Raw genomic sequence first — 144,179 nt, forward strand, 5'->3', positions numbered from 1 at the left:
ATGTGCATGTTATGTTGTTTACCACTGAGCTTTATCCTATTTCCAAGATGAGTGATTTTGATGACAGCGTGACAAGTCTTTTCAAGTCAGGGGCTCATGACAAAAAGAACAGAAGAACCCCACCACAGCATCAGCAGAGAAGAAGTTAAAGTAAATCCTGGGAGTTAACTGTGGCAAAAAGCTTCACGAATTGGGTAGCACTGTCTAAAAATAGAATAGTCCCCATGTATTTATTTATCTCAACACATTTTCCTGGTATTTAAGTATAGTAGGAATTCTATTACACCGAATAGGAGGACAGTGTGCTAAGCATGACATGTTCTAGTTTTAAAGATTATTTGCTTATCAAAAAAAAAAAAAACTGATTCGAAAAAAACAGCTCAAATCATCTCATTCAGTTGTTTTCCTATTTGGATTTTGAAACTTAAATATTTAAATTTCAAATTTTTAATGGCTTTACATTGTTCTAATCAAATATAGATCAGTAAATTACAATGATGATTTATCCAGGTAAATTGTTAACTTTTATAACTTCATTATCATAAGAAAAATTAATTTTCAAATGCCAATGACAACTTTTATGCTTGATAGCTTAATCAATGGAAAACTTTCAAGTATGAATATGTTTAATATTGGATAAAATTCATAGTGGAACTAAAATGAAGAATGAGTCCACAATTGAGAAAAGAAAAATACAAAGTTTCTGACTACCAAAACTTCAGCTTTTCTTCACATTTTAAAACTGCTTATAGTGGAGTTGGAGATCTGACTCGGTGGTTAAGACCACTGGCTGCTCTTGTTGAGGTCCTGGATTTGGTTCCAGTCACCCACATGGTGACCCACAACTATATGGAACCCTCTTCTGACCTCCACAGGCACTCACAGGTAGACACACAGGCAAAACACTCATATACACTAAATAAATAAATAAATAAATAAATAAATAAATAAATGTTAAAGGGTGAGAGTACATACATACTAAAATGCTGTTTCTAGGTTCTACTGAATCACAAGCTGTGTAAGCAAAGGGCCTGCTGTGCGAGCATGACAACAGCAGTTCCTCTCTCAGCACCCATGTAAAAGCCAAGCTTGGTGCCACACATCTTTAACCACACTGCTGGGCATGGTGGGGTATGCAAAGACATCACACACACACACACACACACTTATTTTGTATGTGGAATTATGTAAAATGTTTATTGCAGAACTGCAATATTTAAAATACGATGAAACAGCATCCATTTATAAACTTTTCTTAATTTTATTGTGATAAAACTCTTGAGACTTGAAATCTGTGGAGTACCTACCTTTAAACTTTATTTTAGAATGTACACTATAAAAATCACTTAATAGTAACTTCTCACAGCAGCACACTTTTGATCTTTGCCAGGGATCATTTGATGGACTCACACAAGCTCTGAATTAAACTCTGATTAAAACCTAGACTTTGCTTGTTGGGTAAACACCTCAATAGACTCATTTTTGTTCTATTTTGGCATTTGCTCTTTCTTGTCTGGCTGGGATGCAAACACACTGGAATGAGTAATAATGGGAAAAGATTACACAGTCTCAAATGACTCAGTCAGGGTCCTATATAAACTTTCTTCTTAAGCTTGTTTTTAGAAAAGAATAAATTGAGTGAATTATCCTGGTTTGTTTAGCAAATGTGAGTTGCAGCACAGAGGAAAGAATGGTGTCCAAATTTTAGTGCTAACATCACGCTGTGTATCCATTGCTTCAAAAGCAATTTCTCTGGCCTTGTAATGTTAGACAAAATTAAAGAGAAACACACTAAAAATCGACATTACTAAGTCTTCTACTACTTGATAACACTGTTTGTCTTTCTCTTTCAGAGATTTTTTTTTTTTCTCTTGGGAAATGGTTCTGCAAAGCAATGCACTAAATCAACTTTGAATCTTTTGCAATGCATTTTCTTTTGATGTATTCATTTCACTTATTAAGTTTTATCCAGTGAGATTGCTCAGAGGGTAAGCATGCCTGCCACTAAGCTCGATGACCTGAGTTTTATCACCAGATACCAACTGTTAGGAGACAAGCAGTCGTCCTCTGACCCCCATTGCACACCCATGCCCCACATAAACACAAATCAAATAAATTAAAACTTAAATGAAAAGTAAATTTTTTATCTACTTTCTGGACTGATAGTACATGCTAGTCCAGTTGTTACCTTTTGTGTTCCAGATGAATTCACTTCAGAGCAACAAAGATCTCCTTACTGCCACAAGGACACAGCCCTTCTTGTACTTGTACAGCTTCTTGTACTTCTTTTCTATTTCAACTACCATGGAATTATATCTCCCTTAAGTAATCCCTGTGGTCAAGGTTTTATACTCCGAACTGATGTGACACTTAGCCCTTAAAAGTATAGAGAACCACTTAATGCTGACTTTGAATAGTGCAAATCTCATTCATACTTCCTCCCAGTATAGAATATCCTACCAATTTAGTTAGTAGTGCCTAGCTCACTCAAAAAAAAAGCTGTTGTAGACAGAAAAAGGATAACTTCCACATAAAGTTGTGTTAAAGAAATGACTAATGAAACAAACTCAAAAGGAAAACCTGTCTTTGCTTTTCTTTTGTTCATGTTATTTTCAGACAGGGTCTCACTCTGCAACAAAGGTTGGCTTCCAACTAGTGCCAATCCTCCTGTCTAGGCTTCCTAAGTCCAGGGATTGCTATGGTGCCTGGTTTGAGAATCTCTTCTGTATTATGCAAGTCCAATTTCACGTGTAGTTTTGATATCCCAGGAGAAAGATCTTAAAATAACTTGACCCACTTTTGATCTATGGCATTTTCTTTAAATGTGAGTATAATTGATCATTCTTCCACAGTATCAAAAAAGCTACTAAGTAAAATGGGCCCATGGGCAGTATCCAATATCAAAACTTTCATATGGGCAAAAAAGTCAAACTTATTCTCTTCTGAATCTTCAGAGACTACGGCCATGAAATACAGTGAGTGCTTAGCAAGGACTAAAGGAATAAAACTTGAAGGAATCACTATGGAGAGCTGAACTGGTTTGACATCATCTGATAATTGGATATGATCATTTAGTCTCTAAATTTAGCTTCTAGATATATAGGAGTCAGGAACACAACATTTTAAGTTTCTCTTGAGTGTATCACACAGGTTCTGCAGATTATCTGCTTTCACTCTACGCTACGTAACTTTGGACAAAGAACTTCATCTCTCAATGCCCAGTTCTCCTTCCAAATGCAATGGTGGTCATTGTTAGCCTACTGTGAGATGATCCATGTGAACTCCTGGCTGGTTCACAAGACAGTAGTTTAGTTCGAGCTATCACTTCCTAACCACATCTCTTGCATATCAGAGATTCATGCATAGCGGGGACATGAGCACACTGCTAGACTTTCTACCTCACTGACTACAAGTTTGTTGAGCCATCTCCCTACTAAACATACAATTAAGTCAACCAGGCAAGGAGCTGTTTCCTGTGATGAAACCAGATCATAAAAAGTTTGGTGTGTATTAGGATTTAAAGTTGGAAATAAACAGACAAGTCACAATATAGTAAAAGAAGAATTTTTAGGTTTCTTTGGTGAAACAAAAGCAGATATAAAAAGTTACAAAGATTTTAGATTTTCATTCACAAAAAAAGTCATTCACATTTTACACTATACATGTTATGATATAAATACAAGGAAGGATTATGTGCATTTTAATGAAATGGGGAAAGGTTTTAATAAGCCAACACAGTGATTTTCTGTGCTCTGGAACACAGAAAGTTGGGCTACACTTACTGCAGAGACCCAGGATCTTCCTAAGACACTATGTGTACTTGTAAGGACAGTCATTCTTTAAAAGCCAAAGGCAGCTTCATGAGAAACAATCTACATAGGGACACCCCTGGCTGCTCTTTTTCTATTCCTTTCATTTGTGAAAATTTGCTTTGATCTCATGTGTAAAACAAAATTGTCCATATTTATGGGACACCTAGGATGGTTCAATGCTTATTATGTAATTTTAGTTTGGTTTCTGCTCACTTTTTATTGGTAGTTTTTCTTAAAGTTGCTCTAAATGAACTTTGTGAAAGAGTAAAAAAGCCTTAAATTCCTTCTTTCCATTAGTGGTCTTATCTTTGAACCATAAAATATCTGGGGTAAAGATTCAATATCATCTTTAGTGACCACTATTCAAATGCAAGGGTAAAATGGGATGGGGAGAGAGAAGCAAAAACTTCAACACATATACACTCCACCTAAATGGAAGAAATGCCCACACTACTTCTATGCTTACACTCTTGCTTGGAATGGGCAAACACCACTTACTGAAATCTAAATGCTTTTCCCTTCTCCCTAATAAACACTGGAAGCATTCTATTCATCACATTATTGAATCGGGAACAGGGTACCTATATTATAAGGTATCAAACTTTGAAGGAAGTATAAAAGTAACACTGAAAAATTACTAGCATACTATATTGATTTCAGGTCTTGGGGAAAATAACATCCAATAAATTAAATCCATATGGCTTACTTCATTTATTTAGGTGTGCTTCATAGCTGCAGCATTCATACATGAACATTCAAAAATTGTATAAAGGATTAAAATGGTTATATGTACAGAATGGAGGGTTTTGATTCTTCTTTTTTTTTTTTTGCACACGTGTTTTTGTTTAAAAGCACCCCCACCCTCCACAACAAGGTGTAAACCCTTGGTCTACATCCATTCCAAATGCCTTGATCCATTTCTTTACCAGCGTTAGTGTTAAGAAAGCCATTATAAAGGAATCTTGGTTGAGTTAATAATTAGCACTTTGACCCCTAAAACAGTTCCAGGTCATAGAAAAGTCCTCCATTCAAGCCCTTCTCATAAGTGAAGAAAAAGGAACGTGGCAAAGCAGGGCTACACCCTGCAGCTCTGAGTTTCATCAGTCTCCCATCCGCCAGGCATCAGCTCGGACAAGCACAGCTCCGGAGCTGCCATGGGGACAGAGAATCGCAAGATTTTGTTTGCTGGTTGTCCAGGAAAGCCGTCCTCAAACTTGCTGACAGTAAATGGGCAGACAAAAACCATTTCCAGCCTAAACAAGCTATAGCAAAGCAGCCAAACCAATGATTAAAGACATAGAAAGCTCCATAATCATCATTAAATATGCCCAAACTCGGTGTGACATTTTATTTTATATACAGGATTAAAATCAACATTAAACCATCTTATTTACATGGCCTTCGGTGCTGAAATTGCATTTTTTTTCTTTTTTAAATAGTACAGTAGGCTGGCATACAGGAAACAGTCTGCACTGCAGGCAGAGGGAACTAAAGAAATTAGGTAGGCTGGAAATGGGTACTTTCTTCACTCATTTTCTTTCATTTTATTCGCTTTTTTCTTTGAATTCCATGTTTCATTAAAAAGATTTTAAGAGCACAGCAACCCCAAATGATGAGACGGCAGTCCCCAAATTCAAACCAACTTCGAATACTTCTTCAGGAGCTAAGAAAGGCACGGAAGGTCAGGACTTTGGCTGAATGATGAAGCACGTGGTCGCCATTTTACGGATCAGCGCCTTGACTCCTGCCACCTCCCGCTCCAGCGATGTTCATGCTTTGATGTGTTTATGGAATTGTCCTTTGCTGATGAGGAATTTTTTAAGTATTTGTTAGAATAAGTCCTTTGGTATTCAGATGCTACATGGAAGAAAACAAACAAAGAAAACACAACAGTATTACTTGCTCCATACCCTAAACTACGGATACCACAGCTGTAAAATGTGGGTGTCTAGTATCTGTTAAAGCATGGTCGTCCGCTCTGTCTAAAGGACCACTTACGGTTCATGCAGGTTATTTTAGGCATAGCCCATCTCCCATTTCCTAGACACCGGATAGTTGGAAGGTGACGCTGAATGAAACCATCTTTGCAGTGATATCTAATCAAGGAGTTGATTTCATAACGTGGTTTCATCTTTCCAAAGGTCTTGGCATTTTCTACAACAGGGGGCTGGCCGCAAGCAACTAAGAAAAAAAAGCAAATTGTGTTATTTCCAAGTAATCCAAGCATTTGAATTAGTGTTAGCATAAAAATCACCTCCTTATGTTTCTTCACTGTAACACCATCAAAACCTCAATCATAACCTCTGTAAAAAGGAATTTACAATGTGAAAGAATTTAAAATATTGAGGTTGAGGCTCTGGATGTAGATTTTTATCTCAGATAATTTTGAGTTGTGTTCATTAAAATGCAATTATCATTAAATGGCTATGTTTATCTATCCATATACAAAGACACTTTTCTCAAATACTTTGATTAAAAATCCTGTCTGAAAGCACTAAGTAGCCTACTGATTCTGTCTTTATTATCTCTCATCTTTTATCAAGCATCTTGAATTGGGGTGATGATGTATTTGCAACAGTTAACTATCCTCCCCTGAAAAAAATAGCATAATCTTTAACATCAATAATTTGAAATATAACTACGTGCTCCGGGACCTCGGAGCAGCAGCAACCAGCTGGGCCTCACTCTAGAGATCCGCAGGATCCAGATGCAGGGTTATGGCTGTGTCTACCCGCTTATCCATCTGCACCTCTGAGGAATTGTAGGAGGCTGACAAGAACACAGGGGAGGCTGAGAACACCTATATTCTGAGGCCCATTTTCCAGCAAAGGTTTAGACCCTCTATGGTTAAAGACTGCATCCATGCCATGCTCAAGGAGGAACTGGCAAGTGCTGAATATTCTCCAAATGAAATGCCTCATCTCACAAAACATGTCAGAAATCATTAAAGATAAACTAAAAGAATTGGAATATGACAGGTATAAAATGGTGGTGCAAATAGTGATTGGAGAACAGAGGAGTGAAGGAGTATTCATTGCTGCTGCTGCTGAGATGCAGACACTGACAACTACACTCATTATGTCTTCATGAAGGACAGCTTATTCTGTGTTATAGCAGAGTTTGGTTGTTTCTACTACTGAATCTTTGGAAAGAATGACTGTGACTATGAATAAACCTCAAATTTTTATATTGTTAACTATCCTGACCAAATAAAAATAAGTTGGTACTTTGGCACCTAAAAAAAAAGAAAAATAATAATAATAATAATAATAATAATAGACATATTTTTCTAAATATAAATGAAATGTTATCTGTTCCCACCTATTCTACACTGAAATGGGGAAGTAAAACAATGTTATTTCCTCAGGTTCGTGTGTCTGTCTGTCTGTCTGTTGTTTGAGACAGGATGTCATGCAGTCCAGGCTAGCCCTGAATTCACTATGTAGATAGGGATAACATTGAATCCCTGATCATACTATATCTACTTCACACACATTGATATTGCAAACACATGCTACTGTGAATGCTTTATGCAGCTGTGAAGACTGAACTTAAGCAAGTGCTCTACTCTGTTTGAGCTGCATCCCAAGCCCCTCATGCCACAGTTTCTTAATTTGCTTAATATACATACTCAAACTCTTATGAAAGGTAATAAGTCTTAAAATACTTTGTTGTATTTTGATTCACAGTGGAAAACTTTAGCTATTATCAGACTAAACAATAAATATGAATAATAAGAAGTAGACTTAAGACATCTCATTATGTGAAAATCTAAGATGAGAAAAGCAACTCAAGTGAATTTGTATTCACTAAGTTTTATCTTGCATGAGTACATTTTTAAAGATTTATTTATTTAATGTGCATCAGTGTTTTTGCCTGTATGTATTACATATTAGAAGGCTGTTTATAAGTACATTGTTATTCAATGACAAATTCAGGTTTAATTTTAATATTTAGTTCTTTCAATTTACTTCTGCTTTATCCAACTTGCATCTACACACTGCATTTATTATAATATTAAATCTAAACTATGTCTCGGATAATGACAAGGATCAGTTAGATTGAGGCTACAGTGATACAGGAGATTAAAATAATCAACTAGATAACTGATTGTATATGATTCTGTATTCTAATGACAAATTAGAAGGTGAATTCAATTTTTTGCATTTTTAGGAAATAATTACATGATTTCCTCAAAATTATTTATATGTAAAGATTATAAAAAGCTAACATAATTTAGTGGAATATGATAGTGGTAAGGCTAAGGAAGGAGACTGAAATTAGATCCAAACATATAAGTTTGATATTTGACAGGAACAACATGGCAGAGCAGAAAAGAAGGCAGTCTTAAAACATGAATGATCTGGTATTCATATGGCAAAATATATTAGCTTCCCTACCTCATGGAACACATGGAAAGTCACTTCTAGGTAGCTTGAACACATAAACACAAATGCAAAGTTATATAACATTCAGCAAACAATACCATCTTTATGATTTTAGAGTTCATAAAGACTTTCTAAAGCACAGAAAAAGTTGAAATAATAAAGAAGCATTAAAAATTATGAGTTATCTTCATCAAAACCCATAAAGTGAGATGAAAGAAACACTGCAAACTAGAAGCTATGTACAGACTATATAACTGCCAAGGAATTAGAAATAAATATATGATACTATCTTCAATAAATATCCAAGAAAATGTAAATTAAATCACAAAGGATAACATTTCATACCCACCAGACTGGCCCAAAATTTCCCAAGTCCAATAATATCAAATGTTGGAGAAGAGGCAAAGTAACAGGGCCTCGCACACATGCTGGTGAGACTGTGAATTGCTACAAGTTTGGGATGTAGTAAATCTGATGATACATAGATCTTACGACTCAGCTTCTTCACTCCTGGAAATATGTCCTACAGAAACTCAGGAAAGTCTACCAAGAGCAAGTTTAGGAGTATTCACAGAAAATTATTTATAATAGTAAAAACTGACTGCAACACAGACGTTCACTATCAAAAGAACAATAAAATGTAGTTGCATATAATGAACCACTTACACAGCAAAAGCAGAGAACATGCAACCACAAACATCCACACACATGAATCTCAATATGGCAGAATAGCAAAAAAAAAAAAAAAAGCAAAGGTAAAGACTACATGTAATATGATTCTTAAATAAGTTTCAAAAAACTGGAAACAAATAATCTGTTGTTGTGGGATAGCAAATGATCCAAGTCATTGTCACTCCTCTGTTCTCCAATCACTATTTGATGAGGAAATACCAAAAAAGATGGTCCAAAGATGAATGGACATTATGAAAGAAAGGGGTTCTTTTAAAAACAACACTTTTCTGGGTATTAAGCATTTTTTTCTTACCTGTAGTTAATAATTTGAAAAACTACTTGGGCAGGTAAGTGAAATGTGTTTGAATTATCTAAGAGACTACCTTTTATAAAACATTGACATTACATATCTCTTCTAGAGCTATGAGAAAAGAATCCATTCTTGAATGAAACCAAATAAGCATCTTCAAAAACTCATACCCCACTGAGAGATTTAAAATACAATTGCATTATGCATATGAATCTTTCTTGGCTCTAAAAGTAAAGTTCTCAGCCTGGATCAATTTTTTCTTAAACTGTACCCACCCCCAGAGAATATGACCAAATGTAGAACCTTTTGGTTGACACAGTGAAGAGGGAATATGGAGGCAATCAGCAAGAGTGAGGCCAGGAGGATGCTAAGTATTATTGATGCACTGGACAGTCTATCACCATAAGGATAATACCCTGTTCAAATGTCAACAGTGCTGCTGTTGTGAAACTAGCTTCGGAGATAGCATGTTGAGACCACAAATGAAAAGCATGACTCTGGAACCATTTTGAGGTCACAGAAGGCAAACATGACATTTGGAGAAAGACAAACAGTTTATTAAAGACTCATTCCTGGAAAAAGGAAAATAGCAAATACTCAATTTGCTATTTTTACCAGTTCCATGCAGAAGTGCTGAGGAAATGCACAGGAAGGACAGCTTCTTATTGATGTAATGCATTGTGGGTATGTTCTACCTTGGATGAGAGAACAACAGAGGAGTCATTAAGAGCAACTGAGTTTCCTGAGACTAGAACTGTGTGTATCTTAATGTTCTCTTTCTTTTTTTATGTTCTCTTTCTTTATACAATTTGTTATAGGTGTGAAAATCTTTCTTGCCGTGCATGTTTATTGTATGTATGTGTGTGCATTCTATTATTTTTAAATCAAAGAGATTAAATGAATTTTACATTTTGCATTGGTAGTTTGCATCCACTCTTGAGGTAGTTTTTGGTTGACCTAAGAAGTAGATATTCAACTTTAAACTCACTATCACAATAAATGTTGAAATTCTTCCCTGGAATATGCCTTTGCTTTAGGAAGATGGCTATATAGCCATACTCCACGATACAGATACTCAAAGATGTTCATCAATGATAAACACAACATAAGCTGAAATTTCAGCTTTCTTGGTAATTTGTTTTTCTCTGCTTAACACCAACCAAGCAATTTTCACCCAGGAACTTCCCTTAAAAATGTCTTTGTTTATTGAGCATTGAAGGTACTCAATTACAGGCATAGGGCTGGTAGTTTTGTTCCATGGGTTACAAGTGGAAAATAAACTTCTAAGGTAATGCTTAAGAACTCAAATGCACATAAAGATTAAGCAGTTCGTAAAAACAGTCAACATTTTGGTTGAAAATTGTAGTGAATACGAGCCTGCAGCCCTCTCCAGGGCAGTTTCTCATTTCTCCATTGTCAACCCATGAAAAGCTTGAATATGAGCCAAGTGCACCAGATCCTCTTATCAAAAGAAAAGTCAAACTTGACTCTTCCATGACACAGCCATGACATTGCTGGCAATATCTTCAGTAATCTCTTCACCATAATAAAAATGCCCATGGGCTCTTGGCCAACAATTTGTTTCTTAAAGAAGCTACTGGGAAGCTTTATATAAAAGCCACCTTTTTATCTTAATCACCTGAAGTCTCAAGTGAGGATAGTATTGAAAACAAATGTTTTAATTCTACTGAGAGAGCAAGACATCCTTAGGCACAAGAAAGAACCAAATATATCTAATTTGCACGTCCTGGACATATGCTGCCAGTTTAGCTGCAGATTTAGCACCAGGCAGTCCTGGTCCTTACCTGTTCCCTTCTTGCAAGTGTAGGTGAGATGGTAATTACAGGGAACATCATTCCACTGGCCGTTCTCATGCCAAATGATCACAACACAGTCTTCTCCGGCAGAGAAGAAGCTGTCTGGCTGGTTGGGTCTCCAGTTCTCATATTGCTGTAAAGGTGGAGAGAGAAGGAGAGACGATAAACACTCAACAGTCAGAGGGTAACATGAGCACTCCAGTGGCTGTCTGGCTGGAATTGACTCCATGACTGCTATTCAACCACAGAACGGAAATTATTTTCATTGTAAATACTTTCAAACCCTTATGGGCAACACATGTATCTCAAAAAGTTGGTTTAACAAATAGCTATTTTTTTTGTCAATTAAGTGTCCTTGAAAATTTTTTATCTAGCTAACCCAGATTCCTAAATATGCAATCTGCCCTCAATTTAAGACATATCATCATTATCTTATTATTAAATGTAACAACAATAAAATTTAATAGACAAAATTTTCACAATCTCCCAGTCGATTATGTTTTTTTAGACTTTGTATGCATTTACAATCTTGTATAGCTGTAATTTGTAATGTAATAGAAGTAGGTCCCTCCTTATTTTCTAATTATTAAATATGTTTTTTGTTTAATACAATACTGTTATCCAAATCCATTGCTTGAGTTTGCTAACTGAAGATATTTGCAATTTATTTGTGTTTATCTGATATGCCTATATTCATGTTTTTTTCAACATTCCAGAATCACTGTGGCTGTGTTTAATTTGTTATTCTTATTTGGACCAGTCTAGTACTGCTTTCTGTTATAATCTTTTACTGAGAACATTTATCAAATTTATGTATATTAACATCAGTGATGTTAGCAAGCAGACTCACCTGGGCCCTGCCTTTTGGGGATCTGGCAGAGTGCTTCACCCCTGTGCACATGTCAGTGCTTCACCCTGTCTCTATGCAAAAGGTCCCTTTAAGAGACAAACTCTGCCCACTCCCGTTACCTGCAGTCCATCCCTTTCCCTTCCCCCAATAAAACTTCCCATATAAGTCTCCCTTGGGGCTTCCTGCCAAGGTCCCTCTCGAATGGAATATTATAACATGTAATATGCTTTCAAAATGCATCAAACTATAAATATGTGTTACTTATGCAAGATGTTCAAATATTTATTTGAATAGTTTTCTGCTACCTTTGCATTTATGTTTTAAGTAATATCTATTGCTGATCCCTTTTTCTGCACACATGCACCCTCCTGCACACACACACACACACACACACAGTACCTTTAGCCCTCTATCATACTATTACATACCATTTATTTAGCATCAATACTGTATAAAGACTTCTTCTAGATACTTGATACATATTACCTCTTATAATAATCTGAGACAACTGATAACAATAGCCTCAGAACTCCCTGAGATAAGTTCATTTCCTACCTTAAAATGTTGCCCCCATAGCAGTGAACAATTATATAAAAACAGTCTTTTCTTGTATACACATACATGCCTGTACACACACACACACACACACACACACAATGAGACACAGAGAGAGGAGGGTGTGAGAAGGGGGCAGGAGGAAGGGAGAGCAAGACAGAAACAGAGACAGGGAGTGCACAACCATGCAATGAGGAATGCAGGAATCCATTTCTCAACAGGGGTAGGTATCTGGGCTCCAGTCCTGGCTGTGTCCCTGGACTACCCTACAATATAGCAAAGTTTGAATTCTCCATTTTTGCAAACAGCAAGTTGCCACCATTTCCCAGATTTTGATTGACATGGCACTTAAGGGATCTGAGTTTTAGCCTGGGGGCAGGTATTTTAAAAATTGTACTAATTGTGTATTTAAAAGCCAATACAAATGGGACACCAAACCCATGATTTGTCACCATTCCAACATCATTTTTATTCCTCTTTAAACTTATTACAGATTTTTAAGGCAACATAAAGAAAAATCAGCAGATAATACAAGTTATTTGTGGATGATGCAAAACTGAAACTGTGTAGATATTGTTGGGAAAAATGGGGTGCTGGTGAAACAATTCAGTGGATGAAGGTGTTTCCTCCCGAGGCTGATGACCTGAGTTCGAGTCTCAGAACCCACACTGTAGAAAGAGAGAACTAACTCCTGTAAGTTGTTCTCTGTCTTCCATAAGCATACCATAGCCTATAGGTGGGTACATGACCTTACACAGTAAGTAAAAAAATTGTAAAGAGGAGGTGGAGAGATGGCTCAGCAGAGGGACTGAATTTAGTTTCCAACACCCACATGAAACAGCTCATAGCCTCCTACAATTCCAGCTCCAGGGAAGTGATTCTGGGACACCTGCTCCCACCCGCACATATTCACAGACAGACATACCTCCACATATACTCACTTTAAAACAGTACAAATAAATATAGTTTCTTCACCTTCTTCTATACCTATTATTCTTTGGTTTAAAAATGATTTTAGTTAAGAAATAAAGTCAGAGAAAAACTGAAGTATAAAAATAATCATCTTGAATTCAGAGTATATTACAAAATATTTGTGTTTACATAATCCCACCAGTAGGTGCTTTCATTACCATAATCATGCATATTTCAGACCTATTCTACTTTCAAATACCATTTTTGGGGGTGTTGTACACTTGAAGTGTTTTTCATCAAATGTTTCCTTTTAGTTTTTAATCTTTAAAAAATCAGGTTTAGAGAATCTTCCAGAAAAATATTTCTCTACTTAAGACACAATTTTGAATACCAATAAACCCTACACTAAAAATGGTGGAAGTTTCATTATTATGATAGAGAAGGGCTATTATTTTTCTTCCAAGAAAAGAGAAATGATTTTAACAACTTTTAAAAATGGTAAACTTCTGGATTTTTGAGAAGGTAATTTGTAAGTTAAATAACCCAAAATTTGAAGATGTGCCTTTCTTTCAACCTCTTTGCTTATCTTCTCTTTATTATTTTCCATCATGCCAATCTAAGTTAAGAGAGGACTTTCCTGCAATGCAAAAAATCTTTGAAGGGTGATAGTATTGTGTGGAGCTAGGGAGCTCAATGAACCTGCTCCCTCCCCTCCAAATAGAACAAAAATGAGTTATGAGTTCTCTGGGGAAAACCTAATTCAGGATTGAGATGAAGTTAAATGCTGCCCTAGTAACATGAACCATTCTATAAAACCATCCTCTCGAGCCCTAGGAAGGTTCTTAGGAGACCACACTCCCTGAAGCATAGAACTGGTGGGTTTGCTTGCAGCCAGGAACTGAAACTTGCTCTGAAGTGGGTTTTTGAGTTTCCTTTTCCTGTTCTTTTTTTATTTCCCCCTCTTCCATTTGTCATTGCTCGCCCTCCATCACCAATCCTTTTCTGTTTTATATTCTACATTCATAAGCAACAAAACAGAGGTAGGAAATTCACCCTCTACCTGTTGCTGGTGAGTAATTAAGTGGGCCTTTTGAGATGAATGAATCAATGTAGGGCAGAAAGCTTGTTGAAGTCAGAGGTCAGAGAGATGTTGGCAAAACAGCATCTCAGGACATGAAAGGAACATTCTCAAATGAACTCATGGGAGCTGTGGTTTCCTGAAAAATACCTGGGCAACATCAACCCCAACATTCCAGCATGGATGGAGGAGGCACAGGAGCTCCATCTCTGCTGAGTAGGTATTGATAGTTGATGGCTTTTAAGTGGAGGGGGAGTCAGTTTTCTTTAGAGATACGATCTACGGTGGAATGACTATGCACTAGTGGATGACCCCTCATCCATGTGTATATGGTCGGTCCTACTTGGACTCAGTGGATGTGAGTGACATTGTGCCATCCATCCTCAAGCATCTCTTCCATGCTGCTCCTCTCAAGTGGTTTCTACCTGACAGTCACTGTAATTGAAGACAGTCACCGCACAACTTACCTATTTGTTACTTTCTTTACTACTTCATCCTGAGTGATTGGAGCTACATAAGGTGTATCTGTGGTTTAAGTAGTATGATATTCAAAGAATAGGGGAGATTGCAGCCATAATTTAGCCAGTAGAAATAAACTTTCTGAAAATGCTGATAATGTATATCAAGAACCTCAAAAAGTTCCTGCACTTAGATCTATAATTCTGTTCTTAATATTCTATTCTAAAAAATAACCAGATAGGAACAATGTTTGTGATAAATATTCTTTATAGGAAGGTGTGCTACATTATTTATGATTTAATAAAAGGCCAATGAAATGGAAACCATTTTATAGGAATACCATATTTTGAATAAATTTTGATGTGGCCAGAAAAAATGGAATATTATATAACCAAAAATATTTTATTATTGAAGACTATTCAAAAAATGAGAATAATTTTAGATATATAATATCAAACTCATATATCATTTCAGATGCCATTTGATATACCCATAAGACCAAAACACAATCCAGTAAAATGTTATAATGTAAGTACTGTGACACCAAGCTTACCATATTTTTACATGTTTTCTACATTCCGTAGAGTAAGCATAGTTATGTTTCTAACAAATGAAAGTAAATGATATGAAATTACCTACACATTTATCAAAAGTATTCACAGATTCTAGCTAAGATGGTAGAAGCTAACTTCAGCAGATGCCACTCCACATTCCCAAAGACACTCAACAGCTTTGTACTCTTTAGCTGACATTTCCTACTGGTCTGAACAGCACCTGTGCCATTTTCACCCTGAAATAAACGTAAGTTCTGTGCCAGTGAACCGGATCTTGGATCTTAAACTGACAAATGATATAAAACTAAGAAGAATTGCATCTGGCACGCAGCAGTGTTTCAAAATGTGTGACTTTGTTGTTCGGCAGAGCTCTGGCTTAATTGTGTAAGACCAAGTTTTAGTGGTATGGTTTGTATAAGAATATCTAATGCCTACAGGCATGTCACACTATTGCCTCCTGATAACTCAATTGTACTATTTATCTTATCTAGGATGCTTCAAATTTGTTAATGTTATTGCCAAATTGACTGAGTAAAGGAAACTTCAGATTGATGCTTCATCCTTAATCCTTTTATAGGCTTATTTAACATTTATGATGAATGAGTGAAAATAAATAAATAAAAGCATGAATGCAGATTCCATAATGTGTTTGTCATAAACATTAAATATTAGGAAGAAATCCTTCCTGAGGGTATCATCCAGTTATAATAATGTAAGCTCTCATCTTCACTATCTCTAGCAACAAAATAAGGATTCTTTAAACAAATAGAGAAAAACCTGCCTACCATGTGAAATATTTTCCTTCACTTGGAGTTATGAACAAGCATCTTATGTTTTGGTGGTTGCTTGTTTTGTTTTTTAATAAGCTCTCTCTACATAGGCCAGACCAGATTCAAACTTGCTTTGTGGTCTTGGATGATCTCCTGTGAACTGACCTAACTCAGCCCACTGCTAGTGCTGGAATGGCAAAGTAGGAATTATTTTAAGAAGCCAGAATGGGTTGAGAAGATTCCCTTTAAAACGAGATGACACCAACTAACAATCTAAGCAACAGAGGAGAGGCTACCTTAAATGCCCTCCCCTGATAATGACATTGATGACTAATTTATATGCCATCGTATAGCCTTCATCCAGCAGCTGGTGGAAGTAGAAGCAGACACCCACAGCTAAATCTTGAACTGAACTGAAATCCAGTTGCAGAGAAGGAGGACTGATGAGCAAAGGGTTCCATACCAGGCTGGTGAAACCCACAGAAACAGCTGATCTAAACAAGGGAGGGCTCTTGGTTCCCAGACTGATAGCTGGGAAAACAGCATGGGACTGATCCAGATCCCAAGAATGTGGGTGTCAGTGAGGAGACTTCAGAAATCTACAGGGCCCCTTGTAGTGGATCAGTACTTCTCCCTAGCATAGGAATGGACTTTGGGAGCCCATCCCACATGGAAGGATACTCCCTGAGCCTAGACACAGGGGGTGGGCCTAGGCCCTATCCCAAAGGATATGGCAGACTCTGAAGACCCCCCTACAGAAGGTCTCACCCTCCCTGGGGAGCAGAAAGAGTATGGGATAGGTAGGGTGTTAGTTTGGGGGGCAGGGGAGGAGAGGAGGGAGGGAGACCTGCAATTGACACGTAAAATAATCTTTTTTCTAATTAAAAGAAAAAAAGAAAAAAAAACGTTTAACAAGAATAAGTACTGGCCATATATCTGCCTGGTTATACCTCTAAGACTTGGGTTTCTCACCACAAACCCTCACACTGCCTTGAGAGAGAATGCTAAAAGTATTTTGCTCTTTTATTCTCTTCTGACAGCAAAGGAAAACTAAAACTCAAAGGATTGAAGTAGAGGAATGCCAATTGACATGGAAATTTTCTTCTGTTTTATTAAAAGATAATTGTTTGACTCAGTATGAAACTCCATAATGCTTTGTATCATATGACAAAATTACTCTGGGAGTTCCAATTAAATAGCTAGTTCTCCATACCTGCAAAACAAGTTCTCAAATGGCAAGCATTTCAATTAAATTAAATTCGGTTACTTTTAGCTAACCCCCTGTTCAACCGAATTCAAATATATCACCTGCCAAAATAATAAAATGGCTGCAAAACCCCTGGATGAACTCCAACAGCTAATAAGTATAGTTCTATTACACAAACTTGTCTCCACCTACCAGAAAGTTCTTTCAAACCAACCCTAATGTTGCTGGGAAAAACTCAGAGCAGACTGCAGTTATTCATCTAAGGCGACCAAATCATAATTGCTGAGTTATATGCTACAGTCTTTCTTGCCAAAATTATGCTGCAGGTTCTTTGCAGGTCATGTGACCTCTCAGGCTGGCAGCGGCCTCACCCTCAGGGAGGAACCTCAAATTGCAAAGAAACTAATGGGTTTTCCCTCCAATGGGTGCAGCTACTTCTCTTCCCAGGCTCCGAAGTTCTCCCACCTGACTCAGTCAGCATGGCAGATGGGTAGCCTTGGAAGGGAAGCTGGGTAGCCTTGGACGGGAAGTAAAGTTGGCTTTTGGCAGTTTTCAGTAATGTGCTACAAGGAGAATCTATGATTATGGGGAAGTCAGAGTACCCATTCATACACAGTAAGCGATGTGTAACAAAAGACCAGTGATCAGTGGCACCAGTCTCAGCAAATAACATCCTAAGGATTTGAACAAAAAACTGATGCGATGTTATGTACCCAATTCACCTTTCCATATAAGGAAATACAAAACTGCCTTTCTATAAAGGGTTATGAAACCCCTTTTTCTAGATCTACGTAAGACTTAGAAATAAACAAGGACTTTGCTCTCTTTCTTAAAAGGAGGCATGGAGAGTAAGCTTGGGTTCAGCTATAAGTACTGCTTTTACTGGAAGAAAGCAAACAAAGTTTTCAGGCATTAGCTGCTGCTGTGGTGATTGGCATATTGGATTAGTCTTTAGTTGACACAAACAAAGACCAGTTAAACACTGAGGAAGTGTGTGAACATCTGGGTAGTAAGGGCCACAGACTGGTGTAAAAATAAGCCGATCCGCTCTTTTCCCCCATGCACCACTCCAAAATAATATTTGGGTTTTTTGTTGTTGTTGTTGTTGTTGCTGTTTTTTATGTCTATACTAGGATTTTTGAAAGATATCTTGAGAGAAAAAGCAGGAAAAGGAGGTAGTGTCTGGGAGAGGTTGAAGGGAGAATGGATATGATCTAAATACATCACCTCCATGTATGAAATTACCAAAGAATATATAAAAAAAACTTTTAAGTTAATTGAAAGGAGTGGGGGTGAATATGATCAAAACACATTGTATAAAATTCTCAAAGCATTAATAATATGGCAATATGTAAAGTTACATCTTAAAAAGTGGTGGATTTTAATTTGAAAATCAAAACCCCTAGGACACAAGGTAAAAGAATTCATGGAATACTAAAATGTCTACTAAGGGGTGAGAGAAATGGCTCAGTGGTTAAAAGCACTGGTTACAGATGACCCTTGGTTCCCAGCAACTTATAGCTGAACCCCTAGTTTACAATGTGGTTGCTGGGAACATTGTAAACTAGGGGTTCAGCTATAATCTTCAGTCCTCCATTTCCTGAACTCTGCAGGCACCAGGCATGCATGTGGTACATACACATACACGCAGACAAAACATTAATACATATAAAAATAAATATGAAATAAAATCTTTTAAAATATCTGGTTTAAATCTCTTTTATCATCACCTTAAAACTAAGCCTGTTTGAGCTAGAGAGACAGCTCAGTGATCAACAGTCTGGCTGCTTTTGCAGAGTTTGAGTTCAACTCCCAGAAACCACATGGTGGCTCACAACTATCTGTAGCAGGATCTGATGCCCGCTTCTAGAATAAAGGCATATGTGCAGGTAGAGCACTCATATACATAAAATAAATAATTGACCCTTTAAAAACAAACAAACAAAACTAAGACCTTTAAAGTAACTTGAGGCCCATGCCAGGAGAGGAAGCCCACACCTCACATCGCCTAGAGAGCCAGGCACCACAGGCTGGACAGCCCAGAGACCTAGGAGAGACCCAAACATGACTGGCCAGTAAGTGAATGAATGAAAGAATGAATGAATGTCAATGAAATGTTTCTAATGGTATTCTGCAATACTGCTCATAGACCAAGCTAAGCCCAGGGGTCACCAGAGGGGCTGTCTTCATCTAGCTACTGATAGGACCCATAGCCAAATATTAGACAGAGCTCACAGGCTCAGGGAGCCTGTATGGGTCTAATCTAGGTCCTCTGCCTACATGGTGTAGCTTGGTGTTCTTGCGACAATTCTAACAGTAGGAGAGGTCTGCCTCTGACTCTTTTGGCTGCTTTTGGGACCTTTTTCCTCCTACCGGGTTGCCTCATCCATCGTTAATATGAGGGATGTGCCTAGTCTTACTGCAACATGATATGCCATGTTGAATGAATATCCCTGGAAGGCCTTCTCTTTTCTGAAGGGAACTGGAGAAGGAGGAGTGGATCCTGGGGGAGAAGGAGGTGGAAGGAGGAACCTGGAGGAGTGGATGGAGGGTATACTGCAGTGAGGATGTAATAGATAAGTAAAAAGAAAATATTTGAAAAGTATTTGAGCAATAGCTAGCCTCCCTTAAGATTCTTTTCTCTTGACCTTATTTAATTTGGTCAAATAACCACAGTGAAAATCAATGAGCACTGATTTTCCTAATGAATCTCTCTTTAGAGACTGCAGGAGTCTTTTCTTCTGCTGGTTCCTAGTTAGTACAATGTGAAAAAGAAAAGGAAACAGAGTTTCATAGACATTAAATAATATTAATTTCATCTGCATGTGAACCATACCTTTGAGATGTACCTTTGATTCATATTCTCGTGCACACATGCATGCACAAGGGTCTACTCATAGAGCCCTAGTAATTATTGGCACCCAGAGCATGTATGGGAAGAATTTGAGGGAGTCTTTAAGCACAAAGACTTGTGTAGCAGATGAATTTCTGCTGAAATGTATTAGAGGAGACCCACAATGGCTAGAGGAGTAGACAGAAGTATTCCCCGTGAGATGAAAAGTCAAAGCAATCTGATATGAAGACCTGAAAGTTAATGGAACACTTCGTAAGTAAATGATGGCTGCCCATCATGAACAGATGAAATTTGTGCTTCTGGTTATCTCAGATATCACTGGCTTCGCAAACCTTGAATTTGTGACTGCAAGGACTCTACTATATATGCACCCAAAATTATCTATACTTTGGATTTACTAGAATAGTTAAAGACTATGTTTTGGAACTATTTTGATGGTACTAAAAACAAAAAACAAAAAAAATGAAAAAGAACCATTTAAGTATCATGCACACCTTATTGGGAAAAGTAATCTTGAACACTTTCCAGAGATAATTTTGGGGAAAATTTACTAAACTTTCAACTATGATTTAGGTTAATTTTCCTTGAAATTTTTATTCATTGCTTTTGCTACAAACAAAGATAAATGAATTGGGGGGTGGGGTTCATACTAAAGCACAGAAGTCCTCTCAGGTCACCCAATAATAAATGCAACTAAGGAAGACATTCTGTTGGCTTCTATCACTGCATATAAAGTGAAGGTTCAGGAAAGAGCGGGGCTAATTTTAACCTTATCTGCCAGGACTTTATCGAGTGTATAACTACCTGGTAGCTTCCTGCTGTGTTTGCAAATTATCTCATTTTGCATTTAACTACAGGGTTTACAACAGCATTAGACATTTCAAGCTATAGAAAGGAAAACACCATTCTTGCATAATCTAGTCGTTTTCATTTTGAAATACAAAATATAATGTGACCACTAGGTGGTGACATAGACCACTCATTATGGCCCCACCTTTTTGCCAGCTTTTAAAATCACGATTATTAACTCCACATGGAGGGGGAAGAAATTAAGGTTCATATGTGGCATGTCATGCCAGTTTTGTGAAATACTTCAGTACAAGACAGACCTTGGCTAAACAGTAACGTCTAATCCTATCCTATTCTGTTATTGACTAGTATAGCTGTCATAAGAATTATCTGCCTAAAAGCACCCACAAAAGCTTGTTTTTCCATGTTTCTATTAACAATAGCTGATGATTTACATTGATGATAAAATTTCATCAGAAATAAAAAATAAAATATCACATCTAGTATATCTGCCAAACATCTCTACAGCAGGACCAATAAATAATTATGTGCCAATACTGAAAAATGAAACGCTTGCTGTGTGAATCTGAAAACTTATGTTCAGAAAATACCGTATTTGTATTCGAAGCTGAATTTGGTGCACACTCCTTTTATCACCTGGGACCCATTATACCACTACTGAACTCCGAGAGCTACAAATTCCAAATATAGTTCATGCTACTATGGGCAAGAATACAAACAAATTCTATACATAAAACATTTGCAAAAGGACCTACAACACACACACACACACACACACACAGGCACGGTAGTTAGCTTTTCACCAGGTAGTCTCTCGAGTTAACTCCTGTCTTTCTGAACACAGGGCAAATGGTTTTCTGAGAAAAGGCACAGGGACTTCTTATTACTTAAATTAAAACATTTGGTACCATTTAAATAACTTTCCTCCTGGATAGCCCTGGCACACAATAGGCAATTGTTTGTGTCTGCAGGGGTCACATTTAACTGTTCTTCTTGAATGAAACAAATGCCTTCCCTGCAAGGTAGGTCTACCCTCTTTTGATCCATGCACTCTGGTCTGGGTCCTGATTTATTTATGTTTTACAGGAGGTTATGGTTTTTCTGTTATCATTTAGTTGAACCCACAACTGAAAAAGAAAAGAGCAGCTTTGTTTCAGAGGAGAAAGAGGCATTTGTTTGGGTGTCGCTACCCACTGGAAGCCTGCAGTTGGATTCTACCAAACTGAATATGCTGAAGGGAAGGAAAATTAACTTGGGGTCTCCAGATAGCTGTTAAAGTGGCAATGTGCCCGTTATTTTCCTAGCTGGCAAAGACCTGTGCAGGAAAGACAATCTGGCCACTTTTGAGTACAGCACTAATCTTGTGAAATGTGTGAGCTCACTGCCTGACAAAGCTGTAATTATCAACAGCATTTCCAGAGGGACAAGAGTTACTCCCACTGTGAGACCACTGTGAGACAGGGGGCCCGGGCAGAACCCCATGGAGCAACATGCACTTAATCCATGCAAAGCACTCTGCCAGTAAGGCTCCTCCACTCAAACTTGTTTGCACAAGTTGTCAGTCATGAAATGCTAGGGAACCAAAAGCCAGAGAAAGTGCCAAAATCATTCAACTTCTTTCCTTTTGCTTTTTCCATGGTTATGCATTGCCTTAAACTAATTAGCAGTTAAATTTAAACATGTGCATGCAATTCTAAAGTTCCCTGTGGCAGTGCTGGAAAAGGGACCCCCACATTCATTAAGTTTTCTTCACTTGCTGGACAAACTTGTCAATTACAAGATGATTTTCCAGTGGCGGCAAACACTGTACTTCAGCGAGTCAAAGCCATCATTAGACATTTGAGCAACAAGAACAAAAGGTATAGACATGAGTTTTATGTTCTAGAACTACAATATGACTCATAACATCCTGTATGTAAGTTCAGGAGAAACATCTGTTGATGCAAATCAAATTAACCACAACAGAAGTAAAGTTTTTCATTAACAATGTAGTGGTGTTTGGTAGAAAGAAATCTCCAGTCTTCTACTCATGAGTAATATGTTAAGGGCTGAAGAAAGAGCATATGTTTTTCTTGGCTTTTGGGTTAATATAATAAAGCCTGCAAAGTTTAACATAATTAAATTAATATTGACATGCAGTGTGACTTGTTCACAAAGATGTGGCATTGGCTTGGAGCTAAAACCACATCACAGATGAAACATGCACAAATATCTTTGTTTAAAGCCTTCTAAGACTTCCTAGTTAAAGATGTCAAACTTTAAGATTCTGTTGTGTGAGAATAGAATTTTAAAGGTATTTTATATTTAATTGGCAAAAAATAATACAGATATTAGCATATAGTATGCTATTTTAATACAATAAGCAACATGAAATAATCACATTAGAGTAACTGATCACCTCATTTATCATTTTTATATGAGAACTCAAAATTCTGTTACTTTGAAAAATATCATTTTAAAAATACATATATATAGTATATATTATATATAAAATATAAATATGCCATCTTACATCTGTCAGAATGGCTAAAATTCCCAGGGATCCATAGGATGACCCCAACTAAGATTCCTAGCAATAGCAGATAGGGTGTCTGAATGGGCCTTCCCCTGTAATCAGATTGGTGATTACACTAATCATAGGACCTTCATTCAGTAGCCAATGGAAGCAGATGCAGAGATCCACAGCTAAGTAATAGGAAGAGCTCCTGGAGTCCAGGGGGATTATATGAGCAAGGTGAATCAAAGCATGAAGGAAAAACCCAGAGTCATCTGACCCTGACTAGTGGGAACTCACAGACTCTAGAACAACAACAGCTGGGGACCCTACATGGGACCGACATTTCCTGGTAAGTTTTTGGGACCCCTGACAGTGGGACCAGGATCTATCTAGGATGCATGAGCTGGCTTTTTGGAGCCTACTCCATATGATGGAATGCCTTGATGCAGTGGGAAGGAGCTTGGTCTTGCCTCAACTGAATGTGCAAGGCTTTGTTGACTCACCATGGGAGGCCTTACCTTTACTGAGTTGTAGATGGGGGGTGTATTGGGGAGAGGTGAGGGAAGTGGGGGGGAGGTGAGGGAGGGGCAACTTTAGTTGGTATGTAAAACAAAGAAAACATTTTTAAAAAGAAAAATACCATTTTCAAAACTTAAATTATACATACATATGTATGTATGTATGTATGAGGATTTTATTTTGGATCATTTTGGATCATTTGGATCATTTTGGATCATTTTCTGGCAAACCATATACATCTTTCTTGTGGTTAGAAACCCATGAAGAAGTCCAGCTAACTAAGTCTCAGAGTTAGTTAGCACTCCTAGTTCTGTTTTGTTGACAATACATGCAGGAGACAAAGGACAGAAACTTTGGTATTTGTGAAAGGACAGTAATAATGGCATATTATGGCAGAAAAAATAAAACAGTAATGGCTTATTGTTTGTGATTTCTTACTACTTGTCTCTATCCCTTTAGAAAGTCTCTCTAGGTTATAGACTATTTTGTATTATTTCTACTCATTTCAAAGCTACTTTTCCCTCACAATGCATTATTTGACAGACTTATATGTCTATTTTATGAAGAAAAAAAAAAAGAAAGAAGATCTCTGGAAGTGAAGGCAAGCCCACACCAATGTAGCTTTTTCTGTGTCACAGCTCTAAAGATAGGTTGGTGAAGAAGATAAGGAGTTCAGAATCCCTGGCTGTGTTAGCTTGGCAATACTAAGTCACACATACTAAAATAGGGAGGGAGATTCAGTGATCACTCAGAAATACTTTAAGTGAATTTTCCATAAAATGGAAATTAAAATTAACCGTACTGTTAATTAGTTTAGTTCAGTCTACAACAGAACTATCATGCACAAGCTGAGATGGTTAGAATTAGAAGTATAACATGTGTAGCTGGATGATTCAATAAACTTATTCTAGAATTTACTGGATAGACTGAGAAACATAGAGATTTGAAGAAAGCTCTACATCTTGCCTACAGGAGACTGCAGAGTGAAAGTAGACATCTAGGATGACTTTCATTTAAGAAGCCCATAGCCTCTGAGGGCTCTACAGAGACCACAAGGCAGGACTGATAGAAAGAAAACTGAGACAGGCATATAGAAACTGCCTAAGAATAAAACCAGAGATTTTTGTTTGTTTGTTTGTTTGTTTTAAATGGAACTTCCCAAGAGCTTCCTAGGTTTTGTAGGAAAAATGAATTTCCAGTTCTCTCCATTCCTTGATGTCTGGATATCCATTCAAAGTGACATTTCCTTTGAAGTAGTTTCAGACATGCCTCTGATGAATGGATGTAAACACTCCTGGGGTCAGGATCAGGCTAACCACAGTGAGATCAATGCATGCCAAGGAGAGTTCCCTTCCCTTATAAGAATATTACTCTGGGGGTCAAAGAGAAATAAATGTATAAGATAGCCTCTTTAAAATCAAAGACCCACAGCCTAATTTTCAACCCTTTGTTGGGGGGAGCAGGAATGTATTGTGTAAGACATTCCAATGTCTTGATATAAAATTAGAGCAAGAGTTGAGAGCATGTTGAGCATCAGGGCCAACGTAGGGAAATCACAATAGTAAGAGGTCATGATTTACTAAAATATTTGATAAACCAGTCTGCCTCCATCTTGGGCTGGAAAGCCATCTTATACCAAAACAAACTACATTTATTTGTGCTTATAATTAAATCTTTGTTTCTCAAGGACTGGGTTATGCCCCATCCATTATCTTAACTACAAATGGTTCTGCACTGCCTGTTCCAGGAATGGACAACCATGCTGTGGTTTCAAAAAGTTGTTATGACCACCTTGTTATGCCCACCTTGTCACAACCAACTTGCAACCATGTCTTTGCTTCAGGAGGTTGCTATGACCAGCTTATGCTTATGTTCAGCTTCTGTTACTCCACTTATTTGCTTGCCAAATCCCCCATTTGGAAACCCCGTACTCCTGAGTTATAAAAAACCCTTATCTTTACCATGCCCATGCTGATCACTTGAACCCTGACTTAGTGAAAGACAGTCCATGTGCACAAATAAATAATCTTGCTTTAATTAATTTGACTATGATTTACTCTTGGTGGTCTTTCTCCTCAAATATACGGGATTAACAGATTGTACCTTAAAATATAGCATATGGAAGTAGTGTGCTTTGTCTGTGTGCTAATAATCAGAATTTTTTACTGAAAGCAAGGGGAAGACAAGAAAACAAAGCCCCCTAAATAACCGTGATCAGGACACACAGGAACTCACAGAGACTGAGGCACCATGCACAAGGCCTACACCAGATGGGGGTCTTAGAGCTAAAAGGAGAAGTGGACACAAGCCTCCATCCCTAACCCAGAAGCTATCTCCAAAGGAAATCTACTTGCAAACAGAAATTTAGTTTTCTCCAAGGAGGTCTTGCTGGGCAACAAACTACTCTTAAGGGTAGACTGCAAGCCTAGCAGTAGATAGACAATAGAAAATGAACTCAACAGCATCTTCGGAAATTCTTTGTCTCATAATGTCATGTCAGGGCTCCTCCTCCTTCTTTTCCTCTTCCCTCTTCCTCTTACTCCCTCTCCCTCTCATTCTCTCTCCTCTCTCTCTCTCTCTCTCTCTCTCTCTCTCTCTCTCCTCTCTCTCTCTCTCTCTCTCTGTGTGTGTGTGTGTGTGTGTGTATGTATGTGTTGGTGTTATTACAATTTTATCTTATTATTTTATATCTTGTTTATATTTCTTATAATTAACTTTTTTACCCTACAGGTCTTTTGTGTATCTATTACAGCTTCCAGTAGCAGTGTTTTTATGAGATTCCTGAGTGTAAGCATGAGTGAGTCTCTGTTTCTTGTACCTTCTCTTGGGCTCCTTTCCTTCTGTTTGTTTGTTTTGTCTAACTCCAATGTGTTAGTTTTCATTACATCTTATTCTACTTTATTATTATTAACCCATAGAAGCCTGTTTGTTTTCTGATGAAAGACAGAAAAGGGGCTGGCTCAGAATGGGAGGGGAGGTAGGGAGGAATTGGGAGGAGTAGAGATAGAAAAAACTGTAATCAGGATACATAATGTTAGAAAGACGATCTATCTTCAACAAAAGGAAAAAGAAAGAAAGAGAGGGAGAGAGAGAGAGAGAGAGAGAGAGAGAGAGAGAGAGAGAGAGAGAGAGGGAGAGAGGAAGGAAGGAAGGAAGAAAGAAAGAAAGAAAGAAAGAAAGAAAGAAAGAAAGAAAGAAAGAAAGAAAGGCATAAAAAGAGTTCAGTGTCTGGGGAGAATGAATGTCAGTGGCAGCCGGGAAAACACTTGAGACAAGTCATTCATTTAACAATTGATTAAAGAAACAACCTCAAAGTCATCTCACAGTATAAATGCCTGATAAGAAAAGTTTGTTCACATTCTCAGTCTTCAATGTATGTTTAACTTGGATAATTTAACTTAGTGGCTTTGAACATATAACTAAGTTGACAAGGAAAGGAATTCTTAGACAAAGTCATTTGTCAGGGTTACTAATAAAGAGGTATACTATACTCTTGTGAAATTCATTGGGCAAATACCCCCAAATACATAATGAAAAGATTTCTCCATTCTAACACAAACAAGAATTTGGCTTTTTTAGCAGCATTATCAACATTTTAATTCAGAGGCCAGTGAAATGTAAAGATCAATCAAAATGTGTGAAATACAGGCAATTCTGATGACTTGGCAAACAGAATCTCTAACTTAGCACAAGCACATGAATTGAATTAGTCTAGCTATGAAGTACTATCATGTTAAATATGATATGATTATACTGTGAGCTTATTGGAAACAAAGTTTAATGGTTTCAATAAATGAAATCACTGACACTGAGATCTAATTAAAGCTTTTTCTCCCCCCCCTGGATTATACAGATCAATTATGAATACCAAATAGCAAAAGATAGAATCAGGTAAATAGCAAATGTTGTTTTTCTTTTGATACTACTCTACCTCCCAATTTGGATAACTCTAGTAACTGTCAAACAAAAAAAAAATTGTGAGAGAGTAGAAGAGGCAAGAAAGGAGTTGAATACAGAAACCAAGTCCATGAAAATTACACTTAACTAATTCACTTTTGCCAAGTGTAATCAGGTACCATTTTCCCAGATGAAGGCTTAGTCACTATAAGGGGCATGTTCAAAAGCAGAAAACCAAGGAATAAACAGTGAAACAAAAACAAGCTATTTCAGCCAGAGCCTGCACACATGGAACCTGTTAAGGAGATGGGGACTATACAGAGAACTAGGAGGGAGTTCAGTAGTCACCTAGGCCATTTCAGAAAGGAAGAAGACAGAGGAAAGGGTGGATAAAAAGAAGAAAAGTGGGCCAGAGATCAGTCAAACATAGGCAGGCTGGTGAGCCGCTGTGCTCTTCTGCTCCCAAATGTTCAAAGTTAGGGGACACTCCTTAGAATATTTTTAATTGTTTGACACAGAGACTGAATTAAGAAGACACCAAGGGTGTATCAGTTTCTTCTGGATGTTCTTTTGTCATTTCTTTGATAAACCTTGCTTGTTTACATGATTTATTTTAGTAAAGGCTTGGTCCTAAGTCCTTAATGATACATGTGAATTATTAAGACTAAGGTTCCAATTGGTGTTCTGTGGCTATTTTGTTACATTGTTCTGTCTTCCCATAAAAATACCCCAAGCAGACATTTCACTATTGGAAATGTACAATGTTCACTATTTTACTGAATTTAGAGTCAATCTTTATTTTAGAAATTATAATTAGATTAACTTTACAAGATTTTTCTGCCTATATAAAAAATTTATGGGCACAGATGGGGCAGAAAGATGACCAGAGACAGGATATAGCAAGACAGTTGCAAACTACTATTTTCTGAGCATGGCACAGCCATCACATGTGTGATCTCACAGCAGCTATGTTTGCCTGCACTGGGCTTTCACAAGCCTGGGCCTGCCGACAGTCATGCATGCATCCAGAAGGGAATCCAGGCTCTATTCCTCCCTGATGAACAGTTGGCTACTGACTGTAGTGACATCTTTGACAGTGAACTTGCGGTGGTGGCCACATCCTAGGGGTGTGGCTTCAAGCATGCAAGTGTGACCCCTTACAAGGAAGAGGAAGAGGAAGAGGAAGAGGAAGGACTGTCTCACTCTCTTGGGTTGTGATGAGAGCACTGAAAGGGCAGAGACTGCATCTATATCTCACCCACCAGTGGTGAGCACATCATGTTCCAATGCATAGGACTAAACCCAGGGTTACACAGGTCACTCTAGTTAAACCCAATAGGTAACAAAACAAGGTTTAAAACAGGTGTGAATGTGAGAAATGCATTTGTGGGGAGGAGGGAAGGTGATAGGAGAGAGACAGGAAGAAAAGAGAGGGCAAGAGTAAGATTGTTAAGTACACTATAGCAGTACATAATATATGAAGTTGTCAAAGAATGTTTAATAAATAAATACAAAAGTAGCAAACAAAAACAAAAGTGACTTGCTTTGCTTTCTTGGGGAGTAGAATTATGATATCTCAAGTTGACCTATATGTATGTGTCAGAGAAGTACACTCCCTAAGATGTTTTTACATACTCCATATATTTGCCAGAAAGAGATCAATCTGGGGCTAAGCAATAAGCTTTATTCTAGATATGATAGGAAATCAAAGCAAGGGAGGGGTAAGTAGTGGCCCAGATCCATATGACACATGTAGTGAGTGCCAAGCCAACTTGACCAACTGAGTCTTCAGCATTCATTTTCTGTTCTAAAGACAACAGCACACAAGAAACTGCATATCTCTCTGAGGTGTGAGAAGGGCAGATCTGTAGTAGTTAGACTTGAGCAGAGTCAACTGTAGAACTCTGTTTATTGCACCAGAATTCAATAAGTGGAAGCATCAAAGCCTGGTGCCTGTTCCATTTCATCATGTTAGTGTTGGATTCTGAAATGGCCCACACAGGTTCATGGTTTGACTGCTTGCTAGTCAGCAATGCCATTATTTGTGTGGAGTTGGGGAGTCTTTAGCAAATGGGACCCACCTGGCAGAGTGGATGTCTAGGGGTGGAACTTAGCAGGATATTAATTGCCTGGTCCCTGCATTCAGTCACCCACCTTCTGCTTCTCAAGCTGTAATGTTGAAAGGAACCATCTAGCTCCTTCCATTATCAAATATTCTTCACTGCCTTCCTTGCACAACTGGCTGAGATCCCTGAAACCATGGAGCCAAAGTAATCTTCCCTCCCTGAGATTTTCTAGGATGCATTTCCATCTCAGAAAAAACTAATTTTCTTGCCAAAAGCCTTCTTATGAGCATCAATGACAAGGAGTATTAATTTCCTAGACATAATGATGACAGAGAGGGAACTGTTACTCAAATAAATCGTAATAAAGTATGCTGTTTATGCACATCAAGAGGAGATGAGCAAGAAGAAACACTCACCATGGACACAGTCCTGAGCTCAAGTACTGGCCTCATAACAGCAGTTTTGTGACTCTAGACAAAGAACTTGACTAACAGGTGAACTCAATGGATATCTGGGCCCATATTGTGAACTCAGTGGAAATCTGAACCCAGATTTGTGGTGAGCCCTAAGAGTCCAGACAGGAATCTTGGGGCAGAGCAGAGTTTTTTTAGTAGAGAGGAGTTCAGGATGATTTGCAGAAAGACCCTCACCTATTGCCAAAATATGAATCCAGATGACTAACAGGTAGTAAGCAAAACTGAATCACTTCCGTAATTCTTATGCAAGAGCTTAAACCTAAAACTTAAAGATTATTTATAAGTTTTTCCTGTTATCAAATTTAGAACTTAATTTACACTTACTGTCCAACTAAGTGGATCTCATTTCTGACAGCATTTCAGAAACACTCAGGGATTGCCTGAGAACTACAGCTGTTGGAGGATTTGCTGGAATACATCTGGACTGAGGCCTGGGAAAGGTGTTTAATTAATCTCCCCAAGTGGCTGTTATGAACAGTGGCACCAAGCAAGCCCAGTGTGGTAAATCACAGCTGGGCTAATACTAAAACACTGGGTTCTCTTGTCCATTCAGTTTTAAGAACACATATTGTACTACGTGTTGAGCAGCAGGCCAGTCTGGCCTACATGGGTGAGCCCCTTCCTAAAAATCAAAAGAAACAAAACAAAAAGTAAAGAAAACCAAAAACTAGTGAACTTCAAGCAGAGTTGTTGCCAGACTTTCCAAGTTACGTTTCTTATGTTAAGAAACAGAAATAATAAATAAAGACTATTCAGCAATACTGAAGTGGAATGAGGTTTATACAACATGGTAAATTTCCTTACATTATAAATTGAACCATTTTCCTACATAAAAATTAGCCACATTTTACAGAGGAACTTCATTGCAATTGTGTAAGAAGAGAAAAGTACTTGTGAAAGACTGTCTTGTCCATCTTGCATTTAATCTTTCCCTTCTTGCTTTGAAGCATAAAAAGCAAAGATAATCATCAGAAAGGATGGCCCAGCACAATTTTCATTGTCTTACTGGCCCTTTCCACAGAGTCTGCTCTACTCTTCTTTAGGAGTACAGCAAGCAGCTCTGGGAGACAGCACTGATGACTAGACACATAAGCTGTAAAAACATAGTCTTTAATTGTTTCAAGGAATGATACTAACCAGCCTATTCATCACTCGACAGCATAAGACCCGTGCATAGTACCTTGATTCTTTCATTTTCATCAGCATCTTACCAGTGCGCTGCCATCAGTCCAACGGAAGTCATGTTCAAACATCTTGTCATTGAGGCCTATCCACTGGTAATCATGACCCACACCTAAGAGACATAAGACAGGTGTTTTAACACTGTTCCAAGCACTATTTCAAAGAAAACTATTTTCGGAGTGAGTTATACATCCTCTTCTCTGTTTTTTTGAACTTAACTGTTCATAAAAACATCTTTCCTAATTGATTGTTCTTCTACCCAATGAGCATTAAATTAACAAGCACATTTTTAAGCACTATGAAAAAATTAATATATAAGAGGTAATTATTTCCCTAGAAATTGCCTGTAACTAAATATTTTTCTATCTTTTCTCATGATAGGAACTATCCACATACTTTTCTTGTTAATCTATGCCACTGGCAAAGGTTTAGTGCTCCACCGAAATACACCAGATCTTACATATTCTTCTCTCACTTGGAAAAAACATATCTCTTTCCTCAAAACAATGAACACAAAAGCCAAATAGTTCTAAAAAATTACTTTCAATGGTATTTATTATGACACAAGTCACTAGCTAAAATAGCATGCAATAAAGTTCAGTGAACTCTACCCAGATTACAAATGAACAAAACTATCCCAGAAAGATAGAAGGTATCAGGGGGATGCATTTATTTGCACATCAAACTCTGCTTCATGAGCAAAGTAGTTCTACCCCCCCATGCTATATAAAAACTAGCTTCCCCTTCTTTGCTATGAGTTAAGATGTTAAGAAACAACCCTAATCCTAAGTTTTACCAGCACCAGCTTTTGGTCTTCCCCTGCCTGTGATCTTAATGGGCAGCTCACTTTCTAAAGTTAGGAGACTGTTGGAGGAGAACTAGTGTGCACAGAGTTACGATTAGAGTGTTATTCACAACTCTATTTTTAATTTACAGGAAAAAACTCAAAGCAACTTATACTTAACTTTGATAACACATGAAAATATTCAACATAGAAAAGCTGGTGGTGAAAAATAACCATACAGAACTATACAGAGCCATGAGAACTAACCCTTTGTATGGGGGGGGTGAGATGATATAGAAATTGCTTATGATTTAACCCATACTCTGCTGCTCCACTCAATGTGTTGGTGTGTTAAGTGACCATTTCTTGTACAACATCTGAAGTGGAGATGGTAACATATGTTATTTTATATAGTTCACAGGTGAGAGACTTCCTAAACTGAATGAAGGCATAGAGAACTATTTTAAATTGGGATCCAAAGAAAGCTAAGGTAGACGAAGGATGAATGAAGTTCCAAACAATTCACATCTGGTACATACGATTCACAAATATTTGTTCCTCGTGAGACAGGATGCTTGTGAGATGGGCACCCTGCAGACGACACTCCCTTTCAGCAGCATCCCATGTGCGGCGGTGAGCAAAGTACTTGTAGCACTGTCCTTGGAATTTATGCCAGCCGTAGTCACAAGTCTCGGTGTCTGGGAAGAAACGAGGTCAAGATTTATTAAATTTACCTACGTCATTTGAACTTGACTCCTCAGTCCCTGTGTTCATAGGACACGCAAACTAATATCTATGCAATGTCCCTGAAGTAAATGATTCACAAGTTTGGGTCACAGTGACAAAGACATCATTGTAAAGTAACTCCAAATGATCCCAGTGAAGTGGGCCATTATACATCTTCAGACTGAAAAGGCACTATCTAATTGCAATTTCCTTAATTAAAGACAGTTTTTGAAGGAGACAAAACCAGCAGGACAATCAGCCCAAAGCCTCTCAGGCTACAGAGTAACTGACTTACTTGTGAAGTAGTTGCCACTAATTTCTCTTCAACGCAACTTTTTCTACACATTCACTAGGGATGGGATGAAGATCCCTGCTAACTGGATCATGAACAATTTTTTTGAACAATGACTTCAAAAGTTCTGGAAGAGTTCACTCCCCCGAGAGAGCTCTCTGGGAGGCTACGAGCCCTTGTCATGTGTGATTTATGAAAAGAAGAAATATCCTGAGCAGGCAGCTTTGGGGACATAGTTTGGCATGTGTTCTTTCTTCCTCCAAAGAGGAACAACTGGGAAGTTCTTATGCAAATACACCAAGCTTTTGAGTTAATTAAAAGTAGAACAAGAAAGTCCTTCAATTACCTATACTGAAATAATTTTGATCTTCTTAAAATATATCTCATAAATACATTGAAATAGTTATATGTAAAAACTAACAAAACTACAGCATTAACAAAATTTTAAACACCAAGGAGGACCTTCCTCATCTCTAAATAAAATTTACTTTTCCTTCATTTTACCAATTGATAGATTAAAAAAATATCAAATCCCACTGCTTGTTTTGTATGCTTCCCATGGTAGCCCCATTGGAACTCAATTCTATGACTCTAGTCTAATTTATTCCTTTTTGAATAGTTTTGAAACTTTCATCCTGAGAGATATAACTTTTCCCCTGATTTCAGTATTTCCAGTCATAATTTTGCAAGGAATGTGGCTCATCTCTGCTAATAGTCACAGGTCCAATTTAGGCCATTAGGTCTGCTGTTTAGTTGCAGGCAGCAGCCAAGTTACTGTTTTGGATAATGTACCCTGGAAGATTGCCTTGTGATACTGTTTGGACCTTGCCAATTCTCATAGGAAGGATGCATCACACAGTTATGTGATTCAGTATAAATGAAGACAATTTTGGTCCATTGGAGATTAGTTTGCCTTTGGGAAAAGTTCAATTGAAAGAATTCAATAATGGGGGAAAAGTTGGGGAAGAAATCAATTTCCCTGTATGAGGTTCCCTATACAGGAAGATGGTTGGAAACCACTTACAACACTTTTCCTGACAAATCGATTCTGCAAGATCATAACTGCCCATCTTGCCTTAACCTTGCAATTTACCGTTTGTATTAAGATAAGGCATGCAGAGTTAGGATCCAACTTTCTGATTAATACATCAGGAAATAAATCTGTGCATACTTTCTCATCTTCTATAAATTGAATGATGGCAGTTTTGCTTTCTTTTTCTGCCTTTTGTCATTAAAATGGAATATCAATAACTATGTTTTTGTTTTCCACAAAAGCAAAACCATAAAATTCAAATGCTTGGCCATGCCATTCACAGTTTGGTTGTGGATTCCCCTCTAGTGGTCCATGTGCTGGAGACTAGTCCCTGTTACTGGGATATCAAGGCGTAGTAGAGCAAGAGATGAGTCTAAGTGGAAGGTAATGAGGGGAAGGGTCCCCACCTGGTGACACTGATGCTATTTCAGGTCTCAGAGTAGGCGGTTATAAAAAGAGCAAGTCTGCCCTCTTAGGTCTCTGGTTTGCCTCTATTTTGATCTCTTCCCTCTGCACAAGATTGGTTTGCTTTCTGCTTCTCCACAGTATCATGGTGTGGCAATAGGCCCCATCAGAGACCGGATAGATGGAGTTATTCTTCCTCCACAATTGAAAATTAATTAAATACCTTCCCTTTATTAAGCAGTTAGCATCAGAGAGATACAACAGAATAGACAAATGTGTTCCTTAGTTAATAAGTGTGTAGACTCTTATAAGAACATGGGCTGTTTGTATAAATACCAAGATGGGAGAATTTGCCACCTATACTAAGTAAAATGTAGCCCTTTTTAAAATTGTGGAACTAGGAATTGAACCTAGGGCTATACCCATACTAGGCAAGCACTCTACCATTGAGCTCTAGCTTTAGTCCTTCATTTATGTCTTTTTCTGAAGTGGCATCTCATTCAATTAGCCAAACAGCCCCTGAGCTTGCAATCCTCTTGTTCAATCTCAACCTCACAAGTAGGTAGGATTATAAATTTCTATCCCACAAATCCGTGCTAAACCATAGTTGTTGTACAGCTATAAATATTCATAAGAAGACTCCTTAGTAGCATTAAGGCACCTTTGTTTTTGTAAAGGCAAAATCCATTTCTATCTCTTTAATTTCTAGTATTCATGAATTCAACAGCTGCATGATGAAGGAGTATATAATTGGGGAGCATCTCCAAGCATATTATTTCCATGGGACATTTAAGACTTTCTCTTGGGACCAGCAGTGGTGGCACATACATTTAAGCCCAGCACTAGGGAGGCAGAGGCAGGCAGATCTCTGTGTGTTCGAGACCAGCCTGGTCTTCAGAGTGAGTTCCAGGACAGACAAGGCTGTTACACAGAGAAACCCTATCTTGAAAAACAAATGGCTCTTGGTGTTTTTCCAACTTTATCTAAAAATAACACTAATCTCATTTGTTGCTATTGTTTTCTCTTATTTTTTTAAAGGCAACACTTTGAAGTACTTTTAATTGGTCCCTACCCCACCCCATCCTCAACATTTGGTGTCAAACACAGAGCTTTGTACATGCTGGACAGCCATTCTGTCACAGGCCCCGGAAATGATAATGTCTTAAACATCACTCATCATTATAGACGGGCATCTTATGCCTCAGGAAGCTTACAGCACAAAAGTGACAACTCAAAGACCTGGCAACTCCTGTTCATGACTGCAGGGGCTGAACAGTCACTTAAAACCAATCCATAAACATCTGTCTTGTATGCTGTGTAAGTGACACTTTCTGCACTTCCAACACAAAGCTGTTAAGACTTAAGACATTGTCAACACCTCAACCCCTCGCCCAGCAAGCTTTTATCGTTAGGTTCGTGGCGATTTGTCTGTGACTGTTTCTCTACTGTTCCAAAAGCCCTTTCTAGAGTTTGTGATTAGTTACCAAAATATGTCCCCTGTTCAAAGTTACCGGGACCTTAATCCGTTACAGAGCAGAGCAAAGGTCAGCTGAAGAAACAACGGCACAGTCATAGCAACTTTGGACAGAAATCTGTTTAGACAACAGTGCTGCTGGTAATAAAGAAAACATTTGTTCTTAGGTGACCTAAGAGAGAAGACAGAAAAATCTTCCTGTGCCCGGCCGTGCATGAGAGGAGTGCAGCTGCGCTGGGTAAACAGCCGGGAAGACTGACTGGAGTAAAGAAAGCGCAGGAAGGTTAGACTTGTTGGGAGAGGAAACAGAGACTCCTAAAATTTAGGCGGCGACATTAATAAAGAAGCAATCTGTCTCCTTTTATAGCTGAAGGGAGAAATGGCTAGCCCCAAAGGCCACTCAGACAATCTGTTCCCACTTAATCCATTAGATGCTCATCAAGTAAGATGCCTGTCTTTGAGGGTTGCTTCAGAATCAGGAAGATGTTGGAAAACAATGGGCATTAGAAGTAAGCTACACAGGATCATATCCCTTGTATGTCACGTTGAATGTGTCACTTGTTTTCTCTAAACCTTAGTTCCCATACAACACAAAGTTGTTAGCGCTTGAAAAACCATAACACATCAATGCAAGAGTTCTACCTGATTCACCAAAATCACTAAGTCGGTCCTGCTTGAAAATTTCTTTTAGTGTTGCAATGTCAGGACAACAGTAGGTGCTCAATAAATACTTGGACAAATTATTGTTTGTTTTCGTTTTACTTGCCCCTTTACTGGAAACTGCATGTTATTAATCATTTCGATGCATTGGAGTATTTATGTATCTTCCCTTTTTGCATTCATGAAGTAATATGTTTCCTACTCTTACTTTAAGAATATGAGCTTGGACCAGGTGGTGGTGACACATGCCTTTAATCCTAGCACTAGAGAGGCAGAGGAAGGTGGATTTCTGTGAGTCCCTAGGCAGCCTGGTCTCCAGAGAGAGTTCCAGGACAGCCAGGGATACAGAGAAACCCTGGCTCAAAAAATCAAAACCAAACCAAAACAAATAAATAACAACAACAACAACAACAAAGATGCCCTCTTCCACATGTATGACAAGGTACCTACAGGCATTAAATAACAAATAATTGCCATTTTTTAAAGAATATGAGCTTGGTATGTCTTCATATGTAAAATCCAAGGCTGACTTTGTCTATGCAATTTTTAAAAGACAAAAAAAATCTTTAAAATGCAGCCCTTAGCCATCCCCTAAAACAGTAACTTCAGTCCATGTGACTTAGGGTTTCCTCTTGCTTTCATTGTAATGAACATCTGGATTAATGCCACAAAGTGGGAGAGTGGGCCAGTGTGTCTGGGTGTCTAATACATTTTCGTTCTGTTTTGTGGAGTGGAAGCTTGGCACTGAGCATTCTTATCAAGGCCAAACCACTGCGCGGTTTCAAGAACAGGAAACCGGCATCCTGAAGCTCAGTGTGCTGAGCCTGCAGTCTGTTTCTGGACAATGAAATAAGCAGGGTTACCATGAACCACCTGAAACACTCTATTAGTTTGACCATGAAGTGCAAATCACAATGATTGTGAGGTTTAGGGTCTTTTTGTCATTCAGGAATCCTAGATGCTTCTTTAATAGAAGAGTTTCCTGGAAGCAGTTGTGCAACCTCTTCTACAAAGTATTTGGCAAGCCACACTGATGCACTGTAACAATGTGTCAAGGTTTTCTCTAGACATGGCTGACCATGAACATAAGCCCCACAATCACAGCTGCTTATAGGGACAAAATAAAGGCAATCCCTTACCCTGATATACATCCAGGTCATGAGATGATAAATGACTGTTGTGTTTCCAGAAACAATACTTAAAACTGTATTTCTTTATTGACTAGATGTCCTTAAATTCAACTCAGCATGCCCATATGACTCTAGCATATAAGCAAAACAAAAACAGGCAAGACCCCTGTATAGTTCACACGTTTGGGGCTATTCACATCCAAGGAACCCTAACGTAACCAGTGAATACAAAGCACATAGAGCAAGTCTCAAAATTAACATCATTAATGTTCACCACCAAAAAAGGCTATAATAGCTCTTACCTTGTTCACAGAGAGCACCAGTGTAACTTGGAAGGCAAAGGCACCTAAATGTATTAAAACCATCCACACACGTGGCTCCATTTCGACAAGGGTTAGAATGACATTCATCAAAATCTGAAACAAAATTGTAAATGTGAACAAAGAGGGCAAAAATGTTCTATTTAGTGAGAGGTTGCTGAATAAGACACAAGATGGGAGCTAAATATAGTTTTCATATTTTATAAAAGTAATTTGTGTAAGTATAGCATTTGTAAGTACATCATTTTGGTCAATGTTACACACACCAAACTTTTCCATTTTTTTATCTGAAATTCCCTTTCATGGACCTTTCTTTGTTGAAACTAGAAACCCTAAAACAACCTCAAAAATATCTGAATAAGGTGTTTCCATTGCTAGCTGGTGAATCTGATGAGCCCTCAAACTCATAAAGAATCTCATGTCTGGTGGTGAAGCTTCAATTACTTCAGTTATTTACAAAAAGACAGAGTCGACCTCTTAAAGCCTTGGTGGGTATGAATTGTATTGACCCAACCATCAAAAACCTGTTTAGTTAACCCACTTAATATACAGTTCATTTATATACAGGTTTCTCTGAAAATGCCGATGGATTCCACAATACACCTTCTCTCCCACTATAGTTGCTGGAAAAGTACTGTAGCTCTTCATCCAAGAACATCTTACCCAGTTCACACTGGTCTCCACTGAATCCAGGTACACAGGTGCACACATAGGAAGTCTCTGTAGGATAGCAGGTACCTCCATTGAGGCATGGGTTTGTTTTGCAGTGATCAGGTCCTATTGTGTTCAGGAAAATAAGAACAATTAACCTCCCATCCCAGGTTTAAAGGCATTTTAGCACAAAATATCACTTAACAGCTACCATAATATAAGCTTTACCATAGCAGTTTAGAGCTACTGCATATAAAATTAACTTTACTCTGGAGTGTTTCTTGAAATTATAATTAATTGCTACAAATTCCATCTGTTCATTTCTAGTATTCAATCATTATTACTTGTAAACAATACATTATACCCCACCTGGCCACTAATATATTCTATGGCGGATTTAGTTGGCATGATAATGGCATTGATTTTAGTTAAAAATGATTACACATATGTGCACAGTGAATGGAAATGTATTCTTTTGAACGATGTTAGTTTATGTGAAATGACTGGGAACACAGAACATGCATTCTTTTAGCAGATTGGCTTGTTACCAGTATTTGAATTCCTATTGCCTTTTACCAATTAATGCTCAGAAACTGTCTTCCAAAGTGTGCACTGAAGTTTCTTCTGCTACATTAACATGCCTTTTCCAAAAACACGTTCCAATGTACTCCTTTAAACTATACTTGAAGAAAAGCAACACATGGATTAAACGCTACTGTATAAAAACAACCCCAAATACAAAATCCTCACTTAAAATAAAGCCCCAAATTTTATTACAGTCTTCTTAAAAAATATAAATAAAGTAACCCTCGTAGGAGATGGATGAAAAGGCCAAATCCATATATTTTCAGTTTACTATAATAGTTTAAGCTGTATTTTCTAAATAAAAATATTTTGCTATATTAGTATGGATATAGGTAATTTTATTAAGAATTTTAATATTATTTCAGAAATGCCTAATTCTCAAAATGTCCAAGAATCCAACAGATATTCAAAAGTTTTACAAAACAGTTGAAATAAAATAGATGCTATATGATATAGCTGTGGTTTCAAAATCTTACCTCCCTCAAATCCTGAAATAACTGCACATAACACAATGTCTAACTTCTGATGAAACACTGGTTTTTAGAAGGAACATGATCCATTCCCAGATGAGAAGTTCAAACTCAACCCTTCCTTAGCATTAAGTAAAATCTTGACAAGTACAGGAGCCCAATGAGTCTATACATCCATTTATAACATCCATTTATAATTCTTATTCAAATGAGATAAATTCTGATGCTTTGTTCAGTTTCTCTAAGATCTGCCTTGATTTTTGTAAAATACCTTCTCTTGTATTTCCAAGGATTTTAAAACTCACTACAGTCTTGTTTTGCCACATACTAAAATACACTGCCTAAGTGACAATGACACACACAATCAACAGAATCCAACTGACACTTAGGTGACCATGCTGGTGGTACTGTGACATGCTTTCACTCCCATCATAAACACCAGGCACCACACTGAGGATCCTTTCCTATGAACTTGAAGGAGTTCTGGTGAAGACACAAGTTTGCTTTTCAGCATCTAGTTCTTCCGAAGTTGTTTATATGGGCCTGGAAAAGCTGTCCCTGCAACCGAGAATCTGGACAGCCCCACACAAGCTTCTGTCTACAGAATCACAGTACAGAGATATAGCTCTATGACAACAGAATGCCGAGTGTCAGTCAATAGTGTGGTTTGGATAATGCAGAGATTCCCTTTAATCTGCCAGTTATTTCCACATCCTGAAGTGCATTTAAGTTTACTGATAAAACAATAAATATTAGCCAGATCACTAGGCTATAGATATATATTTGATATAGTGATACTCCAAGGTACTCCCAGTGTCAGCTATCTTAAATCAATTTTATTCACAAATACTCTAATTATAAGCCTTTTATTATAGTCACAAGCTTCAAATAACTGTATTCCTCTGATTCCCAAGGTAAAATTTTTGACTATATGACTAGAAGAATAATTCTGATAGCCAAGACCTAAAGTACAGTATTTAAGATGAGATATATTTTCAACCAACACAACCCTTAAAATTCTGTTTCTCCTTCCTACCTTCTCCTCCTTCCCTCCCTCCCTTTCTTGCTTTCATTCTATTAGGAGTCATTCAGAGATTGTTATTTGTGGGTTTCATTATTATTCCTATTCAAATAATAACAATCTAGTAACAGACAATAAGAGGTGACTTTTCAACATTCTTAAGCTAGATTTTAAAAAGATCACTTCTATTCAGTAAATATTCCAAGTTTTTTGATTTATGTATTATTAAATATCAGTTGTTAATTTTATGTATATTGAAAATCAATAAAAGGGCAGTAAAAAGACCATGGCCTCAGAGTAGTACTGTTTGTCAAATCCCACTTTTGCCAAGATGTGGCTTTGCATCCTTGGGCAAATTACTGACCCCTTCTGAATATCTATGTCTTATCCTTTTACACTGAGCTCATGTAAAAGGATGAATTTAAAGGCATTTTTGATGATTAAATGAAATTGTCTATATGAAATAGTATCAAATTTATGCTTTTTTATAGTCAGTATATAAATGAGAATTTCTCAAGAGGTAGAAGGCAAAAACATATGCTAAATACACTATGACTAAGAGCTAAGTTGCAATTGTGTAAACCGTTTCAAGCAAGGAAATCACACTAGACGCACTGTGGTTGATCATACCTACAACAAGGCTTTGTAAGGAACAGTTACTGTTCTCAAATGTTAGAGGCCTGATAGATTGTGGCACTGTCATAATAGCATCTCATAAATGAAAGCATTTGTAAAAAAAAAGTCTGATATTTTTTGCATTTTTACAGCTATGATGTATAATTGTAGGACATACGACATGGCAATATTTCAGCTGTAGATGAAAATACATTGAGTTTTAGACAATTATTTCACTTTAGCTACAACTGTATGTTACCAGTCCATGTTATCTGTAAGACGCAGGAAAAATGCAAAGTATGTCTGTAAAGTACAGAAATGTTTCTACTTACATCACTGCATCATGTTATGACTCACTACTGTGGCTTGTCCTGAACAATATAAAAGTCTTTATGAATTTCACATTACACAGGTACAAGTTAGAACCAAGGGACTGATCCCAGCCTTGGAAACAGATGCATCAGTGTTGCCATCTTACCTGGTAGATAAACTGCTGTGCCTTCCACGGACTCTTCATTAATGCCAATCAGGAAAGCAGTTTCATTAGAATTGTCCAGAATGGGAAATGGTGGTATTGAATGTGCAGTATTCAGCTCCAGGGTGCTGACTGTTGCCTGATTACTGTGATCAAGAATTCTTTTTGACACTTGTTTTTCAGATGCTGCTATTATGGAGTCTTCTCCAATTAAAGGTGTGTGTGTTTCATGGTTAATTTCCAAGGAAGGAAAGGTAGGCTCTTCGGGCTTCTGTGGGATGGGCTGAGGAACCACACCTGTCTCAACCCTGAAAGCCACAGAAGCAGAAGTAGAATGTGGCCCCTGTGTAACACCTACTAAATCAATGTCACCTGCAGCTGTAAGGACAGGTCCACTCTCCAGTGTTCTGACACTGGGGGGCATTCCAATTGTTTCTCCTACAAGTTGATCATTGGCTTTGTTTGGGGAATCTTGGAATGTCTCAGTTTCTTCTTCAACAATTAGTTCTGTGGGAGAAGTTTCTAGTTCTTCTAATAATTGAAGTTTATTTTCATCTTCTGAAATATCTAATGTAGGCTCAGGAAACAAAAATGGAGGTTCGGCTCTGTGGACATCTTCACCAGATGGCTCGATGGTAGCTTCCATATTAGCACGGACTTCCTTAAAATTGCCATCTACAAGTCTTTGTGATGAGGCAGCACTAGGATCCTGCTGAGCACTTGTGTGGGGAATCACTGGGTATTCAGAGACTCCACTGTCTATGTAGATAGGGAAGGGAGAAGGGGGTGTCTGGGAAGACAACTCTGCCAGAGAGAAAACTGCAGATGCTGTTTCAGTGTAATGTGTGGAGTCAGGCTCTCCTGTCAAATCAGGGATTTTTGTCAAATGCTGAGCCACAATGCGGGTACTACCAATACTTACATAAGCAGGGGGACCTGTCAGTGGCTCCCCCGCTCCTGAAAAGAACTCTGGCTGGAAAGAAGGACCTCCATGTTTCTTTACTTCATATTCTTCCTGTTTCCTTTCTAAATGTCCCAGTACTTCACTTTGGTCTGCAATAGCTTGACTGTCAGACAAGGTGCTTGATTCAAATATATCATCCAGAGATACTGCTTCAATTTTGGGTTTTTCAACTTCTGAACTAACTGTGGTTAGTTTACTAGGAATGTGCAGGGTTGACACTGTGGGAAACAAAGTATCTAATTCTGTTTCTACATTAGGAACTGGGATTCCAGTTACAAAGTTAAAGCTTGCATGCTCTGCCTGCTTTCCAGCCTCAGAACTTACAGACTCGTTCATTGCTTGAGTGTAGCCAGTAAGAAGTGCGTTGCCAGAGCCCTCAACTGCTTCCTCAGTTGTAGAAAGGTTAACAGCGGCCTCATACTTCTCTTGAACTTGAAGGCTTTCTTCATTACTGCCATGTGATCCCAATGGCATCTCTGGATCTAAGTCTGTTTGTATTCCAGGGATGTACTCATATACAGGTGTAGTGTGATCAATGTCTATAATAATGTTTTTATCTGATGTCAGCTCAGGGAGAATTTCAACAACAGCACTCTCAGTAATTGTCAATCCTAAATCCTTACTATCCTCTTTGTCTAGATCTATAATAATGTTTTCAGTGGTTTTTCTTCCGTTAGGTTTCAAGGCAGAACCTTCAAATCTGATGTGGTCTTGCAAGCCATCTGCAATACCTTCTGTGGCACTCTCATATAGCACTGTGCTTGGAAGTGTGCTAGTTGGATACAGGGAGCTCTCACTGTACTCTGAGTAATGCAGTACCATTGCTGAGGATGTTGGTCCATCAGTAGATCTGGCCTCATTTCTTGACGCCACTGAATGCTTTTCCAGGAATTCATCAGAAGTAAATGTGCTGTCTCCTTGATCGGTTGCCTGAGTAGGTCCAGAGGTGTACATTAAATCAAGAGGATCCACTTCTCCAGATCCTTCTCCAGAATTTGCATAAAAGAAATCAGGTTGTTTTGATGCTGATGCAACAAATGCTTTGGTCATTTCGATACTGTAAGTTTGATCCAGAAAAATAGTGGAAGAGGTTGCTGCTGCTTCAGGTTCTAATGTTGAAGGATTCTCACTAGAGATCTGTTCAGTCACAGTTTGTGGTCTTGGTGTCTGGATTTTCTGTTCCCATCTGAAGGTCTGATTTGGAGAATGCCTCATGTCCATGTGTTTGGTGAAAGGAAGAGGGGAAGTAGTAGGTCCTTCTATTCTAGCATCACTCAGAGTTGTGTTGGGTGTTTCCTTATTATCTTGAGAGATGTTGTCTGTTTTGGAAATGAGTGTTCTGACTTCATCTGACCCATTTTGTATTCTTTCATCATCTTCCACTTTATCACTTAAAATGTTTGTTTCTAAACTATCCATGTGAGATGTCTCAGGATACAATGTGCTAATGATCTGCTCCATTTCAGTCAAACTCACTGATGTTGTAGGTAGAGGAGACAAGGCATCCCCTGATCCCAGTCCAGAGAATGAGACATCAGGGCTTGACTCTTTAAATGTTTGTTTCATATCCTTTTCGAAGACTTGTATACTTTCTTCCTCTTGAGTTGAGGTATCCATGACTACACTTGAAGCTGGTACAGATTCAGTCACTAAAGCAGTAGCTGGGAAAGAATGTAGCTTCTCTGTGGCTTCAGGATTAATAATATATGACTCTGAACCTTTTATCTCTGGATCTAGAGTAGTCCTATGAGCTATGGCCATGTCTTCCTCCTCCATTTCCTTACTAGTGGGTGTTTTCATTGTTGTTAACATAGAGTAATCTGAAGTTTGGAGTTTAGTTTCGATTAGTGTTTGGGATTCCAAAATTATTTGTTCTGGTGCAAGAGAACTGTGGAGAGATTCAAAAGTCTTTTGTTCTTGCACTTTTTCCTTGGATGCCATTTCACTTTCAATTGCTTGTTCTATAGTATTGACTTCCTGTTTAGACCATAATTTGGCTGGCTCCATTGTTTGGGGAAGTTCCACTGAAATTGTGCCATTTATCTTTATGTCCCCATTTTCTGTCAGATCTGCACTATTTCCAGTATCTGCTGTTGGCAAAACAATGGATCTTTCATCTGCTTCCATCACAGTACCCACTTCTTGAACCCCTTCATTGAAATATGGAGACTCTGTACCAGAAAAAATGTCCACAGCAAGGGGAAGGACGGGACCAATAGAACTCCTGACTGAGGCCAGCTGCTCACCTGAGCCCTCAGCTGAGGCCATGAACTCTTCCCAGGGCAAGGCTGAGGTGCTGGCCATAGTACTGGTGAGTTCATTTGAGGCAGGAATGAAGTTGATGTCATCTGAGGTAGGTGGTATAGATGATGAAGTCTGCATATCCCTAACTTGTTCGTTCTCAGAGACTCCCGTCTCCACTCTTTCCTTTTTCATTACTGGATAAGACACTGTTGAAAATTCACTAAAGTCACCACTGAAATCATCTTCCAAGGGAAAACCTGTAGAAAAATTCCTTACTTCTGCCTGGGGGGTTGGCTTTCCTGATACTTCTGAAGTCGATATTTCCTTAGATGCCTGGTTCATAACTTCAGCAACTCTGTCCAATACAGTACTCAGAGAGAATCCTGTTGCCTCAGAGGGAAATGAAGCTTCCACACTGGGAGGCAGAACACTAGGTAATTCTTTTTTCACTTGGGTTTCAGACTCCAAATTCAATAAAAATGAAGCAGTCATGGATTCTGGACCAGCTCCAATATCTCCTGAGCCCTGTTCCATAGAATGAGAGGGGAGCCATCCTGAGAGAGTAGGCAGCGTTTCCTGGATCTGGGGCTGACTGCTACTATGTTTAAAGGGCTGTGCCTCCAAATTGATCAAATCATTTGTTTCTCTAGAAACAAGAGTGGAATTTGCCATTTCCTTTTCTGACAATGTGGGCGTTGTCTCTGGCATAAAACTTTCCCAGGTAACTGAATCCCTAGACACAGCTACATTTGAGCTTTCTAATACTGGAGATACAATTAAGTTATCTGACCTCTGTGCTGGAGATTGGACTTCAATGATGGGACCTGCAGTTGTAGTTTTCTCTTCATCTTCTTCCCTTTTCCTTCCTTCAAAAGATATACTGGAAACCCACTCAGAAGCATCTGTTTGAATTACAAATTGTGTAGGCCTTCCATCTGTAGAAGATAGCTCTGAATGCAAAGGAGTGGTGGTTTCAGGACTATATAAATGGCTGTCTGTGATCATTACCTTGCTCATATCCAAAGGGATGAGTGTATCTGTAGGATTTCCCTGTGGTAAATCAGTTACCATGGTGAAGATTTTATTTTTATAGTCTTCCACTTCCCCAGACCCTTCAATAACAGGGGCTGAAAAACTCCCTGAGAACTCTACAGGTTGTCTAGGCGTTGTCTCTACCCAGCTTTCCGCAGTAGACAAAGAGTCATCAGCCTGTGGGATTCTTGTTAGGGTAATTGGTTCTTCTTCCAAAGCATTTACTGACACAGATCTTGAAAGTATATTAGAGGTAGATATGGTAGGATGTTGTTCCTCCTCTTTGCTGAATTCTACTTCTGTAGCCCCAGAGAAGACTGTTTTTTGAGATGCTTGGTCATTGGCACCCTCTCCTGAGTACTCTTCAGGAGACAAAAGTATAGGCTTAGGCTCTTGGCGCTCTAGAATCTCCGGGTTTGGACTGCTCTCTGTGATGGACTCTGTCCATTTGGTATTTTTACCCTCATGGGATGAGATTGTAGGTAAAATATCAAGCTCACCACTTGAAAAGTGTTCAGGTGTTTCAGGGTAAGTCTCGGGTTTCCACGTGATTTCTAGCAATTCGGTGCCTTCTTTGGATTTGTTAAATTGCATGGCAGTTGATAATTCTGTTTCAGCTATTATAAACTGATGGGTGTCAACTGCAGAACTGTCTGAGAAATTATGAGAAGGTGCAACACTTTCATACTGGCCACGCCTAGCTTCTGCAGCTTCTGGGTCCTTAGGCACCGTGGTGACAAGATGCTTCCCATTGATGTACTGCACAGAGGGAGTCGTTGTGACATCAGTTGCATTTGCACAGTCCTCATCTCCTTCTTCATCTTCCTCAGTGTGATATATGTCTATTTCAAAGGAATCTGGTAATTCAGGTAAAATTTCAGCAAACAGATCATGCAATGGATCTGTTTCTTCACTACATGGTTCATCTTCTTTAGGCTCTGAATCTATTGGATGACCATTCACAACCATATCACTCATTCGACCTGAAAGAAACAAAGAGTTTTCACAATACTTAAATGGAAGATTTGACAGGGTATGACAGAAGACAGGCTGGTCACACTCATACACATGACAAAGGAGACGTTGTATCTTTACGAGTTAAGTGAAATCACCTTGCGGCAAATGGTTCTTGCTCTTCAAATTTTCTGCTGTCTAGTTACAATAAGAAGAAAAATTCCTTCTTTAGAGTATAGGAACAAATCATCAAAACACTTCAATATGCTTAAGGTGACAACAGGGTTCTTACAGTGAAAAGAGAAATGACATAGACATTTTAGTCCTGCAATGCACCATTGGTGATGCTGCGAGCTGCAAAAAAAAAAGCTGAAATTAAGACCATTTCACCAGACCATATGTAGAAATCATTGGTCCTTGTTCCAGACATTAAAAAAGATTAGTCTCTATTCAGTAAGAAAGGAGAAAGGATTCCTTCTGGCCTTTTCATTCTCTGCCCCAAGTGTCCATTTTTAGAAAGTAAAGTTTGCTTCTATCCCATTTATAATGCAATGGTCACATGCATTTCCTGAAGCAATGAGAAAGGAGCCTTGATACATCAAAGCCAGGACTCCCTAGATGGGAGGGACTGGTACATGTCTTTCTGAAAAGACCAGGAGGAACCCTTCACTCCTGTACATCATTGTCTTTTATAACATGTGCCAGAGCCAGACTGATTTTATTCTTGACATCTCACCTGGGACAATGCTGATGCCATATGTAAATATTCTAGTTACATATTTCAAGTCATACACATGAAACCATTCTTTGGACTCAATGTCACATGGCACAAAATACTAAGCCCAGATGATGTTTTTGCTGCCAGAAGTACAAAACTTACAGCCCAAGGTTCTAGGAAAAGAGAATTGGAGGCTTCACCCACACCAGAATGATATTCAGCCATCTGTGACAGTCTTGATACTGCAGATGCTCAATTTCCAGTGTCATCAGAGTGAAAAATGGTGCTGGTGGAGACACCAAGCAATGGAAGATAACAAGCCTTACCACCTGCAAGAGGAATGCTGCTGTAGAATTAGCTTTCCCTGACACACAGGCTTGGGGAAAGCTTGAGAATCATACAAAAGGAACACATATGACGGAGCCAACTCTGCCACTGCAAACTTATCTCTAAACGAGAAAACATTCTTTTCTGTGAGACTGCAACTCTTATAAGCTGCTTTCTTCCACATTGGGAGGCATCGCTATTCAACATCCAATAAGAAAAGAGAAAAATCTCGTTGAGAACAATCAAAATGAACTTTTTCCCCCAGTCCCCAGTGTGCATCAGCACAACACTGACTGAACTAGTAAGGCAAACTCTGCATATGTGTGTCAACATTTTTCTTATATCTCCATTCATTCTAACTTATACACTCAGGTTGCATTTATAGAAACTAAGGCATATGGGTAGTCAAATGATTAAAAATTATTAATAATTATTATTAGATCAATGCCTGATTCTAGTGAATATAAAAGTCATAACAATTACAAGCTTCTCCGACACATACATTGCAACTAATCTTTAACCCCAAGTTGAAGAAAATGATTAAATGCCTAGGCTTTTACCAAAGCAATGTTAAAATGATGTCTGCCCAATACTAGTTGTTACTCTGATCTTATAGTGACCATTGTAAGCTTTAAAAGAAGATACAGTAAAGACTTCCTATAGTATGAATAAAGATACACTTTGTCCTGTGAGAAGGCAAATATAAACACAATGTTCAAAGCATGTGAAAGACACATTTTAAATGCCTTTGCACATGAGTCTCTTTAAATACAATGTCAAATAGTTTCTTCTCATCACTACTATTTGAATATAGCTAAATAAGAAACAGATTAAGCTATAACTTCAGCATACATTCATGAAAATTGAAGTAGAGTTTCAAAAAGTACCTGTCTTAAATGGCTCCCACTCTCAGGAGTTTCTCACGTGCTCCTTCACTAGTATATAATATGCTCATTCTGTAATTTTTTTTCTTGGCAGCTGAAGTCACGGGATGCATTTTAGGTTTACTATATATCTATGGATAGTAGTGATTAACATAGGAAAACAAACTACATATATCATGTCATGTGCTTTTCTGTGTGACAAAAGCACCTGAAATCCCTAATGTAGTACGCAAACCACAGTCTTCATGTTATATGGATTCCTAGACATTTCTCTATTAAGTAAAACTCCCCTAAAACAAAGGTGCAGTATTGTAGTAAAAGTTGCTATTTCCTTCTTTTGAAAAGAATGCCCTCACAAGTTGACCAGTGGTGGTTGTTGAGGCTATGTCAACTTACAAAGAGTTTTCTTGGATGTCTTAACATTGGTTTGAGGATGGGAAAATGGTAACTACTTAGGGTTTTGAATTTTCATTTTTTTTCACTTTACTCTATCAGTATATATCTGGTTTGTCCCATACTTTCAACATTTCATGAACAGGGGCAGGATTTATGTAAAACCTATCTACAGTATGCATGCGTGGGTGACTTCTTTGCTTCCACATGACCTGAATTGCCATCAATAATTTCTCACAACTCATCAAATCCTACTTGGTCTTCTTTGTTTATTCATTCTCTAAAATTACCCCTCCACCCTTCTTTGCTGTCACCACCCCCACTCACCACACATATTATTAGAGAATTGTAACAGCTATAATTATGGCAAACCAGTAAAGTTTCTTTGTGGCATATGGTGGGGGAGGGGACACCTGAGTTACTGTCAAAGTCCCGTCTCATTGCACAATAGTGATCTGCTCAATTTCACACTAAAAGAAATGACTTAACAGAGTGACTGACACCCAGGTCCTTAGAAGAGTGAGCCCTCATAGAAGACTGCTTTGTTTCAGAATTTTACTCTAAGGATAATATAACCTTTATTTAGATTTCAAGGGTCAAACCACAGAACTCTGTAGGCTGCATGTATAATCTTTTCTATGTTTATGTGAGTGTATTTTAACAGCTTGATTGAATATACTAGTACCGTGGTTAATGGGTTTTTTAATGACATTTCACACAAGGCTTTATGGCTAACTGGCCTTAAACTATTCACCAAGTATTTTTAAGTACTTCACAGCAGAATTTTGCAGACATAGCACAAGTCTTGCAGTCATTCTGTAACCAGACACAAAACATAGTTGCTATGATGCATAGGTAACTGATCAAGGATCAGATTCTCTTCAGGGAGTTTTATAATTTAAGTTTAAGAGTTTTTAATTAAATGTAAGCTATTGCAATCTACTCAGCAGAAATACTTAAGACTGTATTTCCTTTAAAATGGAATTTGTTCCAATATATAACAAAAAATATCAGATTTCCTTATTCAAAAATAAAATAACCAGACTAAAGGCACTTGAAAGGGGCTTGCAGATCTTAAAGTGAAGAATCTTGACATTCCTCACAATGTAGAATTTTCAATCATAAATCTGTAGATTCAAATACCAGAAAGAAATAAATGTTTTATTTCACTCAACTTCCCCCAGCTACTAATAGAAATTAAATATGAAGTAGAACTTTAAGGGGAAAAATGTAATTGTTTTCAATCAAATTGCTTAAGATACCCAAAATCTCCATTTTTTAAAATTTGGAACATTATAGATTGTCCCAGCTTGATATTCTGAACAAAAATTATAGAAATAAAAATACAAATACCTTCCCAAATGTTATTAGAGGCTTTTGCTCCTTCATTCCCTCAGTGCTGGGTAGCACGTAATGCTGCTACCATTACCGTCCTCCCAAACACTGGGGAGGTCAACAGCATCAAAGACAGGAGATCACTGTGTTCTGTGACCCTTATCTCCTTACGGCTTAGCTAGCTGCAGTCGACTTGGAGCACCACTCAAGCATGTTCTCACACTGACAGCCGTGGTCTACTGAGCACAGTGCACCTATTTCTCTGTTCACAAATTTCACACCCAGAAAGTGTCGTACACATATGCAAACAATAAGGCTGCCTCTGATGATCTCACATTGAAGAAGCAGGCATGTTACAGGAGTGCTAAATAGGCATCAGATCTTTCTTCAGCTTGCAAAAACCCTCAAATAATACAGGTTCTTCAAGTGCAATGGCCGAATTAGATACAGTCATATGGCCTGAGTACACTTAACGACACATCAACAAGTCTAAGCTCTACTTCCTTAGAAAGGGCCAGCGAATTCCAGTCCCATTTCAAAAAAGCAAGAGGTTTCTTAGACAGCATATTCAAGCAATCAGAGTATTTGACGAATTTCTAAATAATAAGAAAGAGCTACATGAAAAAGAAGTAATTTAGGCTTCAAAATGCTTCCCCCTGGCAGGCTGACCATGGTCTAGGAGATATCCCCACACTCAAAGAGTATTTGAGCAGTACCAACTCAACTAGATAGGTTAAAAAATAAAAAGGTGGTATGAATTTGGGTAAATTGGTTGGTGGAAGTGAATCCGGGCAGAGTTTGGGTGAGTATAACCAAATACATTCTGTGAAGTTTTCAAAAACTTAAAAATATTTTTTTAAATATAACAAATAAGGGTTGGAGAGATCACAACAGTTTAGAACACTGGATGCTCTTCCACAGGATCTGGGTTAGATTCCTAACACCTACACAGCAGCTCAAAAGCTGACTATAACTTTAGTCCCAAGGGATCCAACACCCTCTCTGGCCTCTATGAGTACAAGGCATGCACTAGGTATACAGACATACATTCACACAAAATACTCATAATTTTTTAATAGAGCAAATAAAGACTAACCATAAAAAGAGCATTATTATCTTTTTGCTTTAGTTTTCTAGTATTCAAGTCCTCTGACAAATATACATATAGGTATAGATCTAGATACATAGATTACCAGATACTTTAATACCAGAGTCAGTATAGGAAACTTAAAAGTAAGTAAATATTTGGCTACTATAAAGCAAAGGACTCTGACAAGTAGGTACATATAGTTTCTCATCAGATCCTGAAATTATATCCACTAAACTACAGTGAACAAACACAGCTCTATTTTGCTATTCCTCTATCAATAGCTACCCTTGCTTCTAGTCATCGCCTCAAACTGATGGTCAAACAGCCCCAGCAACTGGCAGGCAATCTTTCCACTCCTCCCATTCTCCATTGGCCTTCTCTGTACCTGCACATTAACAACCAGCAAGTCAATCCCTCCTTCATTCCTGCTTCAGATTCGTTTCTAAAAAAGGCAGCATCTTTATTTTCTTCATATAACATTGCCCTTCAATTTATGAAGTCTCAGTTCAGATAGACAGATGCTAGATAGACAGATGGTACCTTCACGCAGAAAATAGCTGTATTTTTATGGTGAAGCACAGGACTTACTATATGTTAGTATAAACTTACTTGTTTTTGTCATCATCCTGCTTTGGCCTCCCAAGTGCTGGCATTATAGGTTTGTGCCATCACATGGACCTTGTTTATTAACCTCCCTTTTCAGGGTTCTATATTCTAGCATAAAGTGATCCTATAAGAATATGATGATCTCCTGCAAACATACAATAGTCTATCCATTTAGTCCTGTTTTTGAGAGTTCAGTTGGAAGAACATCTTTGTAGTGATTTATCATCAAAAATCAAAAGATTGTCATTGTACTGAAGTTCCTTTGATGATTTATATATCCAACTAAAGAAATAGGCTTTGATGACAACTACAGCTCAAGGACTGAAATACAACTAATGAATTATACAAAAAAAAAACCTCAGATAGCATAGAATTTGGAAGTTATGAAAATCTAGATAGTCTGAATACACAGCCATAGTCTTATTTTTTTTTTTTGGTTTTTCAAGACAGGGTTTCTCTGTGTAGTTTTGGAGCTTATCATGGCACTCACTTTGTAGACCAGGCTGGACTTGAACTCATATAGACCCACCTGCCTTGGCCTCCTGAGTTCTGGGATTAAAGGTGTGTCCCACCAGTGTCCAGCTATTCTCAATGTTTTTAATCATTCATTGTCTTTACAAATCTATGTAAGCTTCTATGAAGGCAGTGAATACTAGTTCTTTTTTTTTTCTTCAAATATAAATGAATTGAACAAGTTTACTTGGTTAGTACAAAGAAAAAGAATTATTAAGTCATTAAAGCATCAATGCTAACTCCTGTGTTTGCAGATAAAACTTAAGGATATAGTAAAATGAGATATGCAGTTCTAAGAGATTAAAAATGTGTTGCCCACTCATCACTACTGTTTTGGATTCAGTGATAATTATCCCTAGAATGTTTTAAGTACATGTAAGTCATAGATAGTTCATTCCATTTCCTCCCTCACTTACAGATATCAAGATATAGTTAGACGTGTGACAAACAGGACACTTGCTAAAATCTGACCAGTGACTACAGTCTCAGTGAAGAAAGCTTACTCAGACAAACTCCTTCTCCTCAGAATTGTCAAATCCTGCTTAATCCAACAAAGGCTGAAGGCAGCTGCTGTGTCTTGGGGGGCAGGGGGTGGACTGAAGAGTTGGGGACTCTTCCTGCTATTCGATATTCAATGCTCTGTTCAGCAAAAGTATTTGGGAAACATTTAAGACTACAGATGCCAAATTTGAACAATGTCTCAAGCAGTCTTAAGAAAGGAAATAAATAATAATGCTTACACCTCCCATTTGTAATTCAGATCAGTTGTCTGAGTGGTTGGAGCTGTGACAACTTTATTTGGAAGTTTCCTATCTACAGCCAAATGCAGAAGCAGTGTGGGAGAACCGCACTGGGAAATTTTCCTGTGTCCATCAAACTGTGCCAGGTGGTACAGTGATGGGTGATCACCTGTGGTAACTCAGGTTGGTTTGGTTGTGTGCCCCCAGGGAACCTGAGCAGTGCTCAAGGATAGGGGGCACATCACAGTTTGCTCTGAGAAAGAACTCTGAGGATTGCCTGCTAAGACACTTATGATCTACTTCCAACTGCTCCTTATGTGTTTATTATAGCATGGAATTGTCTTTCTTATGTACTCATTTGCTGAGTGTTCAAGTTGTCTAACTAAACTATAAATCATATTGGTTTAATTCCCTAGCTACACCGTGACTGGATAGAATGAATGTTTACTCAACATAGTATGAAAAGATGAACAGAGGATTTTTATCTGTACATAGTAGCATAGGCTCTCTAGAAAGACAAGAAATGTGAACATGAGAATTGTGTTGTGTTCCTGTATGTTATTAGAGACATAGACTAATATATTTTACTTCTCCCTTTCTCACTTTAGCAATACAAAGACCTTCACAATATGTGGCTATAGAAACTAAATTCCATTTTCTGTGAGACACTGGTAATACTTTCCTGCTTCGTGAAAACAGTGACTCTGCAAAAGCCTGCCCACACACTTGCCATGTACTAACTATATGCCAGGATCAGAAAAATTCAGGGTGTCTAACTAACTGACGTGGAATTTACATTTTCACAGATAGAACTTTCTCTCTTACTGCAGGAATCCTTTATATTTTAATATAAGTCTTCTATTTAAGCTTTATATCATTTATGGAGAAATACTAGACATGGCCCTGATCATTCAGAGGTAATATAGTTTGTATTGATTTATTTTTCCCCTCCAATAGATCAAATCTATCTTTTCAATTGTTTAAATTCTCTTCTTGCACTAGGTGTGTTTCCCTCCTGATTCATAATAAAGATTATTGCGCCATCTCTCTAAGGGATACCCTTGTAAATAAGACTAAAGAATTCTCAGTCCTACATGGGATGGTCTCATACAAAAGGATTTATTTCTCCTCATGTCAATTGTTTTGGGAAAAATCATAATACCTCAACACACCTGAAAACATGTATATCTCAACTTTTACTGAAACACGTCGGTACTACGACCAGCCCCACACCCAGGTAATCACCATCATTATTCTTGGAATTGATCTGTAAATGAAGTCACTCCATTAAACAGCTATATTTGTATATGGAAAACTTCCCTGAGAAGTAATTCTATGAATTTTCTAAACTGACCAAAATTAGCACATCTCCTAAAAAATCAGCTTTACCTCTTTAAAATGACACTCCAGAGAATTGTGTTTTTCTTTTCCTTTTGGATTTTTCCATTCACATCTCTTCCCTCAGCCAGCCCCTTGCTGCAAATGTTCTGAACACTATCTGGACTCCTCCATATGTTTCTTGTAATCATTGCAAAACTGAATGACAGTAATGCTGCTATGGAAGAAGGAAGCAACTTCTGTGTACAGAGCAGGGGCTTTCCTTCACAGCAACCAAATAATATCAGGTAGTACCTCTATATTTTTATGAAAACATAAGGAAAGGTTAGGGCAATGCATGGGAACATTTAAAAGAGTTTGTCAAAGAGCTATTCTTGAAAATAGAATTAAAATTTCTATTTTTATCATCAGCTCAATTATCGGGCACATAGAAGAGCTTAAAGCAGATGGGTTCTGCTCATAGGCCATACAGAATCAACACTATAGTTAAGTTACAAAGGAACTGTAGGTAGCTGCTGCCAAGTTACGCTTAGCTCAAAGTGGCATGGGTGTAAACCAACACATACCATGGGAGACTAAAATGTTAATATGCTCTTTCAGTCCCCAAAATACCAAATTAAAGTTCCATTTGGTTCCTTGCAGGATAAATAACATGGTATCTAATGACACAGAGATGTCAACAAGATTGAACTGGCTTCATTTAGCATAATAACTAGAGACAACAAAGGTATCTATTAATAAATATATATACCTTTATGTGAGGTAGTCACAATCATTCTTACTGCAAATAAAATTGGAGGGCTGCGACATTGATCAAGTAGTTAAGGGTATGGAATGCTCTTCTAGATGACCTAGGTTCTAGTCCTAGCATCCACATGGCAGCTCACACACATCTCTAACTCTAGTTCCAGGGCATCTGATACCCACTGCTGACCCCTACTGGCAACCCCAGGTGTGCAAGTGGTGCACACACACAGGAGTAGGCAAAACAACCATATATGTAAAATAAGAAGATATAACGAATTTTTAGAAAAGAAAATATTCAGTTCATTCAGGAATGAGTGCTTCTCCTTTGTTTTTAGTTATATCTGCAATTCCATTTTCTTCTGGATCTGAGGCACATGGCATCCCAGAGGGGGTGGCTCATCCACCCAAACATTAACCAACATAACCACTGTGTTATAATACATGGAGGCCCCTTAAGGTACTGTTTGAAGAATGGAATCTGATCCTCTAATTAAAAAAAAGATAAAGTACTTTATATATGGTTATAAAATTCTGTAAACATAAGCAATCATATAAAAGTATATTATATGAAAAATTCTCAATTAAAAGTAAATACAATTTGAACAGAAGAATAATTAGACTTTTACCCAGAATGAAAGCAACTTACAAAAGAGCTAAGTGTTCAGCCAGAGATTGTCAGTGTTGGTCCAAACTGCCTCTTATTGTTCATCGTCCCCACAAGACCAAAGTTCTCAAAAATAAACCTATGGCTTTATGTATATTTTTCATATTTAAAAATGGTAGAATAAATAGAGCCATTGGGAGTAATTTCTAATTGATAGTACCAAAAAGGGACAATAATTTTGCACAAGGAAGCCAAGCAAATGAATTCAAATGTACAGATCAAAATACCATCCTGGTCAAAATCTAATTGATACAAATATTAACATTAACAATTTTATCAGTATCTTATACTAATATAATTTCTAATATTTAGTTTTACAACTATATTATGCTTTTATACTTAGGATGACAGAAAGTCAATAAAAATAATTAAGAAGAATGACTTCAACACTCACAGCATATATATAGACTTATATCTGGAGATTTTGGCTATGAGAACTGACATGATGTTGGCACTTAAAATCTGCACATTTCTAAATTATATTTTGACTTAAAGATATTGATACATTTTGTTTTTGTTTCTTTTGCTTGTTTAACATTAGCAGTTTTGTTACACTAACTTGTAACATTTCAGATAATTTGCCTGAATACTCTTTACAAACTACAAAACAGAACAAAAACCCAGACATAATTGAAGAAATTCTTCCCATACTGTCAAATCCTGTAGCCTTCATACTCGTTCACAAAGAAAGCCTTTTAATAATTTTCCCGAGTGCAGGTGTGCAAATTACTCCTGAAATAGACGAATCTAGTTTTCAGCACCCCTGAACCAGTGTTAACCACACCCCACAGCATTTTTCAGCTCATAAACCCTTTATAGCCTGCGAAGTTCCTTCAGATTTTTCAACTGTTAACCACAGTTGCCCTCCAGCAGCAGAACCTACATTGCCATTAACATCCATCTGAGGGTATGATGTAAGCATGCACTGAGTAGCATGTTTTGTTTCACGGTATTTCATAAAAGTCAAGCTTTATATCACTCTCCGAGTGCAGAAAAAAATATAAATGCCTTGGTTTGGTGTAGCTTGGGTGGCATTTTTTATTTACTTGGATACACAGTATATGTGAAGGTCAATTTCACTCAGGTGAATAGGTTTATACAATGGCACATATGTTCTGAGGGTTTTCCACTCTGGAAATATAAAAATGTTGGCTTTCCAGGCTTCCCTCATTAACACACCTACCTTAGAATTTAACTGAACACCTGGGTGAGGGTTTTCAAGAGCAGAGTTCAATATTGGGAAAATTAAATTATTGTTAGAAAACTAGCAAAGTTTGTGAACTGAGTAGTTGGGTCTAAGTCAATCTCACTGCCTTCTGAAAATAAAAACCATGCTGTTTTATCTTAGGAAAGAAAGCCTAGAACACATCAAAAGAGATGGTAGATAGCCTGCCCCAATGTTCCATGCCCCATCCCAACATGTGCATACTGTAACTCTCCTGCCTGATGGAAATGGCCAAATAGTTCACAATTTACTCAAAATATGCTGTCAGCACAGCCCTAGATTTTAGAAGTGGAAGAAAGAAAACATCTATGCATGTCCAGCTGGAATGGAGACTACCAGGTCCATATAAAGGCCTACCTCTTCATAAACTGTCACATTGTTAGACTAAGAAGCCCCTCCACTTGAACTGCCATTTATAAAGTTAGTGTTTTTGTTTTTCCCCTAAGGACTGCCATCTTTTGGAGGTGGGGTGGGGCTTGAGTTGAGTTTCAGCCCTTTTTCCATTTTGTATTTTGAATGTGCTAACCTGTAGGTACAATTTCCCAGTGAGAAGAGTTGGGAGCCACTGTATAGTTCTGGTTTTGTATTGTTTAATACAATTTCATACTGTCATACTATTTGATACAACTTTGCATGTCATGACCAACAGAGCAAGATAAACTGAGAAGATAGGCACTTAATCGGTATGGACTTTTGACTTCCTGAAATCAAAGGTTGACACCAACTTTCTCCCACCTCTATTTTCCCCAGATCCCATGACTACAGTTTTTTGTTCCTTTTAATCCTACTAACAGCAATCCTAACTCCTACTTCTTGGTAGCATTTCTGTTTTCAACTCCAGTTTTGAGACATGTAGAAGTAATGTAGAACACAGGAAATCATTCATGGTTTGCAAAATACTGTACCAGTAACAAAAGAAAAAAAAAGCATGTTTCATTCCTGGCCTCTAACAAGCTATGCTGGGAAGAGAGGAATTCAGTAATGTAGGGCTGTGTAACCTATTATTTATGCCATGCAAATGTTTTCACACCAAGAAAATCCTGAAGAAGAAACAATGGAAGCCATGACATTTCTATCTACAGCACTGGATACCAACTAATTCGATGGTTCAGATACCTGTTCATTCTCACCAGGTGTATTCCTGATCACCCTAATGAAAATGCCATCTTTCTTCTGAGTGACACCCAGCAGGGCGTTATCCCCATATCAAGAAAGGAACTAATAAACAGGCACCCTTCCCATATGGCTTCTCTGAGCCAGGCTACAGAAAAGTGAACATTTACTCATCTAACTCTCATATTTAAATTTAAACCAGATAATTGAGAAACCAGTAGACTTAAGCTCTAAATTCAAATAACACCAGCAAACATGAAATACTCCATTAGTCAGTATGTGCTATGTAGTCTCAACTCAACTTTTCAAATTTAACTTGATGATATACCCACACTTGTAGGTGAGAACAAGACATGTTTGATCATGACAACTGCAAGTATCAGCCAATGCAAACACACATCTTTTAGAGGAGACAATGAAATTACAATACAAACACGATGGCCTGTGTTTTAGGAAGTAAAAGTAATGTTTACAAATCTACCTCCTAAAATTAGGCTTGTTAATGATTCCAAGCAGTTCTTGGAACTTAGCTAGATTATGTTGGTTCCAAACAGTTTAAGCTGCATTTAAAAAAATATATAATAAGAACAGTCAACATCTTAAAAATGTTAAATTTGAATTAAAATAGACCTATTACCCATTCCACAACTTATGTGATAAACCTGCAAAATCCTGGAAGAGAACAGAAAAAAACCTTTAGAGATCTTTTGGTCAACCCTAGGGATATGCAAAATCGTTTAGCTGTCTACATTGTGAGTGCTAGAGGTTAATGGTTGCAGACCAATGGAATGTTAACACAGTCTAGTGCTACACTTGAGTAGTAATGTATGGAAAGACATTGAAATTAAAACACTTTGTTCTGGTGTTCTGAAGTGATGTAACATTGATGAAGTGGTTGTATTAGATGACAAAGCAGGGCTTCTCATGACTTTTAAAACAAAACTGTACCTAACATTCTTGCAAACGGTTTAACAGATCCTTCCAATTCTTGTACAGATGCATGAAGCTAACACATTTTTGACACTCCAGTTATCATCTAATGGCAGCATTTGGTATGATGGTTATTTTAACTTTCAAGATAAAATGCTGATTGCCTTGAGAGCAAAGACTTACCTGTCTTGTTTTCTCTGACCTCAATAATATAAACATTTATGTCAGGGCGGGATTTTGTCCCTGCTTGGGGTGGCGAAGTAGACAATGCCTGAGGTTTGGGGGTCGTTTTTCTTTCCACAGTGGATGGTCTTGTCCGCTGTGTTATAGGAGGCCTTGAGGTCATGTGATACTCTTCATCAATATCAGTTTCCGTTTCCTTAGCTATGATATCAGTGAGAGCTGGGGGAGGCTGCTCTGTTATAGACTCTCTAGGAAGTATAATGTCACTGGTCATATTCTCACTGGGCTCCTCCTCAACAACAGCTGGTTCTTTGGTGAAGGGTGAAGAGGGCCTGAATGGTGGAGTTCTGTGAAGGCTGTCTACGGATGTGAAGGCACTGATGTCACTTGGAACGACTGGAAATTCTGGGAGTTCCGTGGCTCTGGGTCTTTCAAATAATCCTGAGCCTAAATCTGTGTAGTCTAGGAATGGCTTCTTTCGTTCCTCTGTAGTTTCCTCCATAAGCTGTGTGACTTGAGTCCTGAAGGGTCTCAAAGTTGATGCAAATTCTGTTAAACTACTACCTTCTGCTTCATATGTTAATTCTGCCTCCGTACTTACAACTGCTTTTGGCCTAATGGTTGATGTTAGTGTTACCATTGTCTCCATTTCCACTTCGTGCTGCGTTTTTGTAGCAGGTGGATAAGATGTACCATGGGCAATTGTTCCAATTGGAGTTGTTTCTAAAACTGGAACTTTCTCAAAACCTGTCACCCATTTGTCTTCAGAGATAGTATATGTTGATCCCTCCCCCTCTTCTTTAAATGCTGTGGTCTCATTGGTCATTAGTGCAGTAGAACTGAGAACAGGAAATGAGCTCCCTGTGGTTTGTGGTTTTTCCTGGGTTTCTCCCTGTATGATTCCTGTTGTCAAAGCTTCAGGAGACATGGTTGCTGCTAGGTGAGTCTGTTCAATGAGATCTTGATCAGATTTGCTTAGAACCTCATATTCCAGTGGAACAGAAGATTCCAACATACTCCATTCTGTCTTGGGGATTACAGAAAGAGGAGTAGTGTGGGGCATATCTACATACGTAGTGGACTCCTGGGTGCTACTATAATTAACAAATGCCAATCCTTCCACATCAGAGGTGTGTGCAAATGGGGGGACAGTAAATAGTGGTTTGGATGCATCTGTATCTTCGCCCAAAGCACTTCCTTCCACAGTTGCATTAGCGTCTTGGTCTTCTGTGCCTGTGGTGGGCAAAATGCCATCTTCGGTTGTAGACTCTCTCAAAGTTGACTTTTCTGAAATTCCAACTGATGTAGCTGACTGAGATGTAACTGTAAATTCTCCTGATGTTAAATCTTCCTCAGAAACCTTTTCTAATGGTTTTTGTGTACTATCTGGGGAAAAAGTATATTGGTCTCCTACATCTGGGAAACTTGGAGTTTCTTTATCCTTTCCATTTTTTCCTAGAGTGGTAAGTAAGACAGGGGACAATTTTGTAGAGCCAACAAATTCTGTTGAGGCTACGGGCTTTGAAGTTGAATTATCTTCATCCAATGACCATTTTGATACTGTGACCACTTCCATGTTGAAAGTACTGCCTGTCAAATGGGCTTTTGTCACATCTTTGTAATACTTTGTAACATCTGTTTCTAATCTACTCAGTGTTGCCATTTCTTCTACATCCCTTGCTTCTGTTGGCTTCACATTTGACTTCCCAGTGGTCAATGCGGGGGAAACAGAGTCTTCTACTGCAGACTCTGTAAAATGAATTTGTCCTGAGGAAGATGGAGAGAGCTTCATTCCAGAGAAGGCTTCCTCTGTTATACCTATAAATGGATCTTTGGTGATCTTTTCTTGTATCTCATCAACTGTGTAAATATCTTTTTTCAACTCTGGTCTTGGTGTTTCTGTTCTTTTTCTTTCTTGTGTTCCTTCTGTTTGTAATGAGGGATAAATAACTGTGGATATTCCCTCTACTGATATAATGTCACCAGAATAGGGAGACAATTCTACTTCTGTAAGATGCTCTAATGGAAAGGGAGTTGTAGGCTGTGATTGAACAAAAGGATCTTCAGTCATTTTACCATTAGTTGTTTGTTCTTTCTCTTTATCTATGAGTGATCCATCTATGTCAAGCATAGTTATAGGCAAAACTATTGTTGATGTTGAAATGGACTCTAAGTCCCCTGGCTTGGAGAAGGTAGTGTCTTCTGATGTCTTTGATACTGTGATGACTTCAGGTATTTGGCTGAAGACCTGGGTGCTCTGACCAGATCTAACTGTCAGTGTTCTGTCTTCACTCTTCTCTTTTCTCAAGGTGAATCCATAGTGACTTGTGGTTGCCAATTCAGGACTGGTGCTTACAGTTGGCTTTTCAGGTTTGTGTTCAAGGGTCACTTTTGTGGGTTCCAGTGGTGTTTCAGTTGCTTGAAATTCCTTGGAAGAAATGTGCTTTGGGATTTCAGTGGATGTTACTAAAGGGCCCACTTCTATTTCTTCAATCTGTGTAACAGATTCATGTGTCTGCATATCCTCTGTGATTCCATCCCATGAGCCGGTAGCATGTTGGGAGATGACAGTTGTGCTTTGGAGTCCTTCCTCTTTAATTTCAGATATATCTGGCTTTCCAAGTGGTCCTGACCCAGAAGGTAGGTAGTCATCCACATCCCAGTGGTTCTCAGTACTCCCAGCAGGTGTGGGTGATTCAGTGTCTAATTTGTCTGTGAAAGCCTGAAACTGGACTACAGATTTCTGTTCAAAATTGACTATATTTCCTGCAGGAGGGAAGTGTGTGGTAATGATAGGTAACTCGGTGACTAATGGAATGATTGGTGTAGCTCTGTCAGGTACCATGTATGGTTCTTTGGATAAACTGGGTGATGCAGTTTCTGCGAGGATATTCATTTCGATGGTGGTTGCCTCTGATATATTCTGTTTAGCTAGAAAAATAATTTCAAAGAGTTAATTAGACAAGTCACTAATAAGGGGTTGCATGACCAGTGTTTAAGTGTTGCTCTGTATTTTTAAGTGGACCAAGTGATCTGAAATACAAAGGAGTCTAAATCCTAAACAAAGGAAGGTAATTGATCACCAGTCACAAACTAGTCAGTTGTTTTGTATTGTGCTATTATACTTGACTGTATAAACACTTGTTCTTCCACAAAAATGACATTATGTGTTTTCAGATAAGTAGATGCCAAAAAGTTACTAAAACGGAATTTTCATAAATGTTTATCTGTAATGAACTACAGTAGTGATATGAAACTAAGAAAGAGAACTTGGCTTTGTTATCTGGAGACGGATGTCCCCTGCTGCTAGTTTCCTCCAAATATTGCCTTCTTTTCAAGATGCAAAGTGTCTCAAGGGAGAGGGAGTGTTTCAGACTGCAAAACAACAAAAAGCCACATCAAATGGAACCAAGTTACACATAAACCATGACATTGTCCATAATATGTAGACTTTCCTAAAAACAGGATATTAAACTTTTAATACCCGCTCTTCATTTGGTCCCAGGTGTTGGACATTTGTCTTCATCTTCCTTTTAACTCTGGAGGCGTGTTGCCAGCAGATCATACAACATGTCTGGCAGAGGCTGGTCGGCATTTGCTGTAGTCCTACTATTTCCTGAACGATCTACATACTGTGTTTCTACTTATCCTAGGTCTTGGTTTCAGTCTTACTTTAACATAAAACATAAATGCATAGAAAATAAAGTAGCTATGCGATAGTTTTTAGCCTGTTACTACAAATTCCTGCATCATCCTTGATTATCACAGAGTGAGCAAAGGCTACATAAAGTAGCCTTGTCATTATAAAATGCTATGTTATAATGACTCAGAGTTTATGGAGAATGGTTTACCTAGGAAAATTTAAGCTGTATATAAAAGTGACAATGTTATAAGTAAAAGTCATTCTCAACATAGTTTAGCATACAAAGACTATTTAAAAAAATCAGTACTGTCTAAAATCAAAAATTAGTTGCCAGTGAATGCATAAGGAACAGTTGTGAGACACCCACATCCACCACCTTGTTACATTGCATATGATGTAAAATAGCTGGATGAGCAATGCTGGTCTTCTCTATTAGAAATTGTTGCATCAGTAGACTCTAAAAACTTGGTATCTTCCCCAAAAAGAATCACTGAAAAACAAAATTGGCTGCCTTTGGCTTCATCTGTTCTGTCAGAACTTCTGGTAAGATGATATGATTTTGTCCTAAATCGGAACAGGGCGATAATAAGTTCTAATGAGGGAGAGGGCTGGAATTTGTTATTAGCTGTTGATATTGTCCAAACCATTCAAAAAGTCCCCAAACATCAGTGTTCTAATGAAAATGTGATGTTCACTTACACTACAAGTCCTTTAAAAATCTATCACTGCCTATCCTACATTATTTAAAAAGAAATTAACCCAAAAGAATAGTGGAACCTTGAAAAGTGTGTTAAATGAACATTTTCTCCTCATGTTTTAAAAAAAAAATAACAACCTGCTTCTGCATTTATTTCCTGGCACAAACTTTGGTCAATTTTGATTGACATGAACAGCTTAAAGACCTAAAATGTGTCTGACTACTTTTCTTTTAATTCAATTCTCTATCCCCTGAAATTCTATCACCGTTACCTCACTTAACTGCCAGATTTCATGTTTGTCTTATAACTGCATTCTTTAGGGAAACAGTAAAGAATAGGTATGGAAAATGTTCCCATGGAAACATAATACAAACTCTCAGACACCTTCATATTAGAGACAATTTAATCATATTATTGTTAATAACAGCAGAATGGTAATTTTACTTTTTCCCTCAGAGCATTTTTCATGGCCAATAAAATTAATTCAGAAGAAGGTGACATCACTCTGGAGCCAAGCGAAAGCCTGAGGATCAGGTCCTCCTATTCAACCTAGCAACTCTCTACATTATCCTATGGAAATATTTTTATAGAGTTTTAAAAATGGACTCCGATTTTTAACATGAAATAAGCACATGTCATTGTCAATTATGACTGGCTTTCTGTTGCTCTCCTCTAGCCTTGGTGCACAGTAAGGTGATAGCAGTGAGTCTCGGGTGCCCGTCTTACAAGGCCAGGGTTTATGTGACTTTGTTTTCAGGGGAAAAGGAGGGGTTTAATAATTTTAGAGCCCTGTTCAAGAAAGTCTGCTTACAATTAACTTAATTAATTCTATGACTTGGAATGGAAAACCTCAGACTTCCTTTTGGGGTTGGGTGGCTTTTCTCATCAACCTAACAGCTGACTGCCATCAGAACTCAGTGTATCTGATAATGTGTGCCATTTGCTTCAGCCATTCCAAAAAAGGAAACAACTTTTTAAAACACCATTTACAAAGAAATATGCTCAGAATAAAAATCATTGTATTACTTTACTGACAAATATTATAAAGAGGAGAATACAACTCTAGATTATTGTAAAAGGACCCCTCCCGTAGTTTCATTCAAATTGGACGCTTGCATTTCGGGAAAATACTATTGTTTTTCAATGCCATTATTGAGGAAGCCAACAAAAGCCAGCATACTTTTTTTCCCACAAATACTCCCTTCCAATCCTTGCAGCTGTCTGCCACACAGATGTTTTACATCAACATGCTTATGGTGTTTTACATCCTATGGGCTATCTTTCCTGTGCTTCTGTCATGAGACATAAGACAGATTTTCCTAATGAAAGTATAAACTCGTATCATCAGCATAATGGCCACTTTAACTCCTATACTATCTACATTTTGGAGAAACAACTGACTTTGAATCAACTTTTATTAATATGTGAAACATATGTGAGTGTAAATGGGAAGAAATGAGGAAAGTACTGAGTGTTCCACAGTATGACTTGAGGGTCACATCTCAGAAAGTGCTCACATTGACTCAGTAGGGTTTGAATTTTAACTGTCATTTCAAAGTTCTATAGGGGATTGGATGGTAATCAATTCACCTTCAATAGACAGGAGACATTTTGAAATACAAAGTAAGGAATTATTATCACATTTGGGACCTAATGGCATGTAATTGTTTAGGGCACAAAAAAAGTCAATGAAGTGATCATAGATTAGAAGAATAGCCTAATTATAAATATGAACCAATATATACAATAGTATATGAAGTGTTGGGAAGCAATTGAGCCTGCTCTAGAATCTAGTTCCAAAATTAATGAGAGAAGGGAGAATGGAGAAACAAGTTGGTTCAAAACCAGATCAAATGGTAACTAGAAATTTAGACATTAAAACCATCATCAGTGGAATTGTTCCAAGTGGAGGAGATACAGAGAGACAACCAAGGAACTATGGTCAATAGAAATGATGCTATTTGAATTTGATCAACAACTTTTTAAAAGAATAGTTCAAATTATGATATTCAAACTTTGATTAAAAACAAACTATCTAAGAAAATGAGCTAAAGAATATTAGAATGAATTTTTTAGGAAACATGTCATTTCCCCTCTCCTGGAGATACTTAGTGACACGTATTACGAAAATTTCAAAAGTCTTCAATGACTTTGATTCATTTAAATTTGAAAGTATTTCACATGGACTTTCAAAGCCCTGAGCTTCTGAATTCTTTCACTGAACATTTTCAGTCCTGAAGCCAAAATAATTAACAAGTAGACAGTTTTCATCACATGAAAATAGTCAGGAAACTTATTTTTAAAGGGCATTTAGTTGCCTGTTTTTAAATCTATTTGACCAGATAATTCCTATCTGTGCACATTATCTGATATTGTATGTGTACTATTAACTGGCTCTATAGGAAGAAGGCATTAGAACAAAATAAGATTTAGAATGTTTATTCACTACATGGCCTAAAAGCCCACTTTCTAGGTTTGACAAAACCAAATGATTTACAACATGCATGCATCTCTTGTTCAACTTATGACTGAACACCACAGACACCACTTGAGGGACTGCAGCTGAGGACATTCTTAGTTACCACTGGGTTACATGGGAAAAGGGAACATCAGTCAAATCACCTGGAAATAATTTCAAATCTTTATGTATACACATACTAAAAGATGCATTGCCAAGTATACTAGAAGTAGTTGGCACTGTGACATTCTAACCTCTTCTGTGCTGAATGACCTAGGAATGATGGTCTTAAGGACAGAAGAATTAAACAAGAACCTAGACTTCAGGTTACATAGGGGAAATATGTATGTATTTTATACCAAATTCTATACATTAGCATGAGCAGAAAATAATAAGTATCAACCACTTTTGTATGTAATATAAATTAAATTTAATGTGGTCAATCTATTTAAATCCTAGGAACTTGCTTTTTACGCACCCATGTAAATTCATTTAGATAAACCATGTAAAATCTGCCAGGAATAATTCTTTAATAATACTCTCTCTATGACTACAGGCAAGCTTGGGTTTCCATTTTACCCTCAAGGAGAAAATATGTTACATTTTTTTCCTGGTGTTAATTTTATACAGTGATGGAAAAATTAGTTAAGGGAGATACTCAGTCACTCGATTCACCCCTTATAACTTTTCCAGTCCATCCCTTCTAACCATTAACCCAAGCCTGTTCTTTCATCATGTTGGTAACCTAATGTAAAAGTAATTTTATAACCTGATTTACATAAACTTTATTAAGGACAAAATTTGGCATAAACAAATATGCATGTCATATATGTATACATATATGACTCTATTTAGGATTAGATTTTTCATTATTATTGTTATTTTTCTGAAAAGGTTTATGGAACACTTTGTTGTTTCAAGGCCCAAGAAGAAAAGCTAGCATTTGCTAGGCCTTTTAGGATCAACAGCTTGAATTAAGCTAACACACAGCATATCGCTATAACACCCAGAAAAGCATGTCTAAAGCGGAGATACAGGCAGAGGCAACCTAGCAGGGAGACAGAAGTCTATGAAATGAAACCCTTCGTGCTTCTATCAGCTCACAGATCCACTCTCTTTTCCAATACACTGCTTAGGTTCATAGCTCAGTCTTTTTCTCACTGAAAAATGCCTGTATATATTTCACTCTAAAAACAAATTAATAACAAGCCAGTATATTTTCTAGTTATTTTAGTTACCTATTGTTTAACAAAAAGAATTAGAAAGCTAGTTCACAACTCTCCTGTGGTATATTGATATTTAATTATTATATTAGTCAATGTCAGACTTACACAAGGTCATTAAAATATCTAAGTAGTTGTCATTTAGCTAAGATAATACAGACCCTAGAGTAAATATTACCATAAAAATTTTGACTAGTTATTCTTTAGCTAAGTGCTCTATAATTATAATACTATGTAATGTGATTGATGTTTAAAAATAATTTAAGTATGTCTGAAAATTTAAAATATGTATAGCACAAGTGCTATTTAAAATTAATATTATAAGGTAAACCTATCTGAATATAGCTAAATTATGCTACATATTGCAAAGAGGCTACTTTAATTAAATCAAAGAAAAATTACCCAAAAGGCACATATTCTATTACTTGAAACAAAATGAAATATGTGAATTATTTTAATTATTTGATGGTTCATTTTTAGGTAGAAAAAGAACATAATCATTATCAGTTTCAGCACCAATACTCACCTGCAGTGACTTAAATTTAAATTTAAACTTCTGCTTGAAGACAACTTAAACAGGATTCAAATGCTTTGCTCAAATGCTATTGGCTTAACATTGTCATACCAACAATGAAACTGCATTTAAAGCCTCGATTAATAGGAAATGACAATTCAGGAATTGGTCTATGATTCTTGGTATAATAGCGAGCACCTAAGACTCTAATCTGACATTCCCATCTCCTCAAAAACACAAACAAACAAAAACCTACTCGCTAAACTCCCTACCTTGCTTTAACCATTATGCTGGTATTAAGCCTGTTGCACCTAAGTCACTGAATTCTTTCTGTTCCATGCACATTGCACAGGATACAGAGTCCATCTCAACAACTACTTGACCCTCAGTGAATCTCGTTGCTGCAGCTTTTTAAATCCCTATATTTTTAGAAAGATATCAAACACTTACGTTTAAAGCAGTAGGCATCAAATCTGCTATCAGGGGTAGGGAAGCATGTCTGGTTCTCAAAACGATACAGGGTTCTCACCCCAAGTAGACCACCTCCACACTGGGCCCTGGCCACAGTCACAGGGTGCCGCACACTGGCATCCGACAGCCACCCGTAATCACATTGGTCAAAGCCATTCCTCCAAGCTGCATGAAGTTCCCCAACCGTCGCCAGCCTGGCATCCTGGTTTTCACACTCTTCTTCTGCCTCCTCAAAGGTGAACTTATTTGGGGCAGTGATGTGAAACACATCGCCTGGAATAAGAGGAGGAAGAAAAAGAGCGTTAGGTTTACTATTCATTCTTTGCCTGTTTTGATAAATGTGGAGAGGATATGTGATACAGTAAGGAGGCAGCTTCTCATGTGATAAAGCAAAGAACAACATGATTACTTCAATAAAAGTATTATTACTATATAATAAAAAGAATACATCACACAAGTTTAATATATATGTGTTTGTGTATGTATGTATGTGAATGTGTGTGTGTGTGTGTTTCCTTCCAAAAAGTTGGTGGAGCATTCATTTGCTAATAACATTTGATAAATCATCTTTTAAAAAATAAATCTTTGCAAGTGATTCTTTGACATCCTGTCCAGGAAATGCTAAAATCAAACAGTAGTTCTCTGACATCCTCTTCCCTCATATTACTACTGCCCAAACAGATTAATTTTCTTGATCAAACTACTAGTTAAGAAAGTCCTTAGGAATCTGACTTGGAGAAGAAGAGAAACAGTAGAAACTAAAGGAGTCTTCATTCCACCTTGAATCCCTGGCTCAGGGTTGCTGTGACAGGTCTGTAGGTCACAGTTACATAGCAGCAGAAGGCTAAGAATGTCTGAGGGCTGACATCAACTCCCACTGGACAGCATAAGGAACCCTAGCTTCTATGGGGGAAACCTCCCTCCTTATTTATTTCCTACTTGTTCTACCCAGAGAAAACTACACATGCTCTAATTTTCACAAAATCACCAGAAACGTCAGCAGGGGTTCTAGGCAAATCAAGAGACTATTATACCTGCTGATCGAATTATCAAGCAAATCCTGAACGCTTATTGTGGTTATCACTAGATCCAATTAGCAGAGATGAGTGCTCATTTTTGTGAACATATTATGATAAAATTCTGGAAAACTCTGATGGGGGAAGTCCTTCTGTGTATATGTTTGTCTATTGGTTGATACATAAAGCACTGTTGGCCAATAGAGAAGCAAGATAGATGGGGCTAGGAGTCAAGGAGGATTCTGGGAAATGTAGTAAAGGAAAAAGTCACCATGTGATCCCGGCAAGAGAGGATGAATGCCACTGGCGTCCTCAGTAAGATAAGTCTTTATAAAATATATAGATTAATGGTTATGGTTGATACTTAGGACAGAGCTAGCAAATGAGAAATCCTAGTCATTGGCCAGCAGCATTATAACTAACATAAGACTCTGTGTGTTATTTGGGGGTCCTAACGTGGTGGCAGGGTTTGGGAAGCTGGCAGGGCTTGGGCAGCTGGTGGAAACCGTTATCATTACAAAACTCAGTTGGTTGATGTTTTTAAGATATGAGGACAAATGGCTGAAAGTCAGAGGAAACATTGAAGAACACCAAAATAAATATAACTTGAACAGGAAGGAGAACAAATGAAATGGAGAGGATGCTAAAATTCTGATAGGTCAGTATTCCAGAATCCAAGGTCCTCTTTCTATAACTCAGAGGTGATCTCTAACTCTGTGATATATGAGACAGTAAGAACGAGTTCTTAGGATGTCAATCTATGATCTACCATAGACACTAGCCAGATGGAATAAGTAACTGCTTAAAATGAATAGTGCTATTAGTCTAAGTATGTGATAGTTTTATGAGAAAAAGAAAATTAGTCATAGGGGAAAAATAGCCAAAATATACATATCAGATTTTCTTACTAAATGTAAAATTCATACTGGGGAAAATAAACCAAATCCCCACTAAGAGATGTTAGCTAAAGAGAAAGAAAATTATTTTTGTCATGGGGTTAAGAATAGGTTTACGTATTATATCACCAAGACTGTCAAACAGCAACAACACAATAATCTCAAAGCCAAAAATGCACAGGAAGCACACCTTCCCCCTCCCTACTCCTGCAATATCCAGCCTTGCCCCCGACTCTACCAGTTACACAGTGTGTATTTAGTAATATATGTTCAATAAATGGCATTTCTAGTTCTTGTTAGAAATCATGTTTTTTTTTTTTCTTTTTTAACTCTGGTGCTACCTGGAACTGAATTTCATCGATAAACTTGGCACAAAGCAACTTGGAAGTTATCAGCCTGAGCAGCTTCCCTTTGCTCAGCATCACACCTGGCTTAGGCCTCAGATGGATGCACATTTAGGGAGGGAACATGTCCATATCTGTCCATTAAAGGCAGAACACATGGGTTTGTTGTCACAGCTGACCTCACTCTGGACATCTTAGCATCCTGTATTGTTACACACTCTGCTCTGAAGCCAAACTGCTCTTCCCTGAGACTACCAAAAGTGACCTGCCAGCCAGCTTGAGGCAAAGAATATTACTCATTAAGGAAAACTCCACTTCTAGAGACAAAACCAGAGAAATAGCTAATAAGGAGTAATGACCCCCAGGATAGCTGGATCCCAAAGGGCAAAAATGACCGAATATTAAAATGAATTAAGGTTTAGTTGTTGCCAAAATGGTTATAAAGGGAAATGACATTTTTATTCACCAGTGAGAAGCTACTTACTAAACTTTCCATGTAAGAATTATCAAATCTAACCTCACATCAATGATTTAACTAATTTGAAGGATACAACTTCCCTTCATATCTGTAATATCCACAGAAGAGTGATTATAACTAACTGAACTTCTGTGATCCCAAGGCTGATTCATTTCTACTCCATTTATCTGTAAGAAGTTTTCTAACCTCACAAAAGTTTCATTTCACTAACTTTATATTTTGTATTTATTTTGATTTTATTTACAGGTATGGATATGTGTCTCTCTGTGTGTATGTTCATGTGCATGCCAGTTCCCTCAGACCCTAGAAGATGACAGAGTCCCTGATACTGGAGGTAAAAGTTGTTCTGAGCAAGGCAATGTGAGTTCTGGGAACCAAATGTGATTGTCTGTAAGAAGAGCAAGTGCTATTCCATCTCTCCAGCCCCAATATTTTAAAAAACATACATTGAAAAAAATCATGCATTTCTTGACACTTAGATGAAAATTAAATATTTAAAAAGGTTCTTTGAGATTATTTTAAGGCAAGGATAAGATAAAATGTAGTCACTCATCCTCTGTGGCTTAATAGTTATTTTGGAATAATAAGAAAAAGGAAAGAAAATATATTAACTTTAACTTTGCTCCAAAATTAATGACTTAAGCATAAACATTATCTTTGCTCATCTCAAAGCCCTGATGATAAAACAAAGGCTATATCAAATGACTATATTAATGTCCTTTAGTTTTTTGCAATTGCAATTAATGCACAATCCATAGCAAACTACACTGCCTACACATGTAAAGCTGCAATTTCACTGAACAAGTGAATCAAGTTACCAGACAGAACAAAAGTAGAAGAGAAAAAAATCCAAGCATGTAACCCATGGTTGTATCAAAATAGCAAATGAAGCAGAAGGTAAACCAGAATAGGGTTCTTTGGTCATGGGTCTAAGTCAGCAATTTAAAACAAACTAAGGAGGTCTTCTCTTTAATACAATAGGGGCATGTCTTTCAGCAAATAAAGAAAATGCATTCATGTTTGTATCCCAGCACCATCTTTGGAGTTTAGGAGACAGATCCAGAGCCTTCTGGGAGGAAATTGAATTTTTACTAGCTCTATTACTTCTCATACACACATGTAACTGAGCAATCAGTGTAACCTTAGATTTAGCAGACAGTTGTCTCCTAGGAGGAGAATGACTTTTTATATTTGGACAAAAATCCACTATAAAGTTCTAGGGATGGCTTCACCAAAACAGCTTATGTGAATTTTTAAAGGTTTATACATACACATTCATAAAACATAATGAAGGATAGAGGATTTTACACACAAGGTAATTTGGGTATTCAGATAGAAGACACCTAAACAGTATCCTATGTCATATTGTCACACATTTTCAAGCTAATTGCTTCACATTTTATCCTACTCTTCTTTTGATTGCCTCTTCAGGGCTGGTCAAAAACAGTGGTTCTCAATATGTGGGTCACAACCTCTTGGGGGTCAAATGTCCCTTTCACTTGGGTTTCATATCAGATATGCTGCATATCAGATTTTTACTTTATTATTCATAGCAGCAGCAAAATTACAGTTAGCAAATAGCAATGGAAATAATTTTGTGGTTGGTGGTCACCACAACAAAAAGAACTGTATTAAGAGGTCACAGCATTAGGAAACTTGAGAACCACTGGTCTAGAAAGAACTAGAAGGCATTTTATTTAGATTTTAATATTCTGCTGACATTACACAAACTAGAACTTTCTTAATCATGGGGCTTAACATCATCAGGAATATTGAGGAAACTTATTTGTTTGACCAGTAGTGACGGCAAGACTCCCAGAAAGCAGAGAAGGCCTGTACTTTTTCCACACTTCTGAGTGCCGGATGGAAAAGACACTTCTTGGCAGACTAAAAGGTGACACATACTGAAAGAGCAAGCAATGGTGAAACAAATTAAAGCATGAAAAATGATCCCTGGTGTTCAAACATTAACACTTCTTCCCAGGAGACACAGCAGAACTGTTAAAAGTCCAGAGCAATCCCAGGATACTAAGTAAAGCTGTTGACTTCTCTCAGTGCTCAAAGCTAGGGCCTAACCATGGCCTCTGAATCAGGGAATTTGCTGAGTGGCATCAAAAATCCTGTTTCTTTTTTTTTCACATGTGTTCATTGGTCCTGTTCTACTATGTGTTGTGACTATCAGTTCAGTATGCTGGCAAAATCCATGCTCCCATTTTTAGTTTCACCATGAAACGTGTGTGTGTGTGTGTGTGTGTGTGTGTGTGTGTGTGTGTGTGTGTGTGTGTGTGTGTGTGTGTACATGGACGATATATATCATTGCTATTTGGGTAAAACTTACATGTGAGAACCTTATCATTAGCTGAAATGGTTCAATTGGAAGTAACCAGAAAAGATGAACATCTAAGTACCCATGAGTCAAAACCACTTGCCAAATAAGCCAGAACACACGGTATTAACAGCAATTCAATATAATCATTTCTTCAAAGTATTGACTTCAACTTTTTCAAAGGATTTCACCCTTTCTCTGTCATATTTTGACTAAAATACATGTATACTCCTATAAACAACGCTAAGTTAAAAATGAATAAATGGATGTTCATTATCCTCTGAGTCACAATTTTGTTTGGGATAGTATCTCATCAACACTGTTAACTGACTCCTTAAAGAGACACTACTTATATATACTACAAACCTGTGTCAGTTCCACTAAGACTGGGTCTCATGACCTTCACAAAAGCCAGTCTTCTGCAAACAGTGACAAGGATACTCTAGGCTGGCAGAATAACTTCACTCAAGCTCAGAGGCCAGGGTCAACATTAGGCTGCAGTGTTTCTCATTTGGGAGTAAAGACGCTAGAAAGGTACATATGTGCTTTCCAAATGTCTCACTTGCTCTGGGCTGAGGTTGAGGCAAAAAATGTATATTAGCACTAATAGACAGGTACAGTTATGTTGAATGACAGAGGAATACATGAAAATCAATAGACTCCTGCCCACTTGAAGCAGATAATGAGAAACAGGAATTAAGAAAAATCCATTTACACTCACATCAAAAATACAATACTAAGAATAAGTTATACAAAATTATGTAAATTATGTAAATTTCATCCTCTGGAAATTATAAGCATTCTTGCATGTGTGTGTCCCATGTTCATGGACCAGAAGGCACAATTGTTATAGCAAAATACTCCCACTTTCTCTGTAGCTCAATGCAGTCTCTACTGAATCTCAGCTGACTTCCTTCTGGAAACTGGCAAGATGATTCCAAAACTAATTTAGAACCCAAGAGACTCAGAATAGCAGCTACATTGGAAAAGAAGAACAAAATAAGTCTCACATGTTCCGGCTTCAAACTTTACTACAAAACTATACCAATAAATGCAACATTGTAGTGTAAGCCAAAAATTAAGATATACATATGTAACCCTCTCAGCTTGTAGGTAGAGAATATGAAGATGAGCTCAAGGCCAGCCTTGACTACAGAGGAATTCTGTGGCCAGTCAGAGTTATTAGAGATTCTGCCTCAAAAATCACAACAGAAAGTAAGAGAATAAACAATATACCAATGATATAAGGATGGACAAGTAGATCAATGCTACAGAGTTGAGAGTCCAAAAATGAATATATGCTGCTTGATTTTGTTTACAAGAGGGTTAAAAACTCATTAAATAGGGAAAAATATACACCTTGTGAGAAATTGTGCTGGGGCAATAGAATGACTTTGAACCTATATCTCATGGTATATATAAAAAGTAACTTAAAATGAATCAAAATAAACGTAAGAGAGTTAAAAGTTTTAAAATTCAGTGCAGCATGGTGGCACCTGTTTTTAATCTCAGCACTCTGGAAGCAGGAAGATGGATGTTGAGTTTGAGGTCAGCCTGGTCTACAAAGTGAGTTCCAGGACAGCCAGGGCTACACAGAGAAACCCTGTCTCATAAACTAAAATCAACAACAAACAACAAGTCATGGAATTCTTTTAAGAAAACAAAATGGAAAGTTTTTATGACTGGAGATTTGGCAATATTTTCTTAGTGTTGACACTAAAAGGACAACAGCAATAAATGAACTAGATTTGGTAAAAATTAAAAACTTCTTCAAAGGGGTCCTAGCAAAACAGTTCAAATAACGCCTCTCAGACTTGGGGAAATGTTTTCAAGTAACATAAAAAGTGATGGCTAACAATTTAAAGAGAGACAGAAAAAAGATAATGTTTAAAGAAAATATACAATTTCTATCAAGAATTTCTTGCTTAACTATCATGCATGTTCATGCCTCAGTTCCAGGATCTTGGTGCCATTCTGACTCTCTGACTTTTATGGGGGCTACCTGATGGGGGAGATATATATATATATATATATATATATATATATATATATATTACTGTTACTCTTATTTGTTGATGAATAATACATTGATTGGCCAGTAGCCAGGCAGGAAGTATAGGTGGGGCTACCAGAGGAGGAGAATGCTGGGGAGAGGAGGCAGAGAGAAGCCTAGAGGAGACACCATGCCACTGAAGGAGTAACATGCTGGATTATAGGTAAACCACAGCCTCTTGGCAATACATAGACTAATAAAAGTGGGTTAATAATTAAGAGAGAGCTAGCCAAAAAGAAGCCTAAGCCATCAGCCAAACAGTTTATAATTATTATAAGTCTCTGTGAGTTTATTTGGAGAAAAGTATCTGTGGGACCAGGTGGGACAGAAACTACATAAATAGCTCCCAGTGTGCTGAGGGACCTCCCCTTCTAGAACCCACAGACTAGCAAGTGAAAAAACTGAAAGCAAATATTTTCAGGGTGTATTTACAATAATACATTCAAGATGCCTGGAAGATAATGGTTAGAGAACTCAGGGAAAGAGACAACAGATAAACTTCCTACCCAGACACCCTGAATATGGGTTTCAATTAGGAGGCCTGGGCAATCTATGGGGCCTCTGGCAGCAGATCAGTATTTATCCCTAGTACATGAATGGACTTTGGGAGCCCATTCCACATAGAGGGAAACTCTCTCAGCCTAAACATATCCATGGGGGTGGGAGGGTTAGACCCTGCTCCAATGATACAACAGACTTTGAAGTTCCTCCAAGGAAGGCCTCATCCTCCCTGGGGAGCAGAAAAGGGATGGGATAGGGGGTTGCTGGGGACCAGGAGAGGAGGGGAGAGAGAGGGAACTGGGATTGACATGTAAAACAAGTTTATTTCTAACTTAATTTTTTTAAAAAAGGAAAAAATATATAGAGAGAGAAGGTCCTCAGGGGAGATAAAACCTAAAGGCAGGACTGCATAGAAATCACAGGCCATGAGCAGACAGAACACAGGTCTCTACAGTTATAAGAGAAGGAACTCTGAGGCGATCAGTCATGTTTGGATGTGAGCCTAGGATTGATTCCTTTGCAAGGGAACTTAATGGGTCAAGCATGAAGAGAGGCTGTCTGACCTCTTTTGTCACACTCCCATTTATCCCAGAGAAAATACAATGCCTTTAAAAAAATGCCAACTTTTCTGTCAAGTACTTGCTATCATTAGAAACCCAAACAAATGTTTCTATTTAAAAGGGATTGGTTGTTCTCATTTAAAAGGGATTGGTTGTTTTTGTAAGTTTGAGGTATTTTTAGCTTGTGCTCTTTTCAGCGTGTTCTTACCTATCTCACCTGGGAATTGTTTTTTGCCATAACTGCAGCGAGGCACACAAACCTTCTAACCCACCACCAGCTTTGCCACAGAAATACAATAAATCACAGAGCACCTTAAAAAGACTTAAACCCTCAAATGGTTAAGACCACAGCAATGTGCTGTTTGTACATGACTCTGCGGAGTGGTAGAGGCCAGATTGTCCCTGAATGCTGTGATATGGACAGACAATGTCCAGGCAGAGTAAATTTATTTCAAACAAATTTGAAGGGTTATATAAAACCATTTATTGCTATGGTATGATCTTTTAATTATTCAATAATGTTCCAGTATTGAGTTAATCACATTCAAAATGATCCCTCTTCACGATGCCCTGTTTCCAGTTGGTCCATCTGACTTTCAAGTGCCACAACTCAAGCTGGCTTTGACAGAGCATTGCACTCTTAACAACTTAGATCAAGTCTATTTTAAAGATATCTCTAGAGATAAAATGGCGTAGTTTGCAAAGACATTTTCAACATTTAACAATCTCCATGGCTAGAAAATTTCACCTCCTATAGATCGTACTATAGGTGTGGCTTCAAATGCTTTTCTTCTCTGACTGCAGTGGGAGCAAAGAATCCCCGAATTCCCACAAATGATACAGCAGCTAACATTTATTAGTTACTAACTTTATGCAAAGGCTACACATATTGTCTCATTCGATTTCCTACCATGCTTTAGAAGAAAATACTCCAAATTGTTCTAAATTTCACAAAAAAGTAACCATTTAAAGCTTAAAGATGAAAAATTTACCTGACAAGTAGTGAATGGCAGGATGGAATTGAGACAAGGTATTTCTTCTTAAATAATGTTTTATTCATTCCTTAACACTTTTATACAATGTATTTTTAATCACATTTACTCCCCTCCAAACTCTTCCCAACTACAAGAGTAGTTGTCCAGCTACTCTTGGGAGTGAGGCCTACCCTGGAATGTGGTGAATCTGACTTTCCCTCTCAAAGCAGGTATCAATTGCCAATAGTACCTCAACTAATAGTGGGATTTCATGCTTGCCTTCCCTTCAGCATTCAGATTTATCTAAAGGCACTTCATTTACTGATTTTATTTTTTTTAATAGTCTCACTATATACTTCTGCCTGGCCTGGAACTCACAATGTAGACCAGACTGGCCATAAACTCACAGAGCTCTTCCTATCTCTGCCTCTATGTGCTGAGATTTATCTCTGCCTCTATGTGCTGAGATTAAAGGCAGACCTTACCAGGCTGGTTTGACCTTTCTGTTCTTGATGCTGAAGTGATCTGCCTCAAAAGTCTGTGTTTGGCATGGTATTCACCCTTCCTAAGTACTGGAGGTCCCTACTAGGCTACTACTTGAGTTACAATGATCAGACTTCCAATGGTATAAAAGTAACATGTATTCCAAAAAATCTTAATATTAACTGTCAGTTTTGACATATTCTGGAACCAACCATATGCAGATTAGTTTCTCACCATGTTGGTACCAGCATTAAGCCAGAGTTTCCATTCATCCATTCTATCAAATAAGAGCAACAACTGGTAATCTTCAAGTTACTGTTGCTAAGTGCTAATACTTGTAGGCTACATATTAAAGTCATGTTCAATTTATAATAGATTTATTGGTATGTAACCTCATCACAAATCCAGTCTCTACAGGGTCTCAATCTTTTATATATTTTTCTGAATCATTTTGTAATCTCAGCTCTACTTTCAGGGCATCTCAACATCTTCCAAATTCAGTTGATAGGAAAATGGAGATTACATGTAATAATGATTATTACATGTAATAATCACATCTTTATTCACATGAATAAAGATGACTACAGACTTGTCATGTGGCATATAGCATGACAAAATCAACAGACTTTGAACCATGTTGTTGTAGTACATAAAATTTGGAAGAGAGAGAAAAGAATCAATACAAACTGAATTTGTATTGATTCTTTCATGAATCTTAACTTCTGTATTCCTATTTTAAACTCTAGTTCCCATTGACTTTTTAATAACATTCTGGTCCTAAATCATATCTAAGAAAATATCATAAGAGCTAGAACATTTCTAATAGCACAAGCTAATGTTGAAGTACTCACTAGTGGGTATAGCTGATGTATATGCCCTTTTATAGTTTCTCATCTATATTTTTCAAAATAAAACTGAATATTATATTCATATGCTAAACTATGCCATAAATACCACTTTGGAAAAGTCAGAAAACTGACTGGTTATAATGTAGATAACTAGTTAACTTTTAAGAAAAATGTCAATGTACATACGACATTCTAAATTAAGAAAGAGAAAATGCTTAACATTTTGTTATTGTAACATCTTTCATGATAAATAGCTAAATTTTAAAAAAAATAGTGTCAGGATCTACAATTTTAACCACCTTCACCAGCTCTCATATACTTGGCTTTCATGAACACAATAAATATGGGTGGAAATTATTAGATTCATGAACACAACAGTAGACATATTTTGTAAGCATTCTGGCTCACTTTCATATTACCTTTATTAGAACAGCAATTGAAAAAAAACAGAAGTAATTATGTGTTGTCTGCTTTTCACACCAATTTTTTCCATTCAATTCAGCTGAAGGCCAGAACTTTAGCAAATGAATGAGATAAGCTTTATATGAATGATTGTGATCTTCTACTTAAGTCACCGGCCATAGACATTTATTTAGCCCTCATCCCAATCCAATTTCAAAGTGAAAGAAAAAAAAAAACAGTGTCTGAAGATTTTTCCAATTTCATAAGGGCAATGCAAAAGGTTGCAAAGGCTTCCCCAGCAGTGTCATCATAAACATGCTGGTGTCCCCAGAATCATCAAACGTCTATGAAAGAAAAGCCTTGTTCTGTTCTATTGACACAGATTTTAAACAGTGTTTGACACACAGTTTGTATTGATTCTTTTCTCTCTCTTCCAAATTTTATGTACTACAACAACATAGTTCAAAGTCTGTTGATTTTGTCATGCTATATGCCACATGACAAGTCTGTAGTCATCAAAGATGTGAAATATTTATTCCAAGTAATATTATACAGTGGAGTTCGATTCCATTGGGACAGAAGCAGACTTTACATAGAACACCTCCTTGGAAATAAGTATGGTTACAGAGGTAGGAAGGGACTCCTATAAAAAATAGCAAACCCATGCCTGTAAGCCCAGCACTGGGAAGGCTAAGGCAGAAGGACTGTGAGTTTGAGTACAATCTGGAATACACAGCATTGTTTAAAAAAAAGAAAAGACTAATAAATCCTTCCTCATGAAACTTACCATATATATATATATATATATATATAATATATATATATATATATATAGAGAGAGAGAGAGAGCTATTCTCTGACAGAATTTAATTCCTGAACACCAAAATCCAAAATGACACTTGCTAGTGGTGAGAGCCAACTTCCAACTAGTACAATGTGGCTAAGACAGCCCTGGAATACATCTATCATCCAAGCTTTTGAAATGTCTACAGCCTTAGAAAACAGGTCTCATGGTTTTTGTAAGGTTCACTGGACAGTAAGCCAACAGAGGGATCCCTGAGTACACAAGTCTGGCTTTCCACCAAGAAGTCTGGCTTAAGATTTTTGTCTGAATGTTCACCATATCACTAAGATTTGGTAAGGTTCTTACCAATAGATTGGATGTCATAAATACCTTTCATAAACTCCCTCTGTCTCTGGTGCAGCATCATATATATATGATTGAGGTCTTGAGAGACTTTATTCTAAAATAAAAACCCTTCTACAAATTTCCACCCTAGTGAGATAGCAATGGGATATCTATTTATTGGAACCAGGCCTTCCGATTAACCATTTCCAATAAACAAACAAACAAACAAAAAACCTGTTGTTAAAAACTATTTTATGATATTGTAAGCAGCTAAATAAGAGGAAAGGTTCTAATTTTATACACATCAACAGTAGCTTGGCTAATACCTGTGTCTCCCTTTACCCATATAAAAAATAGGGGCTGTTGGCACTAGAATCTGTCACTTAGAAAACACACTAAGTGGTATTAAGTCACTGTAACAAGAATGCTAAAGTACTCTTCAAGGCACAATTAATCAATGCATAAGGAAAATGTGAGCTGTTTATATTCTAGCTTGCACATCTTATGAACAGAATTGTAGGAACAAAAGCCTGATAAAGTGGCCCATACCTGACCCCAGCTACATGAGGTGGAAGAGCGTGATTTTTTTTTTTTTTCTGAGACAGGGTTTCTCTGTGTAGCTTTGGAGCCTATCCTGGCACTTGCTCTGGAGACCAGGCTGGCCTTGAACTCACAGAGATCTGCCTGCCTCTGCCTCCCGAGTGCTGGGATTAAAGGTGTGTGCTACCAATGCCAGACCAGCGTGATCTTTTGAGTCCAGGAGTATGAGACTTGCCTGGCCAGCACGCAAACTCAAAACAACAAACAAATAAAAACACCAAATAAGCAGAATCACAGAATTCTAATGCTTGAAGGGACTGTCTCATCTAATCTCATTACTATAATTATTTATATACTTGGGCTTCTAAGATATCTGTCCCTATAAATGAAAATCCATTTCAAAAGTCATAAAAACTTCTATCCTGTTGGAATAGGGTTCAAGAATGGAGTTGTATGAGGAGAACTGTAAGTGCTTGTGAGAAAACCAGAGTCTTGCAACCTCAGTTTCTTCAAAAACATGAAATTGTTCTTGAAATGTGTTTGTGCAACTCCCATATATATCAGATAGGAGTGAGTTTGCTTCAGATTATTCATTACAACTAGAAAAATATGCTTTGCCACATGCAGCTTGACCACCACATACAGCCTGTCCTTGTGATCGTACTTATGTGACTCCTCTTAACCCTCAGTGTATCAAATGTCTGATGCTCTGAATAAAGTTGACTACTGCATGAGACTTAGTCTGCCTCATTTATTGACTCCATCTTCCCAGGTTTACCCTCTAGAGTGGTAAACACCATTCCTTGAACCTTTTATTGGAAAACTACTTGAACCCTTTAGATACTTCCACTGATGAGCTCAAATACTCTTTACTCTGGTGGAGAGAAATGACAGCTCTAAAATTAATCAGACTCTACCATCTTGAGGAGACAAGGTTTTATCTAAACTGGCTTTCGCAACCCTGCTAAATAGCAGTACCTACAACAGTAGGTGTTTTTAATGTCATTTTGAATGTGTGAAATGGTTGGGTGAATGACTCTTCTGAGAAATCCATGTGATAAAGAAGAAGAAATGTGGGAAGAAATCTGATAGCACCTCATTTGCCAGTTTATGGTGTTTTCCTTGGTGGGGAGCTATGTTTATCTTCACTTGGAGTCACAGGAGCTTGTCACCACAGGGTTTCTACCTGCCTCTCACTAGAATAGGTGCTGCCCTAACAGCTTTCTATTCTGAACATTCTAAAAGGGCAGCATGGCTGTGAAGAACCTGCCATTGGCCAAGTTATTTCTGTCCTGCATAAGCATTTACAAACCCCTCCTTCCCTTTTCATTGTAATTTTAGCTTATCTTACCACAAAATCATACAGTTGTGGAAATAAATGCTGCCATGTGGGATGCAAACAAGCCTGAAGACTTGCTCCATGCTCTTGCTTCTGGTTTCTCTTAGTTTTATCAATTCATATGAAGCTATAGAAGGTTAAATGTCTTACCATCCAGATGGTCCACATAACAATATACGTCATAGGTTTCATGGGGAGAGCGGAATCCATAGGTCCTGACTCCTTCCTTCCCCATCATGTCTCCATAACAGCCTTCTCTAGGAGTCCTTATGGGGTATCTAGGGAAGCAAAGGAGAGGTGAGTGGCACTCTCATTGACAAATTAATACTTAAAACTTTGGGGCTCAGACCTCTTACCTAACAGTTTGATCAGACAGCCATCCTGCATCACACTGCTCAAACCCATCTTCATAGGCAGCAAAGAGCTGCTCTGGGGTTGCTATGACTGCCCCAATGTCCAAACAAGCCTGTTGGGCAGTTGCAAAGTTCAGAGTATATCTACTGGTCGCTGCCCTGTAGTGAAACACAACTCCTGCAATGAAAGAAAACCACAAACTGTTTCAATGTTCAAATTCCCCACTGTGTCATGCAAAATTTCAGAACGAAATAACATACCAATTAATAATATTATCATAGCTACTTATTTTTACTATGCAAAACTCTTGCAGACTGCAGGTGTTTAACAATGTCACGTAAGTATCTAGGGGTCCTCCTCCTCATGCTACATTCTTGAAACATGCTGCATTAGGACATTTACTTTCACAGATAGTGTGATAAGGTAGAAATACACCAGGCTATGTGTGTGTGACAGTGCCTATTTCAGTCATCACTTTGCTCCCTACTCATAAACTAGTCTAACTCTCTAAATCTTAGTCTCCTGTCTTATCCGATAGACCTAATATTTACTTGATCTGAAGGTTGGGTAGAATGCAACACACAGTCCAAATATGCACCACATCCATTACTTAGCTAACGTTATTTTTGTATCTTCTATGACTGATACAAATGGACAATTTTCTTGCCAACAGAGGTCTGAAATAAACAGTTCTCAACACTCCCCAAGAAGTAAGGAATGTTTGCCTCCAGTTTCACTTTGTTGTATTTTACATATTGCTAAGGAAGCAGTTATAAACTGTGCTCTAGGATTCAAGAGATTGTCAAAGGGCTTCACAAAGAGCAGCTAAGGAATGAATTGACTGTCCTTTCTTTCCACTTTAATCCATTTTTAACTGGAAGAAATATGATTCATCAAAATGAATCTGACATGCCAGGGAAGTTACCAAAAACTACAGACTGGACCAACTGAGTTTCATAGTAAAGTCTTATCAAGTCATAGTAGTCAAGACCGCTTTTTGTTGTTCTTTGAAATGAATTGTGGTTCCCAAGATATATGTCACTCTCCTCTGACTCCTAGTCATTTCCTGGGTTTTGACAGATCTGTCTTCCACAGTCACACTGGCTATCAGACTCTCTCTCTCATGTTATTCTTCATATTGTGTCTCTATCTCAAGACAAGCCAGAAAAGAACTGAGGAAGACTAGAATAGCCATCTTACAGATAAGCCTGTTATCAGTGCCCACACAAAGAGAGCTGCATAGCATCTCATAGATGGAGTGACTGGCAAGGAGCATTCCTTTTCCTGTTTCTCATCTTTCATGTCTCAAAATGTCACCAAATGCCAATCTGTACCTTCATGTGGCCTCTCTAAAACTCTTTAAAATCATGCTTCTAGTAAACTTGAGAAACACCCTAAAATAGCATTTAAGCTTCAAGTGGGAACTAGAATGGGTTTAAATTGGTTTATAGTGGCTAAAGTTTCAAGTAATCTTGGGAATTATAAATCTTCCACATGTGCTGAATATTGGTACTAAGAGGGGACAGGGCAGAGGACCTCCTTGCCTAAGACAGTCCATCAGTCCATATTGTAAGTGTCTGCATTTGTTGGCATAAGAAGAGCATGGGGATTTAGTGGATACAGAGACAACAGGAAACAGATGAATTAACAGAATTAATGTTAAACTCAGTGAGTTTTTTTGTGGCACCTGAAATTTAAACCGTTTCCTTTTGGCTAAACAAACAAACAAAAAAGGTTTTTTTTTTTTTTTAAATAAAACTGCTTTTGGGCTGGAGAGATGGCTCAGCAGTTAAGAGCACTGACTGTTCTTTCAGAGGTCCTGAGTTCAATTCCCAGCAACCACCTGGTGTCTCACAACCACCTAGAATGAGATGCAAGCAGAAGACTATATACATAATAAATAAATAAAATCTTTAAAAAACTCCTTTTATGTATTTCTGAAAGGTAAATATTTTATAGGGAAATTGAGAGTTGGAGGAAAGTCTGTTCCATCATGTCTGGGTATTAGAGTTTTCCTTAATAACTTGCCAACATGTTCTGATTCCAAGAGCTGTGGCATTATGTGTGTGCCCAATTAAAGCAATTTCTCTTTGCTTTGTCTTCTAACTTAAGCTTAAGTGACATATAAACCACCATTAAAGGGAGGATAAAGGTAAAATGTGGCATTACAAACTTAATGGATAGCAACTAGTGTTAAAGTTACAGTTTTTTTAAACTCTGATTTCTTGGTCTGAACCAGCTGAAAATTCTAATACTGATTGCCTTTTTGAGACATTATGATATGAATCATGATTAGTTTTCCAATGTAACTTTTAAATGACACTTCTTGAAACTGAACTCCAAAGCTTTTGTACATTCAGTTAGTGTCTCTGTGTGTGCACACGGAGGAATGGATAAACCCATGCCCTACTACCACGTGGGTTCCAGGAATCAAACTGAGCTTAGCAGGCTTGGCAGCAAGCATCTTTCTGCTGTGCCGGCTCACCAGCACTCATTCATAATCAGAGTGAGGAGGCTGAGGTCATAGTTCAGTTATAGAGCACTTGCCTAGCATGCACAAAACCTTGGGTTTGATCTTCAGCACCTCCCAAAATCACACAAGACATAAAAGAAAAGTTCTATATCCATAAATGTATGTGCATACATATGTGGTACTTAGAATAAGAATGTCCCCTAGAGATTCATATGTTTAAATATTTAGTCCCCAGTTAGTGGAACTGTTTGAGGACTAGGAAGTGTGGCCCTGGTAGAGGAAGTATGTCATGCGGATGGGCTTTGACTTTCAAAGGCCCACACCATTCCCAGTTAGTCCCTGCCTCCTGCTTGAAGATAAAACTGTAAGCACCCAGCTGTAGTTTCAGCATCATTCCTCCTGGCCTGCTGGCCTGCTGCCATGTGATCCTTGTCATGATGGTTATAACCCTTTGTAACTATGAGCCCCAAATAAAACATTTTCATTTATAAGTTGCCTTAGTGAAGGTGTTTTTTCATGGCAATAGAAAAATAACTAAGACAACATATATACAACATCAACATTAAAATGTAGAATAGCTTTTATAGTATTCTAATGCAATCGCCAGTAGGCCTCAGCACTAAAATAATGATTTAAGAACTATGTACTATGTCTTGAGGTTTTCATTATTTCCAGTATAATGTACATTCCAACACAAAATCAATAAAGCTGCTTCTCAAAAAGTTATCTTTTTTTTTCTTTTGGTGTTTTGAGACAAGGTTTCTCTGTGAAACAGTCCTGACTGTCCTGGAATTCACTCTGTAGACCAGGTTGTTCTTGAACTCACAGAGATCCATCTGCCTCTGCCTCCCAAGTGCTGGCATTAAAGGTGTACACCACCACTGCCCAGGTTTGTGTGTATGTGTGCTTGTGCTTGTGCGTGTGTGTGTGTGTAGCTGGCCTTGAACTTGTGATCCTCCTGCCTTCTCCTCCTTCAGCAAATCCTACCCGCATGCACCTCCACAACTGCAAAGTTACCTGTCTTTAATGAGTAAGAGTAAGTTTGTTTTCAAGGAAAAACAAAGATTCTTGGATTGATGTGTTTCCCACTTGTTCATATTCTGAACAAGAGATATCATCGCGTACTAGTCCACACTTCTTTCCAACTTTTCCTACAAATCTGAAAGCCTTACCATCCACAGCCAGTGACATGGTATCCTGAGTGTCTTCAATCCCATACATGACATCACAGCGGTAGACACCTGCATCACTAGCTCGGAGTTTGACCATGGTGAGGGAGGCATCGCCCACATCCTCGGGATGTGTAAGCACTGACACTCGTCCTTTGTAGTCCTGCCCAATCTTGATATTCCCATTTTGGGCCACCAGGACAGTAGTCTCCTTTATGTCTTTTCCATTTTTGTCCACTTCCATCTTAGACCATTTGATTCTGAGGAATTCACTTGTGTTGTAATTGGGTGGTAAGGTAGGCATGGTGGAAAAATGACAAGGTAGGCTCACTTTCCCAGACAGAGAGCCTTTAACAGGTGCACTTTTTTCCATTTTCACTAGAGGGAAGACAAAATATCAGATTAATATTCCTGAAAAGCTGGAACTAAGCCTATTGAATGTATAAATAGATAGGCAACAGACCTTTAATTACATCTTGAATGTGTGGAAAACTGAGAATGATCTCTATAAAGAAGATAGCATGGAACTTCAATAATGCTCTATAACAATGATGGGGGTTAATGATATACATCTTTGTACAGTAAAATGCAGAGCTCATTTGAAAGCATTTGTTAATTGGTATCTAACATGGGGGAAAAGAAGTAGAGTAAGACAAGAACAAGTAAAAAATGAAGGGCAGAAAAGAAGTGGGCAGGGTAAAATCAGTACCATTGACTAAAAGATTAGATCACTCAAGGGAGTGATGGGTGCTTGTGCCTTTAATCCTAGTACTCAGGAGAATGAGGCAGGGGCACTGCTGTAAGTTCCAGTCTTACCTACACCACAATGAAAAAGATCAGCCTTCCCTTGTCTCCCTCTCCCTGCCCCCATTTATCTGAAAAAAGCTAGACTGATGTTAAGAAAAGCAATTGGAAGGGGAAAACCTAGGTTCATAGATCAGAGGGGAAAAATAATTTAAGACAACTGCCACATGTATTACTTTAGGAAAATATAATAAAAATTAATATTTGAAGACAAAGTTAGAATTTTAAACAGTACTTGAGAAGAGTAGAGAAAAAGCAAGGCTCGAATTTTAAGAGCCTTCTACTTAGGCCAGCAATTGAGGCAGGCACATTTCCAAGGCCAGCCTGAACTTGTTACACTAACAGGTCAGAGATGAGAATCATTTAAGGTAATGACCATGTTACCTTAGAGAAAATAAAAATAAAATTGAAAGAAGAATTTCGAACAGTACTTCATGAGACTGGAGTGAGGGTTAGTCTAATGTTTGAAGAGCCCTCTTTGGGCCCTTGTTTCAACCAAAGGCTTCATTATAATGACAACTCCAGCTGCAATCACTTTGCAAAGAAACACTGCCTTTCATTATCCTGAGCCAGAAAACCAGCTTCTGTTCACCTAGCTGGCCTGACATACTTATTTCTGCTTAAGCTCTTAAACATTTAATGACAAAGGGTGTGCTGGTTACAATTTAACACCGCTGCATGCAAAAGAAAACACCCTCTCACCCTTCCTGGAATCCATCCCCCTCACCGCAGCCCTCCTTCTCCTTCGCAGCTTCGACTAAGGAGGCTAAACCAAGTGTTAGAAAGGGTAAAAATTATTGTTCTTGCACATGTGATGCTCACTTCATGAAATGATGGCCAGACGTAAAGAGTTGCCTCCAAATCAAGTGACATTGTGATGTTTAACTACTAAAATGATGTTTGTTTTATTGTTTTTTTAATATCATAAAGGTTATCAGAGAAATATGTGTCCTCATGTAGACATGCATCAGCAATCAGAGCTCACTGAACCCTGATCAGTCAGTTGAGTCATTTTCAAAATTACAGGAAAATATTAATCCCTTTAAGAGAAAAAAGGGATTATTTGCCAAAGACAAATTTTAACTTTAAAGAGATGGGCCTAAATTGGGCACAGTGGCTCATGCTGGCAATCCCAAGACATGAGGCATGGGGATAGGTGAATCTCCATTAGCTGGAGACCAGCCTATTTTACATAGAAAATTTCAGAGCTGTCTGGGAAGATGCCCTGTTTCTTCCTTCCAAAAAATATGATTAATACAATATTATGTCTGGTGTATTTATAGTAGAAGTCACTCATTTATCTCAAAATTATAATGACTTACTTTCAGGACTAGTTTATCATTCTATTTAATCTACATATATAACCTGTTCACAGGATACATAACAAAATTAACTAAAAATGAAGTGAGCTATTGGCTGCACTAAGTTACTCTTTAAAATACTAAGATTTTTTTTTTAATTTTGCAATGTAATAATGAGGCAACATCTCATTTCCATTGGTAAGAAAATAAAATCTCTAATTTAAAGTTCACGCTTTGAAATGAGCCTGATTGCTTGGTGAAGAGGCCCCCTGAGAGGAAGTGGCAAGCCCCCAGCTGGCTGGCTACACACCTGAGCCAGAACACGTATCTCATTATATCGAACCAAACAATTTTTAGTATTGGCATTCATTAACTCCTTCTCATGACACTAAACTCATTCACAAAGGCAGTGCTCACTTTGTCTCACTCTCTAGACACCTGCTTTAGTCACTGCCAGAAGGGAAATCTTTTAGAGGTTTCATAATCTCTTGGATACATCCATTAAGCCTGTAGGAAACATGCTAAAAGTGATCCTACTGGTTCACATTCCTCCAACTTAGAATCAACTAAAGGGATGCCAACATTTCTGTTTTATTTGTTTATTTTTCTATCAAGAGCAGGGATTCTAAGACTGAAGATGAATTCTGTACCTAAAACAAATCTAATTTACACTTATTGTATGTTTCTAGGAGTTCACACTTTCTACCCTAAAGAATCACTTAACACAAATAAAATATAGTGAGATTACCACAAATATTGGGGTTTGTTTTTAATAGAAAAGGAAACAATTTTATAATAGTATAGGATAGATAATCTCTAATTCCTTAACATCTATTTCTAAATTACAATTGTTTTCACAAATATAGGGGAAGCATAAACCCTATCAAGTAGAGAACTTCCTGAAATATGGAACATGGCTTAATCACTATTGCTGTGATGAAGGGCTTATGGGGACAAAAGGCAATGTCCCAAGGGCTGTGCACTGTTCTGCCTGTTCATAAACACACAGATATTAAAAGCTTTGCTCTGAAATGGATATAAGCTTACGTAGAATCTAATCTTCAGAATAAAATTAACCAAAAGATGTGTGGGCAAAACTTTTGAGTTTTAAGACTTGGGTCTTAATCTACTGGGACACAAGAAACAAGTTAATCCCATCTAAATATTTTAAGAATTATCTAAGTAGTCTGAAGTATAAGTAGATAAAGTATACACTTAGAAAAAATTCAGGAACTTGTCTGAATCTAGGAAAAATGCATCCTGACAAAAGCAATGTTTGCTATTCTCAAAGACAGTTTGTGGTCTACATGAGTACAGTAAGGGAGAAAGCATTGTGTAATGAATGATCCATTACTCCTCATCCTGTGCACAGGCTCTGCACAGTAAGAATGGTGCAAATTCCATCTGTGTAGAGAGAGAAAGGAGCCACCAGACAAATATCAGATTGAGAATACTGGAATTTGTATTACATTCTTGTTCAATTCATGACCTCACAATACTGTATTCTATTTTGTATTGCTAGAGGAATATTAAAGTAAGTGGGTCAATTTTCAGTATTTAAGATGGTTTCTAATACGATTGTCAAATGCATTGTCAAAGCAAAGTGCTAAAGCCAATAAATCAGTATGACATGATGTTCCTTAATGTGAGGTGCTGACCTTTAGTATCCTATGACCTACCAGAGCAGACAACAGAAAAGCCTGCAGCACCTCAGCAAGTTACTGCCGCCTATCCCACTATGAACTGGAGAAATGTGTTTTATTTGGATATTAAGCTTGTATATTTTTTGTTTCTGCCTCTCATTGAAAGAACTTAGCATCCCCCAAGTCAGCTAAAAATTGATTATGTGTATTATAAAGAGTGGGGCCTCAAATGTAGTAATTGCATATTGTTAGCTATTAATGTTTTCATTTCTAGGAAGGAAATACATCATACATTGTTTTTTTCACTATGTCTCTATTTCAAACAAGGGATGTCTTGTGTGACTGTCACTGTATTTCCTCTTCCATTATTAGCTACTTAAACTATTCCTGTCTCCATTGGATACTCTTATTCTTTCCTCTCTGGTCTCTTTATCTACTTCTTGGAAACTTTTATGAAGATCATTTTGGGGTTATTACCAGATACTGGCACTTAGGCTCCCCATCCTCATAGCCACAACCTGAAGTAAGTTAAGAGTTTTGCATTTAGGCTGCCACAATAATCACCCAAATTCTTTGTCGCCATCCCTGTTCTCCTATAATCAAATCTTTACAAAACATATAACAAAAGGTTTAAAGAATTTAATGTCATATGTCCTCTGTGGACTGAAACTCTTTAGTGTATGTTTGTGCACACAGAATAAAATCTTATCTTCTAAAACACCTATACAGCCCTAGATAGATGAGAAGTGTGAGACAATGGTGAGGGCTAGGATTCATGACTTGACTTCTTCAGCCCCTCCCTCTGATGCTTACTGGATGTGGAAAGCAATTGTTCTTCTTGGCACTTCAGTTTCCTCTTTATAGCACATGGGTAATGGATGTTTTGGTTAACCAATGTTAAGCACTTAAAATAGCTTCCAGCTCCCAGTGACTCCTGTCTACGTGCCTAGTGCTGCTTCTATTTCTATAAGCTGAACTCTGCTTATCTCTCTGCCTATATCTCCTACTTTCCTTTTGATCACTAATGTCCAACAAGAGTGATTTTCCTGTTGTTCACACAAGTTTGTCTTTTTAACTTAAGGGCAGATCTTAGCAGGTTGGTGAGGCTTCATTCTTATTTCAACTTACATGTCACTTTCTCAGAGACCTTCCCTCAACCAAAGCCATTCTCTAGAATGTCTTTCTGCTTTATTTTCTTCATCAGAAAATGCCTACAAAGGTTATTTGTTTGTTTATTTCCAGTGCATATAAATTTTAAGTTTAATAAAAACAAAATCTACAATATCCACTGATATATCCCTGGACACCTAGAATAATGCCTGATACAAAGAAGAATTCAAAAATATTATCAGAGGATGGAAGGATAATTTGGGGATGGATGGATGGATGAGATGGAGGAACAGGTGGATGGACAAGTGGATAGATGGGTAGGTAGCCGGGTGGATGCATGAGTGGATGGATGGATACTGGATAGATGTTTAAACCTTCAGTCTTGAAGAATGAGTTAAAATATAATTAAATAGAACCACAGAGGAAGTGTCAAACGAAAGGAATCTCATACAAGAAGGAGGAAAGACAAAAAGTCTGTGAATTGGCAAATAATTTCAGAAAGTCTGGAGCAACAGTGGGCAGAAGAAGTAGAAGCTAGACATGCAGAGTCTACAAAGTAGAAGCAGATCAGTGAAGCTTGACATGGGCTCTTCAAAGTCTTCATTGTGTCTCTTTGATTACACTAAAAATTAAAGTGAGAATTACAGAACCCTCACTGAATAGGTGTAAAGTTAAAGCTAAGAAGGACAGTGTCTGTGCACCTACTTACCACTACCTTTAATAAACAAAGACAAAGGCAGCTGGTTACAGATACCTGCAACATTGTTTAATTTTCCAAACTTAAAACTCTAGACTCAAAGGCTTAATTTTCTTTTTGGTATAAGAAAGTCTTTAAAATGTAGTACAGAAGAAATTAGAATTTTAAGTATTCTCAGTGCTCAAAAAGAGCCTTTTTACACAGTTCAGCGTGGGGGCCAGACATGGTAACACATATTGGTAACCTAGAATTTGTAAGGCTGGATCAAGAGAACCATGAGTTTGAGACAAGCTGGACAACATAATGAGACACTGTCTCAAAACAAACAAACAAAACAAACATACAAACCAACAAAACCAAGTGATCTATGAGGTTTCTGAAGGCTTCACTCACAAGAGTTTGTTATTTTGGTCTATTTGACTTACTGAAATATACTGCATTCAGTAATACTTTAAGTAAAAATCTTAAACAATGCATAGATTTTTTGAAATGATTCTTCATTGTATGATCCCATATTATAATTCCATTCCCCAGTGTTTTTTTACATATTAATAAAGAAAGTGTTACTCTTCTTACCTTTATGCAGTGCGTGGGTTACTAATAAGGTTGAACACATCCATAATACGCTTTTCATATTTATCCACATCTTGCCCTAAAAATGAAGAAAAACAAAGTGTACCACAGGTATTTACGGTGGTGGCTGACTGTAAATCACATGTTATGTTAATGAGATACTGGGTGCAATAAAAGAGGCAGTTCTCTGTGGACTGTACAAACAAGAGACTTCTAATAGAAGATATCACAACATTGTAATGATTAATTTGAGTCACACTTGAGACAATAGTTACCAAGATAATTCCAAGCTCCCATGTGGGGACTCATAACCCAAGGCTTACACACCATGACCACAGCTAGATAGGCCATAGGAATAACACTAGAAATGACAGTCTGTGTTCATATGGTGAAGAGCTGGCATAAAGAGGATGAAATAACCTCAGAATCTAATTAGAATGAAGAAAGTGGATGTGAGCAGACGGAGAACATGCTGAAGATGATGCAAAAGAGATGTTGCAAACTCCAATTTTGCATCTAGTTAGAGGTGAGAAGGAACTGACTGATTGGTGGCTCTGGCCGATGTTATCACCAGCAAGAATGAGACTTCAGAAGATTTTGTTGTAGTGGAAGCACAAACACCACTGACTGTCTAGCTGGCTGAACAAACAAAATAAATGTATCCCAAAGAGCTGCTAATTACAAAAGTGACCAGTTTTAAAGCACTCCCAACAGCTTTTAAGTCTCAAGAGTAAACAATGAAAGAAGATATTTTTCACTGAAAGTCAAGAAACACTGACCTTGGCTTAGCTACTAATTTACTGTGTGCTTTGGGAAAGACATTTAACAATCTGAGTCACAAAACAAGCTCTTCCAAGTCTGAATTTACAGAAACAGCCTAGTAAGGACAAGCACAAGGATTGAGGGTTGTTAGTGTTTCCATTTAAATATATCTCACAGACCAACAGTTTGAAGATTTGGGCCTCATCTTTGTTGGAGTTGGAGAAACTTAGAGATGGTGCCTAGTGGGAGTTCTCAAGTCCATCAATGCTGTATCCTCAAAGGGAATATGGACTGTGGATCTCTGTTTACTTTCCCACTGACTTCTCATGAGCAGCCCATTCCACCACATGCTCCCAGGCACGATATGCCACCTAGCCACACGCCCTCAAACAAGACCCATGCACTTCATCTTCCAAAACTGAAGAGCCAAAGAAACCTCTCTTATATGTTTAAGTTGGTTGTCGAAGCTTTTTGTTATAGCCTTGGAAGCAGACTCACAGACATATTATTCAAGAACATTTTGTTATTTTCAGCCAAAGACATCTTCATGGGCTCATATGTAAGTTGGTACCCTATTGAACTCCCTTTGCCTGCCTTGGAAAACAAATCCTGTATTACCTAGAAAGCCTGGAGTAGAATAAGTAAATGACAAAAGAATCCAAGTCCAGTTTATGCTCAAATATATTTAAAATATATTTGACTCAAACATATTTTAATACTCCATGACAGCTACTCATTTTTCTTTAGTAACATTCTGCATTTGATCTTGTTTTACAAATATGCTACAACCAAACTAAAACAAAACTGTAAAATGCTTAACTTATGGATTTTTGGCTTTACCTATGTCTGGATGGCCTGACAGTGGTTCAGAAATAAGAAACATGAGCATTTGGGTCATAAAATGATATTAAATATATGCAATCCGCAAATATTAATTTAATCCAAATAGAAAACCTTCTTTTAATCATACTTCTAATAACACTTTCTTTGTTTCTTCAGAAAACTTGGCCTCTGTTTTTAGTTTTCTTCCTTTTTTTCAGGAAAGCATTATAAAGTATTTTTTAATGTTTGGGCTCTACTGTTAAACAGCCTTGAATTCAAATTCTTCATTTTTAACTTAAACTCTCAGATTATAAGTAAATGGATATGCCTCTCTAATATTTATTTCTCTAGTTAAGGATGAAAATTAATGTGCATTATAGAAATGATTGAAAGACCTGAAAATACTGCCCATGAAATATGCTCATTTATATCTAATATAGCCAGTATGTTGTGATTATTATTAAAATTAGCAACTCAAGCTTTCTATAGATGCTCTAATTCTCGCTTCATGTCACTAATAATAAAGAATTTGAAGTCATAAATCATACTTTGGATTACCTCTCTTATAGCAGTTTGTAACATTATGTTCATAATAAACTGCCATCACTTATCATTGACTTTAATTATTAATTTAAAATATAATTTAAAAAGAGGTGGCTCAGTGGGTAAAGGCACCTTCAGTGAAGACTCATGACTGAATTTGGTCCCCAGGAACTACATATTAGAAAAGAACTTTTTCTTTCATGTTGTCACCTGAATTCAACATGCTAGATGTGGGGCATTTGCATATACACATAAACAATACATAAATGTAGTAAAAATATGTTTTATATCTACTATAAAACAGTAGGCTTCTAGGAGGCAAAGCTACTTATGAATTCACACAATATTGTACAGTGCTAAGTCTAATACAACTTGGAGAGGGTTAGTAGACCAAATGTGTAATCAGTACTTCCACTTTGAAGTACCAGCGATTCCTTATGAATATGAGCATGTATGTAGGGCTAACTGAGGTTTGAAACACATGAAACTATCCAGCTGAATATTAATATTACCTATAATAATATGAGACACATCAATATTCAGATAGTCCAATGTTATAAAACCAAAGGAAAATGATGTGATCCTGACTCTGGAACATATCCTCTGCATTCTTATTTCTTGCCCAGGACAAATGCTCATAAACCTAACTCTTCATATATCATGCTTAATCCTTATAAACATGTCTTTATTTTTTCTAAATCAAAGAGAAAAATCTGTCTTCATCTCTACAGCAAGTATTCTTAACTGCCCAGAGACTATCATTAAACCAAAAGAATAAGATCAGTGCCTTAAAAACACAGAGATGAAAAATGTTTGAGATGCACTGATATAAGTTACAAAAATGTGCTTGAATAAATTGCTCCAAAGTATATACAAGAGCTCTCAAACTAAATCCCAGATCTCCAACTTCATTGGAAGATTAACCAGACAGTCCAGTGATAGGTCTGTATTCTGGCTGTCCTGTCACCAGCAGTAACCATACAACGGCCTTCTAACTTGGGTTTTGTGCTGGAAGTCACGGGTGTTCCAGCTGGCCTCTTCTCTATCTCCACTCATGCCTGCCCCTGTCAACACCTTTGCTACACTCAAATTGAAGGACTACACTCAGTCATGACTTTGGTAACTATGTCAGAGACCCCTTAGTGAGTGTCTTACAACTATATTTCTATTGTCCCATCATCAGTATATGTGAACATACAATTCCCTTTTCTTTTCAGTTTTGTGAGACCTACACCTGTGCCTTTAATTAAAATATATCACTTTTTCTGCATTTGAGCCTATTAAGTAAGAAAATTGGCTCTTTCTTTATTTCTAGCATGCCTCTAGCTCCCATTTCTATTCTTCTGCTCCAGAATGTCTGTCTTATGTGGTCTGTCAGTGATAGCAAATCTCTGTACATGGAAAGTCTGAGAAGATAAGGAAGCCAGCACTCTCTATATTTAGCCATATACTTCAGTAAAGTCAAAAATAGGAAAAAGTCATCAAACCATCAAGGTCCAGCTGACTACAGCTGTTTAGTTGCCTGGGAAACAAAAGACTTCTATCCCTGTGAAATGTCTGCAGAGAAGAGGGGCACCTCACACCAGGGATAGACTGCCAGGGATCTATTAACCAGATATTTAGTATGATCCCTCATTCTCAGGGAAGCCTAGAGGAGAGAGGGTAATCTAAGGACAAAAACACGATGGTTTTGTCTACCATCCTGCCAATCAGTTGTTCTGGGCCACTAATTGTCTTGGATACCTCAGTTACAAATACATTGTAACTTGTGTAACTTGTAACCATTACAAGTTATACTATAGTACTTGATAGTATTAACTGTACCACAGGAATTTATCACAGCCTACACCTAGATTCCTTAGCCTGGACTGAGTTAGGATTTTTAGTGATGTCCTTTAGCACTCTGTTCCCTGCCAGTGTAGTTTTGTTTCATTACTCTATCTCCTCCGTGCTCTGTTTTCATTGTAACACATGGCACTATTTTGCTTACGTATTTGGGAATTATCTTCCTCTTTTAGCCAACACAGAAGCCTTAAGAAAAAACCTTTAATATTTTCTTCACTTCTAGTTCTACAATACCCAGAACATTCAGTAACTGTGTGTTTTAAAATAATGAATATGTACTTACTTATGCCACTAAATAAGTTCTCTCTACACTTTTCCCTTTTACTCTCTTCACTTAAACCAATATTCCAAATCAGCAAATACAATTTTCTGTGGATATAGTAAAAATGTTTACTCAGAAAGTTCTCTGGGATGAATCTTTAGGATGGTTCCAAGTTTGTACTATTAAAAGTAATGCTTCAAGCTGGGCGTGGTCAAGCACAACTTTAATCCCAGCACTCAGGAGGCAGAGGCAGAGGCATGTGTATTTCTGTGATTTCAAAGCTAGCCTGATCTGATCTACAGAGCAGGCTCCAGTGATACACGGAAACTCTGTCTTGAAAACCCAAGAAATATGCTTTAATCCATATGTAGTAGGGCACACCTGTAATTCTAGCACCGAGGAGAGGAGGCTGAGTGAAGCAGGGGGCTGACTGAAAGGTCAAAGAGAGAACTAGGCTCCAAAAGGAATCTCAGACTTGAGTTGCTATGCATTCATACCCTACCTTAGATCAGACCAATCCATCAATAAAACACTACAAGAAAAAATTCTTATGCATCTACCTATCTTGAGTGATACTTCCACCATAATATCTAAAAGTAGAATTCCCAGGTGAAAGAATATGCACATTTTTCAATATCTTTTGCTGGTATATTAAAAATGTTTGCTGTATTATTTTCTCAAGAAAATGAACTCATTGAAGTTCTTTTGTTAATTTGTAACTTTGGTTCTCTACAACCCAATCAACACAAGTTTCCCAAACTGTTCCTTGTCTGACTGATGAAAATAAAATTATGCAGTGTGTTGTTGCAGTTTTAGTGACATTTTAAAAGATTTATTTACTTTATTTCATGTATATGAGTGTGTTGCCTGCATGTATATATGTACACCATGTGTGTGCCTGGTACTCATGGAGGCCAGAAGAGGGCATCAGAGCCCCTTAAACCTGACTTACAGATGGTTGTGAACCACCATGAGGGTGTTAGGAACTGAACCAAGGTCTTCTGCAAGAACAACAAGTGCCCTTAACCACTGAACAATCTCTCTAGCCCCTTACGATTATTTTTATAACTATGAATGGAAGTGAGTAAATTTTGTCACATGATTCAATAACATATTTTTTACACAACACTACCAGTCTGTAATTTTAGCCCAGGTTTTGACAGATTCAATATTTGTTAGTATTAGTAGGCATAGTACATTAGTATCTCTTATTTATGTAGTTTCCCATTCCTCAAAGCTTTTTCGTAGGTATTTGGACTTCTAAACATTATAACTGTATCCATGGAATAAATTATGCCCCTGAAGCTGCAGCAGTTCCATTTAACTTGGTTTCCCAGTTAAAGCACCCAACACAGCCTTTCTGATTATCAAGTCTAGTGGTCACTCCAGGCTCTCTGGGTCAGGTTGAAACAATAAGTTAATGGAAAAAGACTGTGATTCATGACTTACTACTTCCATGTTTACTATAAAATGGATAATTTCTTTCTTAAAATATTTATTTTATTTTAAAGTGTGTGTGTGTGTGTGTGTGTGTGTGTGTGTGTGTGTGTGTGTGTGTATACACCTGCCTGCCTGCTTGTGTGTTCTTGTGAGTGCAGAGGCCAGTCAGATCTCTCTGCAGCTGGAGTTAAAAGTGATTATGAGTAGCCTGACATGGAAACAAACTCCTGTCCTCTGCTAGAGAAGTACACACACTTCACCACTGTGGATCTCTCTGGTGCTGAAAATAGGTTATTTCTGGCAAGCAGTCCATACATGTACCCTTCTATATATAACAGGTCTATCAAAAGAGTTTAGGATATGTAATTAACAAACACCTTTAACAAAGATCCCGTGTACCAACCACTGAAAGAAAGCTACCCCAACACAAGTTCTAAGAACTTTACATCAGATTTGATTTTTGTGTCCTAGATGCATTTGTGGATTATAAGAAGAAAGTGACAAACCTTCACTAATCCAAATGGAACTTAGTCAAGTAGTGTTTGCTCCCCCTTGTTCTGACTCCAAATGTATGCATCAGGCAGCACATTTTTCCACACCAAGGCAAGTAACCTCTAACAATGAGTTTTTGTCTGTCTCCTCCCTGATTTCTCTGGGTGGGTGGAGGAAATTTTAAAAATCCACCTAGTATTAGGCACTTATTCTTTTGCTACAAAGCACCAAGAAGTTCTGCCCTTCTCAGAGCTTTATGCCATCTGAAATGAAGTGTCTGTGGATGTTTGTCCAAAAATAAAGCCAACAAAAACGTTTAAACTCCAACAGGAAAAAGAAAGAGATTGAGTATATAACTGTGGAAGAGAGAGCTGCTTGGTCTTTGTGCTTTCGGGGGCTCTAGGATGTCCCATTACTGACCAATCATTAACCTGGGAGTGTTTAAGCATAGCCCTGTGAGGAGAGACAGAACAATGGGAGCATCACCCATATTAACCATCTTCAGGTTTGAGTTAGCCCTTTTTATCCTTTCCAAACAGAAAGTTACTCCAATATAGATTGAGACAGCTCAGAATAGCAGAGGGATTTCCCTGCAACTTGCAAAAGCAAAGAAAGGGGGAAGCCTGATTTTTAAACACCCATAAACCCGAGGAAATTCTTTTTAAACTTTTTTTTAAAAGAAAGAAAAAAGACTTATGAAGAGGCTTAATTTTTCAAACCACGATGAAAAACGAAACTTTGAACTCTTCCATAAATTCTAAGTGATGGTCTTGAATCCCCCCCCCCCCCCCCGCCCACAAGAAGATTAAGGACTGTGGACTTCCTGCTGGAGGAAGTAATTGCTCAATTGCTTCGGAATCCATTGGAACCCATTGCAGCATTCGTGGGGACACGCAGATGCAATTTGTCAAAGATTCCTTCCTTACTTTGTGCTCAGAACTAGAACTCAGATTCTCTGAGACCCCCTCCTTGCTACATTGCTCTGACAATGGGAACCCCCACTCCACCTCGGAAAACTATCTGATGCTTCCATTGTTGTTTTCCTATTAAATTCAAAATTTTCGTTTTCAGGATTTTCTGTGAATATTTTCTGAGTTTAACACAGTTGCCAAGCAGTACTTAACACAATTCTGGCCATAGTTTTTAGAGAGAAACAAAACCAATAACGGACCAACTATAAACAGAATTTAAGGTGAGAGAGCAGTCCATTAAAACCTAGCTCCTCTGAATTAGAAGCTGGAGAGTTTAAAGTGAAGCTCTTAGTAGCAGTGCCCAGTCTACATCGCCACGCCCCCCGCACCAACCCCCCTCCCCCAGGTCTTTTATCACTCTTTTGGCCAACACCTATCCCCTGCCAACTCTAAGGATCCTGGATGATACTCATTTACACCAGGATTAATTTTGTCTCTGGCTAAAAGTGACCTTTAGGCAAATGTGAATGTATTTAAAAACAAATGCGTGGGGCAATCGCAAACTTGTCTCATTTTCGTGCCAAGAGTTGTCTAAAAGTAAATCTTCATTTGTCTTTTTAAAACAAAACCCAAGAACCTTGCATATCACTCCCAAGAAACAGAAGAAAGAGAGGATTTTAAAGACTTTTAAAGAGAGCGTTTAGTGCCATCTGAGCAGAAGTTGGGTCCGCTCCAGCTTCAGCGAGCCTTAGGAGCTGTAGGAGGCAAGCTAGCCAAGGCCCCACCCGGGTCCAGCCCAGTCCCGCCCCAGTTGGCGGCAGCCGCTGGAGACCTAGGCTAAGCGGATCGCCGGAGCAGCTGTGCAGCTGTCTCGGAGCCCAGGAAGTCACACCCGTCTCGCGCCCTGAGCTGAAGCTCCAGCCCACGTGGCGGATGGCGAGCCCCAGCCGCTGAAGGCAGTGCCTAGCAGGGTCTCTCCCCAAAAGCGGGATGAGCTCAGGTAGGCGGGGCGGGACCACCTCTGCTTGTGTAGTCCTTCCCAAGCCAATACCAGGCAAAGATGCGCTTGTTATCGCCTTGGACATACTGGGCACAAAATAGAGACCGATATTTCGAAACGAGTCCTTCCTACTCCTGGCTATCTTCCATTCATCTGTTTCATCTTCTTTCTTTTCCTTTTCTGCCTATCCTCCATTGTCTTCCTCCCTTCCCTATCTTTCCCACTCCTTTCCTTGCCTCTAGTTTCCACGTGCAACGCGTGTCCCGGTGTTGAAGAAGTTAAGTTGGATTAGGGGACATTCTTCTACGATAGCCTGGAACAGTGCCCTAGCATTGTGTTCAAGGACCTTAGCTAAATTTGCCAAAGCAAGTATCTCTATTACGTTTCTTAAAGATGAGCAAATTGCATGTCATGAAACCTCAAACCTGGCTCAGTTGCCAGCGTTGTGTTAGTCCACCCAGCTGCAGGCGCCGCCCAGAGCGTCGCGCGAAGTCAGAACAGAAGAAAAGAAGCCCCGGCTCTCGGGACGGCCAAATTCCCTTCTTTCCTTCTCTTCCAACCCCCAAAATTCACCCCCAGATTCTGAAGTAGAAAACTATCAACGGGGGGCCCGAGTCTTCTCTCCTTGAACCCAAGGATGTGAAAGCGGTTTACTGGCCTTCTTTTTCTCCGTTTGTGCTGAATTCCTCCATCAGGGGGAGCTCACACCTACCACAAAACTCCCTATTCCTAGACATCTGGGTTCTGCTAGTCGGAAACACCCAACTGCTAGCAGATCTTAAGGAGCGCACCGCCCCCTTGCTCCTCCCTCTGGGCTTGCCTCCTCGGACTGAGAAGGAAGGGATTTCACACTAGCCATTCATTTGTCAGCCATGGGGGAGGGGACGCAAAAGCCGAGAGGAGGCAGAGAGGGGCCAGAGAAGGCAGAGAAGATGGAGACAGGGAAAGAGACACAAAGATGAGAGGACACAGATAGCGAGACTCCGCTGTGGCTGTACTCTGGGAGGTATAGTACTGCAGCCTGGAGTGGGGTGGGGGAGATTTCTTCCCCTTTCCGCAGGATCCCAAGAACAAGCTGAGCATGCAGAGGCGTACGTAGTTGGATCCGAGAGTAAATAGTTTAGGCTATGTCACTATTTTCTTACCCCTATTTCTTCTGTCTAACTCGCTCCACGCCCATTGACACAGAGAACAAGCCGGGACAACCGGGATGTCCCGGGTCTGCAGGCACCAGAGAAGTCTGCAACGCCCACGCTTACTCAGGGCATTGGGACTCTCAGCCAGGGCGTCCGGGGGACTCCCGGCATGCGCTCTCCTCAACCACTCTACCAACCCGTAAAGTTGCTCAACTGAAGTAGAAAAATGAGAGCTGGTGAAGATGTAAAAGGGAACAGAGGACTTCGGTAATTTAGGCGACAAGACTGGACCAACTGGTCCCTAACTCGGGTCTAGGCGCCACCTTTGTCTGGAGAGAGCTCTGGGTCCTGGTTTGCTGCTAAGGATGAGGGCGACAAGTCCCCATTTCGCTCTCCAGGGCAAGGGGGAAAAACACTGCACATCTCTCTGGTTCAGGGGGAGCTTTCCCGCCCAGGAACCTCCCAGACCTCTACGGCTTTCCAACAACCCCACCCCCAACCACTGCTCCTTCTCGGCTGGCTCCGGCGCACCACGCGCAGGACAAAAGAACACAGTGGCAACATGAGGGAGCTTTGACAGCCCCCAAGTCATCAAAGAAACGCAACCCCAGTACCCTGCCCAACCCCTGCCAGAAAGGTTTCAACATTGCCTGTGCAGGGGGGTTTGAGGGGGTCATGTCCTCTCAGGTCCGAGGTAGCTAAAGTAGCCCGCTGCCTGGTCAGGAACTGCCCAGGGGTGGCTTTCCAGGACCCAGAGATACTGACCACACACCAGGAGCCAGGGATCCAGGTGGTCTGCCCCTAGGTGGTTTCAGGGACCTGTATTTGGGCAAGTTTGGGGACTCCCCATTCAAACTTTTGCCTCTATCATTAAAAGAGAACAAAAAATCAGGTGTGAGCCCCTCCCATTCTTCCAACTCAAGACAGCATGACTTTTCTAGGATTTCTCTTCAAAATCCTGTGCCTCTATTCCGTTCGTCCTTTTCCTCTACCCCACCCCGGGCTTCTTTGTCTAGATCTTTTTCAGCACCAAGGTCTGTCTGAATTCCTGTTTAACAAGCCTCTTCAAAGTTACCTGCATGTTGTAAAGCCTGCACATTTGCTTAACTTCGCCTACAGCTATTCCTCTTGGCTTTAATTAAAGCCCTCTTCCAATTGCAGTGTACCCCCCACCCCCACTAAGCTCGGCGGTTTTCTTTCCCCCACAAGTTTTACCCCCTTTCTTTAAAATGGGGAACAAAAGAAACGTGATTACCTTGAAAGGCGGCGTACTGCAGTTTGGGGGAGAAAATTCACTGCTGAGCTGTGAGAATGGGCTCCGCGTTGCCCCGGCAGATCACATAGGAAGCGCGGTGGCCTGGGGAAGGATGTGGCGAGTGCGGGACAGAGCTGGAGGTGAGGGAGGATGCGCTGCCACAGATCCCGGTCCCAGCGCCTGTCCACAGCACCCAATACGCCGGCTGCTGCGCCCGCGCGCCTTCAGTTCTTCCCCCAGAAAGGCTCGGGGCAGCTCGCCTGCAAGTTCAAATGCGGGTTGTGACACCCATCGTTATTATATCACTGTACCGTCAGCGCCGAGGAGGAGACTCAGCGAGAAGGAGGAGGGAGAGGAGGAGGGTTCATTCACAGGCTCTAGAAGCGCTCCGCAGCTTCAGCCACTCCAAAGAGCCCAGGCTTGGAAACAGGCGGAGGGGTGGAAAGCAGCTCCCAGCGCCCGCCGAGAGGACCGCCTGCGTCCCTCACCAGGCACTCCCACCTCTCAGCGGTTCTTCCTGACAAGAAGTACCAATCGGCTAGGGGTAAAGCCGCGCTCTTCATTCAGCTACCTTGTACCATCTCCTTGTGCGCACTCAAACAACTGCCTTCCCACCGTCCCCCACCCCACCCCCTTTCCCCGCCCTGTGCTGCCACTTCTGAAGTAGGGGAAAGGAGTCCCCAAGCTCTGGTGGGGCAGGCAAGCATGGAACAATTAGGTATGGTCCGTTCTTAGGAGAGGACAGGACTCTATAAAATCGGCCAAGAACTTGCTTATAACGTGTTTATGCGCCCATGGAGCATGCTCGCCCCATCTAAAGAGGTGTCAGGCTCAAGGCTCCTGCCAACCTGAAAGATATGGAGAAAGTGAGATCCTGAGCTCCAGAGAGACTGTGAGCATTCACCGCTGCTCTCCCTAGGGAACTGCCCAATGGGGAGCCTGCAGCATCAGGCCCTACACAAAGACCCTGGCAATAAAGGGCTGGACAGGAAATCCCCCAGGCAATCCCTTGTCCCATTCAAAGAGAATCCTTTCTCTGACATAAATCCGCATCTTTACTTAAACGCGTTCTGCTTTCTTCCCTCCTCCTTCCTCATCTTTTACGGGACCCTTTGTAGAATTTTCTGCAGCACACAGAATCCGTGGATTCATCAGTCCTTCCATGTTGTCAGGAAATAGAATCTTTCATGTTTGTATTTTTTTTCTACTCAGGCTTACCCAGAGAAGTAAACAACATCAATATAGGGAAGCGCACCCTTCACTGAGTCACAAAAGACCTCCATTAGGAACTTAAAGAGCAAAGGGTCAACCAGTTAACACAAAGGATTTCTGGCCCTCAGAGAAGGACTTTGAATTTTCCGTTACTTTGAAGTCTAGTATGATTTTATGCAGTGGGGACAAAATAAGTTCGCAAGGCACATCGAGGTAACTCTAGGGGTACTGAAACAATTACAAACTTTTCCTCCTACGCCAATATGGAAATATCCCTGTAATTATTGGCTCTGGATGTTTTGCTTAGAAAATTACATCAAGCAAAGGACTTGAGAAACAGTAGTGATTACCGCAGAAAGTTTGTCTTTACTCTGGATTTCTTTAATTAGATTGGCTGCAACTCACAGTTCTAAATTTGTAATCTCGACTCCCCAGAATGTAGATTCCTCTTCTACAATTTATAGACTCAATCTGGTCACAGATTTTTAAGTGATAAACGTGTGGTTGATTTATCAGTACGATTTCATTCTCAAACGTGTGTTTTTCATATTTCCTTTTATTTATCACTAACAGCAATAAGTGACATAATTATCGTATGGGCCACTTGGAAGTCAGTTTGGCTAGCAGTGAGTTATTTAGCCTTTAGGCCTTGATTATACTACCATTCCTAAAATTGAAATTTCATCCCATTTATTGTTTAAAATGAAAGTCACAGCTTGGAGTCAGACTTCAGCACTGCATTTAACACAAGCACAATCAGGTACAGAAAGTAACTTCCCCAACTTTACACAGTGAAACCAGAGATTTTATCAAGCACAACTATGGAGTGAACATGAATTCATTCAGAATGAAGAAAAATAAAACATAATAAATTCTCATTGGAATTTATATCCCAGGCATTGGGGTAGATTTTTCTCTGAAATGCTTCAATATGTATCGTTGTGTATCATTAATCTATTTCTTAAGTTTAAGGGAACCTAGTTTGAGTTTTACAGAGCTTAAGTGTTTTGCCTGAGGCTACATTGTGACAGATTGTTGGCATAAAGCCTTATCATCTCTCTGTTACCCTACTCTCCCTTCCTTATACAGTCAAATAAACAATTGTATGAAGCCGAAGACATAGAGCAGAAGCAAGCCACTGGTAATACATTGATATCCATTTCCCAGACATGCTAATGATTGCTATTCACTACAAGCACCTTCTACAAACACACTACAAACCCACATGATGGGACATCATAAAAAGACTTTGGTTGGATATGTTTCATCATAAGAGGTTTTACTTTATCTTGTCAAATATGTTTCGTTAGTTGGCCAACATTTATAGTCCCTCATATCACCTATTGACACATGGTCTACAGGGCAAAGGTGCTTTCTCAGGCAGTGTCAACTTACCAAGTCATGGACAAGGATGAAAAGTTGCTTTATGCTGCATGTCTTGTCACCTGCTTTGTTCCCAATTATTATTATTTATGAAACCATGACATCAAATAACTAAAAGAAAATGGTACATACCTTAATATCTACTTTCTTTCTCTGGGGATAGATCCCCTACTTTGATTTTTGATTATGGCTATATAAAATAACATTTAAAAAAAAGAAAAAGAAAGTATATTTGGGATAGTCTATAAAAATTGAACTTTGTGTTTTCTTTCTGCATGCATCTCTCTCTTTCTCTCTCTCTCTCTCTCTCTCTCTCTCTCTCTCTCTCTCTCTGTGTGTGTGTGTGTGTGTGTGTGTGTGTGTGTGTGTGATCAATATGTTTGCTAGTGTTTCCCTGTGTGCAAGTGTGTAAGTGGAGTCCAAACCTTAACACCTGGCATCTCCCTACGTCATTCCCTATTGTTTTTTGAGACAGAGTCCTCTTGTTTCTGTCTCTGAAGTACTGGGGTTATAGACACGAACTTTAATGCCATGCTCTTTTATGTAGGTGCCTAGTACCTGAATTCAGGTCTTGTTGCTTGTGCCCTGAGAGCATTTCAGTGGTTCAGCCATCTCCCCAGACCCTATGTAAGTGCTCTTGAAGGGCCTTTTCCTTTAGAGAAAATTAGAAAGCAATTATTTATGATTCTCCAATGTCTGACAATATTACCAGAACTCTTAAAGCAGGAAATATTATTTTACAATTATTAATGCTAATAATAGATTCACCTTATATTACATTCAAATCTAAATAAAATGGTAACTAAAATCTCATTCTGTCAGTACGCCTTGAGATTATGCTGCTGTACAGGAAATGTTGCTTATATAAACTCCAGGATCTCAGGCAGATAAAGAAAGATATTCATTCATATCTTTGGTGTCTACAAGAAATTAAAAACTCGAAGCACTATGCCTTGCTCCCTCTCCTTGATCTAGCCTTAAGGAACTTGGCTGAGCTTGAGGGCAGCCACCCAAGTACTCGAAGCAGAAGAAAGAAATAGGTGGCAGGTGTGCCTCCAGGGAATTCCATTATCTTCATACATACTTCTTGCCAAGGTCTGTTAGGATCCCATTTCAGTGTTCTGTTGTTGACTGGACGAAGTGCTTCTAGACATGACAGTATCTGTTGCTGGGTTGTGGATCAGGCTGTCCTATTCAAGTTGAAAACAACAAAAGAGTTCAGGTTTCTGAGCACTGATCTGTAGATCTTAGGCACGGCCAGACCAAGTATACTGTGCTTGGATCATTAAAGAAAGTTACAGACTATAAAAACACCTCAGTGATTGTTTTTCTTAATTCCAAGAAGAAAACCAGTTCTTCAAGATTGTAGGAATTTTTAAAAAGAAATTACACTAAGGACAAACATTTGTAGTTCTAACCTTTCAAAAGTTTTTTAAAAGTGCATAATTGTGTGTGTGTGTGTGTGTGTGTGTGTGTGTGTGTGTGTGTGTGTGTGTGACTCAGATATACTTAGCACAAACGAATACACTAAGAAAGCAACAATTACAAGAAAACAATTTTTCAAAAACAACAACAAAAAAAGATACTGAGCCCTTGTCTCCTGAAGCTCCTAAATCAAAACATTTCAGAAAAAATGTCTTTCAATAGATATTTTTGCCCTTAATCAGCCCTCCCAGAGCCACTTTAAATAACATACATACATACATAAAAGTAATAATAAACCAGTCACTTTGTATGATAGCTTTTTGAAATAACTAAAATGTAAGAAAGTTATTTTCTTACTTTTCTGTGCAAGGCTGGATATATTTCTCTAGAACTTAACTGGAAGGCCATCTACATCACAACAGAACTATGCAGGCCAAAGCCAAGTTCCAGCATGGACTGATGGGAGAGGCTGGGCTGCAGGCAGAGATGACTTCATTAGAGAAAAGAGAGACTGAGTCTGTCCACACAGCAGCCAAATGGCTCGGCACATCTGCACTCACCCAGGGAGGCTGCCCCAGACAAAGCATCAAAACACTATCCTTGCTACAAAGAGAAAGATCAAGACCTTAAGAAAGCAGTCCAACTGCATGAAACCACAGCTAGTCTCCATCTTCCTCCCCTCCTTACTCACTTTCTCAAACTCTTTCCCTACCTCCACAATCCTCTGAAAAATATGGGTCAGTTTTCATAAAAGATTTTTCTGACTGAACCAAGAGATGAAGAGTTGGTTTCTGAACACAAGGATGCCATAGAGATTTTAGCATCTATGAGGCAAGCAGAGAAGAATGCAGAGGTTTTCAGAGAGGCAAAACTTTGGCGACTGTTGTTTGTTTTCAGAGGCTACCAGTCTCCCATTATTTGATTACACGACAGATGGACACAGAAACAAGGAGTTTAATGGATGCTACTGAACTGATAGGGCCACAAGAGCTCATTGGCTCCTGAAGCGATTCAGGAGGTAAAGCAGGAAAGATTTCCACAGAGTGACAGGGACAGTTGAAGAATACTAGTGTAGGCATCAGAACAGAGAAGTGAAAGGTAGGTATCCTATTTTTAATCCAGCGATTAGCAGAATTGTAGAACTACTTGGATGCCATGGACTTTAGGTTCTTGTCCCCAAATATGAACAGTCACATTCTAACACACAAATAAATGGAAGTCAAATATTTGTTAGAATAATTCAAGCAAACAGCAGAGGATTAGAAGACTCAGCAAACACTTGTCACAGACTGTTCATAATGCTTTTTTATTTATTCAGTGTGACAAATCACTTACCTCTTTTAATGCAGTTTTGTACTGGAAAATACAGGTTTTTTATTTCTATTATGCAGTTAAGGTAGAGGCTAAATAAATAAATAAATAAATAAATAAATAGCACTCCATTGGCTACACGTGTTAGGGAAGAATGGCTGCTGAAGACAACTATGTCCTTTCTTGGAAACTGTCTTCCATGAGCCATGTCTCTTATTTCTGCACAATGAAAACAGTTAAGTGACACAGTTTTAAGTCTCATTTAAACTTCTGAATGTCTCCCATAGTTGACAAATCACTTTCAGTGTGATTGTTAAAAATCCATTTTAAAAGCTTCCTTCAAAATAAAACAAAACATAATCTAGTTGAGAATATGCTATGGCCCTTCCTATCCCCCTATTTCCACAAATATTTTTGGGACATTTTGTCTTCTTTATGCTTAGGAGCCTGAAGATGCCTCTTCCTTCTACATCTTTGACAGCACAAGATGCCTGGCTCATTCTGGATTCCCACAGCAGAAAATCTGGAGATGAGGTGAGGTCAACCAAACATTGATAAAGCTTGGCGACAGGGAAAGGAGGGAAGGTGGCTTTTTACTACAGGGACCAGCCACACAGTCCATAGGGGATGATGACTCAGGGATGCTGCTTGGGGTGGAGGGGTATCCTAAAGCATTTGTGTACTTGGTTAATAGCTTCTCCAAGGGGTGTTAATCCTGCACTACTACTGCCCTGTGGGAAAGCTATCTAGGCTGTAGTTTTAATTCCACAGGGAAAAGAACTAGGAGTGCCCTAGGCAAGAATTTACTGAGCTTCAGTGTGCAGGCAGGTTGATGTACATAGAAATGACAAGGGGGGAAGTATATAAGTAGAGTGTGAATTATATTTGCTGTAATTCTCATTTTTTTAATATATCACTTCCTAGGTTGAGAAGGATGCAGAACTAACAACAATGAGTTTCTTACTCGGTTGGAGCAGGATGTGATAGAAAGTCCTAGGACTGGTAGAGGGGAAGGGAAATCCTTCCATTGGTTGCTTCCTCCTACCTAATCCATCTTCCCCCTACTTGAGGACTCTCCCTCCAGCTACCATTCTTGTATCAAACCCAGGCACATCATTGGCAAACACCCCCTGAGGCCCCTGCCAATCTATCCCTGCCTGCAGCCCTTACCAAGGCCATGATGTCTCAACCCCGGGAAAACAATTCAGCTGTCACATGAGAACTATCCTGGAAAATATCAGTGAACTTGAATCCATAGACACAAAAGCAAGGACTGTAAGTTCCCTTAAGCAGGTCTTTAATAATATGATGTCCAATTCTAAACATACTTCTTAAGTGTGGCCCCTGGATTCTTACAGTGGATATGTGTTCTGCCTCCTGTCCTTCTCCTCCTCCTGTTTTGCACACAATAGTAATTACTTTTCTCATCACTGCAGCAGTGCATCTGATAAAAACAATCAATAGTTTCCTTTAGGCTCACAGTTTCTGAGGGGTCTGTCTATGGGAATTTAGACCCATGCAGTCATCACATTATGACTGCAGAAGTTTGTGGTGAGGATTAGCTGTCACCTCTTTTGGTTGTTTTGAAGCATAAAGAGAAACTGCTATTGGGGACTGGCTTTCTTCCTTTTCCCTCTTACTTAGTCAGAACCTCAGTTTATAGAATGGCATCATACAGAGTCTTTGGAATCACTTCTATTTTTGCTCTCTCCCTCCCTCCCTCCCTCCCTCTCTCCCTCCCTCCCTACCACCCTCCCTCCCTCCGCCCCCCCCCTCTGTGCCTGTGTGAAGAAAGGCTATACCAATTGAGAATACTCTATTCCCTGTGACATTTGTTAGATATAGGGATGACGATATAGGAATACAACATACTTTCTGCCTTAAGAAGGGCTACAAACTCCAATACCTAGCTGAGGCCACAAGGTTTATATAAAAGAAGAAAGAAGGAAGAGAAGTAAAACAGAGAACCATGAAGAGTGTGGTAAGCTTCATAGTGCAAGCTGGCAATAATCGGAGCGCTTGATCCAGGACTTTAAGATCTTAAAACATTAAGCAAATCAAATAAAACTAAATTGTGGGGTGACACCTACCTAAGAAATGCCAGAGCACAACCCAGAATTTAAGTGATCCAGGGACAAGTGATGGGAAAACAAAGAACAGGGAGTTGTTTTATTCCCCTCATTCATTCTCTCCTTTTATTAGTCCCCATCTTTTTTCTTTATCAGTAAACATCTTTATCTCCAAGAGGATAGTATGTTCCACAGAGGTTTGGAAAGGAGAAGAAGCAGAGAGAGAGAGAGGGAGAGAGAGACAGAGAGAGAGAGAGAGAGAGAGAGAGAGAGAGAGAGAGAGAGAGAGAGAGGGAGAGACTGAGAGAAACTTAGACAGACAGACAGACACAGACAGAGACACCCAGAGAGAGAAGTTTAAGATAGAGAAGACAACAAAACATGATCATTTCTGATGAGACAAGGACAGGAAGATATCCCACCTCGGTCCAGTTCCCTCTCTTAAGCTCATATAACCTCAGCCTTTCTTACCAGCAGATCTGCCTTATTTGAGCTCCCACTCTGGCAGCCAACAAAATCCTTGCAGTGAAGAGGCCAGCACTATAGCAGCCAAGAAGCATTCGAGGTTATATTTCTCTAAGGGAGTCTTCAGTAGTAACACTGCTAACTCTGCATTTCTCATGGACAGTCTTAAGCAATAGGCTTTCCAGGATTTTATATCCTGGAGACTATATTCCCAGAACTAAAGGAACAGTTTCCCAATCATTATAAATAGAGACTGACACATTATGGTGTAAATTAAAAAAAAAGACTCAATACACTCTGGGAAATATAATTATATTTTTAGAGGGAAGAAAGAAGTAAAAAAAAAAAAAAAAAAACAGATTTTAAGAAAGCATTGACCTGGGGAAAAAGCCAGAAAGTTACTTATAATTAGACACTCTTTCTTGAAATACACAGAGATGTCTCATCAAGACTGAAAGTATGCATTTCAAATGCAGAAACTAAAAGAGGAGAGTATTAACCTGGAGACAGAAGCTGTGGGAGGAGTAGGAAAGAACAAAGATGCATATAAGATGATGTTGCTTAAAAGCAGGTTATTTGACAAACTCTACCCAGTGAGAACCTGGAAATGACTGAACTAACTTCTTGCATGCCCCAACCTCACCAAGAGATTATTAGGCATCCTTGATCTTAAGTAGACTCCGGAACTCTTTGCATACTTTTAACTTTTAAAACCTGTCTTTACCTAGTTTACAAGGACAACATCATGCTCTAGTCAAGGCTTTTTCTCTCTCTGAAGCTTCCATGTTTGTTCCCAAGCTCAGGGAACATGAAACAGGATGGGAGGGAAATTATCTGGCTTTCTTTGGTTCTTCCCCTTTCCCCAGCCCTGGAAAGGAACAGCAACCAGTGTGTGCTGCTCTTGGTTCTTAGTTCTTACTATTTTCAAGCTCTCTCTCTCTCTCTCTCTCTCTCTCTCTCTCTCTCTCTCTCTCTCTCTCATTTTCTCCGCTTTCCTTTATTGAAGATTAATTGGCAAATAAAATTTTTAGATATTCAAAATAAACCTATGCTTTGATATAGGTTATTAGGTTATTATCACAATCAAACCAGTTAATATGCTCATCTGTGTAAGATCTCAGCAAATTTCAGCATGCAGTCTTGCTAGCTATCATTACCATGCTCTAATTAGGCTTCTGGAACACACTCCTTAAACAGTTAAGATTCTGTACCCCTTGACTATTTCTCTTGCCCCATGACTCTAGATAACAACCCTTTACCTCTCTGCTTCTCTGAATTCAATTTCTGTAGACTTCATGCATAGAAGATCATGGCACATTTGCTTTCCTATATCTGGCCAGTTTCAGCTGGTGTAAAATTCTGCAGGTTCATCTGTGTCACTGTAAGTGGCATGACTTATAAATGTGTATATATGGTGATATCTTGCATGTATAAATAAAGACTGTCTGAAGGTCATAGAATGGAGCTTGTCATTAGCTAACCATAGAGTCTGGAGGTCTGTACAGACAGACAGGAAGTGAGGAAGCTGGGTGGAAATAAGATGTAAGCAGGGAGAAACAGGAACTTGCTATCTTGTCTGAGGAGACACCAAGGAGGTAAAATGTGGCTGTGGCTTGCTCTTTCTTCTTTCTGATCTCTTAGCATTTTCCTCTATATCTGACTCTGGGTTTTTATTATCTAGACCAATTAAGAACTCCATTTACATGGATATATGTGCAGATGTATGGATACCTCTTCATTCATCTATTTATCACTTGAAACATTTGTTCTTTATCTTGTCATAAATATTGATGTATGGTTGCCTCTTTGGCATCTGATTTCATTTTTGGAAAGCATATGCCTGAAAGTGGAATTTTTGAGCAATATGGCAGTGTTGTTTTTGAAGAAACTCAATACTGTTTTCATGATGGATCCACAAATTGGTATTTTCATAATATGTGTGAAATGTTCCATTTTTCTACGTTTTCTTCCAAAATTATTTTAGATTATTTTATCTTACTTGGTGTAGATGAGTGTTTTGCCTGCATGTATGTATGTATGTGCACCATGTGCTTGCCTGGTGCCAGTGGCTATTGGAAAAGGGCATTGGAGCCACTGAAATTGGAGTTGTAGAGAGTTGTGAGCTACCATGTGGATGCTGGAAACTGAACCAAGGTCCTCTTCAAGAGCAACAGTGCTCATAACTGCGGAACCATCTCGTCAGGCCCCATGTCCTCTTTTTGGTGTCTTTATAGTGATCATCTTGACAAGTGTGAAATGATGTCATCATTATGACTTCATTCCATGATATATTGTGAAGGAATACTTTTCCTCCTCTATTGTCAATTTCTATGGCTTCCTTGGAAAAATGTCTATAAAAGATTTTTGCCTATTTTCATTTAGATTACCATTTTAAAATATGAATTATATCAGTACATTAGATATTTTAAATATCAATCTTTTACCAGGTTTTTGTTCACTACTATCTTTTTAACCCCAAAACAATCCTTTCCAAGAACTGTTTCAGAATATTTGTTTATACTGTAGAGATATGTCTTTGCGGAAGGCACTTTCTGATTGGTTTAACAAAGAGCTAACAGGCCAATATCTAGGCAGGAGAGAATAGGCAGGACTTCTGGGCAGAAAGAGAGAAAGGAGGAGGAGGAATCTAGGCCAGAGATACTGCCAGCAAGTAGGATATGCTGTACTAAGAGGTAACCAAATCACGTGGCAGAACGTGGATTTTAAAAAAATGGGTTAATTATAATAACTAGTTGGGGAAAAGCCTAAGTAAACGCCAAGCTTTCATAATTAACAATAAGTCTCTGGGTCATTATTTGCTGGCTGTCAATCCAAAGAGAGTCTGACAGAAGAGCCTGATGAAAAGAACAATGTCACAGAGCATTTTTCCTGTTTTCCTCTAGATGTCTTTACAGTTTCTGGTGCTATATTTAAGTCATTGATACCCTTTTAGTGGATCTTGTGTGCAGCATAAATATCCAACCTCATTTCTTCTGCATGCGGTTAGTTTTCTAACACCATTTACTGAAGAAACTCTCCTTTTCTCCTAGTGTATTTTTTCATGTACTTGCCAAAAGATTACTTCATTGTGTGTAAATAAGCTTACTTCTGTCATTTCCACATTTTTCATTGTTCTGTGTGTCTGTTTTTATTAAGTACCATGCCATTTTCAATATTATAATTTTATAATATAATTCAAAATAAGAAAATGTGGTTCTTTCTATTTTTCATAGAATTTCATAATTTTTATAGTCTCATAGGAATTTCACCATTTTTTTTATTTCTGTGAAGATGACTATGAATAGGTTGAATGTGTCCTCCAACAGCTCATGTGCTTATATGAAGGAAGCTGGACCCTCGAGGAAAGGAATGACATCATTTGGGATGTCACCTTTAGAAGGGATCAGTGTAATTCATAGATCTAATGATAGCTCCACCAAAAGCAACTTGTTAGAAAAAGACAAAGACTGCCCACTGAATATCTCTTGTTTCTAGTCTCAACATGAGATAACTGTTAAAAATGTGGACAAATTAGAATATCTGACAAAGCTATACTATAGTCAACATACATAAGTTCACAGAAGTAATTTTTTGTATATGTTGTGCACATTTTTGCATGCATGTTATTGCATGTGTGTTTGCCCACGTGTATGTGGATGCACATGCTTATCCATAGAAGATCAGAGGTCAATGTCAGTTTCTTCTCCCATCACTATCCGCCTTATGTTTTAAAGTCTCCCTCCTGAAGGCAAGTTGGCTAATTCAAGTACTATGGCTTAGCTGATCCAGGGATCCACAGAGCAGCCTCCCAGAATTGGGATTATAGTGTTCCACCACACTGGCCTGGTATTTACTAAGTACTGGGGATCCAAATCCCTTTTCAGTCCTGATACTTCCACAGCAAGTCCTTTAACTGCTCAGTGATCTCTGTAGCCCAGGAACTATTCTCATATATTTACATTTGTTGACCAGCCATCTAGTTTATCCAACAAATTACACCAAATATCTATTGTAATTTCTGCTACAATTTTTCCTGACTACAGTGATGATTTGTGAAACACAGCACTAAGAAGTGGCTTGAATAAAAATGAATTATTTTCTTGGTGGTTACTATGGATAGCCAGGTGCAAGACTCTGTCTTTCAGCTTTTTTATTTATTTAAATTAAATTCATTTAAATTAAAAACAATCTTATTTTACATACATACACCAGTTCCCTCTCCCTCCCCAACCAACTCCCCATCCCACTCCCCATCTACTCCCCAGGCAGGGTAGCAATTTTCTCCTTTAAATACCTTTGATAATCTATGGGGCCTCTGGCAGTGGATCAGTATTTATCCCTAGTACACAAATGGAAGGTCTAGGTCCTGCTCCAAATGATGTGAGAGACTTTGAATATCCCCCATGGAAGGCCTCACCCTCCCTGGGGAGCAGAACGGGGATGGGATAGGGGGTCATTGGGGGTCAGTGGAGGAGGGGAGGGAAAGGGAACTAGGATAGACATGTAAAACAAGCTTTTTCTCTAATTTAAATAAAAAAAGTACTTTAAAAAATCTACCTTTGACTTGCTATGAGTTTACCAGGACACAACCCCATATGAACATCTCTCCCTGTGGAAGAGGCTCTTCTCACCCCTGCCAGGCACTGCTAGCTATTCCTCTCCAAGTCAGCCATTCCTCCTTTTATTCCATAGTGGGATCATAGTTCCTAGGAAAACATTCTCTTAGAATCAGACAGGGCAACTGAACTAAATCCTAACCAGAATGGCAGCATGGCCTCCTCTCTCCTCCATCCATTCTGCTGCCAATGTACATGGATGTGGCTTGAATCCTCTGTCTGAGCTCACTGTAGAAATGGCAGAAAAGGGAAGAGAAGAATCCCAACCCCTGATGCTATGAGTCATCCATGTCAATTTAATCTATTCACATGCAGCTATGTATCATTCCACAAGAGAGAAATGGATTCATCATGGGTAAATGGGTAAATTCCTCTGGGTAATAGTGGTTGAGTTTAGACTCTAATGGACTAGCTGAGCTACCACATACAGTTGTTCAGGCCAGGTAATTCTCACGGTACTCAGCTAGTAACTTCTGTATGTACATGGCCTCAGAGAATCCTGTCCACTTCCAGAGCAGGACATCTCAAAGAAGTATTACTCACTTGATTATAGTCTCAAAGGACTAAAATATGCTTCTTCATCATAAAATGAAATGCAATAATATCTCAATGTTCTATGGAGAAGAAAAAATAAGTATCAGAAACAAAAGTAGGAAATATAAACAAACATTAAAGTGAAAACAAATTTTTTTGTTTTGATTTTTGTTTTTCTGAGACAGGATTTCTCTGTGTAATAGCCATGGCTATCTTAGAACTCACTCTCTAGACCAGGCTGGCCTTGAACTCATTGAGATCCACCTGCCTCTGCCTCCCAAGTGCTGGGATTAAAGGTGTGTGCCAGCACAACCCAATGAAAACAATTCTTAAATTGAAAGATTTTTCAGCATTCTCAGAGGCCAAGGCTAAAAGCTATGGAGATGGGTAATTGTAAGAGCTACATATGGAGAGCCATTCATCTTCATGTATTACAATGGAAACTGAATGCATATTTCACATGTATGTGCCAGCACAGTGATTTTACTAAGATCAGTTTCTAAACATAATTATTTGGCTTGTGATTGAATTTCTATTGGAGGGGGTCCAATTTTGATAAAAAGAGTGAAGATTTTAAATATATGATATTCGAAGATCCATTTTTTTAAAGTCTAATTTTATTTTCTACAAAAAATTCCTTTAATTGGTGGATATATTGAGTGAACATCAAAATAATTTGCAAGTTGAGAAAAAAAGTTGAAGTTATGTTTGTTTTTTAATCAGCAAGGTATATCATATCACCCAGCTGTCTCATAAAATTGTCAAAATTGTATGCTTAAAGGAAGGTGGACAATGCCCTGAATTTAGGTGCCATTCAAACCAACAAAGGGCCTTAATAAGAGCAATCGCAAAGTTGGGATTTAGCTTCCATAGACCCAAAAAATACTTTTCTCAAAATACCAGGTTCATAGTTTAAGTCAAAACATTTTCTCTAACTTTGGGCAGTTAAGTTATTTTCTATTTATGAAAAGATATTCCACAGGAATTGTAAAAAGTCTTAAAAATAAGATTTTTCCTCCATTTTTATTTAAATTAGAAACAAGATTGTTTTACATGTCAATCCCAGTTCCCTCTGTCTCCCCTCCTTCCCTGCCCCCCCAACTAACACCCTACCTATCCCATACCCTTTCTGCTCCCCAGGGAGGGTGAGGCCTTCCACAGGGGGGTCTTCAGAGTCTGTCATATCCTTTGGGATAGGGCCTAGGCCCTCCCCCATGTGTCTAGGCTCAGGGAGTATCCCTCTATGTGGAATGGGGTCCCAAAGTCCATTCCTATGCTAGGGATAAATACTGATCTACTACAAGAGGCCGCATAGATTTCTGAGGCCTCCTCACTGACACCCACATTCTTGGGGTCTGGAACAGTCCCATGCTGATTTCCCAGCTATCAGTCTGGGGACCAAGAGATCCCCCTTCTTCAGGTCAGCTGTTTCTGTGGGTTTCACCAGCCTGGTCTTGACACCTTTGCTCCTCCCTCCTCCTCCTCTGCAACTGGATTCTAGTTTACCTCAGTGTTTAGCTGTGGGTGTCTGCTTCTACTTCCATCAGCTGCTGGATGAAGGCTATAGGATGGCATATAAGTTAGTCATCAATCTCATTATCAGGGAAGGGCATTTAAGGTAGCCTCTCCTCTGTTACTTAGATTGTTAGTTGGTGTCATCCTTGTAGATCTCCAGAGATTTCCCTAGGGCCTGATTTCTCTTTAAACTTATAATGGCTCCCTCTATTAAGAGGACATGAGCAAGCAGGAAGGTTTGAGTTGGGGAAGAATAGAGGAGAGCCAGATAAGAGATACCATAATAGAGAGGGCCATTCATAGGTTTAAAAATAAGATTTTTTAAAACCCATTCAATTTCCTTACTTGTGAATAACAACTACATCACCACAGGCAAACCTTTCTGTTACTGTATCACATGCTGGATTACTGGCGCTATCAAGAACTTAACGTGCTGGGAGTAGCTATGCACTGGTAAGTGTAAGATGATCTCCTATACTTCCAGGAGCTGGCAGAGCAGCTGGAAAACTGTGTGCTTGTTACAGACCCCGGGACATGCCTAGATCACTGCTAGGGGTTCTCATGGGGAAGCAACTGTTAACCACGGTACAATGGTGATTTGACCAACACTGTGACCTAAAATGCTGAAATGTTTGCTGCCAATCCTAGTCTCTAAAATGAATATAGCAACAGCAGTTGGGCCTTAAAAGGATATTCTAGTAATAGCCAGAAACTGTAAGCAACCTAGGTACCCCTCAACTGAAGAATAGATAGAGAAAATGTGGTGCATTTATACAATGGTGTACTACTCAGCAGAAAAAAGCAATGGAATCTTGAAATTCCCAGGCAAATGGATAGAACTAGAAGAAACCATCCTGAGTGAGGTAACCCAGTCATAAAAAGACAAACATGGTATGTACTCACTCATATATGAATTTTAGACATAGAGCAAAGGATTACCAGCCTATAATCCTCTTCACCAAAGAAATTAGGAAACATGAAGTACTCTAGGGGATAAATGCATGGACCCAGGAATGGGAAGAGGCAGGAATTCCTGAGCTAATTGGGAGCATGAGGGTAGGGGAGGGGGAGCTGCCAGAATGAGAGCAGGAGAAGAGGAGAGGAGAGGAGGAAATGGAGGAGCAGAAATATTGAGTTGGGGGAAGAATATAGGAGAGCAGGATGAGAGACACCATATTAGAGGGAGCCATTATAGGTCCAAGGAAAGATCTGGCACTAGGGAGACTTCCAGAGATCTACAAGGATAACACGAACTGACAATCCAGGCAACGGTGGAGAGGATAACCTAACCACTCTTCCCCTAAAATGAGATTGCTGACTACTTTTTAGGCCATCCTACAGCCCTCATCCAGTGGATGATGGAAACAGAGGCAGACATCCACAGATACAAACTGAACTGAACTCAGGAACTTAGTTGCAGAGAGGGAGGAATGAAGATCGAAGGGGTCGGTACCAGGTTGGAGAAACCACAGAAACAGCTGGCCTAAACAAGGGGGAACACATCGACCCCAGATGCTGTCTAGGAGGCCAGTACAGGACTGATCCAGACCCCTGAACATGGATGTCAATGAGGAGGCCTCTGCACTCTAGGAGGCCACTGGTAGTGGATTAGTATTTTTCCCTGGTGTAAGAAGGGACTTTGAGAGCCCATCCCATGTGAAGGGATGCACTCTTGCTCTGGACACATGGGGAGGGCCTAGGCCCAGCCCAAGATAATGTGGTGGACTTTGCAGAGCCCCCATTGAGGGCCCTACCCTGCCTGGGGAGTGGAGGGTGGATGGGGTGGGGGGTAGGTCGGGGTGGGGTAGGAGGGTGAGGGTGAGGGGAGGGAGAGGGAGAAGGGATTGACATGTGAAACAACCTTGTTCCTAATTTGAACTAATAAAAAATAATAAAAATAAATAAATAAATAAATAAATAAATAAAGGATATTTTAATTGCTTAAAGTAAATACACAAGGTTGGCATTGATTTCTCCCTTCCGTTTTGGTTCTATCAACCTATCACATTATCTCCTTATCAAAAACAAAATATTTTGTTTTCAGGGTCATGCGTGTCCAAAATGTTACCAAAGATGCCACCATCTCAGATGAGCTCTAAATCTCATTCATTTTCCAAATGTGATTATGGTAGCTTGAAAACAATAACAATAGAAACATATGAATAACAGCTCTAGATTGTTGAACACTTAACACAGGCCAAGCATAATTTTCATGATAGTATAGCTGTTGATATTATTGTCCTGGTTTTACCCAGAGTCATTGAAATTGAGAGAGGAAAGAAATGACCTCTATCATCTGAAATTCGCCTGGCCACTTTAGATGCCTTATTCGTCCATGTACTTACATGTTTTAAGAGAAGTTAAGAGGCATGGGTTAGAAGTAGGGAGAACATTAGTGAGATTATAGCAAACAATTTCATCTATGTTGTGGAAAAAAAATAACAGCACAGAATTAACATTCTCTTCCCCCATCCTCTGGATCAAAACCCTGGGCCTTTTCCAAGGAGAGGTCAAAATTGAGTCTTCAGAGTAAACGAAAGCTATTACTGTTTTCATGGGGCGACACGTCCTCAGATTTTATTCTCTCAAGTGAAGCAGACCAGTCCAGACAGCTCTGCTCTCTCCCTCAGAAAAGAAAAGAAAAGAAAAAAAAAGAAAAGAAGAGAAAAGAAAGGAAAAAGAGCAGTTGGTAGCCTTACTACTTATCACATCCAAGTGGTCTCAGCCTGGTTGAGTGCCTTGTAAGTCCTTCCATCCAGAACACTCTGATAAACACTGTTCTGGGAAGATTTTGTTTGGATTTTGATAATTTGGTTTCTATGTCATTCAATTATATGTACAAATGTTAAAAAAAAATTGCCTGGTGTCTTGTTCCGTTGCTCTTACTCAATCAAATGGTGCTTTTACCACCCTCTGCCCCAGTGTGCTTCAAAGTAATCCAGCATGATAGCCCGAGCCTTGGAACCAGTCCCTATAGATAGACGTGGTCTTGAAGTAAGCACAGTAGGACTTTGTGTAAAAACTTTGCCCATGTTCTCAGACGCTTATCAGCCTCGGAGGTAGTCATAACAAAAGTCTTCAGGCAATGCTGGCCTCTAACGCCAAAGCCAAACAAAAGCAGTCTGTGGGACTTTCTCCAATGCTAATGCAATCTTTACAAACTGTGTCAATGATCTACAAAGGTGAAACCAGGGATCGATTAAGAGGATAGCTAAGAAACTTGTAAATATGGGGATAAAAATTAGAGGCTTAAATCTCCTTGCAAATGCCTCGGTAAAAGAAAGGCTCCTTAAGGGCAATCAGTGTTCCAGGTTTGGTATTTGGAGTTCTCTGCATTTGTAAGGAGTTGGAGAGCTAGAAAAGTAGTGCTGTGGCATGTTTGCACACGTGTGAACCTTGCAAAGCACGTTTCTGAACCTCCACTCTCCATTAAGGGAGCTTCAAGGTGCTCTTTTGGCTTGTAAACTTTCTTACCACCAAAAGTCTAGTCCAGACTCAGATCCACAGGATCCTGGGTCACACACTAAAACATCAAGTGCGTCTGATTTTGTTAGCTGAGTCCACAAAGGAAAATGACTTGTGAGTTTAAATACTCTTGGAAATTATATTATCTCAATGAATACTTTTCACATTCTAGAAATTTTCAACGCATATATATAATATAGCGATTCTTCTTTTTTTAACGGACAAGTTAACCGAAAAGTTGCAGTGATTTCTATGCTCCAGAACACACTGCCTCTTAAGAGCCTTCTGCTGGCCTCTGTAGAAATTATTTCTCTAGTCTGTGAGCTTTCCTTTGCTTTACTCCTTTACCCAGCCAGAAAAATAAATGGACTCCAAATTTCCAGAGCCCAGAGAAATTTGTAATATTTGATGAAGTTTTCGTCAATGGCCCCAGCCACACTTCCTGAGGCCCTTCGGCTTTCCCACTACTGTCTCTTACAAGGAGCAGCTTCTATTTTTCTGGCTTGCTCCTGTAGGCCACAATCTACAGGTTGTGTGGAAATCTAAAAGCTAGCACCCAGCTCTAAGTTGTTGGCCTGGTGGTTGTGGGCAGGTTTTCTTCTTGTATACTGAACTTCTAGGGCAGCATTTGATGTCTTGGGGTGATCTGAGAATGTCACCATCAAGTGCCTGATGAGAAAAAACATACCTGGGTTTATCTATTCAGAGATACTTCCCATTAGAGAACTTAGTTCACTTAAGTTTTTGGCATTTGAAAATTATTCCTGGATTTTTTTCTATTAGCCATCCGGCTTAAACTCTGGCATCATCTGATCTTGCTGGGTGATTTTAATATTTCCATGACTCCTCCTTCCCCCTAAAAGGATCTTGGATCTACTGGTCTGTGATCCAAGACCAGAGGTTACCATTGTATATACCACACAGAACTATTCTGAGGTCAAAGGATTTAACGACACACAGGGTTCTGTCCTAGGCCCACCACCTACTAGCAGCTCTCATAAATAATTGGCTATCAGAGTAGTCTAAGAACTTACTTTTATATTTTAAATCTGAGGGAAATATCATTTTATGGCGTCATCTTTATAAGACAGTTGTCCCACATTACATACACCCTCATCATCTACTCAGGTGTTAGACTCACATATAGTTCATTAACTACAGAAAATACATTTACTTTGTATAAGCCTGAAGTTCTCTAGAAATAGACAGTGATGATGTCTGCACACACAAAAAGATATACTTAATCTCATTGAACTCTAACCTTATAAAAGGACTAAAATAACAGCCAGTGAAATGGTCCAGAGGGTAAAGGCAACTTTCACCAAAATCCACTTACTGTAGATTTGATTCCTGAGATCTACATAGTAGAAATGCAGAACAACCTCCAGAAAGTGGTTCTCTGACTTCTATACACAAGACACACATGCACATGCATGTATTCACACACATACAAATAAAAATATATTTAAAATAATAAATTTTCTAATCATAATTTACAATTTTAGAAAATATTTTAAATGGCATGCCATAATTATTAAATGCAAAAAATATACGTTAGTTTGTCTACATTATGTATGTTTGCACTCGTATTACCATGAACACAGTAGCTAAGAGCATATTATCTTCAAAGGATGCTTCTGGCCTTTACCCACCTCACCACCCACACCCCTAGCTTCAACCACTAATCTGTCTCTACAAAATAATACATAGTTTTTAGAATGCTCATCAGTGAACTTACTCTGTTTGTGGAACTGCTGCTGCCTCGCTTCCTTCCTTCCTTCCTTCCTTCCTTCCTTCCTTCCTTCCTTCCTTCCTTCCTTCCTTAAGTGTATCTATGCTGTTGTAGCAAATGAACACTCCCTTATTTATTTTTTGGGTGCATGGGTGGGCTAGGTAGTATTCCACTGCATGGGTTATATCACAGTGTGCTTATCCTTTCACTGTTAATGCTCATTTACAGTGTTTCCATTCATTTGTTAATTACAAATAACAATGCAGTGAACATTCTTTCAGTCTTCTTATGGAAACATTTTTCCACTCTCTTGATACATGAGATTAGAAAATGCCCACCAACTAAACAAAGAAGAAAAACATGTTAAACTGTTTCCAAGACATTTCCTCCGTTTTTTAGTTGTTTCTGTTCAGAGAATAGAGGTGGGCCCTTACATTCCATCTGAGTCAGATGTGTGTCTTCTGTGTCCTCATTTTTGTGTTGTGAACAGTTAAATTTATCAGGTAAACCAATAAACATGTAATAATGAACTGGAATAGCAAACATATGTTATGTTTGCAAATATATCACATCTTGCAAAGAACACCAAATAGCCAGGTCATTATTTATATTTGCTACACTTAAATGCTCGTTTCTGTATGGCAGATTAGAAATAAACAAACTGTAATTTTTCAACTGTAAACTTGGAGAAAAAGCAAGAAATATCATTTTTTCATGGCCAGGTAGTTGATTTTACATCACTTCCATCAGCACCAGAGAGGAGTGTGGCAATAAAGTTGCTTGGCACCGGACACATTCAATAATAAGAACTTAATAAATGAAAGCTATCGATCCAGTTTGAATAGCCTGGTAGAAACCCAATTACAGATGAGCTGCACACAAGGAATAGTGAGAAATATTTTTTGCTTTATTCCACTTCTCCTCTGATTAGCTTCACCAAGCAGCTCTCTCATTAAGCAGGTTTGTAAAGACCCGCTTTTCCTGGGCACTCTGTGGATGACTAATACATGCCATGCTATAGTTTTTAATCTGTTTTGATGCCAGTGGGTGCTTTATCTGTTAAGAGGGCACCTCTTGGCCCCTTGGAATCAGTGCAAGGAAAAAAACAAAAAAACAGCTGCCCATGACCCAGTCCCCAAAATCAGATCATCCCTTGAAACTCTGATGGAAACTACCTATCCCTTATCCCTTTCAGGAAGCCTTAGAGATCAGACAAGCTTCCCAGTTCTGAGTGTGTTCTAATTAGTGCTTACTTCCCCTGGTCTGCCTTCCATCTTTACACTTTAAATGAAAGTTATATTTGATGTGAAAATTACAGTACAGTTGGTGAAACAGTTGGCAGGTATGCAGTTGAGGTATTGTGGGTGGAAAGTGGGCCAGTTTCATGGGAAGTGAAACAGTTCACTGAGGCTGCAACCCCTGGGGCAGCCTCTCCAAAATGGATCAGTGTCCTGAGGCAGAGCAAACCTTCACTCCAGGGTGATGCGATAAATCTCACTAACACAGATCCAGACTGCAGGGGGAACTATTAAGTAAAATATCCTTGCTGCATAAGAGGCCTCTAAGTAAATGGACCTCCTTCACAAGAGCGTCAAACGTTAGCTTTCTGAATGCCAAAGACCTTCAAGGAAGGCAAAGGAATCCAACAGCAAAGAGTGATGGGAAAAAGGAAACTCAAGAGTAAAGGTCAAGATCCTTTACATGCTATGACAATGTTTCATCAATGTATTCCTGAAATACCATTTTAAAACCCAAAGTATCTCTGGGTACATAACTAATCTAAATATAATCTAAAATAAAATAAATCTAAATCTGAATCTAAAATAAAAGCCAATTCAGAAGAAATGAACTAAAGAGGAATGGAAATATTTTATTAGTGTTCTTGGTGATTCCAGGTTGGAAATAGTTCAAGACGATGAACATTTCCGTACCCCTTAGTCATGCTGTAATGATTAGGACAAGACAATAGGGCAGGAGTCAAGATGGGGAAAAGTATCCCCTTTGAATACAGCAGATGAAGTTACAAATTTGTCTTTCTCAATGTTTCCTTTTCCTAACATTTGGCAAGTTGCACTTACTCAAACTGATCATTTTCTCACTGGTAGAAGCAAAAGGAAAGTTCCATTAGTACATGATGGACAGCAGGAACTCCCTTGGGGTTAATAAACAATGTGGACAGAATGAGAGTTTGCTGCTGTTTAGCAATCAGTTCTCAGGGTTAGAGGGGTATTCCTCATTTCAAGTATTTCTCAATTTCCTAGTTTAAATATTTCTAATGTGGATAATTTCTTATTTATACTGTTTTTCTTATCCTAGATTGTGTGTGTGTGTGTGTGTGTGTGTGTGTGTGTGTGTGTGTGTGTATCTGTCTGCTGTCTGTCTGTGTAGTGGTATTGGAAAAGAACAAGGACAATTTCAACTTACCTATGTGATTTCCCAATCTGATCTCTCCAGAGTTTTATTAACTTTTATGTGTTTATTTATACATTGTCCTTTACCAGGACTATAAGTCAAGCATCCAGGATCACAAACTCCAAAATCTGAATTTCTTTGAAACATGAAACATAGCTCCATAAGTGGAAAGTTCCATGCCTAACCTCATGAAAGGTGACAGCCAAAAGTCAGGGACATTAAAAATATTATATAAAAATTCCTTTAAACCATGTGTCCAATGTGTAAAAGAAATATAAGTGAATATCCTGCCTAGACTTGGGTTCCTCCTCTACTGTATCTCATTAAGTATACAAAGACATGCCAAAATCCAAAAAAGAAAAAAAAAACCCAAAACTTAATTCTCAAGAATTTCAGATGAAGAAACTTCAGCCTAAATTAGTGTTTATTAAGTAGGAATAAAGACCTGCTAGTCACATAGTTGGAGATACAGGCCACTGACATCAAGATAGAGCAGAGTGCTTCTAGTAATAGCAAAAAAACAAACATAAAAATGTATTACTATACTCTGCATTCCACCATGACAGCATTCAGACTAAAGAGAATGCCACTGATGACATACTAAGGATAAAAGCTTCCCATTGTCCTTTAAAATGTTTAATTCAAAAAGTGCTAATCCATCAGGTTGGTATGTAGGAAGCAGCTAAAATTTACTTTATGTATTATAATACATACCTGATTTTCAGAAACTAAGATGCCCACTGGAAAACTTTGCAAGATGAAACATCTTCTGCAGAAGATTCGTGGTGCTAGACTGCTTGAGGTCAGGTTCACTTGCTCCCAGCCTGTTTTCTGGCTTATCCAAGGGAAGCTTTACTGTGCACTACAGAACTGGACTAGGTCTTTCAGGACTCTTCCTGAATCCCATCACTGCACGTACCATTTCTAAAGAAGGAAAGAAACTAAGGTGAATTAGAAAGAAACTCAAGGAAATCAGAGGCAAATGAAAGATGCTAAAACCTCTAGACCTGTGGGACCTGAACCTCTCTGGCAGCCGATGTGATTATTACAGAGTGAATACTGCTACCCACCCCAACCCCAGCACACATCTTGTCACTGCAAATCTTTAAAATGTCAAGTGTTCTGGGTTTCCTAAACATGTGAGACAAATAGCAACATTGGCCTCATATTTCTACATGATAAAAACTGGCTGCTGCTGTGTAGTGACTACTGTCTTAATATAGGTCACCAGCCTCTAGGGAAACCCAGTCCCTCTCCTTTTGGTCAAGTCCAGGTTGGATTTTCTTGTTCAATACTCTCGGAGAGTTACAGCTGTTTCTTTTTGTATAAGGGAATCATGTGGCCTTTAATACATAGATAGCTACCATCAACTTTTCCACTTAAGAAGAGTTACTTGAATTGTACCCATCACAAGCAAAGAACTATGTAAAGTTAGACTCATAGGAGAATAAATTTTCATTTATTAAAGGAATATTTGTTGAGCACCTTCTTTGTGGTGAGTATTGTTTAAGAATTAAGCTTACTACATATTTATATTTCAAAAATTCTCCTAAGATGACTGATGAGGCAAAACAATTGCCATCTGATAAGGAGTCAGTCTTAGGAGTAAGATACAAATGCTTTTGATTATCCATTTCAGAATCAAATTTCAGCAATGTATGCTTGCCTTTAGCCTTCCAGTCTAAGCTCAGCTTTAAGGATTCCAAAGTAATGAAGTAAAACTGCAGGAGATCAAAGTACTCAAAGCGACCTGTTGGAATATTTTAAAGATTTGTGTTGTTGTTTACTCAACTGTGCTACATATGCAAATAAACAACAAATGTTTCAAGTAGATTCACATCATGAAGTTGGTCAGACATTGTTTGAAGGCAACAGATTCCCTAATGTCTGTTTGACCTAGAATTGTTGTTAAATTAGGGAAAAGGTGAAAATAAATACACTTGGCACATCTCCTTAACACTTACCACCTTCAGATGGCTTCAAAGGTATCACAATACTCATCCTAAATATTATCATGCTGTCTTTCAACATTCTACATAATTACACTTGAAGTAAAGAAGGAATTGTTGAAAGTAGACCCAGACTCCCTCCTGAAAGGGTTTTATTTGTTTGCCAGGTTTTCTGGTATCAATATGTATTCAAAATCCATGTGTGTGAATATAACCCCAAGGCAATGCAGGAAGGCAGGGATAGAAGGCAAGCCATGGTGGGAGTCAGATAATGGTGGAAGGCAATGGGGAAGGCAATGGTGGAAGGCAATGGGGAAGGCAATGGTGGAAGGCAATGGGGAAGGCAGTGGTGAAAGGCAATGGGGAAGGCAATGGTGGAAGGCAATGGGAAGGCAATGGAGAAGGCAATGGGGAAGGCAATGGGGAAGACAATGAGGAAGGCAGTGGTGGAAAGCAATGGTAGAAGGCAATAGGGACGGCAATGGTGGAAAGCAATGGGGAAGGCAATGGTGGAAAGCAATGGGGAAGGCATTGGGGAAGGCAGTGGTGGAAGGCAATGGGGAAGGCAATTGTGAAAAGCAATGGGGAAAACACTAGTGTTAACTAACACAGGGCGCCTTCCCTCTTTGCCGCCTACTCATCACAGACCAGACTCATCACAGACCAGGTGAGCGACTCCCTGCTTTTTCCCAACTGTCCTAAGCGCCATTCACCCAGATCCCTCCAGGCTACTTGAAACAGACACGCCCAGGCAGGGAGGAGCTCCCTGAATCTGGGTACAGGCCACTCTTCCTTCCGTTTCCGTGGACCGATCCACCAGGAGAGTGAGGAGACTACAAGGAGAGGCAAGACCATCCAGAGCTTCAGACATTGAATTCCTGGCCCACACACACTACAGTGTAACAAGAGGAGATAGAGAGATCCTACCTGCACTCACTGGAAAAAGATATGGGAAGAAGACAGAATAAGAACTCGCTCAACAACAGAAAGACCAATATGACACCACCAGAATCTAGGGACTCCACCCCAGCAAGACATGAAAAGCACAACAAAGTGCATGAAGAAGAGATGGACCTCAAAAATTATCTCAGCAAGATGATAGAGACCTTCAAAGAGGAAACAAGAAAATCCCTTAAAGAAATAGAAGAAAAAGCAAGCAAAAAATTACACGAAATGGAGGAAAAGACAAACCAAAAAATTCAAGAAATAAACAAATCTCTTAAAGAAGCTAAAGAAACCCATAATAAAACAACCAAACAAGTGAAGGAAGTGCTTGAAACAGTTCAAAGCATGAAAGCTGAATTAGACACAATAAAGAAAACACAGAATGAGGCGATGCTGGAAATGGAAAGACTGGATAAACGATCAGGATCTAAAGACGTGAGTATAACTAATAGAATCCAAGAGACAGAAGAGAGAATCTCAGCTATTGAAGACTCGCTAGAGGATATACATTCATCAACCAAAGAAAACCTCAAGTCCAACAAATCCCTAACACAAAATATCCAGGAAATATGGGACACCGTGAAAAGACCAAACCTAAGAATAATAGGTATAGAAGAAGGTGAAGAAACACTGCTCAAAGGTACAGAAAACATATTCAACAAAATCATAGAAGAAAACTTCCCCAACCTACAGAAAGATATGCCTATGAAAGTACAAGAAGCTTATAGGACACCAAACAGACTGGACCACAAAAAGAAGTTCCCACCCCCCATACATAATAATCAAAACTCCAAATCTACAGAATAAAGAGAAAATATTAAGAGCTGCAAAGGAAAAAGGCCAAGTAACATATAAAGGCAAACCAATTAGAATCACACCCAACTTCTCAATGGAAACTCTGAAAGCCAGAAGGTCTTGGATAGATACCCTACAAGCACTAAGGGAGCATGGATGTCAACCCAGACTACTGTACCCAGCAAAACTTTCAATCATTATAGATGGAGAAAACAAGATATTCCATGACAAAAACAGATTTAAACAATACATATCCACAAATCCAGCACTAAAGAAGGTTCTGGAAGGAAAACTCCAACCCAAGGAACATAACTACATGCACAAAAACACAGGCAATAGATAATCTAATTTTACCAAACACAAAAAGAAGCAGGAGGGCAAAAACCACACACAATGATACCACCAACAATAAATCCAAAACAAACAAGAACCAACGAACAATGGACATTAATATCCCTAAATGTCAATGGTCTTAACTTACCCATAAAAAGATATAGGTTAACAGAATGGATACGAAGACAGAATCCATCCTTCTGCTGTTTACAAGAAACACACCTCAACTTCAAAGACAGGCGATACCTCAGAGTAAAAGGATGGGAAAAGATTTTCCAATCAAATGGCCTCAAGAAACAAGCTGGTGTAGCAATCCTAATATCTAACAAATTGGACTTTAAACTAAAATCAATCCAAAGAGATGAAGAAGGGCATTTCATACTCATCACAGGAAAAGTCCATCAAGATGAAATCTCAATCCTGAACATCTATGCTCCAAATACGAAGGCACCCACATTTGTGAAAGAAACATTACTAAAGCTCAAACCACACATAAAACCACACACACTTATAGTAGGAGACTTCAACACTCCCCTTACGCCACTAGACAGGACCACCAGACAGAAACTTAACAAAGAAACAAAGGACCTGAAAGAAGTTATGACCCAACTGGGGTTAACGGATATCTATAGAGCATTCCATCCAAACTCAAAAGAATATACCTTCTTCTCAGCACCACATGGCACCTTCTCTAAAATTGACCACATAGTAGGCAACAAAGCAAACCTCCATAGTTACAAAAGAATTGAAATAACCCCCTGTATCTTATCAGACCACCATGCATTAAAGCTAGAATTCAGCAACAATACAAATGGCAGAAAATCTGCAAACTTTTGGAAAATGAATAACACCCAATTGCACCATTTCTGGGTTGAGGAAGAAATAAAAAAACAAATTAAAGACTTCCTAGAATCTAATGAGAATGCAGACACAACATACCCAAACTTATGGGACACTCTGAAAGCAGTGCTAAGAGGGAAGTTCATAGCACTAAGTGCCCACATGAAGAAACTAGAGAAAAGTCACATTAGAGAACTGACAGAACAACTGAAAGCACTAGAGCAAAAAGAAGCAAACTCACCAAGGAGGAGTAGACGCCAGGAAATAATCAACCTGAGAGCTGAAATCAATAAAGTAGAAACTAGGAAAACATTACAAAGAATCAATGAAACAAAGAGTTGGTTCTTTGAGAAGATCAACAAGATAGACAAACCTCTAGCCAAACTAACCAAAAGGCAGAGAGAGAGCACGCTAATTAACAAAATCAGAAACAGAAAGGGGGATATAACAACGGACACTGTGGAAATCCAGAGAATCTTTAGGTCATACTTTGAAAATCTGTACTCCACAAAATTAGAAAATCTAATGGAAATGGACAGTTTCCTGGATAAATATCACCAAAATTAAATCAAGATCAGATAAACAGTTTAAATCGACCCATAACCTCAAATGAAATAGAAACAGTCATCAAAAGCCTCCCAACCAAAAAAAGCCCAGGACCAGATGGCTTCACTATAGAATTCTACCAGAAAGTCAAACAAGAGCTGATACCAGTACTCCTCAAACTGTTCCGCACAATAGAAGCAGATGGGATATTGCCATACTCTTTCTACAAGGCTATAATCACTTTGATACCCAAGCCACACAAAGATAAGACTAAGAAAGAGAACTACAGACCGATATCCCTCATGAACATCGATGCTAAAATACTCAATAAAATATTGGCCAATCTAATCCAAGAACATATCAGAAAAATCATCCACCACGATCAAGTAGGCTTCATCCCAGGGATGCAAGGATGGTTCAACATACGAAAAACCATCAATGTAATCCACCATATAAACAAACTGAAAAAGAAAAACCACATGATCATCTCACTAGATGCTGAAAAAGCCTTTGACAAAATCCAACATCCCTTCATGATAAAGATCTTGGAGAGAACAGGAATAACAGGAACATATCTAAACATGATAAACGCGATATACAGCAAACCAATAGCCAACATCAAACCAAATGGAGAGAAACTGGAAGCATTTCCTCTAAAATCAGGAACAAGACAAGGATGTCCACTCTCTCCATACCTCTTCAATATTGTACTTGAAGTTCTAGCTAGAGCAATAAGACAAGAACAGGGGAACAAAGGGATACAAATTGGAAAGGACAAAGTCAAACTTTCACTATTTGCTGATGACATGATAGTCTACATAAGTGACCAGAAAAACTCTACCAGGAAATTCCTACAGCTGATAAACACCTTCAGAAAGGTAGCAGGATACAAAATTAACTCAAAAAAATCTGTAGCCCTACTGTATACAGATGATAAACTCAATGAGAAAGAAATCATGGAAACATCACCTTTCACAATATCCACAAGCAACATAAAATACCTGGGGGTAACACTAACCAAAAAAGTGAAAGACCTGTACAATAAGAACTTTGAGACTCTAAAGAAAGAAATTAAAGAAGATACCAGAAAGTGGAAAGATCTCCCATGCTCTTGGATAGGCAGAATTAACATAGTAAAAATGGCAATCCTACCAAAAGCAATCTACAGATTCAATGCAATCCCCATCAAAATCCCAACACAGTTTTTCACAGACATTGAAAGAACAACTTTATATGGAAAAATAAAAAACCCATAATAGCCAAAACAACTCTTTACAATAAAAGATCTTCTGGAGGCATCACCATCCCTGACTTCAAGCTCTACTATAGAGCCATAGTTCTGAAAACAGCTTGGTATTGGCACAAGACAGATGGACCAATGGAATTGAATTGAAGAACCAGATATTAACTCACACACCTACGAACACCTTATTTTTGACAATGGTGCTAAATCCATACAATGGAAAAAAGATAGCATCTTCAACAAATGGTGCTGGCACAATTGGATTCGAACATGCAGAAAATTGCAGATTGATCCATACCTGTCACCATGCACGAAACTTAAGTGCAAATGGATCAAAGATCTCTCCATAAACCCAGCCACACTGAATCTTCTAGAAGAGAAAGTGGGAATAACCCTTGAACAAATTGGCACAGGAGAACGATTCCTGAACATCACACCAGAAGCACAGACACTGAGGTCTGCAATCAATAAATGAGACCTCCTGAAGCTGAAAAGCTTCTGTAAGGCAAAGGACACAGTCAGTAAGACAAAAAGACCACCCACAGAATGGGAAAAGATCTTCACCAGCCCCACATCTGACAGAGGACTGATTTCCAAAATATACAAAGAGCTCAGGAAGCTAGCCACCAAAACACCATACAATGAAATTAAAAAGTGGGGTGCAGAACTAAACAGAGAGTTTTCAACAGAGGAATCTGAAATGGCTGAAAGACACTTAAGAAAGTGCTCAAAATCCTTGGCCAAAAGAGAAATGCAACTCAAAACAACTCTGAGATACCACCTCACACCTGTCAGAATGGCTAAAATCAAAAATACCAATGACAACCTATGCTGGAGAGGATGCGGAGAAGAAGGAACACTCCTCCATTGCTAGTGGGAGTGTGAACTTGTAAGACCACTTTGGAAATCAGTATGGCGGTTGCTCAGAAAAATGGGAATCAACCTACATCAAGATCCAGCCATTCCTCTCTTGGGTATATACCCAAATACTGCATGTCCATACAACAAGGACATATGTTCAACCATGTTCATAGCAGCATTGTTTGTAATAGCCAGAACCTGGAAGCAACCTAGATGCCCCTCAACTGAAGAATGGAAAGAGAAAATGTGGTACATTTATACAATGGAGTACTACTCAGCAGAAAAATGCAATGGAATCTTGAAATTCGCAGGCAAATGGATGGAACTAGAAGAAACCATCCTGAGTGAGGTAACCCAATCACAAAAAGACAAACATGGTATGTACTCACTCATATATGATTTTTAGACATAGAGCAAAGGTTTACCAGCCTATAATCCTCTTCCCCAAAGAAAGTAGAAATCATGAATGACTCTAAGGGATAAATCGTCCCCAGGAATGGAAGTGGCATGAACTCCCGAGCTAATCAAGAGCATGAGGTTAGGGGAGAGGGTGCTTCCACAATAAGAGCACAAGAATAAGAGTAGAGGAGAAGAAATGGAGGAGCAGATATATTGAGTTGGGGGAAGAATAGAGGAGAGAGAGCAGGATGAGAGATACCATATCAGAGGGAGCCACTATAGGTCCGAGAAGAGATCTGGAACTAGAAAGATCTCCAGAGACCTACAAGGATGACACGATCTGACAGTCCGGGCAGTGGAGGAGAGGATGGCCTAGAAGCCCTTCCCCTAGAATGAGATTGATGACTACTCTCTATGCTATCCTAGAGTCCTCATCCAGTGGCTGATGGAAGCAGAGACAGACATCCACAGAAATACACTGAGCTGAAATCTGGAACCTAGTTGAAGAGAGGGAGGAATGAAGAACGAAGGGGTCTGTACCAGGTTGGAGAAACCCACAGAAACAGTTGGCCTGAAAAAGGGAAAGCATATCGAGCCCAGACACACTTTGGGAGGCCAGTAGGGGACTAATCCAGCCCCCTGATCATGGATGCCATCGGGGAGGCCCCTGAACTCCTGGGAGCCTCCGGAGGTGGACTGACTTTTTGCCCTGGTGTATGTGGGGGACTTCGAGAGCCCATCCCACTTGAAGGGATGCACTCTGTCTCTGAACACATGGGGAGGGTCCCAGGCCCAGCACAGGAAGATTTGGTGGACTTGGTGGAGCCCCGGTTGGGGGCCCCACCCTGCCTGCTGAGTGGTGGGTGGATGGGGTTGGGGTTAGGTTGGAGGTGGGGGAGAAGGAATGGGGGTGAGGGGAGGGAGAGGGGAATTACATGTGAAACAAGCCTGTTCCATAACTTGAATTAATAATAATAATAATAATAATAATAATAATAATAATAAGAAGAAGAAGAAGAAGAAGAAGAAGAAGAAGAGGAAGAAGAAAAACTAACACAGGGCACTTGGGAGTGATTATAGGATATTTGGAATCTGCCCTCACAAATAGACTCACAGCTTGTGTATTGGAATGCTACACTTGTCATCATAAAGTATCACAAACTTGGTAGTATAAAACAACTAAAAATGTATTCTCTTACAGCTGTTTTCTAAAGTCCTGAAATCAAGTGTTGATAGAGCCACCTGCTTTTCAAATATTCTAGGGGAGGGGAACCCTTGCTGCCACTTCTAGTTTCAGATGAGTACAGAAATTACATGGTTGGTGGCTGCATAATTTGACTGTGTTCCACTACCTTCACAGGGTTTCTCCTCTGCATCTATGCCTTCTCTGTGTGTCTAATAAAGACACTTGTCCTAGGATTTAGTGCCTGCCCAGGTAAACTAGGATGACCACATCTTAGGCTCCCCAGCTATATTTGTGAGTGCTTTTTTCCCCCAAATAAGTTCACCTCAAGAGGTTCTAGTGGCAAATATATGGATATAGTTTCAGTCAAGCTACTATTCCACCAACTGTACTGTCTCCCTGTTTGTGCTCCTAATACCCCACTGAGCATCTGTGTCATTCCACAGGATGCTTGTGATAAGCTCTATAAAATGTAGCTTTAGAGCTCCAGTCAGATATGATTTGAAATCAATCCTGCAATTCCAGTAATACCATAAGTCCTTAGAATGTAAAATTGTGCCTTTTATTTATTCCTATTTTGTACTCAATACCTAAGATACATTAACACTTACAGGTAGATATTTACTTCAGGCTTGTTTGTTGATACAAATGACATTGAAATTAGTATCTGTGAATGACCTCAGTAGGGTTTTCCACAAAGGCATGAAATATTTTGTAGGAATAAAGAAAGTTTTTCCTGACACTGTAATTCACCTTGGGGATAGAGAATGGGGGGAGGTATGTGACAAAGGTTGCAATTTCTCTACATTTTCCCCTGGAGTTTTCCTTTCCTTTATATTGTTTGGACTGATCTCCAAGCCTTCTTTTAAAAGGCACATGCAAGAAGAGGCAGCTTATTAAACCTTTTCAAGAATAGAGGACAAGAATATGAGCAAGAAATTTTTATGCACTATTTTGAGGGTCTCAGTTAGGACAAAGGCCATATAGAAATATCTGTGTTTATATAACTCAAGGAGGTTGTATTTATAGTCCAGCTATACAAACGGAAGAAGGAAGACAAGGGCAAGGAAGGGAGGCAATTTCAACTTGAGTGGTTATCCCAATAAAGGAATTGTTTTTCAGGCTCAGAGAGTTTTCAAAATTCTTGAGACATCCTAAGAAGTGTCTGAACAAGAAAAATCAAGTGACAACCTGCAAAGAAATAAGCATATTATGCATTAGCTTGGTGGATATAGGAAACTGAAATTGAAATATCATAATGTACTAAGCTGACTGATGGCAATTAGGGCAGAGAAAAACTAATGAAAAGGGAAAAATGTGTTTGTGAGAGACTGAAATACAGAGAGACAGTGATGCAATTACAATATGAATAGCTGGCTGACCTGAGGCTGCTGGAAAGAATCATTAGCTCTGGTTAAATGAATGAGTTTCTGCTGTGAAAATTAAATAAAGTACCTTAGAGGCATCATAAGCAGGGCTGGAAGCTGGTAGCAATCCTCTTGATGCTTCATTAATTAACCATGACCACCTTCTCCTAGCTTCTTTGAACCTTAGTGGACATCATAGATGGATATTTTTCTCTGAGGTGGAGAAAGAAACCAGCATAAATACGTGCTTTCGTTCCTTTTAAGTGGAGGTCATTTAGATTTCCTTAAACTTGGTGAAAACATTATCCAGACAAAGATTCCACTTCATACTGAAATAACTCTGCTAATGCAGGGCCACAGATTACCCGCTAAACGGTTTCCCTTTGAAACAAGGCAAATTGTAAACTGCTGAGCCAGTGCCAGGCACTAGAGAAAAGGTTGGGCTCTATTGTATGTTCTGCTCTAAGACATGTGGACTCTTCTATCCCTTGCTGTCTGTCTGTCTAGCCAAGGCATTTTTGAATGCTCAAGGATTGTTTTCAAACCAAATTGATAAGAGGCTGAAAACATTCCGTCTTAGTTTTCTGGAGTTATCTTTAACCCCCTACCACATTGTAAATGTGAAACAAGCAGATAAATATCAAATAAACATGGTCCAAATCAATATATTTTCTTTTAACACGTAAAACTTTCGTGTGATTCACCGAAAGCAAAGGCAATTTTGAAGTTGAGATTTGGGTATAGGAAGGAGAAAGTATGGTGCGATTTCTTGGCCAGAGAACAAAGCTCTCTTGTTCTTGCATGGCCGAGACCTGCCTGAGAACATGTCCACCAGGTGGCGTTTCATATCTGAGATTGTTTTTGTAATCACAAAATACCCATCAGTAAAAAGCATTTTGTTAACTAGTGAAAGAAGCAAATATAAGCCATTTACTTAAAAATTAAGGTATTCTTAAGTTACAATTTTTGGTAGTAGACAGAACAATAAACATCTTTTTTTTTTCTCATGAGAACACAGAAGCCAATGAATCCAGGAGAATTCATAGTCTAGCGTGAATCCAAAGCAAAAATGATGTAGGGAACTGAAAACCATGTTAACGATCATTGCAGCCTAGTGTTCCTGATGAAGACACTGATAACTAAGAATTTAATAACCCTGGGAACCAGTATTAGACACTCTGCCACCTCAATTATCTTATTTATGCTAAAAGGTTTGTAAGTACAACTTAATTATAGGGCTTGCAAAGTATGACCAAGATGTATGAGTTCGATTCCAGAATCAACAAATCAAGTCAACCAAACAAGACTCAAAACAGCAACTATTTCCCATCAAACTGTATTGTGTTCACGTTAAGCTCCAAGCACAAAGCTGGTAGCTGGGGATGCAGGAAGAGACCTGCATGGAGCCAGGCCATCTGGTAGAGAAAGAAGCTAACAGATATCAAGGGCCATGCACCAGACACCGATCTGTGATGACATCTAACTGGGGCCCAGAACAGATTGTTCAGTGGGACAGTGCCAGGGCAGGTCCTGGGAGAAGTGAGGCAAGATTACATGCTTAGGAGAGCAGGTAAGTTCAGAAGCTGCCCAGGGAATCACACAAGGCAAAAGTTACAGATGAAGAGCCAGTGAGTCTTTAAAATGGAAAAGTGAAGAATGAAACTGTGCAATAAGCAGGCTAGAAAAAAAAAGTAGGCTTGCTCCAGTATTCACCTTTGAATAACACAAGCTAACAAAGCCCAAGCATCCAAGGGTCCGGCTTGCTCTGAGAGCATCCCTCGGTAGCTGTTAGGAAAATTGGCCACACAATCCAAAGTACTTCAGCAAAAACACTAGGTTTGACTTTGCAAAAGAGTGCTTAGCCTTGTTAAATAAAGCAACCCAGTACACTCAGCAGGATCCCCTGGATCTATCAAAACTGACTTAGATGGGTCTGGTGCCTCACTCAGAGTGGCCAGTTCTCAGGCTCACATTTGTATCAATTGGCTAATTTAATACTATGCAGTTGCTAGGGAGAATGAAACCCAAGCATATATTTTGATTTTTTTGAACTGTGCTGCCTCAGGAGGGGTTGTTGTCAAATAGCATATTTACAATTTCTTTAAAGATAAAATTTTCATTTTCTCATTTAACCCTTTAACCAAAAAGACAGAACATTTCATTCCCTACACCACCGAAGCTGGGTAGTGGTTGATCAGGTGACCAAGCCAGGATATAGGAATCTGGTTTGGAATTTCATTTATCCTGCTCAGAGAACTTTCCAACTAACCTCGCTGGCAGGAGGGGTAGTTTCAAGGTATGTGTATCCAAGGACCTGTTGATGGAGGACATAGTGGAATAACACTCTTCATTCATTCATTCATTGCTAGTAAAGCTAAAGAGAGATACTGAGTTCACTTTTTTGACAATTGTATTTGGCTATGAAAGGAAACTACACAGAGGAAAGCACCTGTGAGGAAACTGGGATTTGATTTTAGACACTGGATGTCAGGTCTACTCCTACACAAACTCAGACTCCAGAGAAGCAGTGGATTCCCCTTGGGTGGATCTCGGAACTGAACAATATAATATCATGTAAGGCACCAGAGGAAACGCTGAGCTTCTGTTGGAGGTGATTATATTCCTGCCTGGATGGTCTCTAACAAAACACCAATCCTGGTTTACAAAACCTCCTTTGTCAGAAACCTTCAGATAAAGTTGGTTTAAGCTACTTATATGAAACGTTACATTTGGAAGATAGGGTTTATAATTATTGACCCTGGGAAGGGTTATAAATTACTGATGTGACTTTGGTTCCTGGCCCATGTGTAGGTTTCATTGTGTTTGGGTTTTATACATGCATTCTGCATTGTACTCCAGAGGCTCTCATTGTATTTTGGGCTCTGCTTCTGGAAGTTCTTTCAGGAAACACAAAGCAAAGCAAGTCTGTAGCTCCATGACATTCACTGACACCAGGAAGCCTATGTACAGTATCAAATAATGATGTATAAAAACTGGGTGGTGGCACATGCCTTTACTCCTAGCACTAGGAAGGCAGAGGTCGGTGAATCTCTGTGAGTTCAAGGCCAGCCTGGGATGATGAACAACTAGGGCTGTTACACAGAGAAACTCTGTCTTGAGCCCCACCCCCAAAAAATAGAAAGAAAGAAATCAGTGTGTGTGTGTGTGTGTGTGTGTGTGTGTGTGTGTGTGTATTAATGACTTGGAAACATTTTACACACAACACCTTTCTTTCCTTAGATTTCTGATATGCAGATAAAGGAATTTTGGCCACATTAAATTAACTGTCTGTGTAAATGGTAATTCAAAGTTGGCTCTTTTTTTTTTCATCTAAATCTTATCCTGGACTTCCAAGTTTTGAACATTTCTTCTGTGATTTACTATGCACTTGGTATATTTGTATGTCTGTGCTACTCATTTGCTTCAGAAAGCTTAGCTGACTTCTCTGAAGGCATTCATCCTCCTGCTAACTTTCTCCAGGTGCCTTGGGAATGGGACATGAGCACAGGTCCTCAGGTTCATGTTCACTTAACAGACCTGAGCTCTTAATCCATTCCCGAGCATTCTGCTAGTTCAAACTGGTCTCCCTGCTTCTCTTTGTTCAACTGCGAATATGTATCTCCTTTATTCAATAGTAGAAGCAATCGTGTGAGGATTACCTGCCAAGTTTAGATCAAATCAAAATTTGTGGTTTCTGTTTCAACCTGACCTTGAAACTTTGGTATTTGGGCTTGTTTAATCTTGGCAAAATTCTGCTTCCTGTCTCAAAGAATGGACTATTATTAGGCTCATAGGCTTCTTGCCCATATAATAGTTCTTAGAAAGCTAGGGAGTGGATTTTGTAGGTTACATATTAATGATAATGAAATGAACCCTGAAAGAATCAAAGCACCATTAAGAAATTTTTCTTGACCAAAACATTTGCATTTAAGAAAACTCTGAAACATTTACAATACATCATATTATATGTTTATAACAAAAAGGTGAAACTTAATCCCAACACTGATCTTTAAAGTGTTCTGTTGCCACAAAAAAAAAAAAAAAAAACTTTACAAAACCGCCTGTACTTAAATTGTAAAAACCTTCAGTTGGAAGTGAGGACACACTGGTCATAATTCCTTCTGCTGTCAATTTGCTTATCTGTTATTCATAGCTAAATAATTACCTTATATATTCTCTAGTACCTTTTTTATTTTATTCCAAAAAGGTGCACATGAGACAGAGGCAGATGATTTGGTAAATGTGAAGACGACACAGATGAGAGTACATTCCATTACTCGTGGACCTTTGTCCTGGCTCCAAGAAATCCAGGTTCCAGCTCCACTGTTTTGTTGCTGCCTCCCAAGTTTGCCTGGCAGAGACATGTAACCGAAACAGGGTTTAGGCTCCTTCTCTTGTACACACTTATCACATAATTATTCCATTTCAAATGGAATTGAATTTTTTTTACCTACCTATTTAGGAAGTCGAAGGGAGTTATTTTTGCCACTGGCTAGATTTTACAGTTCTAGCAACAGCATTCTGTCAGTTAGTTCTACACACCCCTTTGCAATCAGCCTGCCATCATCAAAATCTGCCTTCTTGATACCCCAGAGAGAATAAGATCAGGCTCTGAGTTCTGTAACCCTAATACCAGTTCCACAGCACTTGAAAGAAAGTCATGGTGACATGTTGTTACTGATAACAGTTGGCCACAGCAGTATACTGGTGTCTTTGGGTCTTTTCGGGTGCTAAGCACAGAACATGGAGGTGAAAGAGGTGTGTCTCTGAACACAGTGGGTCCTCATCGTTCTCTTGGTAAGGGCTAAGCAAATAAGCACACCAGATGATGAACGAATAGAGAAAGGGTTACTACTGGTAGCAGCTATGGAGAGGACCAGGATTATTCCAAAACTAGTACCCTCTCCAAACAATTATGGGAATGTTATTCCAGATCTTGTATTTGTTGTCACTTTAATCGAGGACACCTTCCAAGGCACATTCAGATTCAAATGCATATAATTGGGCATGCTCAGTTTAGGGCCATGGTTTGAGAAGGAACACTGGCAGATCATGCCTGGGTTTGTTTATCCAAAGTTCATATAGAACCTGTAGAAAAGGTTCCATGGCATCCTGGAACAGATCTGGACACACTCAGCTTCCGTCATAAAGATGCAGGGAGGAGTACTTTCAGGAAAGCTTGACTTCTGCTTTAGCTGAAAGGAAAGGGAAGGGCAGGTGGCAGGTGTGCTTGTGTTTAGGATGCCTCATTCTCTTTGCTGCTAACAGATGCTTCCAAGTGTGTAAGAATCACAAGCTTCAGGTTCCATCCTCACTGAAGGATGGAATCTTATCATCTCTCTCTCTGTATTATGCATTTTTTCAATCAACAGTGTGCTTTAAATTTATTTGTGAAAAACAATAGCAGATTTTGATTTTGGCTGTAATGACTAACAAAAACTTGATAAATGTTTTCATCTTAAATAATTAGAAAATGTCACAGGAATATGTGAAATGGGGGGATAGCCAGATAGCTCAGGGGCTAAAAGCTTCTGCTGCCAAGCCTGACAACTTGAGTGTGATCCACAGGCCCCAAATAGAAAATGGGGAAAATCGACTAATGAAAGTTGTCCTCTCTTTGGCATGTGTGGTATAGCATGTATATGTATGTATACATTCAAGAATGCGAACACACAGACACACACAATAAACAAATGTAAAAAATTAACATTTTGTAAATTAATAATTCTCAGACATTAGCCAATAGGCATTGTAAGACTATTGCCCTCCACTGGAAGAAAGAAAAAGCTAAACAAGGAAGAAAGCTTATAATTGGAGGTGGTTTACAGAGAAAGGATAAAAGGGAAATCCATGTTGGTTTTACCTGAGTAAAGGAAATAGTGATGAGAATGTGCCAGAGTCAAGGAAGTTAGAATCTGTGGGACAGATTCCAAAGAGTAATGAACTAGAGTTGGTCGGATGAGAGCTAAGGAAGGTAAACAAAAATAAATTACAAACAAAAATAAATTACTGAGCCCATTCATTGTTTCTCTTTTTTACTCTGGGGGAAATAATAGAAGCAATCTTTACTCAGTTGTTGATACTGTATGTCCACTGTTATGTATAACTGTCAGTGGAGACCAGAATTACATGTACACCTAGAGTATGGCACACCCTGCTGTCATACCATGTGATTCAGCTCAACACTGTATTTAGATGATTTGATGGTGAAACCCAGGCTTTGCCTTTTGCAGAACTTGAGGTCTGCACCTTCATGGTACCACCAAGATCTCTGTCCTTGTTGCCTGGCTTCCAGCTTTATAAATACAGAAGGTGTGTCTCTTTAGCAGCATAAAGCATCTCCAGCAGCCAGCCCGTGAAGCTAGTTCTTAACCTTTTAAAAGTCCTTTGTTCTCTACAATGTGGTTATTGCATTTTTATATCCCCAACCGTTTTGGACTCCAGACTTGGGAAGCCTGAGATGGCATACGCCACAGAGGCTTGCGTTCCCGAAGGGTACCTTACTGTTCCACCTTACTCTCAGCTTGCAGAGGATGCTGTCTTGCTCTCAAGGATGGCCTGGAGATGCTCAGGAACTTCTCACATTCACCTGCTCTGACTCTAGCCTTCACATTCCCCACAAGCATGTTCATTGGGTCAGTTAAAGATGCTTTTATTAACCTTTTGCTAAATATTACACATTCATCATTCAGACTCAAATTATACAAAAATTGAATAAATATCAAGTACACAGATCTAAAAGTTTCTCTTAATCCTGCCCTACGGGTATATAACTTATGAAAGTTTGCTGTAGTACTTTCAAATAGCAAATATGTTTTTATAAATTCAAAAATAATCATATTCACTGAGAATGATTTTAATAACTATTTTTAGATTTATAAAGCATTTGAGTGTTTTGCTCCCAAACATGTTTGTGTACCATATGCATGCCTGGTGCCTGTAGAGATCAGAAGAGGGAGTCAAATCCCCTAGAGATGGAGTTACAGATGGTTGTAAGCTGGGAATCAAACCTGGGGTCCTCTGTCAGAGTAATGAGGGCTCTTAACTGCTGATCCATCTTTCCAGCCACTGAGACTAATTTTTAACATGACTATGCATGTGGCTTGAGATAGAAATGAAATATTCATTTCAGCACACTGTTAGGACAAATATTGCCTCCAAATTAAATCAATGCCCTGAAAACTTGAAGACAGCAAGCAACAGCATTTCCTTTCTCTCCTCACAGCAAGCCTAATCTTAGATGGCAAAATTCATTTCACTCAAACAATTGTCACAACATCACAATTGAAGATCTACACAGATCAAGGAAAAATATGGTTTAGTTGAAAGAAGATTGTTATCAGGTTAAGTCATATGCTTGATAGATGCTTTGTTGAGAGAATCTATGTAGGTGAATTCCATCAAATTGCATGGTTGGTGTAGAAATGGTTTTGATTCATATTGAGATAATGGAGCACTGTTGACTTACCCAAAATAATTGTGGGCAGAAAAATTTCATCATTCACCATTCATGATTGTTAATAATTTAAAATTTGTTTTATGAACTAAAGAGATAGCCATTTCATAAAATCAAACAGAATTTCTTCCCCAAGGAATTCCAATGAATATAATGTGTTCAGAATGTTTTCAGCATGATGAAAAGACCACTATGGCAAGGATTGGGTTTTATTTTTTTCCCTTTTCTATGCCAACATATTAGTTTTTATTCTAAGAGCAATATAAATGTATAAGAGAATTTAGGGAAGGTTGATGTAAGGAAATTAAA

At 38.7% G+C, this 144,179-nt stretch overlaps 1 protein-coding gene and 1 pseudogene across 5 annotated transcripts; one reads left to right on the plus strand and one right to left on the minus strand.

Moving 5' to 3' along the window:
• Nucleotides 1-4,499: 4,499 nt before the first annotated feature.
• On the minus strand, nt 4,500-102,683 carry Vcan (versican). Of its 5 annotated transcripts, none has more exons than XM_027401771.2 (15): nt 102,569-102,683; nt 93,350-93,425; nt 87,222-87,596; nt 83,579-83,753; nt 83,373-83,500; nt 69,313-69,606; nt 60,327-63,257; nt 42,330-47,549; nt 39,173-39,286; nt 38,492-38,605; nt 33,009-33,167; nt 31,715-31,797; nt 10,988-11,132; nt 5,811-5,993; nt 4,500-5,669 (listed from the first exon to the last, which is right to left on the minus strand). In XM_027401771.2, the coding sequence occupies exons 2-15, from the start codon at nt 93,417-93,419 to the stop codon at nt 5,542-5,544; spliced, it is 10,119 nt and encodes a 3,372-aa protein (XP_027257572.1). In that variant the 5' UTR covers nt 93,420-93,425; nt 102,569-102,683; the 3' UTR covers nt 4,500-5,541. The 5 variants fall into 5 exon arrangements, with proteins under 5 accessions (XP_027257572.1, XP_027257574.1, XP_027257573.1 ...); XM_027401773.2 differs by lacking the exon at nt 102,569-102,683 and adding an exon at nt 102,136-102,192; XM_027401772.2 differs by lacking the exon at nt 102,569-102,683 and adding an exon at nt 101,849-102,125.
• Nucleotides 6,530-6,968, plus strand: LOC113834168 (annotated as a pseudogene).
• Nucleotides 102,684-144,179: the final 41,496 nt, after the last annotated feature.

The sequence above is a fragment of the Cricetulus griseus genome, chromosome 2 (genome assembly GCF_003668045.3).
Source record: "Cricetulus griseus strain 17A/GY chromosome 2, alternate assembly CriGri-PICRH-1.0, whole genome shotgun sequence".
NCBI lineage: Eukaryota > Metazoa > Chordata > Mammalia > Rodentia > Cricetidae > Cricetulus > Cricetulus griseus.

Excerpts from the sequence above, each read along its gene's own strand:
- Vcan (XM_027401771.2), bottom strand. The coding sequence starts at position 93,419 with ATGTGGATAAATATGAAAAGCGTATTATGGATGTGTTCAACCTTATTA. Across the intron at positions 69,607-83,372 it reads TTATGTGGACCATCTGGATG|GCGATGTGTTTCACATCACT; the intron begins GTAAGACATTTA and ends CTCTTATTCCAG. Across the intron at positions 11,133-31,714 it reads GGACTGATGGCAGCGCACTG|CAATATGAGAACTGGAGACC; the intron begins GTAAGATGCTGA and ends CCACCTTTACAG.